Raw genomic sequence first — 139,223 nt, 5'->3', positions numbered from 1 at the left:
GACAGATCAGCTGGGGGCAGATGCTGCATCCTCTGCCAGGGAGGGAACAGGCAGCACCAGCCAGGCCAGACCAGGGCCAATCTCTATCCAGGGGATTCAGAAAAGTTTGTGGAAACCAGGGGATCAGTTTAGAACATTTGAAATGTTATGTTACAATTTCTCCCCGTCCTAGGCTGGCAGCATTCGGCTCACTCTCGCTCATGCCTGCCCATCGGTAGAGCCAAGACGGATGCAAATTATGGTCAGGCTATCAATTCAGAAATTCCTGGCTAATTCTTCACTCCCCCTCCTCCCTCCACATCCTCTGAAATAGAGCAGAAGTGGCACTTCCTCGCTCTAAAAGGTCACTTGGCTCAAGCGCATTGAAGGACACGCCAGGAACTCGAAGAGCTAGTGAGTCGACGCCTGGCCTGGCCCATCCCCTCACCTTTCCAGGGCTGGTGCCTCCTCTCCTCCACGTGCAAAACTCGAACCGACCTGGCGACCAGGCTGCACTTCCCGCGAGCTGCCTTCAGGGGGCGCCTGTGCAGACGGGTCGGTCCTCCCACCCCACCCGCCGCCTGCACCTCCCACACACAAACTATCACTGTCACCAAAAGTCGCTAGTCGCCAAATGCCACGGTTAGGGATGAGGCTGACAATACAAGTGCCTCTGGGAAAGGACACGGGCTTCCATTCAGAGGAGGGCGTAAAGGATTGAGATGAAAGCTCTTCCTGAGCGCGAGATCTGCTTATTTGGGAGCGGAGGGTAGCTGGTGGGAAGAGTAGGAAAGAAACAAAAAGGGTAATATGTTGGCATTTGGTGGCCGAAGGAGGGGGAGAGGGGAGTGCCCGGGAATTGGGGGTGGGGGGTAGGGTGAAAGACGAGGCTGGAGCGCTGACGACAAGCTTCCCCAGCTCGGCGGGCTCGCCAAGTCCCAGCCTGCATCCCAGGGGCCCGACCTCGGGGACGGCCTCCCCGCACATCCTCGCCCCTGGTCCCTGCGCAGGAATCGCGGGCTGCCAGGCTCTGGCCAACCTGTGGCCCCTCCACGCTGCAGATGGCCCCTTGAAAAGTCGAGGGGGAAGAGACCAGCCCCCAGCAGCGAACCCCATATATACGGAGGTAACTCGAAACCCCAGAACTGGGCCACGGGAGGAGGGGGCAGGGGAGAGGGGGGTGAGGTTTTTCCACTTCCATTCGCAACTGTCAGGCGGGTGATTAATGACCAACAGGTTTGGAATCGCCTTTATTGCCAGATCAGTATTGTTGCCCGTGACAGCTAATGAGGTTGGACAGGCTTCTCCACACTGAGCTTTATGGGGCCGGCTCCCTCCCCTGCAGAGCTCACAAGCCCTGCCAGCTTTTGTGCACTGGAATGTTCCAGCCCCACCACCACCTCCCTTTCCTTCTTCCAAACCACCTCCCCCCAGTGCCCTGAACCACCATCTCACCAGAACATGGCCATCCACAAAGGAAGCTGGTACCAGGGGTTCCCATCCCCAGTCTGCTCAGAGAGACCCATCTCTTCCACCCGGGTGCCCCCTCCCTACCCTGCAGGAGCCTGAGCAATGGGATTCGTGGGAAAAAAAGGAAGGGAAAGGAACAAAAGCAAACATTAGGGCCCTTGGGTTTACATCCAGGGGAAGGTGCTTCTGCACACCTCCTCTAGACAGTCCGACCAGCTCCCTCCACCAGCCTTTCCCCCATCGGCTGTAAAGTTCAAGAAGTGCTTTACACACTTACCACTTCAATCCAGCAAATGTGTTGAGGGGATGAGGATGCAGGAGTGAGGGAATTTAGGAAAGGAGGTCTAATAACAGTTAATAAGGATTTTTAACCAAAAGCCTAGATACGCAAAGCCAGGTTTCAGTGCAGAAACCAGCTTGGTCCGAGGGCTCCAGGTCAGGAAATGCCAGCTTTGTTTTCTGCTCTCTTACAAATAATCTTTACCTTTGTGCTGGTTCACATCTTGACACAGTTAAGCACGTGTTTGCCTGGGGTTTAATATTTGAAGGAGTTGGAGCAATGTAATAAGCAAACAGCTTAAAAGGCCCAGAAAGACCCCCCTCAGCTTAAAAAATCTATTACTTTTCAATGTGATATAAATGTATTTTGCCTCTGCTCAGAGCAATTTCCTAGTTTACTCTTATTAAACCAGGAGACGGCTTAGCAGAGTTCTTGATTTATGAAACACATACTAGATTCATTAAAACCTTAAAAGATTTAATACATTTTATCAGGACATTAAATCCGTGCAGGCTTTTTAAATCAAATACCTGCCACCTCTCATCCCCCACACCCCGCACACTTACTCAAGAACACTAAAATGTGAACTGACAAACATTATGAGTGTTTCAGGCCTGATTTCTAAGTGGCATTAAAGTCCTCCCCTCCAGGATTTACAGCTCGGCCTCTCCCCACGTCTGATCTTCTGAAGAACAAGTGATTTTCCTCTTTGGAATTCATTTCAGTAGGATGAGCTGAGAGCTACATTCTGAACAGAGACACGTGTTTCCCCCTCTCCCATCCCATAGCCAGAGTGTTTTATCATCACAGGTTCTCCAGGACCCACCAGCAGTACCTGCTCCCCCCACCATCTTCCAACCTCCCCAGAACTCCTCCTGGGCTCTGCGTCCATTCATCCACATTCACGGCATCGCCCCCATTCTCTGCTCCCCTGACTCTCTTAGCCCATCCGGCAGCTCCTGGATACCATGTCTATAACCCATTGGGATGCCTGTGAAACTCACTTTCTCATTCTCAATCCCCTCCGCCCCCATTTTTAAGTCTTGCTGTACAAGAGTGGTTCTCAGCTGGGGGCAATTCTGTCACCCCACACACCCGCCCAGGGGACACTCATCAATGTCTGGAAACATTTGATTCTTACAACTGGTGGGGGAAGGAAAGGGATTGCTACTGATTCTGAAGGCTAAAGACCAGAGATGCTGCCAAGCATCCTGCGATGCACAGGACAGCCCTCCTCCAACAACAACAACAAAACAAAAACAAACACGAAGAATTATCCAGCCTGTGATGTTAAGAGTGGCAAGGTTTAGAAACCCTGCTGTAGAACCCTACCAGGTACAAGTGGTCTCCCCGCCCCTTCTATGCTTTCATCACTTAGGACTATGGTTTATAGCAAGTAGATGTTCAATAAATGTTTACTGAATTGAACTAAATTTCTGTCCTGATACACTGAAATTTTCCGAATTCACAAATAGAGGGGGGAAAGTTCATTGCATTCACACACAGAGGACCTGCCCATGACCTTGAGGAAGTGACCTAACCACCTAACTTGCATGTCCTCATCTGTAAAATGGGTCATGGATTATTATGAGGATCAAATGAACTAATGTAACTCAAAGCACTTTTAATCTTTAACCAGGAAGGTATGACCAAAAGGAGTCTATCTGAGATGTACAGGGATGTATGGATCAATATTTGCAGACCAAATGCCATAACACCTTTTTTTTTTTAATTCCTAATATTATTATTGATTCAGCGATGTCAAATGAAGGGGCATCCCAGGCAAAACAAGCCAAGCCACACCTCACACACCCGAGCTCCTTGCATAATTTCTCAGGGTGGCTGGCTGTTTTCTCATCACTTCCCAAATTCACTGTGGACCTTGACCAAGCCCCTCCTCTCTGGAGACTTCCTTCCCTTTGCCCTCTGTTTCTCCATGAGTGAAATAAACAGACTGGATTAAAATCACAGGCTACACTGCCTATGTCCATCAACAGCTGGGTGGGTAAACACGTTGTATAACTGCAATGGAATATTACACACCAGTGAAGAGGAATGGACCATTGATCTATTTAACAACATAGATGACTCTCCAAATAATTATTCTGGGTAAAAAAAAAAAAAAAAAGCCAGACAACCCCCTCCACAAAAAAGAGTGCATAGTGTAGGGTCCTATTTATATAAATTCTTTACATGCAAACTAAGCAAGAACGACAAGAGACCAGCTGTTGCTACTTGAGAATTAGGGGGTGGGGGTCATGGAGAGGGGTGGGAGGGAGAGATTACAAAGGGGCATGAGGAAATTTGGGGGGGTGATGCACATGTTCATTATCTTGATTGTAGCCACGATTTTACAGGAATATACGTACGTCAAAACTTATCAAATTGAACACTTCATCTGCACTTAATTGTGCGTCAATTATGCCTCAATAAAGCTGTAAAAACATATAATTATGAAATGATCTCTAGGTGACTTCCAACTGATTTCCAACTCAATTTTTTTTCCCATGATTCCTCTTTGATCCCTTTACAGAACTCCCTTGAAGGAACATCATTAGCCTCAAGCAAATATCCTTTTGTTACTAGAAGGCACCGATCCTGGGTTTGCCAGCTGAAAAACTTCTGAGTAAATCTCTTCATAACTAAGGATATAGGGAATGGGGTATAGCTCAGTGGTAGAGCACGTGCTTAGCATGCATTAAGTCTTCAGTTCAACCCCCAGTACCTCCATTAAAAAATAATAATAATAAATAAAATTAAGGAATGGTTAAGATTTTTAAAAATAAAAGCAAAAAATCCTTTTAATATTTAAGGCTATTTTAAAAAATAAAAGAGCAAAAAAAAATTTTAATATTTAAGGATATAGTTCCTCATTCCTCTTCCCCCAAGCTCACCAGAATCTTACTGGGATCAAATGTCCTGAAAGATGACCTCTATGCTCTGTTTAGGGCTTTAAGTAAAGAAGAAAAATCAAAGTCAAACAAATTTTTTTCTAGCAACTTCCACTGTTGTGATATAAATGTATTGAAGCCAAAGATTTTAAGAGTTGCCTGGTTCCTTTGGGGCTAACCTGCTTACTGATGAAAAGGACTCTGTGAAAGAAGGGGTCTCTTCCATGGTTAGAGTGGCAACCCCCACAGGCATGTTAGCTTGCTGGTGGACAAAAGAGCAATGCAGAGATCGGGAAATGTGGGTGGCTGTGGCTGGAGTATTTTTTTAAAATCCCACTTCAGCCTCCAACTGCAAAATGAGCAAGCCCCATTTAGAGTGTTGCAATTTCTGACCACTGATCTACATTCCTGAAAGGTTACATGTAAAATAAATGAGGGGTGTGTGTGTGTGTGTGTGTGTGTGTGTGTGTGTGTGTGTGTGTGTGTTGAGTTGAATCATTATCTTCTGATTCATTTACTATAGTGAAGAAATAGACTTGAGATCATTTGAATTCTGCCTGGGCAACTTACAAGCTTTATGATCTTGGGCCATCCCTTAACTTCTCTAAGCTTTAACTTCCTCCTGTAAAATGAGCTGAACTCAAAGGGCTGAGCTGAAGATTATATAGAATGAGAAAGGCACAGGGTCTGTTACATGGAAAGCATTCAAGAACACTTTATGAAATCCGTATTGTAAATATCTATGGAGGTATAACTTCGGAGTCTTATTGCTTCTTTTGATAAGCCTTTATTTGGTTATTACTCAATTCTACATGACTTAAAGCCTACCCTTCTCGCTTCTTCTGGGATAGTAATAATCTGAATCCACAAACAGGCAAGAACACGCTAAGGAAATTTGCTATTTAAAACAGCAATAGCTAATATTTATTGAACATTCAAAGTTTGCCAAATATTGTCATATGTGCTTTTCTTGGTTTGTCATTGAATCTTTACAACAGTCCTATGAGGTTCCTACCATTACCTGCATTTTACAGATGAAGAAACCAAGCCAAGAATAAAGTCATTTTCCCAAGGTCACACAGCTAATAAAAGGCCGAGGGAGAGGAGGTGGCCAAGGATTTAAATCTAATCAGTCTGACTGGAATATCTACACTTAACCACTACTCCATAAGTTTTTTTTTAATGGATTCTTAAACACTTTTGTTAAACAAATCATCACAGACTTACTTCTTTGGTAATTTTGGATATTGAGTCATAAAAATCATGGGTCTCTTAAGGAAGGGATTTTCAGAAATGTTAGATCATCATCTACCACCCCCTGTCTCTAGACAGGGCCATAGTTAAACTCAGTCCTGGTTAAAAAAAATTTTTTTTAAAAAGCCTCCTGAGAACAAAATCCCACAGCTTGCCTCATAGTTCATTCCAAAGTAGTCAGGAAATTCTTAAATTACAACTAATTTAAGTCCTTTATCTGCACGCGAAGCCCCATTCCTTGGGCTGATAAACCCCAATACTTCCATTTCTCTTATTCATTCACTCAACTATTAAATAAACACTTATTTAGTGAACTATTAAAGAAATATTCATTAAGTGTGCTGGGCCAAGTTCTACCACTGAACATGGAAAGAAAAGCTCTTAAGTTCTGATATAATCAATCAGGAAATTGGCCAAGTGTGTGCACATACGCGTGTGTTGGGGCGGGAAGGTGGGGGAGGAATTTGCAGTAACAGGGTGGGGAGAGGAGAGACCCTATCTACGCAGGTGGGAACAGAGCTCCCAGGCAGCACCATGCAGCCCACTTGTGGCCTTAAGGTATCATGAAATATCCCAGCAGAAAGTCATGCAGAGCAAACCCCCAGGAGGCGGCGGGCGGGGTGGGGGTGGGGGGTTGGAAATGGGCCAGTCCCAAACAGCCATGCCTGGAAAATCTACACTTTCCTTTTCCTGCGTCCTAAATCTGTCTACCACCACCAGCTTGCAGTCTGCCCAGTGTAAAAGCGTTCCATGGAGTGAAGGCTGTAATTAAGTGGACTCTTTCTCTTCTGTGAACAAAACTTCAGTGGCTGAATAAGAAACGGCCCAGTGTGATACCGCCGCCCAGTGAAGGCTGCAGTCTGGGAGACACAAAGCCTGGATGCTGGGCCTGGTTCCTCTGTGCCGTCCGCCTGTTACTGAGCACCTGAGCACCCGGGATGTTGAGGGAAGGCGCAGTCCCCGCCCTCAGGGAACTTACCGTCTAGGCGGGGGATGCTGATAAGCACCTTGCCCTGTGCGCGGCGGCAGGAGTTAAACTCCTGACGTTAAAACAGCTCAAAGCAGGTTTTCATCCACTGCTACCCTCCACCTCACTGAATCTAAATTTTGTTCACTCAAATTGCGATAATTCCTTCTTAATCTACTTTACGGTGCTGTGGGGACCTCAAAGGCCAAAGCTCCTAGAAAAGCATAAAGGGCAATTCAAAGTAGGGACTCTTGATTAGCGACGTAATGGTGCTAATCTGCTCATTTAAAGGATGTGTTTCATTCAGCGGAGCTACAGGAAAGCGGAGCAGAGGGCTGGAACGGTGGCAACTCGGCGGTACCTGCTCCAAAAAAAAAAAAAAAACAGGCTTCGACTAATGCGGAGGGAAATCCGGAGCAAACTCCAGAGTCAAAACCTCGGAGAGGGACACCTCGGTCCCAGCACCCGCAGCCACTCGGGTCGTCCCCGGGGTCACTCTCCAGGCGCCCGCACCACCCCCACCCCGGCAATCCCAGAACATGGTCCCGATCGCCCGGAACTAGTCTCGGGCGCCCCCTGGCGGCCAACCGCGGACACCGAGCGTTCGGAGCGCGGGGGCGGGGCCGGAGACCTAGGGAGGAGAGAGGGGTGTGATCTTCTCGCGTGAACTAATGGCGTCATCGAAGCGACGGGCCCGGAAGGAAGCAGCGTGCTGAGGGGTGTGGCGGTTTCTGCGGTTGCACTGGAGTTCGGACGAGTACGGAGCGCCTGGAGGGACAGCCTGGTACGCGGCCCCCGCCCCTTAGTGCGCGCGCTGGGCCTCGTTGTGGCTCCGGGCCGCAGCTGATCAGCCGTTCTCCCGGGGCCCCGCCACAGCATCCTCTCTCCCTCAGGAGAAGGGGAAGCCACCCCTTTCTGTCCCGTCTCTTCCTCGCGAGCTCCCGGCCGGGACCGAGCAGAGGCTCTTGGAGCCTCCAGCCCGACCCGAGGCTCTTGGGACTCTCAACCCTCTCTCAGAAGAGGGCAGGGAAGGAGCGCGAGGTGGGGAGGCGGTGACTTCGGGGAGGGAAGGGCTTTTGCAGAAAGGACGCAGTTGCTGATGGGTAGCTGGAGGCCGCACGGTAAAATAAGCGCCTCGCAGACGTCTGCGCCCGGGTTGCGTTAGACCCGGGAGGCAGAATCCGCGCCCTGCGCAGGGGGGCCCAGGCACGCCCGACTGGGAACCTCACTGTCAGTTACGGTAGTTTTTCCAGATCATTCAGTGTTCAGGGAATGAGTCTCTGGATGCCAACTCTTTCGCGTGCTGGTGCCTGAATGCAGTTAGACCCAGGAGCCTAGAGCCTTCCAAGCTTGGGGAACCACCTTTCTCCTACCCATGGACTCGGGGAATCTGGCAGATGCAAAGAGCCAGTCAAGCATAGGGGAGGGAGTGTGGCTTCAGTGTTGCTCAGATCCCTGAGTCGTTTAGGAACGAAGGAATAACGGGAAAGGTGGATGAGAGGCCAGAGAATCCCGCCGTGGAACTCTGCTCGCATGCTGTCCCTGTCGCTCCAGCATCTGAAAGGAGTAAATAATGGTTTCCTTCGAAATGGCAGGCAATTAGGACTGGGAGGCTCTGACCAGAATTACATGGCCACAACTGCCTGTCGTTTGACATCCTCTGTAATTTGGGCCAACATGACTGCAGCTGCCTCTCTTCCCTTTTACTAATATGAGTGGCTCCAGTGACAGCACTTTCCCGTTCACAGGAAGAGAAGGCTGTGTTCTGAACGCTGCCCAGTTGGCACGGGTTCTCCCTTGGGCCATGGCTGTGTCTGGAGCCACCGCCTCTTGGAGGAGGTGGGGGATGTAATTCCACAGTTAAGGAACGGGAGTGTTGACTGAGAACAAGGATGAACAGAGTTGTAGATCTAGAGGCCCCCCGCCCTCCTCAGTCAGACCGCACATGTTTTCCTCTCTTTTTCCCCAGGGTAACCGTTCCCTGATGGCCCAGTTGGGAGCAGTTGTGGCTGTGGCTGCCAGTTTCTTTTGTGCCTCTCTCTTCTCAGCTGTGCACAAGATAGAAGAGGGCCATATTGGGGTGTATTACAGGTAAGGCAGCGACAGGGAGAAGCTGGCAACTTCCTATTAAGTGACTCTCTCTCCTAGTCAATGTTTAACAGACTCTGCTGAAGAGCTGTGTTTGTATTTTGTTGAATAAGAGCGTCTTTTAGATTGAGCTTTTGTGTCAGTGACCACAGGGAAGGGAATACACACACACACACACACACACACACACACACACACAAATATGTATCTAAATGTAAATATAAAACTTAGTAGTCTAAGTTCATGCCGTGGATGGCGATTGATAAACGTGTACAGAGATTTAGAGACAAAACCTAAAGGCTGCCGTACCTCTTGAAGATCATCTCTGAAATACTGTTTCCTCCTACTTCCCTCTGGAAATCTTGGTGCTAGGAGCTTGCCTCTGATGAGTACCAGTTCTTGATGGCAACTTGAGGAGATATAATTTGGACCTACTCTTTAAAATTAACATTTCAGAACAAATGGAAGAGCCTGCCGGTTGATTTGTGTCCATCAAGGCAGGCGCTAGGATAGTGGCTCTTAAAATAACCCATTATGTCACTATTTTATTGCTCTCTCTTAAAAAAAATGTGTATTTGACTCAAATAACGTAAAGCAAAGAAGCATTTATAAACCTTGGGTTGCTTTCCTTTTAGTAGCCTCCATAACCCAAGTTTTTTGCTTTAAGTCTAAATGAACCCCTTCTTATATGTGCCCCGTGATGCTTTTTTCTGAATGCCAAGAGCAAGTTCTTAAAGTCTGATTGGGTTCCCCTCTCCCCTTTAATTATCTCTTCCCACCATCTGCTTAGATGTCCCCCAAAATGGCTTTTAATTTTACTGTCATTTACATATAACGTGATTAGAAAGATAACTCTACTGTAAAAATATATATATATATATATATTTAGATGGTTTGTAAAATGTCCTTGAAGTTATTCTTCTGGTTGTGCATGTCACAGGACTCCAACGTTAGCACCTATATTGGTCACTGTATCACTGAATTTACTGTCCTTATGGATTGCCACAAGCTCAACAGATGTGACGAAACAAAACTGCCTTCCTCTCTTATCTCAAGTAGAGCCAGAGATTCTACTGTCTTGATTCCGCTTAGTTCTATGTGCCAGTTTTTCTCGCTGCAAAAACTTGAGTAATGGTTTTAGGTTTTGCCATCAGGCTTCCTATAATATGAGGGTCGAGCTGAGAGGAAGAGAGGGGTCTGTGAACGTGGCTTTGGCACATGTCACGCTATACTGAATGCGGATGGGGCCGGGGAGAAAGTGGGCCCAGGCGGGACTGATGTAATAGGGACTTTTTGCTGAGCTGAGCCTGCCTCTGTCTCCCTCCTCTGCAGAGGCGGTGCCCTGCTAACGTCCACCAGCGGCCCTGGCTTTCACCTGATGCTCCCTTTCATCACATCGTATAAGTCTGTGCAGGTACTCTTGGCTCGTGGGGTCGACTTGGACGACTGCAGATTTGGGGGCGGGGTGGTGATTGATGCATGATTTGGAATGATTTAGCCATTGGATGAGTGGATGAGTATAATACTGCCTTTTGAAGGAATCATTTCAGAATAAGTCATATGTAATAGATGGACAGACAGACAGACAGATAAAGAAGGAGGCTCCATGAGTCATCTTCTCTGGAATTTTACTTGATTGTTGAAAGAGCTGACTGGGGTCATTGCCTTGGCCACCAATCCCAGCCGAGAATCATTTTTTTCACTTCAAGACAAAGCCAGAGAAGAATCTGTTCTGAACGCATAGAAGGAAAAGTAGGTTGTATGTGTCTGTGTGTTTTAAACCACAGGCTACCAAGATAGTTGGAAACAAAGCACGGTAATTTGGCTTATTTGAATTTGAGAGATGTGAACATAATTGGGGGATGGGGGAAGAGGCTGAACTTGGTGAAGGGAAGCGACATCTAAAGTGGGAGTAGGGTTAGTGATGATGGATCTAAAGCCGGGCTAAGTTAGACGAGCCGTCTCTGAAGTATGTCCAACTAAGAGGAAGAGGAAGATTTAGAAAGTGACTATTATGCTGACCTTGGGAAATGTCCTGGGGCACCTCATCAGCACTTGCCCCGTATGCCCCTTACTGTGCTGTATGGTTTTCAAAGTGCGTTCATGCACGGGATCTCATTGGAGTCCCAGGTCATCCTGAGAATGGGCTGAGCAGGTTTTATGGGCCGAGAGGTTAAATAAAGAATCTGTTGTTTCAAGACTAGCAAATGGAAGAGACAGAAGTAAGCGCAGGTCTTAGGACTCCTGATCCAGGGTCTTTTCTACCAAAGCATTCTTACTTGTTCCTATGGTAGCTCATTTACAGCAAAGCCAGGGTAGTTACCTTTGTTTGATTTAGCCTCCAACTCTGTAAGTGAGAGGAGTCAGTGGGGATGTTCACCTTTAACGGAGGCAAAGCTTAATACAAATAAATATTCAAGGACAAGGCTATTTAGGATTCCCCAAATAAGTCACTTTGGTTTTTTGTTTGTTTGTTTGTTTCTTTTTTTTTTAAAGTCACTTTGTTTATCACTGCCCACCTTTCAGCACCTTCTGTCTCCCCTATTTCCAGACCACACTCCAGACAGACGAGGTGAAGAATGTACCTTGTGGGACGAGGTAAGGTGCCCAGTAACGCTGTTAAGCCCCAGTGACAGGCAGGGCTTCTGCTGCTGAGGAAGAGACAGGGAAAGGGGAAGCACCCCGTGGTGGTTTTACCGAGTTCCCTGCCCCCGAGCTCCCTGTGTTCCGAGCTGACGAGGTGGTGGAGTGCAGTAGAGAAGGTCACTGGAAGGGCCTTGAATGCCGTGATGAAGGCTTTTAGCAGATGAATGACCTGCTGGAGGAAGATAACTTTAGCACAACTAACTATGGAGAACTGTGGAAAGCAGGTCTGGGGTGACTTTAGGGGCAGGCAGTCCCAAGAGAGCATCAGTGTAGTGGTCCGACTGCAAAGTAAAGGAAGTCCAAACAGGACTAGAGTGACAAAGTAAAGCACACCACGAGGAAGTGCTCGGCAAGTACAGGATCACAGCATCGCCCTGGGCAGCTGCCTGACCTCGTCACAGAGTCGTTGTATTTGGAGGAGACTTGGGTCGAAGAAGAGACTTCAAAGACATAAGCTAATGCAATGGTGAACCTGGATTAGAGCCTAATTCCAAAGTAACAGCTATAAAACACATTATGAAAAGTGTATTAGTCATCTTGGGCTGCCGGGACAGCACACCACAGAGTGGGCGGCTTAAACAACAGAAATCTAGTTTCTCATCGTGCTAGAAGCTCAGAGTCCAAGACCAAAGTGCCAGCAAGGCTGGTTTCTGCTGAAGCCTCTTTTCCTCGCCTGCAAGCGGCTCCCTTGCCGTGTCTGCTCTGGCCTCTCCTCTGCGCATGTGTGGGGAGAGGAAGATCTCTGGGGTCGGCTCCTTCCCTTGACAAGTCCAGCTGGACCAGGGCCCCACCCTTATGACCTTATTTAACCTCCATTATCTCCGTAAAGGCCCTGACTCCAAACACAGTCACATTGAGGGTTAGAGTTACCCCATGTGGATTCTGGAGAACACACAGTTCTGTCCATGCCGGGAACTTTGGGGGAATTTGAAGGACTGGGTATTGGATGATAAGGAATCATTGCTCATTTTCTTAGGTTTAGGAATGCTATTGTGACTATAGGAGACTGTCAACTATTCTTAGGTGACTGATGCTTGCCAAAGTATTAAAGGATAAAGTATCATGACTACAGCTTGCTTTGAAACGTTCAGGAGAAAAAAAAAAGTAGATCGATCAACAGGTAAAATGTGAACAATTGTTAAATTTAGATGTTAGTATATGTGTATTAGTTGTACCATTCTTTCAACTTTCCTGTATGTTTGAAAGTTTTTTATAATGAATATTGGCAGGGAAGGGGAAAAGCTGAACCAAAGCAATGGTGAAGACAGAATGAGAAATGGTGACCAGAAAATTCCACACTTTTAAGTTCTGAGAACTCCGTGACCTTTAGTCTTTTCCCTTTGATTGCTTTCATCAGAAGTCATTGCTGATTCAGAAGATATGAACTCCTCTTTTCTTACCCCAAAAGAGTCCCTTTTTCCTTGTGGAGATATTTTTAAGACGCATGATTCCTTGGGAGATTGTGCTAGAAGCTCAGAAGGTCTCCAGCCTGGAGATCCATGTGCCCCTAACCTCCCATGAACTCTCCTCCTTTTCTGCCAAGTCACACGCCCACCACCACTTCAAGGAGAGGCACCATATTCCAGAGCTTTCCAGTGACTGCTTGTCCGTGCTTCCTCCCACAGTGGCGGCGTGATGATCTACTTCGACAGAATTGAGGTGGTGAACTTCCTGGTCCCACATGCAGGTACATTCTGGAAGTTCCTTCCCCCCACCCCCACCCCCGCCCACTCTCCCCAGCGTGTCCCCCCTCACCCCCACCCCATGTCTGTCCCAGCTTATTCTGAACCTCTCCTCCTCCCAGTGTACGACATAGTGAAGAACTACACAGCTGACTATGACAAGGCCCTCATCTTCAACAAGATCCACCACGAGCTGAACCAGTTCTGCAGTGTCCACACGCTGCAGGAGGTCTACATCGAGCTCTTCGGTAAGAAGGCCTCTCGTCCTGACCTGCCTGCTGCCCCTGCTACCGCGGGGCAGGCCGGGGACTAAGGGACCGGGAGTGGGGAAGAACCTAGTGCTCAGGAAGTGGGCGGTCGCACAAGGCCTTCCTGAGAGACGCTGATGACAGTGGAAGGAAGTTGCCAGAGTGGTCCAGCTCTGGGCGCAGGAGCCAGAGTGGATGGGAGGGCTCAGTCGGGCCTGAAGTGGAGGACCAGGATGGAAATGCGTCCCCACTGTCCCTTAGCATCGTTCTGTAGTGAAGATGGGGGTGGTTCTAGAACCTTAGAGATTACGCAGCCAGCCCAACATCCTCCTTTCAAGATTAGGAACCAAGGCCCAAAGGGACAGCGTCCCAGAGGTGGCTGCTGGCCGAGCTGAAGCGAGTGCTAAACTCCCCTGGCTCTGCTTCAGCATTCTGTCCCCACGCCACCCTGGAGAAGGCACCCGGAGGAGGGGCACCCTGTTCGGGTGCTGAGAACAACAGGAGTCACCTTTCATTCTCCAAGGAGGACAAGGACTGTAGCCCCTCGCAGTTTCTAGAACGTTTGTGACTTTTGGTACTTGGTTTTTTTTGTTTGTTTGTTTTCAACCCTGTACATGTAGAGATGAATAGGAAAATGCTTGAAACAAAAAGGACCCATGTGCTTAAGCAGACACTTCCTGTCCTTTTTTCTGGTCTAAGTAAACACAGCCCGACTTCAGCAGCAAGGGAAGGAGGCGTTGCAGTCATAGTTACAGCTCTTTTGGGATAAAGTGTTTGGTTTAAACGTGTTTTAGCCAGCGCTAAAAACAAACCACCTCTGCAGCCAGTGGTATGATTATTCTTGACACCAGGGCTGGACAGTGGTTTCTTCATTAAAAGGCCCCTGAGTGAGAACATTCTGCAGAGTAGACAAAGGAGGAGTCATTGGTGATGCCAGTCATCTTTCTTTTTTTTTTTTCTTTTCTTTTCCATTATGGTTTATTACAGGATATTGAATATAGTTCTCTGTGCTATAGGAGAGGACCTTGTTTATTTTATACATAGTAGCGTGTATCTGTTAATCCCAAACTCTTAATTCGTCCCTCCCCACCCCTGCTCCCCTTCGGTGACCATAAGTTTGTCTTCTATGTCTGTGAGTCTGTTTCTGTTTTGTTAGTAAGTCAATTTGTATCATATTTTAGATTTCACATATAAGTGGTATCATGGTATTTGTCTTTCTCTCTCTGACTTACTTCACTCAGTATGATCATCTCTAGGTCCATCCATGTTGCTGCAAATGGCGATACAAGTGATCTTAATTAAGCAAACGGCCTGTTGCACTGTGTTTCAGATTTGGGAAATCATCAGAGGCCCTTATAGCTTTTCTGCAGTAGAAAATGAATCTAAATTCACTTCGTAAGCTTTGAATTCTTTTACTGAGTTTGGATTCAGTGTGCTTTTAAGAAAAATTGGGTAAATTTGCGGGGTTTTTTTTTTTTAACCTCAAACTGATAGAACTTTATAAAATATTAGTTTTCTCTCTAGCCACTGTTTTAGAACTTGTGCCGTTAAATGAATTACTTGAAAGCATTTGAAACAACCAAGGACAAAAGGTCTCTAATTTCCATGAAGAGAGAATCAGGATGTGAAATTGTTTTGCATTAGAAAACTTCTCACTGTCTCACAGATGAACTTGGCAGCTTAGAGAAATGTAGCTTTTCATGTACAGAGGAGCCGGGGAAGTGTGTCTGCTCTGAGATGTTTTTCTTTTTAAAGTTTGTTCTTGTCAGCAAGCACCGTTCTGCTTAGAATCCATTTGCACCTGCAGAGGAGAAGCTCGATCCTGTTCCTTGAAGGATCTGGTCCCCTCCTGTCAGGACTCAGAGCCCTGACCTTCATCTTGACTGCAGCTGCCATCACTGCTAACTGCAATGCGTCCTCTTTGCCCATTTTATAAAAATGTCACCCAGTACTTGTTCAGAAGTTTATCTGAAGAACCTCTTTGTGTTAATAGGCATTTATCAGCATAATTGTCCCATATAAACAGCTTAGTACTGGTGTCACTTTGGTAGTAAACCAACTTGCAAAATATTTCTTCCAGGTTTTCCTAGAAAGTTGCTAGGCCAGGGTCACAGGTTTCTGCCTTGACTCAGATATAATTTGGTCTGAGAAACAACTGTATTATTACTTTATGGAGGGCACAGGCCCCCTCACTTAAAGTTTGGTTGGCCTCCTATTTACAATAGACACCATGGAATGGAGTGTTAACCTCCAGCTGTCAAATTGTGAGCCCCGGGTTGGCTGTGGGGTGCTACCTTTATGGGCCTTTCTCGGTGCCAAGAGGCTCATGAGAGCAGGTCCAGCGTGTAAAACATTCAAACCCCTGCTTAGTGATACAGTGGTCGAAGAGAGCACTGTTTGAAATCCTAGCCATCAAAGCACAGTCATTCAACAGCTTCCTTATTTTGGCCTCTCGCTGGCTCAAGCACATTGCTGGACGCTGAGGGCCTCGGTCTGGACATCTGTAAAAGGCAGGAGTTAGACTCGCTGTTTGGCAGAGGCTCCTGGTTCGGCCCCGGTGACCAAGAATGGTCATTTAAAGCAGATGGCAGCTGACAGTAAGGGAGGTGGTTCCGATTCGATGTCCCAACTCGGTTTTGTGGTGGCCTTTTCTTGGGCCCTTCCAGGGTCTTACTGAGGGTCTCACGGGCAGCGGGCAGGGAAGAGCAGACCCGGCCAGAGAAGGCAGCCTTGGTGCTGCTGTTCTGGGATCGCAGCTCGAGGGGGCGGTCAGTTATCTCTCTGCCTCTGCTTGTTCTCGAAACGACTCACCTGTGGATTCCAGACAAAGGAACAGCATCAGACAAGACATCAGAGGACTTGGGCTCGTTTCTGGGACTGGAAATTGTCATTTTCCCCTCGTGTGATTTGATGGAGGTCCTACAGGCATTGGTCCTCCTTGGGGCTTTCCTTGTCGTCAGAGTGTTTCTCTTATAGAAACTTGTAAAATTACTAGATTTCATGTGCTTGGCTCTTTTCAAAATACCTAACATGGCCCTTCCACCTTCCATCTTCATGAAAGTTGGGTGCACACCTTCTCTTTTGCTGACTGAAGAAATGTGCTAGTTTTAAAGCTCAGTTCCCGTTTGGAGGCCACAGAGAAGGACGTCCTCGAGCCTGGCTCGCGAAGCGGGACTGCACAGGCCTCCGCTGTGAGTCTTGCAGGGGCTCATTAGGTGCCTGGGCTCGGATGAGCACTCTTCATTGGGAGGGCCTTTTGCCTGTAGGTGCATTTTTGAGTTGGTGCTCCCTTGGCTTGTATTCTGCCCCCATCCTTCCCTCCACCCTGCCTAGAAAGTGTCACAGCTCCTTTTCTGTCTTTCTTGATTTCAGATCAGATTGATGAAAATCTCAAACTGGCCTTGCAGCAGGACCTGACTTCCATGGCCCCTGGGCTCGTCATCCAAGTAAGCATGGCCATGGTGGGAGCGCCCCCTCTCCAGGGGGACGGCCTGCCTGTGCAGGAGGGGCACGGACCAGTGAGAGCCGGTCCCTCAGCACCCTCACCTCCCCATCAGGTGCTGTTTTTATCCTTCTCCAGGCTGTGCGGGTGACAAAACCCAACATACCCGAGGCCATCCGCAGAAACTACGAGCTGATGTGAGTGTGCCCTCTGCCCGAGCTGTGACTACCACTCTCTCCCGCCTCCCACTCATCCCACCCCAGGGATATCCAACACTCTGCCAGGCTGCTAGTCCCCTCTTGAGTGTCTGTCACAGCCCACTGGCCTGCAGGATGGAGAGGGCATGTCAGCATGCTCACCTGGGCTCTGTGACTGTGATTGAGAGCCTCAGAGCAGGGATGCTCTTAAGAGGGCCAGGGGGCCTCCTGTGTGCTTCATGGCTCGTGCCAAAGAAGACTGGAGGGAAAGGTGCCTCAGTGGGCAGGCGGGGGCCTTTTCCTCAAGTAAATCCTGCTCTATTTCCCACAAACGAATCTGGGAGGAAAAGGAGGTCCATGTGACTGTCTGTAGCATATCCGCTTTAACCTTGGACCTGAAACAGGCTTCCAGGAGACAGGAAGAAATCCCAGTCGGCCTCCCTCGGCAGGAGAGTTGGGCTTTTCCAGGGAACGGTGGAGTTCTGCAGAAACTTACCCTCAGCAGCCTCACAGCAGCACCCTTTTCTCCCCTCCAGGGAAAGCGAGAAGACAAAGCTGCTCATTGCGGCCCAGAAGCAGAAGGTGGTGGAGAAGGAGGCAGAGACAGAGCGGAAGAAGGCCCTCATTGGTCTGCATGTGCTTCTGGGATCCCCTTTCGGGGCCAAGGGGCTGGGGAAGGGGGCAAGACTCGAGGAAGCCTGGCCCGTGGTCCTCCGAACCCCTGCTGTACGCAGGGGCGGCTTTCCTAGTCCCAGAAGCAGAGCTGGAATTGTCAGATCACGGCTGGGGGCGTGAGTTTGAGTTTCCGCGTAGCTCTTAAATGAAAGGAGGCCAGCCCGTTCATTCGTCATTCACAGCGGTGAGGACACTTAGTTAGCCCTTCCTTACTCTGAGCCGAGGGCTTTTCTAAGCACTTGTACGTGAACTAGCTCGCTCTTCACAGCCCCTGGGTGAGAAAGTCACCATCATTCACCTCATTTTACTGAGCCGAAGCATAGCGAGGTTAAATTACTTGCCCAATGTCACATGGCAAATACGTGGCAGAAGTGGGGTTCAAATCCAGGGACTCTGCTCCCAAACCTGGGTTCTTCACCGCTGCACCCAGCTGTCAGCCACAAACCCAGCTACTTCCTGAGGGAGGCAGCAGGAGGAAACTTGTTAGGGAGTACCGTGATCCTTAAACTGCTCCTTTGGGAGACATGCCCTGTGACTTAGGAGCGAGGTCAGGGTTTGCTCCTGGCTGTCACCCTCTGATGTAGGGCTCCTCCCTTGGGCCCAGGTCTCCCTCATTCCTGTCTCGTGCTGCCGCTGAGGTCCTGTGCTCACTGCGCATTCCCTCTCCGCCCCATGGGCCTCCGTGCTGCCCTCTGGGCCAGTGGCTCTTCACCAGAGCTTGCCCAGCCCTCTGCATAAGGGACGCGGATCAGGCGAAAGGTGCGGTGTAGTCAACCTTTTGACATATCAGAGCGCTAAGCCTTTGTCCACCTTGTTAATACAGAGGCAGAAAAAGTGGCTCAGGTGGCAGAGATCACCTACGGGCAGAAGGTGATGGAGAAGGAGACGGAGAAGAAGATCTCGGAAATCGAAGGTGAGCCAAAGTGAACTTCACGCCTGCCTTTCCCTCCGACCCCACTCTGAGGCCAGGGGGTGGGAGAGTCATTTCCTTGGCTCTGTAACCTGCTCTAAGATGTCATGACTTCTTTGGAACATCACTTGTTCTCTGTGTGCTGACTCGAGTCTGGGGGAGAGTCGAGCCAGGCTGGCACTCATATTCCACTTCCGAGAGATTCATTCAGTCAACAAACGTTAGCTGAGTGCCCTCAAGACCCTTATGCGAGGCTTAAGAGAAGGGAACCCTCGTGGGCCCTGCTGTCTTGAGCTCACAGTCTGGCATTGGGAGGAAACCAAGGAGCGAGGTCAGAACAGCAGCTCTCTCCCTCCTGCCTTGCCCTCCTGCTCCTGGAATTCTGTCAAGACTGTGGCTTTGGCCTCTAAGTCTGCTCTCAGATCCCCATGGTTGTTAAGCAGGGTGTGAAGCAGACACTTTTTCAGCACCAACAACCCAAGCTGGAGAGAAGCATTTTCTTTGCCAGCTTTTCTTTTTTCTCACCTCTTTTCATTGGAGTATAGTCAGTCTACAGTGTTGTGTCAATTTCTGGTGTAGAGCACTGTGCTTCTGTCATACATGGACACACACATACTCGTTTTCATATTCTTTTTCACCGTTTGCCAGCTTTTCTGAACATGACTCACCTTCAGTTCCCTGCCCCTCAGCCCTCACCTCACTCCCACCACCCATATTCTGCTCCAGGGGGTACCTTAAACGGAGCAAATCAGACAACAGAAATGGGACCTCCAGGCCCAGCTTCAGGTGACGAGTGCTGTGTCCAGTCACAGCACGATGGGGCCTGTCGGGCTTTGTAGCAGCTCCTCACTGGGGAGCCCTTAGCAGAACAACATATGTTTATTTCTTATAAATACGGGTCATCAGGTGCCAAAACCAGTTGAGTTGGCCTCCAGCAGCCAGAGCCTCAACCAGCCTGCAGGCTCCTCCCACCCAGGGCCCTGCTGAGGGTGCAGTGGGAACCCACCCACAGACCCAGCTTCTGCTACAGGTGTCATTCCCACGAGGCTGGCCTCATTCCCAAGGCCGAAGAGTCAATATCAAAAATTTTGTGTCAGTTTGACCAAAAGCTGGTCTCAGCACATTAAGGAAGCGTATTGCTTGCATAGTAGAAGCTTAAATAGGTCTTAACCCCATAGAAAACAAACTTATGGTCACCAAAGGGGAAGAGGAAGGTAAGTTTGAGATTAGCAGATAAAAACTAATGTATATAAAATGGATAGACAACAAAGTCCTACTGTATAGCACAGGGAACTACATTCAATATCTTATAATAACCTACAATGAAAAAGAATATATATATATATATATATATAATATATATATATATATATATATATATATAAAAACTGAATCACTTTGCTGTACACCAGAAACCAATACAACATTGTAAATCAACTATACTTCCATAAAAAAATATAAATAAAATAAATAGGTCTTAACCCAAATAGGTGTTAGTCTGGACCACGACCTGTAATTCCCTTAGAGTTGTGCCAGCTTAACCACCGTAAATGAGAACCTTTTTGGAATGACTGATGGAAACGAAAGGGAAATGAAGTTGGGAGAGTGGCTGAACTGTTTCGTTTATGGCGGTCGGTTTTAGGACGGATCTGCCTCTGGCTGTGTCCGGAGCCTTCTTTGGGCTTCTCTTGCTTTTGCTGAGAGTACAGAAGAGTTGAGGTGGAGAGCTCAGAGCCTGAAGGTTGAGGCGGGGGTCCCACCCCACTCCTCCCAGGCACAGAGCTACCACAGGAGTAAACAGGTAGAAAGAGGAAGCGTCTCTGGGTGGCAGTGCCTTTCTCGACGATGCTGTCGAAGAAGACGTGGTCAGGCACAGCCACAGACTTGCTCAGAGCTTGTCTCCACTGCAGTCAGAAGCTGTCTCTTGGTTGATTTTCACAACAGCTTGCAAAACTGGAAAAAAAATGCCTTTTTCCCAGTTTCATCCATGAGGAAATCAAAGCACAGAGAAATAAGAGCCATCTGCCTGAGGTCACAGAGGCAGTCGGGGAAGGTGGCCGGGCGCAGCCTACTGATCACCTCGGCGCTTCAGTGTGCTGTGTTCTTCCCTTAAGATGCCGCGTTCCTGGCCCGGGAGAAGGCGAAGGCGGACGCCGAGTGCTACACGGCCATGAAGATAGCCGAAGCGAATAAGGTAAGCCCAGCGCCGCCTGCGGAGGGGGGTGTCTCTGGGTCCGGGCTTACACTGCCTGAGAGTCCCTGGTGTCCAAGACCACCGCCCCGCAAGCCCCTCATGGCCGGAAGTGAGGACCCCTGTGCTGGGTGGGCCAGGGCCTTCCCTTATGTCTTACCTGGGCCTTGATAGTTTAATTTTGGTGTTAAACACAGAAATCCCTAAATTCTCGTGGTCCTCAAGGTGAGACCCTCCCTGTGAAAAGCGAAGGGGCGCCACCCACAATTTCCCAAACCTGGCCCCACAGACGTCTTCCGTCCTTTTGTTTCCTTGCAGCTGAAGCTGACCCCGGAGTACCTGCAGCTGATGAAGTACAAGGCCATCGCTTCCAACAGCAAGATTTACTTTGGCAAAGACATCCCTAACATGTTCATGGACTCTGCAGGCGGCCTGGGCAAGCAGTTTGAGGGGCTCGCTGACAAGCTGAACTTTGGCTTAGAGGGTGAGCCCTCAGAGGCAGACGCTGAGGAGAACTGAATGTTTCTGGACACAACCTCAGAGGACACTCAGAGAGATCTTTATTTTTTACTGATGAACCAGGATGCCCCTCCCTTCCACCCAACCTTCTTTGACTCTCTTCCACGAGCCATGGTGAAAAAAGAAGACATGGACTTAAGTCTATTCCCCTTCCTGGGAAGGGAGGGCAGGGATTGGTGATTTGGGGTTTTATTCAGGTAAGTAGGTTATATGACTTCTGTTAAGATTTGTGAACCCTGGGTTAGACCTTTGACCTCCAGATTCTGATTTTCGCCCTTTTGAAGCTGGCTTAATTAGGGATGCTGTCAAGGAGGAGTGGGAGAAATACAGGGTGTTGCCTCCAGGTGATTTGATTTCCCTTCTTTGGGAAAAGGTAGTCCAGTGTTCTCATCCTGCCTCCAAGGTGGGAGATGCCTGTGGGGGAGGCTCAGTGACTGAGCAAATGCGAGCTTATAAGTTTGCCAGCAGGGCCCTCGAGAATGCTGGCTTTCCTGGCATTGCTGTCGGTGCGGACATGAGCTGCCACAGAGCTGCACTTTCTGGCAAGGAAGATCTGGTGCTAGGTTTTGCAAGCTTTTCTACACACCGGCCTCGTGGCCCCAGGGCTTGAAGAGTGGTGGCTTCTGACTCCATTGCCCAGAGTCAGGGTTTGGTCACCACCACACAGTTCTTTTTAAAACTTTTCACCTATTCTGCGAGTTGGTGTTTTCTCCTCTTAACCTGTTCATTGGTTCTGCTCAGCATCAAGAAGATGGAACAAAGATCTCAAGCGTCTTCAGAGCTGTTGAAGTGGAACCATGGTATCCATTAGCCACTGAGCACCTGTTTGGCAAATAATGTGTGTTCCTTGGGATCAAGTGTCTTTTCATGTTGAGTAGCTTCTCTGGGGGAAGAAGAAGGGTCATCCAAAAGAGTTCCCAGTCGCAATGCCTATGGCTCGTGCTGGGAGTTCGTCTGACATAGTGACAGAAGGAAGCCCATTCTCTACGTGGTACGTGTCTTGAAACCCCAGGCTCCCAGGTCCCACACGGGGGTCACACTGAGTGTGAAATCTCCAGGGACAGCTGTGTGGGTGCATGTCAGAGTTCACGCCCGAGTCCCTGTGTTAGAATGGCTGCATCAAAATCCATTCAAATGTTTTTCCATTACTAACTAGGCGATTTGGATGGGGAAAGCAAACATGAAGAAAAGGTTTTCTTATGTCCTGAAATTGGAGGCGGGGTGGGTACCAGATTGCTAAGTGGATGGACTTGCCTGCGCGTCGGGATTGGCTGTGACAGGCTCCGGCATGGGACGTGTTACTAGCTTTGTTATCAGCTGTCCCCACCACCGTACCCCTCTTCCCTCTTCCCTCGGGGAAACTCTGAGTGGAACTTTCTGGCACAGATTGCCATCTCATTTTCAGTCCCACGCCCAGACTTCTGATTTATCAAATGGCCCCAAAAGTCGAGCCAGCTTGCTCCTAAGTAGCACGAGGCTCGTTGGGAACTCAGGAAGCATTCAGCCTGACCAGGAAGAAACAAAGGGTTAACTCCTCTCAGTTTAGATGTGGCCCTTCTCTGGTCTAATTTCTGAGACTTAGAATTCTCAAACCACTGGTCACACTTTGTGCAGACAGCCGAATGTTCCTGGGCAGGATGGACTGTCATGCGCTCAGAAGTCCTTCCAAGAGGCCATTAGTCTCCTAAGACCAACGTAAGGTATCCATTACTAAGATACACTCACGCTCCTCCCACTTCAGTGCCATCAGTCACCGGTCAGGAGCAACATGTCACCTCCAGCATCCCTGATTTGCATATTTATCTGCTTCTCTGCTCTGAGACTTTCTACCCAAGCCTCAGAAAACACTACTTCACTGCAGTGGAACACGAAGCAAGACTGTCTCAGCCTCTGAACAGCACACTTGCTTAGGCTCTTAACTGGAAAGTCTCTCTAATACTAACATTCTGCGACAGCTTGTTCCTTGCCCTGGATCACAAAGGAGCCTCACTGAAGTCCTGCTGCACCTGCCCCCCTCAAGGTTAATGTCACTGCTGCTTTAAGCAAAAATATAACCATTGTAGTACCCATCAGTTTAAATCCAATGGTTGTCTGTACCTGCCTGAATAGTAAAACCATGGAAGTCTGCCATGTCCTTAGCGTGGGACATCTAACCAGTCTGTCTGTGTGACTTTCATGTCTTTAAGAACACTTAACTAGAAAACCTGATCTGAAAACCTTTAAATTCTAAACATGGAAAATGTGATCGCCTGCAGTTTTGTAGGCAGTAAAGTCATGGCTGCTATTTATAAATGGAACTTCTATCAAAATAAGTAATTGTTTATAAAATTCAGTTTTTGTAGGATTTTTCCAAGGAAAAGTCACCTTGGTTGAATGTTTCTCACTCATTAAACTTTGCAGAAGTGATTCATATTCAGTACTGTTTTTAATCACTTTTTTAATATCAGGACAGAATGTTTGAAAGGAATCCAAAGTGCGCTAATAACTTTTGTATGACTAAAATAAATTTGGGAGACTCTCTGATCATATTAAGTTGAGGGAGGAAAAAAATTGTGAAAGAACATTAGCAATACAATTATCTCAGTATCTGCAGGGGGTTGGTTCCAGGACCCCTGCAGATACCAAAATCCTGGGATGCTCAAGTCCCTTATATAAAATAGTGCACCATTGCTCTCAGTATCCACAGGTTCTGTATCCATGGCTACAGTGGGCTGACTGTATGAATCAAAAAAAGGTAGATGTTTATAAAGGATCTGTTGCAGTTTCTATGTATGGGTCTATGTATCTTTCAATATGGACAGCATTACCATTTATAGAGAGCGAATAGTGAAGGTGAGATCGTCATAATTAACTGGCTTATTTAAGTTCAAGGATAAAAGTGTATCCTGACTAGTGGCTACTCTGTGTCTGGGAACTTAACCACTTTCTACTGAGTGGAGTTTTAGCCACTGTTTCCGTTGTTTTTTTTTAAAAGAGATAATAGCCAATCATTTTGTGTTTGTTTCCCATTCCTCTTTATTTCTGCTTTTGTGCAAGCTGGTGATTGAACAGTCAAAACTAATTCTACTTTCAGAGAGGCCTGAGGGCTTAATGACCGCCTTTGTCACTGAGAAATGATTCTTGTTCATCACTCTACAAATGATATGCTGGATTAACTGCCTTGGGTTGATAGATGGAGGAACTGTTTTGAACAACACTAAAGGTGTGATTTTATGTCTCAGTTTTATTTTCAGTCTTGCTAAATAAAATGAGTCTTTATATTTTTTTATTAAAGTGAAATTTAGCAATAGCTAATATTAGGCTAAGTGATATAAAGAGATAAAACATCCTTGCCTAGTAGAGTTAAGTCAAGACTGCCTCCAGAGTATACTCAGATGAATATCTATCTGCATTATTAACTTGGAAACAATGAACAGCTAATTTGTGAACATAGCATAATTCCTGGTATGTGCTAGAGAGATTTATCATAAAGAATCCATATGCTGGGGGGGGAGGGCATACTCAGTGGTAGAGTGCGTGCTTAGCATACACGAGGTCCTGGGTTCAATACCTGGTACCCACCCCCTTAGAAATTTTTTTTAAATAAAAAACCTAACTCCCCCCCGCAAAAGAATCCATATACTGTTGCAATTCTGCTCCAAAGAGCAGAGATACTTTCAATTGGCCCAAAACTCATTTTGATATCAATTCAATGAGAAAGTCCCGGTCTCTGTTTGGGAAAGCTGCCCAGCCTAGAGTTGCCGAATAAAATACAAGATGCCTAGTTAAATGTGATGTTCATATAAACAATGAATAACTTTTAGTATAAGTATGTCCCAAATGTTGCATGAGACATACTTAAACTAAAACATTATTTGTTGTTTATATGAAATTCGCATTTAACTGAGTATCCTGAACAGTTGACCCTTGAACAACCTGGGTCCACTTTTACATGGATTTTGTTCAGTAAACATGTACTACAGGACTATACAATCTGCGGTTGGTTGAAGCAGAGATACAGAACCACATATCCGAGGGCCTGCTATAAAGTTATGCTAGGATTTTCCTCGGTGCCGGGGCCAGTGCCTCTAACTCCTGTGTCGTGCAAGGGTCAACTGTCTTTTTATTTGCTAAATCTGGCAATCCTAGCCCATGATTTCTCAGGGGTTTTTTTAATGGTGCTCCCAAACTGTTCTCTATTGGTTTGAGAGCTATAACAGAAATATTATGACTCTACAATTGAATAGGTAAGTTAAGAATGTATTTACTAGAGTTAAACTGCCAAGATTCAAATCCCTACTCTACCACTTCTTAGATGTATGGTCTTGAATAAATTCTTTACCCTCTCTGAGACTCAGTTTCTTCCTCTATAAAATGGGTTGAATGGATGAAATGAAGTAACAGATGTGAAGGGGGTTAGAACTCTGCCTAGCATGCACAAGTGTTCAAAAGTAACTTATTTTCAGGCATCTGGAAAAACAGGCTAGAAAGCACGCAGGTATAAAGTGGGTACCACTAAGTGGGAAATCAAGCAGATATGATCAACATAGACGAAGATTACAGGTAGGCTAGCACATAGAGAAAGGAAGGGGCAACACTGCAATGCAGCAAACAGTATTGAGAATATGTAGCAATGTAGTAGGTGAAAAATTAGCCAGTTTGGCTCTGTTGAAAGGAATTGCCCATTTCTGGGCTCCAATTAAAAAAAAAAAGGAAAAAAAAAAGATTTGAAGAGGCTAGAAAGAAAATGTTAAACCCAAAAGAAAAAAAGTAGTTAAAAATTAAGGCTTATGGGACCCCAGAAAAGGCAGGAAGTTTAGCGACTTTATGTTCATAAAAGTTGCATCATTATACAACACAGGGAATATAGCCAATATTTTAAAATAACTGTAAACGGAGTATAACCTTTAAAAACTGTGAATCACTATATTGTACACCTGTGACATATAACATTGTACTTAGGTTTAAAAGGAAAAAAAAGTTGCATCATGGTCAGCTAGATATTGTCTAGCTGCTCAGAGACCAAAGAAGAGGAAATCAGCTCGCAGAACAGAGCATTTAAAAAGATTTTACTTAAAATAAGACTGGCTAAAATTTGAAACAGGGAGAAGTGGTTATCTGCAAAGAGAAAATAAATAAATCCAGGGATTAGCACAGATAACATTTTCTTCTCTGACGGGCTTCAGAAATTGGGGAGCCTCTATGCTGTTTGGGATGGTTTAAATGTCATTCTCTCCATATGAAAGATCAGATGATCTCTAAAGGTCCTCCCCAGGTCTAGGGTTCTAGACGCCATATTGACATTTCAAAAGCCAAATATGACAGCATGTTTGCAGAAGGATTGCTGTCATGGCCTCCCTACCTGAATTCATTTAAACTGGGACGTGGGCACTATTTTTCCGTTTCTCTTCAGAGCCAGGTAACCTGGCAACAGTGATTTTCTATTATTTTATCTTTGTTTTTCATTCCCTGAAAGAATCACAGTAAACTCAGAAGGAAACAATTTTAAAATCCACAAATGTTTTTCTCATGATTCAAGGCCTTAGACTACAGAGGCCAATGTTTTACAAGCTTGATGGCATTTGTGGGAAGTATACTAGATTTTTATTAAACTGTTTATAAAATCTGTTCCTCTGGGTATTTGGCTTGCTAAATCTTTCTTTTCCCCTTTGTTCTAGCAGACTGTTGGCATGATTTAAAGACAATTACTGATGATGAAGTGACTAGACTTGCATTTTTCAAGGGTTAAGTGGTAGGGAAGGATGAAAGGTTCAATTAGATGGTTGATGTCCCACGAAGAGGAAGAGAAGAAACTGAAAAAGAAAATAAGGAGGGAAAAGTGGGATAAAATTAACTCGAAAGCACAGCTAAGGCATTAAAAAAAAAAAAGTAAAGAAATTGGAAAATGTGAAGTGATAATAAAAATGGGGTCTCATGATCTTCTTGTCTTTACTTCCTTTCATAAGGTCATAGATGGTTAGAGATGAAAATATCTTAGAAATGAATCCACAATAAAGCCGGTCCTACTCATCTTGGTCTCCCCCTGGCTCCTTTATAGAGAAAAATGCCTCAATAAATGTTGACTGAACATATAAGCAGGGGTGAGGGGCCTAACATTCATTGAACACTTGCTTTGGGGGAGCACTCTGCTAAGTGTGTGTCACATTACCTCGACTTGATTCTTACTGCAACTCTGAAGGAGGTGTTGACTCCATTTGATTAAAAAAACTGAAAAGTTCAGTAACTTGTCCAAGATCACGGTTTAGTGATGAAACCAAGATTCAACTTGTATCAATCCCATACCACAGCTATCCTTATTAACTTGAAAGCTTAAATCACTCTTCTGATACTTTTCTGGCAGCCACACTCACACACAGCATTGGGGTGGGGGGTTGATCTTGTAATTCAAAGACCTGATCTATTAAATAAAGACACTCCTACATGTTGTCATAGTGACCTATCACCTGGATTAGGCATCCCCTAGGTCCATGAAGTATTTACGGTTTTTAAAATGTTTTCCAAACAGTGTATCAATTTAAGTACGTCATGCTCACCCAGTCCTTCCTCATCCCCATCACCTTCACCCCTCTGTTCCTCCCACTGCTGACTGCTGGCTAGCACCTTCCAACCTTGTATTTCTACAACAGGCATCTATTCACACCATGAAGGGCTATTTTGGTCATTTTTAAATCTTTATTACTCTGACAAGAAGTAGAAATTATCAAGTCCAGAGACATTTGATTAGAACACAATTACTGTTAATGTCGTTGGCAACCCTAGTCTACAGATAACCCAGTTTTGTGTACCTGGTAAATGGAGACTTCCCAAAAAGAACTCCTTGAGAAGTTCTGCTCAAAGTGGTTTTCCCAGAGCAGACATGTGAAATTCTGTCTCAGTTCCTGGGGTCTGGGAAGACGGTGAGAGAAAAAAGTACGAATATTGCCCTTTCTTTCCAGAAGGCTGGAAGTAAGCCCAGACACCTCAAGATAACCTGGAGAACAACCTTTAACCTTTCTCCAACATAATAGCATCTCATTTATTAAGCTGAATTAATGTTTAAGAATCTTTCAATAGTACAGCCAAAAGGGCTTTCGTTAACAAAACTGATTTCTACTTGCGCCTGGCACCTACTTCACCATCTGATTATGAAGTTTAGCGTTTTCCTGTGTTGGCCATTGTATGGTTTGGCTCCTCATCGTGTTTGTGACCTCCATAACGCTCAGAGCTGGACACGCAGGAGACTCAGGAACCGGGCTGTGTGCTGAGCTCAGGCTGGTCTGTCTAAAGCTCTCCTCCCTGCAGGTTTCCTCACTGGGAAGGCAGGCAGCACCAGCCACCAGCGGGACTGACCAGCTGGTACGTGGACAGTCCAACTGAGGCTTGCTGTAAGTCCAAACTACACACCGGGTTTTGGAAATTAAGCACAATTAAAAAAGAATTAAAATATATCATTGTTTTTCTATTGGTTACATATTGAAACCTTACTCTGGATATACTGGGCTATATAAAATGTATTCATTAATTTTTTTTTACTCTTTATATGCCTATTAGGAAATGTTAAATTACATATATGGATCGCATCATACTTCTATTGGGCAGCACTGGTCTAAAAGGATGACCAGAGGAAAATACCATGTTCTTTAGAAACAGTCTTCTTTTATACCTCTTAAAGGTTCCTCCCGAGAATCATCTGAGATAAAAGCCTGCTCTCCCGCCCCAGCAGCTTCTCATCCTGGTCTCCCGGCAAAGGACCCCGGGAAGAGGATCTCGGAAATAGGCAGCGTTTCCTGCAATCCTTGCGGGCGGCGGGGGCGGCACGAACGGCGCGGGCGGCTGACGTAGAAGACCCGCGGGGCGGCCCCGGAATGACAAAAAGAGCGCCCACGCGCTCGAGCCCGTTGCTTTCCGCGGTGACCTCCCCAAGATGGCGCTGCCGAGGGGGGCGGGGCCGCTTGCCACACGGCCAAAGTCCCGCCTCTGCGCCGACAATTGGCTGAGACGACTTGGTGGTGAGCGGTGATTGGGCCACTCGGAGACGTGAGCTGGGCGGGACCGGAAGGGGTCTCAGCCTAGGGTGCTGAGGGTCCGGGGCTGGACCTTGGTCCCTGGGGGATGTGGAGAGCTGGCAGTATGTCGGCGGAGCTGGGAATCGGGTTGGCTCTGCGGGCAGTGAACGAGCGCGTGCAGCAGGCTGTGGCGCGGCGGCCGCGGGTGAGGAAGGGGACCGCGTGGGGACGTTGGGCGGCCGCTTTGAGGAAGGGGGACACCTGCATGGGAATGGGTCGTCACGGTGACGCAGAGCGGTCTCCCGGAGGGGCGGGATCTGCCCGCCGCCTTGGCATTGGCGCAGGTTGCAGAGCCCCCAGAAGGCTAGGAAAGGACTTCCTCAGCGACCTCGCGTCGAGTCTGTCAGGTTTTCTGGAGGTAGGCTCAGTTGAAACAGAAGGTATTGCTGCCCCGGGAAAATGACCAGTCTCCAGGTATCAAGACCCTTCCCCGTCCCATGCCTGTGCCCAGAGGCTGCAAGAGACGACGTCCACTAAGGAAGCGCCCAGAAGAGGCCAGATCAGCCGGAGATCACGTGTGTGGCAGCGCCTTAGCTAGTAGTCACTAAATGTCAGTTTCACCTGCAGGCGGAGAGGGTGGATTGACCAGATTTTTGGAAGCACCAGAGCTGCACTTGCTCGTTTGGGGCAGGAGGGAACTGACATCCAATCTCAACTAGTTTAAGGGGAGTTTTTTTTTCCTTCATATGTGTATTTTGTCTCCTCTTGGAATTTAATTAGACCAGAGATCAATATCTGCCCCTCCTCGGTGCAAGTTTAAGGTGAACGGTGTGGAGTGAGACAGACTTGAATAGAGGTCAAAGGTTTCCCTGGCCGAGGATTTATGGCATCAGAGCTCAGAATGCTTGCCTGGAGACAGAAGACCTGTATTAGTACAGCCTTTCCTTGGCTGTTAATTAGATTAATTAGGCTGTTAATTAAGTAATTAGGCTGTTAATTACCTGGAACAAGTCACTTAACTACTCGGGCCCTCAGTTTCCTCACCTGTACTGGCAGTGGAAAGCTCAGAAAGCTCTAAGCTCCCTTCTGGCATTAATGTTTGTGATTCCCCAAGAAAAAGCTAGAGATTCGCCTAGTAAACATCACACTAGGGGGTTCTCCCAGTGTAGCTCTCAGGCAGACGGGCTGCCTGTTCCACCATTTTCCTCTGGAAACTGTCCGTGCATCAGCATAATCCTAAGAGTTCTGACATGCCCCATGAAAGGTTGGCAGCAGCCCTCAGAAGGAAGGGGAAACTCTTTGCTGATTGATTGAACTCCTCAGGCCCTCTGAGTGCCCTGTGATTTCGTAAAAATCCCAGAGGGTGATGGGGTGCATGAACACTGAGCTAGATGGGGATGGGTGAGTCTCTTCTCCATCTCAATTTGGTTGCAGTAGAATGCAGGGAAGCCCTGCTTTTTACTTAATGGCCATGAGCAAGGGGGTCAAGAGGCCTAATCCTGAGTCCAGCATCTTCGGTGTCCCTGCCTCAACTCTGCCACTGGTTCTCGATCAGACTGAGCAGTAAATTAGAGTTACACTAGGTGGGTTGCTTTTGAGAGGGTATGTGGGCAATATGAATCGTTACACCAGGACCGGGGTGAGTTTCCCAAAACGGTTAATCTTGGGGTTTCAGAAGCCAGAGATGGCCTCCTTTCTGGTCAGAGAGTGATGCCCTCCCTTAATGACGTGATTCTTAAACCTCCAACCTTGTTACGCAAGAGAATCATCTGGAGAGTTTGTTTTAAAGGAGATTCTGAGACTCCAGCCAGAGATGCAGATCCAGTGGGTCTGGAGTGGGACCCAGATGGTGCTGCCGCAGTCAGTCCAAGGCCACACTTTAAGGAACTGCTCTTTTACCTGCTGGCCCAGCTCTCCTGAGAGAGAAAGGTCTCTCGCTAGATATTAAGGTGGCTAACATTAGATTTAGACGCCGTGCATACGGTAGACATTTGATCAACATTATTTGATACTGATCTCCTTGCAGTAGGAGAAAAATGGATCTTACCAAATGCCAAGTTAATGACCTGTGCAGATCTCCTCTACCAAGTTAGCCTCTAAGACTCATTGGGATAATATTCCCAGACGTTCACTCATCTGGCTCTTTCCCTCTTGGCAGGAACTTCCAGCCATCCAGCCCCGGGTAGTAGCGGTCAGCAAAACCAAACCTGCAGACATGGTGATCGAGGCCTACAATCATGGCCAGCGCACTTTTGGGGAGAACTACGTAAGAGCCCTTTTCCAAACTGCCCTTGGAAGAGTCATGTTTGCCTGGCTTCTGACTCATTCTGTTTTTACCCTTTAGGTTCAGGAACTGCTCGAAAAAGCATCCAATCCTAAAGTAAGTGGAATCTGAATTCTTTAGTTTGTACCTAAATCTTGGCTCTTCAGTTGAAAATGAGACCCACGTTGGTGGCTGAGTTTCAGAGCTGGAGGTCAGGCTGAAGGTAGAAATTTCTACATTCTTCTGAGCCCCAGATATTTCTCATCTAGATTTTCTTTCTTTATTGAGACCATATTTTTCTCCTTTGTGGCTATTTGAAAAGGGTGATTTTAGGAGCTTGCTTTAATCGTGGATCCTTTTGAGATTTGAAAGCTTTAATCGGTTCATTCTTAATGGGAAATATCTGGAGGAAAGAGGACGCTGAGGGGAACATGGAAGAGAAATGAACAGAAGAAGCCTTGGGTTTTTCTGTCAGTATCCTCAGGAACCTGCCGGAAGATGGTGATGGTGGTTTATTGCATAGATAGGAAAGGTCAGAAAGGAATGTGCAAAGTATCTGAGCCAACAAGGCCCCCACACGTGTTGGAGTCAAACATGTTTACCTCTTTCAGATTCTGTCTTCGTGTCCTGAGATCAAATGGCACTTCATTGGCCATCTACAGAAACAAAATGTCAACAAATTGATGGGTAAGATGAAACCCTAAATATGAAGACAAAATTTCCTCATCAATGTATCACAGTACCTTCTGTGGAAGAGAGAACAGATTTTAGAGTAATCCTAATTCACCATTTGTGCTTTGCAGTTTCTTGTAGGAAAGAAATCTTAGTTCTTAGTATAAGGAGAAAACATCATGACAGGAAGAGAGTGAACTCACAACTGACTGGGTAATATAAACTTGGAAACCTACCCTACCTCACGTTAGGTAGTTTTTGGTGGTCTTTGAAATAAATTATAAGGAATTGAAGCCCTTAAAATTTTTCGGCTGGCAAAGAAAACATTTTTTGTCCTTTTCCCTTTAAATAAAAGGCCACAGTAAATAAAATATAATAATATACAGTAGTACAAATGCAACCTACTGCAAGTATAATATATAATAGTACAATACTAGTATACAGTGAAATACAGTAAATAATGTAAAAATAAGAATTAACTATAGGAAAACTTAACTGTATGGCACAGGTGGAGAGCTTAAGTAACTGAATACTTATTTCTCTCAAGGTGTCAAAATTAAAGTAACCTGTATTTATTTTTTGAAACAGCTTTATTGAAGTGTAATTGACTTACAATAAATTGCATATATTCAAAGTATGCAGTTTGATAAGTTTTGGCATCTGTTTGTACTTGCGAAACCATCACAACAATCAAAATCAGAATGGCCATCATCAAAAAGTCTACAAATAATAAATACTGGAGAGGGTGTGGAGAAAAAGGAACCTCCTACACTGTTGGTGGGGGATTGAAGTTTGGTGCAGCCATTGTGGAAAACACTTTGCTGTACCCCTGAAACTGACAGTGTTGTAAATCAACTCTACTTATTTGAAAAAAAAAAAAAAAGAAATAATACGTATAAGGTGATTAACATATTGCCTGGAGGATTTCAGTGTTTATTAAAAGTAAGCTGCTAATGTTGCTTCTGTTTTGTTGTTTTTTAATCTGAGGCAAGACCAATACTTCATGTCACATGCATCTTTGGGAAAGAAGGTGGTTTTGATGACTTCAGCATCTCCCTGAGCTGTCAGGGGGCGGGTGGTTCTGATGTTCTTGTTGAGTAAGAGCACCCCCATCCCAGGAAGCTGGAGAACGTGGGGATGTCATGCCAGGGGGGCACTTCGGCTTTCCCTGTTTATCCCTTCCTTATTGTCACCTTGGCCTGTTTCAGTTTGAACCGAGATTTAACCAGATCAGGCCTGCCATGTGTAATCTCTATGGTTATCAGCTTCTTTTTTTTTTTTACTGAAGTCTAGTCAGTTTACAATGCTGTGTCAATTTCTGCCGTACAGCATCATGTTTCGGTCATACGTGGACATACATAGATGCCTTTTCATATTCTTTTCATTATAGGTTATTACAAGGTATTGAATATGGTTCCCTGTGCTGTACAGTAGGACCTTGTTGTTTATCTGTTTTATATATAGTAGTGTGTATCTGCTAATCCCAAACTCCTAATTTATCCCTCCACTTCCCCTACCTGGTAACTATAAGTTTGTTCTCTAAGTCTGTGAGTCTGTTTCTGTTTTGTAAATAAGTTCATTTAGGTCATTTTTTTAGATTCCACATATAAGTGATATCGTATGGTATTTTTCTTTCTCTTTCTGTCTCACTTCACTTAGGTCCATCCATGTTGCTACAAATAGCATTATTTTATTCTTTTTTGAGTAGTATTCCATTGTATAAATATACCACAACTTCTTTATCCAGTCATCTGTGGATGGACATTTAGGTTGCTTCCATGTCTTGGCTGTTGTAAATAGTGCTGCTGTGAACATTGGGGTGCAGGTGTCTTTTCAAATTAAGAGTTCCCTCCGGATACATGCCCAGGAATGGGATTGCTGGATCATACAGTATCTTTATTTTTAGTTTTTTAAGGAATCTCCATACTGTTTCCCACAGTGGCTGCACCAATTTACATTCCCACCAGCAGTGTAGGAGGGTTTCCTTTTCTCCACACCCTCTCCAGCATTTATCGTTTGTGGACTTTTAAATGATGACCATTTGACTGGTGTGAGGTGACACCTCATGGTAGTTTTAATTTGTATTTCTCTGAATTACCAGCTTCTTGAAGTATGTGGACGGATACGTGTGCCTGTTGACGGCGGTGTGTCATTGCTTCCCTGTCTTCGTTTGTCTTTTGCAGTTAGACAGCATTGCAACATTCGAGCACATGTCTAGCAAACCGGTACCATCAGTATTCTTAGTAGAACTGAGACTTAACTTTTTTCTTCCTGGGAAATCACTTTTCCATCCACCAAGAAAAGATTGGTGGGGTGTTGCTTGTCGTGAGTGGGTGAATGAAGAATGACCTTGCCTCTTTCTCGTCACAGCTGTCCCCAATCTCTTCATGCTGGAAACAGTGGATTCTGTGAAGCTGGCAGACAGAGTGAACAGTTCATGGCAGAAGAAAGGTGCTCTCGAAAGGTTAAAGGTTATGGTCCAAATTAACACCAGTGGAGAGGAGAGTAAGTGACCAGACCTGGACTGAGGGTTTTCTTCCCCTAGGATGGTCGGGGCTCAGGAAGAATGGTGGGTGGAAGCATTTGAGCTCCGATCACAGGAGGAAACCACAGACATTTAAGTTAGCTGTCGTATGTAGGGTCTCGGTGGCATGGTGACGTCCCAGCCAGTCCGCATGTAATTCTTTAACACGTCATGATTTGTTACTTCTTAATTTTTGAGGAGGGAGGTAAGGGGAATCAAGAAGGGGACTGTGTGCTTTGGATTTTTGTTTGTTTTTTTGTGTGTGTTTGTTTTGGTGGAGTTTGGGTTTTTGTGGGGGGGTTTTTTGAGTTTTGTTTTTTTTTTTAAACGGAGGTCCCCTTGTCTGAGAGTCGCCTCCTTGCTCATAGGAGGGGGCAGGAAGAGAACTTGCGTCTGGCTTCTTAAAACATCTTGTGGGCGTGTCTTCTGTTTCTTTTTGTGAAGGCAAGCACGGCCTGCTCCCTTCAGAGACGGTGGCCATGGTGGAACACATCAACGCCAAGTGCCCCAGCCTGGAGTTCGTGGGGCTGATGACCATAGGAAGCTTTGGGCACGATCTCAGTCAAGGACCGAATCCAGACTTCCAGGTAGTCGGGGCTGGGATGGGGAAGCATCCAGTGAGGTGCTGCAGCAGGGCTGGCTGCACACGCCACAGACATCCCAGACATTACCACCCTCTCCTGAGCCCTTCTCGTGTGGAGAACGGAGCAGGTCCCAAGCCCCCGCAGATCTTTCTCAGCTGGGCTGAACCTGCCTGACACAGTCTTTAGAGAAGGGGGTTTCCAGCCTCCTCTCCAATGACTACCCATTTCCTTGAAAGTCAGAGAATTCGCTAAAAACCCTTTCCATAACTTCTGGTGATTTTGATGGGCCTTGAGACCATGAGGAATCAAGAAGTCATCTTTGTCAGAGATATTCAGATCCAGCCACTCTCAGGCGTCCTCAGAGGAGACGGATAAAATGGGCATCGCGCTTGTCTTTCTGGCAGGTGTTACTGTCCCTCCGGGAGGAGCTGTGTGGAAGGCTGAGTGTCCCTGCTGACCAGGTTGAGCTGAGCATGGGCATGTCCGCCGACTTCCAGCACGCGGTAAGTTCCTCCTGGGCGCCCGCGGGGGCCTCAACATCGGGTCCCAAAGGCCACAGCAAGAGTCCGTTTTTGCTGGAGAAACCTCTGAAATGCTTCACTGTAGCAACAGGGCGCCCAGTAGCTATGGTTCCCCACCCCCCACTCTAATGTCCCCCAGCCCCTTCTCTTTTGAAATGAAAATGTATAGAAATTCTAGCCTGACACATAATTCTTTAAAACACAGTGGAATCTAAAGGAAAATAAGAAGAAATTAAACGACAGGTTTTTAAAAGGACATTTCACGATGTACATGCTTGGGCTTGGTTATGTGTCAGTCAGTCACGATGAAGTCTGCTGATGCTTGAAGGCTCATGTAGGTTCACCGTGAAGGCAGCAGCTGTAAATATATACTGATGTACGTGTGCTGTGTTGGCAGCGCAAATCCGCAGTCTCCCGGAGCACTAAATAACTTGATAAAGTCCCCCAGGTCAGAGTTTAAACTTCCCTCTGGGTATACAGAGGTGGTTTCAGTCCCTAGTTTGCACTCCACCCAGTAAACGTTGGTCCCTACTCTGGAATAGGAGAATGTATTAAATGTATTAAATCAGTGCTCAATTACGTGGAGGTTTTTCCATCTACGTGGCCACGACTCATGAGAAAAGGGAATGGGCTGGAAGACAGCTCCTCGTGGTGCAACTCTGTCCCCGTCTGCTGTCCCTGTCCCTTCCCTGCTAAGTGCCAGTCACAGTCCCCAGTCTCTGCGAAACCCAAAGAAATCCTTACTTATTTCTTACACACCGTGTCGGGGGTCATACTGCCGCCAGGGAGAACCAGTGCCCCCTCGTCCTTGCTGCGTCTTCATTCTTTTTCCAGAAGCCTCTCGAATGAGGCATCTGCTGCATTTCAGTCTTTTCAACTCAGCCCTCGGTACTCATTTCCACAGATCGAAGTAGGATCTACAAATGTCCGCATAGGAAGCACCATTTTTGGAGAGCGAGATTACTCAAAGAAAGCCGCCCTGGACAAGCCCACAGCAGAGCTGAAGGCCCCAGCGCACACGCCTTGAGCGGGGCTCAGCCCGTGGGCTGGGTCCACAGAGGCAAGCTATGCACTCACCTGGGTTTCCACATCGATGGTCGATGTCCCCTACGTTACAGCACAGCCACACCCTCCTGGCCACCTGGAGAGAGCACACTGACGACTGTGTGGACTGTGTGCATTGATGGAAACCATCTCACTGAGTGTCTGACTCAGGAAGCTTGCTTCAAGTGGTGGCTATGGATTGGATTTGAGAAATCCAGACATGTCTGCAGAACGGATACCAGATCCACAGCCAGGAGTTGAGTTCAGCCTTGAACTCTGCCCAGAGGCACCACCCAACCCACGAATGCCCTTCCCAGGTTCAAACTCCATCATGGATACCTATAACCCTCCCAGAGTCAGAGGGATGGGAATCTGTCATCCACTTTAACAGGAAATGCCCTGTTAGCAAGTCCATACGAACCACCTCGAAGTAGGCATAACAGCAGTGCGGTTTCAGCCCCCAGGTTCCACCCCACCCAGTGAACATCTCTACTGCGGAATAGCAGTACAGGTAACTTCAGGAAGTGCCTGAAGTTAATCCTCCAAACCCACATAGTACTGATGAGACTTGTGTCATCGGCCAGCCTGTGGTGTGGACCCTGAAAATTACAGGGCAGCTAACACAAGCGGGCCTTGGGCCTTTCTGACCTCCTCCTCAAGAGACAGGACTTTGAGCTTTTCTCCCTGGTCCTGACAGTGATGAGAATTGAGTGATGCGCTTTCTCCTCCACCGCAGTTCCCGTTACAGCGGCCTCTTATCAAAGACCAGTGAATCCCAGAAATGAAAGGGTCCTTCAAAGCCAGTTCGGGGTCACAGTTTCAACAAGGCCTGGCTTTGAGGTCCCTGTTCCTGAGGAGCACTTTTTAGGCACATTTATAGCCTCCTCTCCCGACCAGATTTATAAGCCAGAATTTTGCAACTCTTTCTGACTGTTAAATTGAGTAGCAAGCTCTTCAAAAACCAGAAAGCGCAATTCTCAGATAGTCACAACAGATGACTTTAGTCTGGGTCGTTGTTTGTTTTCTAGATGAGGTTTTCTTATTTATTCAATCCCCAGGCTTTAATTTTATGAAATAACTTCCAGAACACAATGCTGCTGCCGAATGTAATTTTGTAAAACCTAACCCGTGACAATTCCTGGACTGTTTCAGTCAGAGCTACAGTGCGATATTTCAGAGCCTATTAAATAAAAATGTGAGTTTGAATGATGCCATCTGTGCCAATTGCAAAGCAAGTAAAAGATTTATTTTCTGTGATCTGGTGGAGTGAGTGAGTATAGAGGGGGAAGTGGGGAGCCACAGGAAGCTGCCGCGTCACTGGCATCATACCAGCTGCCTTTGGAGAAGGGCTTCCCTCGGGTCACAGATGCATCCAAAGCCACACCGTGGACGAAAGAGGGATTCTGCGTTTTGAGGGCAAGACAATGAAGTGTTGACATTTCAGGAATTACAAAACTAAAGGTTATCCCTTGCTGCGAGGAACTCTTTTAAATCGCCGCTAGATGGCACCGTTGGCTAACGCGGGGCGAGCGCTGGCGCTCCCCTGTCTGCGAATTACCTCTGAAGAGGCTTCCACCCCTTTCTCTTAAGGCAGAAACAGGCTGGAGAGGACGCAGTGTTTCCCAGGTGATACGGCTGATTCTCACAGAGCCACGAGGTTCTCTCACACACCTCATTTCTTTGCAAACTTGGCTGAGGGTTCTGAGATTGGCTGTGGAACCTTTTGGGAGAAAATGGTCTCGTCTTAGCAACAGAGAGCTGTCTGGCTCGTGCCTGGACATCGAAAGCCAAGAAGGCGGAGAGCCCCAGGAGGCTGACTCAAACCCAGATCAGGAAGGGAGACCAAAGTACGTTGGTCCCATGTGCCCGCTGCAGGCTGGAGGGACCTTTGGCAGAAAGAAAACCGAGCAAAATTGTAACTTGGCCTTTTTTTTTTTGGAAGTGTAGTGAGTTTACAATGTTGTGTTAATTTCTGGTGTACAGCATAGTGATTCAGTTACACACATGTACATATATATATTCCTTTTCATATTCTTTTTCATTACAAGGTTATTACAAGATATTGAATATAGTTCCCTGTGCTATACAATAGGTCCTTGTTTGTTTATCTGACTTTGTCTTTTGTCACACGGACCGGGCGTGAGTACCCCCAGATCTTCATCAAGGCCGTGACAGTATCCCCAGCGAGTTTCCTGAGTGACAACATCACGCCTTCCCGGGTCAGACCAGCGCACAGCCCCTAAATCACCATCCCCTGTGACGTCTCATTTTACGCTTGTAGCGGCTGGTAGAGTGATTTAGGCTACTGGGCAGCGTCCCTTTGTGGACGGGGCCCCGAGGCCCAGAGAAGGTTCAGTGCGCTCCTTGCCTGAGGTCAGAGTGGGTTGGTGGCAGGACAAGAAATAAATTCAAGACCTTTGATTCCTGGTCCAGAGCTTGGTCCCCACACCACACTGGTATCTTTTGTTGTCTCAGGCTTTAATAATTAGTAAGCAGCGTATTCTTAGATTTATAAGCTTAATTTAAGAAAGCCTTATTATGGTAAAAGAAATGTATGTTTTCAGCCTGTAGTCATTGTGGAGAACTGATACATCTTCAGGCAGAACAAACTTGGAAACTACAAGCAGAAAGGATGAGGAGGAAGGAGAGAATTAAACCCAGCCAGAGTGGAATCCGCCTTCCCCTTGCCTTCCCTAACACAGACTCAAATGATGCCCTAGGCTGCAGTCCTCAGAGCCAGCAGAACTGTCCCCTCCTGTCCCCAGAGCTAGACAGCCGGTGAAGTCTGTTCCCCAAGGCTGGGCAACGAGGAAGGAGACCAAATGGGACATTCTGAAAATTCAGGACATCCTTGTCCTTCAGACAAGGTGGCCCTGGTCTTCCCATAGAAGCACTGAATTCAGGAGGAAGGACTCACCCACCAGTTCCTGAAGGGCTGCGATTAGCGTGGATGTGCAGTAGTGCACTTGAAATGATTTGCTCTGGGAACTGACTGTCTTTACCATGAAATCAGTTGAATGCTATTACATCAGCCTTGTGACTAAGGGTGAAAGAATCCAGCTGTCCACCAGGACGTTTTACTAATCTGCATCCCCCATTCCAAGAAGCGCAAAGGTAAAGAAAGGGGCTTTTCTTTCCACCCACTTTGCATCAACAACACCCAGTTGCACCCAGTTGGCACCCAGTATGTATATGCTCGGGCTGCGTGAGGTTGAGTAGCTATTTACAAGGTCAAGGGCCCTTAAACTTAAGTTCCTCTCCTGTGATCACGTCGAGGTCTCAAGGGACCTCAGAGCTAGCGCTGTCTTTCCTCTGAAGTCCAGCAGAGAGGCGCTGAAACGGTATGAAGTGGAGACAGAGGTGGGGGGTACTTTCGGCACCTTCTTTGGATTTAAAATGAATTTTACAAGCTCAAGTTTCCTGAGCTTTGAGCTCACGAAGGAGTAGAAGCCACCCTCTGAGTCCCGATCGCCTTCTCGGAGGTTCTTTCCGCCGGCTGGCCACGCTCCTGCTGGTGTTCCCCCCACCCACACGCCAGCAGAGCTAAGCTTGACCCAGCTGCCAATCTCCAAAATAAAATCAATGTGTGACCTTATTCACCAGCTGTACCGAAGAAACTAGCACAGACTAGGGCCAACTTTGAAGCCAAAAAGGGAAGATGAGAAGTTGGGAGAGGGAGAAAGAGGAGGGGTGAAAAAAAAACTTGGCTGGACATGAAAGGTGTCTTGTCTGTCTGTTCCCCATTAGGCGCAATTCTCTTGCAATCTGCAGGCTCGACATAATTCTCTTGACCAGAAACTCTCCAGAGAGATAGTGTCAAAAGGAAAAACAAACAGAATAGCATCTCTGACAGCAAAGTCACTTAAAAACCTATTTTGGGGATGGGGTTGGGAGGGAGCAATGTCTGCACGTTGGGGAGAGCGCTCCTCCCAGCAGGCCACGTAGGAGGACCACTTACCCCAGGACTGGACAGGGACAGGAGGGGGAGCCGGGGAGGTGACTGGGGAGCCAGGCTAGGAAGCAGAATCCCAGCTCCTCTGCCCTCCCAGCCCCTCTGAGGCCTCGAGATCTAACTTGTCTGGCTTTCTCAACTGTGCACTCAACACAAAACCCCAAGGTCACTGGGCGTTTTACAGCCTGCGGTGCACTGAGGGGACTTCAGAAGGATGATCTTAGAAAAAAGTGGTCCCAGTTTGTCCTAACTCCACTCCCCGTTTTCTGACGGTCCCCAGCAGCCACAGGCTGAGAGCCCAGCCATCACTGTAAGCCTGTTCTCCTCCACCCGCCTTTAAGCAAAGCCATCAAGTGTTCCAGAGGCCAGGCCCCACCCTTGCCTGCAGGAGCCCCGGGGGGTTAGGATTCTGGAGTCAGGGTGCAGGGCGGGAGAGGGCGCAGTTCTGCTCTTTGTTATAGAAGAGAGCTTTTTTGAAAGGAAGCAAAACTCATCAGAAGAAAAAAGTAAGAGCTTTTCCCTGCCTTTCGGACTTGTTTATTGCCAGGATATCTGATTTCAGCAGAGGAAGCCGGCACCGAAGCAAGGTTTTTATTGGCCGGGAGCAAGAGGAATTCAGGGTTTGCCTTTGATTTGGCTTCCCCAGAACGAGAGGTACAGAGGCGTCCTCTCTGCTTTGATGGAGCAGCTCTGTACTTTGGGGCCCCCCGAACTCCGATTCTGCAGCAGCAGCTAAAAAGCCCTCTGGAGGATGAGGGTGGAGGGCGGGGCCCAGAGTGAAAGGTGGCCTGGTGAACATTTCAGAGAGGATAGCAGAATAGGGGACAGGCGTTTAAAAAGTTCTGAAATTGGCTCCAGGGCTGTGCTCTCTGCCCCCCTCTCCCCTGAGTGGGGGCCTGAAGGAGGGAAGGTCTGGTTTGGATGAAAAGCACAGTGTGTCTAGTTGACAGAGCTCGGCGCGCTGCTCACAGGGGCCAGGGCCTGATGTTTTCAATGTGTGAGGAAGATAAAGGCAGGTCAGCTCTGCCCGCGGCACCCCTCAGCTGGGCCAGGGGCCCTGGGGAGGGGGTACCAGCTGGGCCACAGGCTCCAGTGGCTGCCACCCGGCCCCCAGGGCTCCCCACAGACACCTTCGTGCCCAGACAGCAGCTGTTTGGGGTCTGAAGCCCCAGCCAGCCTGATCTCACCCTCTGCCTCAGCCTCCCTGCCTCCTACTTATTTCCGAAGCGGGAGCATCTCCTCTGCGGGAGAAAGAGGGGTGTCCCTCCCTGGCTTCTGGGTGAGCCCAGCTGTCTCAGCCTCTCCCTTTTCTCCTCTCTGCATCCTGTTTCTGTCTTTCCCTGTGACCCCCCCCCCATCACTCTTCCCCCACAAACCACTGGTGACAGGAAGGGCCCCGAACCTGAGGGCTCCAGGTGTCCTTGCTTTACTGTTGGGCCCGTCGGCGGGTGGGAGTTTGCTGTCAGTGCGGGACCTCGGAGGCGGGCACTGTTGGTACAGGGCAGCCCCACTGGCAGGAAGATGATGTGGCCTGGGTGTGGTCCTCTTCCCATTTCCAGGTTTCTGACCAGAAGGTCCACGGGAGAGCCACCTTCCTCCTCTCCCCAGGCCTCACAGCCGGCCGCGTGTGCCTGGGTGATGGATTGCCGGCCTGTCTCCTAAGCCGAGCAGGCAGGCTCCCTGGCCGCGGTGTGGGCTGTACCCGGCCAGGCTTTGCTCACCTGCGAGGCCCAGGTCCCCTTTGGCAGCCACTGTGCCGTTTGGCACTGAGAGCTTGAGTCCCAGGGCCTCGCGGGGGCCGGGGGTGGGGAACGGGGAACAGGCCTCTCACTGTGTCCACTTCAGGGAACCCAGGCATCAAAAGGACTTTGTGCAGTGGGTTGGGGAACATACTCGCAGGGAGAGGAGCTGTAGAAATAGATGGAGAGGGACTGCGCTGAGGGCGGGGAGCTGTGTGCACGCGCACACACACACTCGTACACACACGCACACACAGCTGTGAGGCTTGCTCCAGGATCTGACAGCAGTTCCCTGCCTTGGTTCCCTCATCTGTAAATACGGGTGATACTGAGAGCATCTGTCTCACGGGGTCCTTGTGACATTTAAACGAGATACAGCACGTGAAGTGTGCACGGAACCAGCACACGGGGAACGCTCAGGACCGTTGGGGAGCACGGGCTGGACCCGGCAGGCTGGGCTTTGTGGTCAGTTTGAATCTCCATGGAGGAATGGGGCGGAGCTCTGATGGATGGAGCAGATAAGGACTGTCTGCCTTCATAAACGAAACATGATTCCCGGAGGAGGCCGAGGAGGAAGGGAACCCTCCAAGAGGCGATTAGAGCTCTCAGTGTCTGACAAGCTCCGGGGTCTCTCACCGGGTACAGCTGACAGGAGGAGGCTGGACGTGGGGCGGGGGAAAGGCCAGCTGCCCCTTCACACGCTGACCGAACATGGACACCCAAGCCTCCTCTTCTGGTCCCCCTAGCTTGAAACTAAAAACCTCGCTTGAGACTGGGGCATAAAAACAGCAAAATCAGCCCAGAGTGAAACCAAAACTAGACACTGGCTCACACACCCTGGGCGTCGAGACTCCAGGGACACACCCTCCCTTTCCAAGTGCAGCCCCGGGACGGGAGGCCCAGAGCCAGGGCCCCTCTGCTGCGCTTCTCCCAGCCTCCCCTCCAGCTCCACGGCCTCCCAGGGCCCAAAGGCAGCCCAACAGGTCTTAGGGACTAGAGCCCACCTCTTGCACAGAAGCCTGACCTTGACCATCCAGAGAGAGATGGAGAGAGGGAGAGGGGGATGCTCAAAGAGGGCAGGAGAAGGGGAAGGAAAAGCAGAGAGAAGGGAAAAGAAGCAGAGGGAGCCCCTGGCCAGACAGGCATCAGCAGGACAGCTGCCACCAGGGGTCTGGGTTCCAGACAAAGACAGACTTTTCCAGCAAATCAGAAATCCACCCTGCCAGGCCACTGCTTGGCCTCAGCTGTGAGAGCGTTTCTCTGAGGCGCCCCTCAACCTCCCGTGACTGGAGGGGCTGCCCATCCACTCCAGGCGGTGGGTAGTGACCCATGGGAACAGGACGGTGGTACCCGGAGACAGTGACAGCGACCAGAGAATCAGGCTTGAGCATCTCAGGAGAGCCACCGGGAGGGGAAGCTCTTGAAAGCTGGATTTGCAAACCCACTCCCAGGTAGGGACTCTCCCTCAGGTCCGAGGCCTCCTTCCGGGGCTGTTTCTACAAAGAGTAGTGTCCTGTTTCTAAAAGCAGGACTGGGTAACAGCCGCCTCTGCCAGCAGGACTGGAAGGAGGCTGTGGCTTTTCATCATAAATTCTTCCACGCTATTTCATTTTTTCACCATATGCGGTATTCCTTTGATAAAAATAATTTTTGTAAATAGTGGTGAGGGCTGGGGGCTGGCTTAGCTCTAGACAAACCTGTGAGGTCGGCCTCAACCTCGGGTTCCCTGCTGCACAATTTGCAGAGGGACAGCCCTTCCCCACCCCAGCCCAGCAAACCCTGCAGGCTAGTCTGGATGGTCCTCCACCTCTCCACCTGCCCAGAATAACTCCCACAACTTCCTCCACCGGCTTTTTTGCTCCTCTTGTCATCTTCAGTGCTGCTTCAGGCCTCCCCGGGGTGGGAGGGGCCCAGGAGTGCTCCTCGGCCCTGGGTCAGGGGGGTCAGGGAGATCAGAGGGGGGCACCTGCCTGACTGGCCCACCACAGTGCAAGATGGCAGGTGGAGTGGGAGGGCGTCCGGAGAGCTGGGGCCACCCAGCTGCTCCACTGAGCACCCCTGTTACAGCGCAGAAGGGAGGGAGGCCGAGAGGGCCCTCCCAGCCACGCACTCACACAACACGCACTCACACACACACTCACGTGCACACACACACGTTACTTAACCTGAGTGCCAACGTCCTCATCGGTGAGAGAGAAGTACACAGACATCTGGGGCAGTGGTGAGGGTGGAAGAAAAACGCTGCACACAGAGTGCTCAGTGCCCAAGGGCCTCGATAAATGGCACCCTGTTCTTGCCCGTATTTTCTTTTCTACAACCTTGAAGCCACACGCCCACACACCTGTGTAAAATGCTGGCATCCCGCCACCATCTCTCCCCTCCACTGCCCCCTCCCCCCAGCCCACCCCCAGACACACACACACACACACACACACACACACACACACACACACACACACACACCCTTCTTTTGGCCAGAACTGCTTCCTGCTTCCTGCTTCTCTTCTGTCCCGGGCCTGAATCCTCTGACCCCAGTGGGGCTCAGGGAGAGGGGTGCTGGCCTGCAACTGGGCCTCACCCTCTCGGCTGCCTCTGGGGAGAACAGGCTGTAGGTGGAACAGCCCCTGGATGGAGGGGTGGGCGGTTTCCTAGAACAGGGCATAGACCCTAAGGAGCCTTAGGACCAGGTGGGAAGCTAGGTGCCTCGGCCACAGAAAGACCTGACAAGAGGCCTCCTGGGTCCTGATCCACCTGGGAGACCCGAGGCAAGAGAGGTGTGCGTTGTCCCTGAGCTCAGAGGGGCCTAAGGGCTGGCCGGGGAGAGTCCGGAGCTGGGAGGGGAGGGTGCACCCTCCCACCCTCTCCCTTACTCCCTCTGACAGCTGGGGTCCGTCCTGTGTTCAGGCTCCTCCCTGCACAGGGGGAGGGAAGCTCCCAGCCTCCCTCCTGGCCTGGCCAGGCTGCTTATCCTCCAGACAGCTTAGCCCTTACTTCCTCTCCCAATTGATCCCCAGTGGAAACCAAGTGCTGCCCACCCCCATTACTCTCTCTAAAATGGCCGTCTTCCCTTCACAACGTGCAGCACAAAGTGTTGTTATAGACTCATCTGTGTCCTGGTTTGTGCCATCCCGGCCCCTCCTCCTGGACTGCCAACCCCGTGACAGCAGAAAGCTGGGTCCTCAGCTCCGAGCATCGCGGTGGGCCAGACTCTTGATTCTTTCCCCAAATCACACCCTTCCTGAGTCTTCACCAGCTTAGCAAAAGGTGATGCCACTCTCAGCCTAAGCCAGACACCTAGGGGTGGCTCTGGACACATTTTTCTCACTCCCCTCTGGTTGTTTCAGGGATCCCATGGGACTCAGGCTCCGCCCGCTCAGATCCCAGGTCCAGCCTCCCTTCGCCTCCCCCACCACCTCCCTCATCCGAGATGCCACAACGTGGCCACTGGACTGGTGTCCTGCTCCCTGTGCTCCTCCCACTGGAGTCGTCAGGGAGGAGATTTAAAAGGCGAATTCAGATCAGATCATTCCCTTTTCAAACCCCCTAGGCTTCTGTTCTCATTGAGAATAAAATCCGAAGTCCTGCCCTGTGGCCCACAGTACCCCACGTGATGAGGTCAGAGGCCCCGTGACCGCTGCTCTTGTCTCCCCCTGGCTCATTACGCTCCAGCCACTCTGGTCCCTAACCCTCCCTGGACTGAACACAGCCACCGCTCTCCCACTTTGCTTCCACGTGCTGTGGCCTCTGCGTGCAATGCTCTGTCCCCCCGAATCCATGGGGCCTCAAGGGGAGGTAAGGGAATTTCTTGGGGTAATCGTTGAAAGCCCTCTCCTCCCCTGGAAATTATAAAGTGTGGCAGTTAAAACTTTGAACTCTGGAGTCCGGAGTGCCTGCTTCAAATCCTGGTTCTAGCACTGCCGAGCTGTGTATCCTTGGGCAAGTTACTATGAAGATGCCTCTTCCCCTCAATTCCCTGTCTATTAAAACAGGCATCCTCACCCTGTTATGAGGACAAAATGAGCTAATTCTTGTAACATGTAGTCACACGTGCCCAGCACGTAACAAGCACTCAAGTAGATACTGGCTGTCCTGATGTGCACACTCTCCTGTGCTCACTCTGGTAACCAGAGGGCGGGGACGGTGACCTTGACCCCATCTTCCACTCTCAGCTGCCCCCGGAGCGGAGGGTCTGGTCGAGCACAGGGTAAGAGACCCCAAATACTCCTTGACAAAGGGGAATGGGCTTTGAGGTTGGAGGTGAGAGGTTGACTAGCAGCCAGCACCTGGCAAAGGCAGGCTTCTTTAGCGAGGGGCTTAGAGGATGTGAAACCCCAGCCTCGCAAGGGGATAATTACGGTCTAGGAGAATCAGGTGGTTACACTTCTGCCCTAGACTGAACTACACTTTTGGTAAGTGCCCCCACCTCGCTTCAATCAGGATTATTCAGTCCCTATTAACCACGGTGCCTTATCCCTACTGTAGTAAGAGCCGATCACACGCTATCAGGGTGAAGCTTCCTAATCAGATACCCTGAGGTTGGGAAATAAATTTGAGTCATCCTTCTATCTCAGACAAACTTCAAAACAAAAAGATCTCGTGGAGGCAACTCATCCATTCCACCCCACGCCTCTGAGGACTGATAACCAGGAAGCTTTGTATGGACGAAGCTTGGAGTTGCTCAGGAAAAGAGAGCATTAAAGACGAATTGGAGGGTGAGTTCCCACCCCTGGCTCTTCACCACTCAATGATTCGTTCTTGTCATCCCTACTTATAAAACGGGGAAGTAACCCCACTCACTTTCCTGGGTGGGATAGAGGCCAAAAGTGATGATCAATAGGATGGGACAGGGTTTTGTAAATGTCTCCACCTCATACCTCATTCTTACCTGTAGACAAGCATCGCCTCATTAAATGTCATTTGGCTTCGATTCAGCCTCAGACAGCGGGTGTTTAAATGGAATTCCTTTCTGGATTTAAAGTGTCTTCCTTTTGCAAAAAAAGGAATGACAGAAAAGCTGTGTAACCCAAGCCAGAGGCCTCCTCTGCTCTTGTCTCTGAGAAGCCCCCTGGCCTGTGAGCAGGAGGGCTGGGTGGCAGACCTGCCTGTGGGCCGTGGCTCTGTGACACCCCTTCCTGGGAATGCAGGCCCAGCCCCTGCGGCCTGCCCTGCTTCAGGCTCCTGCTGTGGGAGGCCAGTCCCCTTCTCCCCACCTCCATTTGCAATCACTATTTATTTATCTTTGGAAGTTGAAGGAACCAGAGCAGGCAACTGGGAGAGACTTGTGGAGCCAGAGAGGGAAAGCAAAGCAGCCAGCGTCTGCCACCCACGCCAGGGAAAGAACCCACTTCCCTGCAAAGGGGGTGGGGGCTCGGCTGAAAGGCCACCATGCTCGGAAAGGGGCCACACGCCAGCAAGGCCAAGGGCACAGAACGACGGTGATGGTCACCCTTTGGTGATCCTGCCCAGGGGTCCCCCAACTGAGGCAGCCTGCATCTCCACAGCAAAGGTGCTGTTAAGTGGCAGAAAAGGCAGTCTTTGTGGGGAAACTGAGGAATCGAACATGCAGGGCCACAGTTCAGTTTTCCTTCTGTCCCTAGCCCTGTTCCCAGCTTGCATTACAGTCCATCCAAGACCCAAGGCAATTTTCATCTCCATCTGCAGTTGTCAAAGTCAGAGCTGAGGACCCGGAAACTGAGTGCCCTGAGGCACCCCACCCCCCCACTCATTCTCATGCATTCACAAACCAGGGGGCAGGCAGGGCCCCATTTTGACCCCAGAGATGAGATACCCCAGGATGTTAGGGGCCATGTCAGTCCTAGAACGGGTCCTCCTGACTCAGTGCCGTGTCCTTCCCACACCCAGCACAGATCCCTGCTTTTCTCTTCTCTGTTCCCCTCATTCCCACCGCCCCCACCCCAAACACAAACACACACACACAGTACACACGCACACATAGGGATGTGGAAAAGGTAGGCAGCCAGATCTGGCCTGTCTGCCTTGGCCTTTGACCCCCTCCTTGGCCAATTGACATGCACCCCCCGCTGGGCGAGGTCACCCGGCAGCGAGGAGGGTCTGCACCTCCATGGTCTGTGGCTTGAATCCTGCAGTGGTTGCAGCAGGTCTGTGAGAGGGAGCGGGGCTTCCAGACCGGCCCATCAGGTCAAGGGCCAAGAGATACCCAGCCTCAGCAATCCCAGAGCGGTGAACAAAGTTCAAACCAAAACACGGACCACCAGACATCTCTGGTCAAGCCTACAGGTCAATGAAAGCCCCCAGAAACGTCGGGGTTCCAGCTGAACGGGCATGAGTCGGGGCGGGGGGGGGGGGTTAGGGGAAAGTGATGGCGGTTGGCTCTGAGGTCTGAGATGGGTTGTGGAGAGGAAGATTCCTGGCTCGGGGGGAGAGGGGCGGGAGGGAGAAGGAGACTAGGTCCAGGGCCAGTCGTGTGCAGGGGACACACTGGGCCTCCAGCCGGCTGGGCCGCCTTGGCTCCGAGAAGGGCAGCGGCCTTTCTGCGTATCGGGAGGCGCTAGGGCCTCGCGGACGGACGCGCTGGCGAGGGGAGGGCGCCCTCTCGGGAGGGCGGGCGGGGGCTGGCGGCGGCGGGAGCGGCGCCGCGCCGAGCTGCCTCCATCCATGGCACGGAGCGGCGGCGGCGGCGGCAGGAGCCCGGCGCGATCCGCTAGATCTCAGCCCTGCGCCGAGCAAGCAGGCGACGCGGAGGGGCCCTGGCCTCAACCCGCCCGGGAGCGCCTCGCAGAGACTCGGGCCGCGCCGCCGGGGGCCGCCTGCTTTGCGCTGACAGCCGCGCCCGCGTCCTCCCCGCCGGGGCGCTCGCCGGACATGCCCCCGGGGCGCGGCGGCGGGGACCCCGGGGCTTGCCTCCGCCCAGGGCCCCCCGCCCCGCCCTCGGGCGCCCCGGGCCCTCGCTGAGCACGCCTCCCGCACGCCCGGGTCCCTCTGGCCAGCGCGCAGACGGGCCCCAGCGCTGTCGGTACCCGCGGGGCGATGGGCTGATGGGCGCCGCGGGACGCAGGATGCGGGGGGCGCCCGCGCGCCTGCTGCTGCCGCTGCTGCCGTGGCTGCTGCTCCTGGCGCCCGAGACCCGGGGTGCGCCCGGCTGCCCTGTCCCCATCCGCAGCTGCAAGTGCTCAGGGGAGCGGCCCAAGGGGCTAAGTGGCGGCGCCCCCAACCCGGCGCGCAGGAGGGTGGTGTGCGGCGGCGGGGACCTCCCGGAGCCTCCTGAGCCCGGCCTTCTGCCTAACAGCACTGTTACCCTGTGAGTACCCTGCTCCGCCGGCCCGGCCCGATCCCCGACGAGGGGGCGAATGGAGACCAGATGGGAGGGGTGGGAAAAGAGGGTCAGGGACGATGCCGCCACTTCCGAGACTCTAGGACAGGCCTGAGTCCAGAAGCTGAGAAGGGAGAATTGGAGAAGTAGGGGAAAGAGTAAAGTTCCAAGGGTGCAGAGGGAGGAAGGAGCTTAGGGGGCCGGGTGCGCCCCAAAGAGAGGCACCGCGAGCGCCCACTCACCTGCACAGGTGAAGGGGACTACGCGCTGGCGGGACGCCCACGCCCCTTGAGTTTCCAACTTGGGCTGATGTTGCGGACTTCGGGGACCTGATGTGGGTGGCATGGGGGAAGGCTCAGAAAAGATGAACGCCCGCGGCCGAGTAGGTGGCTGTGGTCATTACCACCGCGGACGCGTCCCTGACCGCACTGGAGGAGTCTCCTGGGTTCACCCCGCGGGCCTGGCTCCTCCAGGTGGGGGACGCTCCAGCCGACCCCGAAGCCTGCCAGCCTATATAGGACAGGCGGGAGGGTGGGCTCGAAACGCTCTGTCCTTGGGGTGCAGGCGCTTCTGGTCTAAATGAGACTCTGGCGTCCTGATTCCTCTTGGGCCCCTGTCCCGCCACGGGCATCTGTGAAGTGAGCTTTGCTCTGGGCCCTGCATCCCTCCCACTTCTTTCCCTCCCCGGATATAACATGAGCTTTGGCTGTTTCACGATTGACTTCTTAGCGCAAAGATTGCGAAGAAAGCAAGCTGGCTGAGGGGAAGGAACCGTCCTTCCGTCATCCCGTTTCCCTTCTCAGCCAGGGCCTTATTAAGCCCTCACTTTGCTGGCAACCAGCTTGGCTCTTTGCGCCGCAACCCCACCGCAAGCCGCCCCAATGGGGGGTCCGAAGTCTCCGCAACCGCAGTTAGCGACCCCTCCCCACCGCAAGGATTTCCTGCGCAGACCACGTGCTCGGAGCCCCACGCGTGCCGTGGAGTGGAGGGTCCGGCCCTAGCGGCGGCCCCTTCCTTTCCTGTCATGGATCCAAACTCCAAGCCGCTTCCCCTTCCCTGTCCTCCTGACCCCAGTGGCAACCGTTTCCCTACCGCCCCTTGCCCGGAGTTGGAGCTGGCTCACAGTCTGTCCGATTGTGTCCAGAACAATACAGTAACGCCTCTGGTTGGGTGAGTTCAGAGGCTGCCCGCTTCCTGACAGGACACAACTGGTCAGCCTCTGACGTTGACCGCCTGGCCTGCATTTTCCCAGCTGGGGTGGGTGTGTGTATGTGTGCATTTGGGGAGGTGGAAGCCGGGTGTCTGCTCTCTCCCACGTCCCAGCAGCTCAGGCATATGGTCATGGCCTGGGAAGGCAGCTGTGGCAGCCGATTCAGGTCCCTCAGAGGGTCCACTGGTGTTGAAGTGTCCAGACAGGCCTGGGCATTCCCCAGCCCACTCAGTTCTGGAGGAGAAAAATGCTTGCTGTGTGGAATGGCTGGGCGGGTGTCTGTGTGAGTCCCCGCTAGGCAGTGATAGTTGGGTTCTGGGGTGGGGTGGGGGTGGTGCGTACTGGATCTTGTGGCTAGGCTCACACACATGTGCTGGGATTAGGGAATACTAACATACTGAAGGCAGAAAGAAGGGGGGGAACCTTAAAAAAAGGTGGTTTTGCAGTACATCTTAGAATGATTTGGCAGCTAATGTTTTCCAGCCATAGCTAATTCCCATCGACCCACTCTGAGCAGAAAGCAGGGCCAACACTTGGTGAGAATTTGCTGGGACAGGGTGGCAGCCAACAGCTCAGCTAGCTCACCTTGCCATCCCAGACCATCCCCAGAAGGCCTCCTCCTGCCCCGTTTTCCCAGGCCACTGACCTACCTGGCTTATGGTACCTTCCAAAGGAACAGCCCCCCTGCGCCTAGCCAGACATCCCCAAGGACAACAGACAGGGCAAGTTGGAGCGGCCCCTGATAGCCCACTGACCCATCAGCCCCGGGGGCGACTAACACCAGCCACAGACACATCCCTTAGGCTCTCCCCACAGGCTCCACATAATCCCATCCTGATTGCAACCCTTCCCCCAGGCTGGCTTCTGAAGGGAAAAGAGCCCACGTTCTTCTTCAGCAGAAGGTGGGCAAGGATTCTCTGCTGGGGGCTCAGCGCCTCCAGCACACCAATCCCTACCCAGCGTCCATCTCGTGCATCTCGAGGGAAGAGGAAGAGGAGGGCTGGGAAGGGGATTCCACTGCTCCAGCCTGGCAGCCAAGAGAGGCTGCGAGCACCAGAACCTTCCCACCTCCCAGACTCCTCCTCCTTACTCTTTTGAAATTCTTTTTTTCCACACACATTTCCCCTTTCACCTCTTTGCCCATCACCTGGTGCAAACAACAGGACTTGAGCCAATAGTCTGCATTTTGACTTTGCCTTCCCTCTGCCTCTCCTGTTTTCCTTCAGAAAGGGCCACCAGCTCTCAGTCCCCTTCACACAGCACCCTGGCCGCATGGGTCCTCCGGGGGTCTCGGGCCCCCACCTTGGGAGACTGTTCAGGCAGAGAAAGTGCCAGATAAGGCGCCTGTCTGCAAGCAGCCTGCCGTCTCTGTTCAGCTGCCAAGCTGTTCAAGGGCAATCCTGTGAACCGTCCTGTTCATCTCACTGCAGCCCCTTCTACCTCCACCCTGTTATCTCAACTTCTGCCTTCTGTTTTTGTAGACTGCAGGCCCCCTCTCCCCATCCTTGGCTTTTTCCCCCTCTCTAATGGATTTTCATTCGCACTTTTCCAGGAAAGCAGAACTCTTGGCTTCCTTCCCAATCCATCTGTCCCTCCGCACCCCCCCAGGCTTACGGCCCAGTCCGCGGGGCAGCTGTGGGCACGAGTGTTCCCTGCCGTCCAGAGCAGGAGGCTTGATGGGTCTCCCTGGATGGGAAAGGTCTCGTGGGGGATGGGTTATCACAAGGCAAACCTGGGTAGGGGAGGAAGATGCAGACCACTGTGACCCCCCACGCCCACCCCTGGGCAGCCCTCTGGTTCTGGGTTCTGGGAGTTAGAGTGAGGGGGAGGAGGGATAATAAGGAATTCCAGGAAAGGACTGATAATGGATAACTCTAGAAGGAAATCTGCTGTGAGGACCTCCCAGGACCTCTGAGCAGCCTCTCGGAGGATACCAAGCAGTGTCATAAATTCCTGGGCCCCTGGGCTGGAAAGGGCCTTAGGGATCAGCAGGTCCAGGCCCTACTGCCGCATCTGACAGCTGAGCACACTGAGGCCAGATGCGGAGGGGGTCAGGTCTTGCCAGCGGTTGCAGGGCTTAGCTGTCACCAGCATCAGGATTAGCTGCTTGGATTTGCTTACTTTTCCTCTCAGGTAAGAGACTCCCTGTTCACCTGGCTGGACTTGGGACCCAATGGACTCAAAGGCTGCTTTAAAAAACCCAGTTCCTTCCCAGCAGGACCCAGGCCCTTTGACCTGGGAACATTCCAAGGCTGGGTGGGGAGGGGGAGCGGGCATGGGACGGGTCACTCACTCCAGATTCTCCCAGAGCCGACAAGCCCTCATCCACTCGGCCTCCCCTTTCGGGGGACTGCCCATCACTTAGGCCAACCTCGTAGGGGAGAAAGGGTATTTGCCCGACAGATGTGCCTGGCAGTGGCTGGGACCTTTTGCTGTGAGTTTGGTGGTCTTCATGGAGGGGAGGGGAGCCCCCTGCACGGCCCCTGTGCTGGTCCCAGCCTCAGGGAAGCAGTTCTTGAACACAGATCTCCCTCTGGACCTCCAGCTCCAGACAGGGCCCTCCCCTCAGGACCCCTCACTCCAGCCACCAGGATCCAGTTTGGGAGGGGGGACTCTGGGGCAAAGTGTGCCAACCGTTTGCACAGAGCCTGAGGGGAGGGGAGAGACACTGGCTGGAGGGGCGGGCCCATGCGGCTTCCCCACCCCCTTCCATTCCACCCTCTTTCCCCCATATGGTTCTCATAAGGTCTGGGCTCAGAGACAGCAGCCAGAGGAAGTGGCTGTGTACAGAGAGCTTTTGTGCGGGAGAGGAGGGGGAGGGAGCGAAGAGAAAGGAGAGAGGGAAGAGGTAGGAGGGTGCAAGGTCTCAGCTGTAGCCCCCCGATGACGTGGGCTCTGGGACCCCTGCTTCTCTGAAGTGAGGGCCCCAGAAGAAGCCCACGTCGCCCCCTTCCCTGACCTTTCTTGACTACCCACTGGAGGAGCCAGCCCAGCTCCAGGATTCATCAGCCCCTTCCTGGAGGTCTTCCTGGAGGAACCCCCGCACCAGGCAGAGAACAGAGCCCGCCTCGCTTTCTGGTTGAGTCCTCAGCACACCCAAGAGACCAGAGGTGCCGAGCCCCAAAGACAACAGCTATAATTCAGCCTCCCAGGGGGACCAGGACCCAGGATGGGTTATTTGGCCTGAATTATTCAGAAGCCATACAAGGACCCAGCCGCTCCTGACCCCCAAGGAAGACCTTTCCTGACACCCACACAGATCGCCCCTCTGTGTTCGGGTTGCAGGGAGAGGCAATCCCTACTCGTGGTGAGTCTGAGAATTTCCCCCAAAGACACAGGCAAACCAGTGTAATTCGAACCTCGCCATAAATTGACCCTTAAATTTGGGGTCATGTTTTGAAAGGGAGCGAGTGTTTCTAAATTTCTGCCACATGGGAGCCATTGGGATAAGAACACTTTCCTGAAGGAGAAAAAGTTCCAGCCACCTTGGAGTTGATCCCTGTCCTCCCATTCAACGAACTCTCCTCACTGAAGCCCAGAGAGGGGAGGCGAGTTCCCCAATGCCACACAGCCTAGACGAGGACCCCTCACTCCCCCACCACCCTGAGATAGAGCTGGCCCTCCTTCTCCATAGGACTGGACAGAGAGCAAGGGAGGAGAGAGGAGGGAAAGAGCCCTGGGCTGAGGAACCAGAAGGAAAATCCGGTAACTGCTAGGAAGGGGCTGTTCAGAGGGGCTGTTTATTTTCATTCCCCCAGCCCAGCCGCTCTGTTCTATTTAGAGCTCAGACACTGACAGGACAAAGCTGCCTCCTCCCCTTCCTCCCTTCTCCGGGGGCCGCCATCCTTCCCAAACTCCAGAACATTCCTCTGCTTTTAGGACTGGGTGATGGGGGTGGGGGAGCAGACATGTGGAGTGTAGCTAACTCGGACAGTCTCCTAGGACCCAGTTTTCCCAGCCTTGGGAGTGGAGAGAGACAGGCTGGTAAGATGGATGGGGCCAGGTGAGGGGCAGGGGACCAACCTGTCATGGAGGAGCAGGGAACCGGCTGGAGAGAGCAGCCGAGGAGGGAGTTCCCGCCTGAACTTGAGGGGCCAGACAGCTCCCAGCTGGAAAGCTAAGGGGAGGTGTGAGGGCCCCCTCTTCCCTCCCCTCTCCCCGCCCCCACTCCCGCAGGGCTCTGCCTGCTGGGAACCATGTTGGAGCAGAAACTCTAGACTTCAGTCTCCAGGAGACTCAGTATCCAGGATGGGAAAAGCCATCAAATGTAAGGAGTGGGAGTCTTCAGTCCAGACCCTTCTGTTACTGAGAAGACCCCCAGGGAGCAGCTGACCTGCTCAAGGTCACACAGCTCCTAGCCAGACCCCAGGCCTCCCGCCGGTCAGCCAGTTCCCACACAGACCAGTCCCAGACGTCCTCCCTGGGGACAGGGCTGGGAGGTCCACTAATCTGCTTCCTCCATGAGGATGTGCGAGCCTTGGGAAAGGGGCGCCCACCCCCAGTGATGGCCTAACACGTGTACTGAGGAGACCCCTGTAAGACATCACTGTGGACTTGGCTGGGGAAGTGGAGGCAAGAGGAATCCGCCTCTGACGGGAAGACTGGGATTCACGGACCACCTCCACCTTCCCTGGAGCTCTGCCCCTCCACATACCCATCCATTCACTCCACCAGCCCCTGCTGAGTGTCCTGCGCCCCCCCGGAGTTGAGAAACCTTGTCTCTGCCCTCGGGGGCCTTGCAGTCTTCCTGGAGCAGGACAGGAGCAGGGCCTCCTCTGGGGTGGAAGGATTAAAGGACTAATTTACACTTAGATATTAAAGACTGATAACAGACCGAGCCTTTCAGGTTTTTGTGTATTTAAAAAGAAACCCATTTTCTTCACCTAGAAGCTTGGTGGTGATGTTAGGCTATGTGTGCAGGAAGGGTTTAAGGTCGTTTGGGAGTAAATTCCCAGCTTCCTCAAACTGGGTGGACACCCACACACAAATAGTCCATCCTGTGTGACATCGCCCTCCACCTTCCATGAATGTCTGTGGACCCGAGTGTCCCACAGGGCCAAGCCTAGCGCACAGTAGGTGTTAGTGTAGATTTGGAGAATGAATGAACGCCCAGGGGTGAATGATTACAGCAGATGCAATTGTATGCGCTCAAGCCCCAGTGCTAGGGGCCCCCAAATCCCCAACATGACCACCCGCCACCACCATGACGGGTTAGTCCTCCCATCCCTGCCCCAGTTTCTTGGTTCTGCCCACTGACCATCAGGATGCGGTGCTGTTGCACAGAGAGTAGGTTCGAGACAAGGAGGCAGGAAGGCCCATGTGTAGGAGCCGTTGCAAGACAGTGTCCCTCTTGACCTTCACCTCAGGCCCTGCCTGGACTGCTGGCTTCGAGGCCAAGGTCAGAGGCCATCTCAGGACATGGCCCTCTAAAGCCTGGGGAAGGGAGGCCCTACCTGGGTGTCTGCCTAACCAGTAGCTGTCCAGGGTCGCCTGGACAGACTTCCAGCCAAGGGAGAGCTGGCCGGAGGTGCTGGCGTACTGTGTGTCCCCTCCAGCATTTCTGTCCCCTGCAGTCGGACTCAGTAGTCGTTGGGCAGCCTTTAGCCTGAGGTGGGTCACAGCAGGGCCCGTGGACTAGAGGCGGTCTCCTGTTTGGAGGCCCCATCATTGTATCAGCCGTGCTAAAATGTACCCAAAACAGAACCAAGTATTGCCAATTGGTATAACGTGACATTTGGTAGTTATATCGTTAAGCATTCATTAATTTAATTTTGTAGCATTTATATTTCAGGAGTGACTTTTTTTTTTAGGTTTCAGATGTCCTCGTGGGCCCTGGGTGCTGTGCCGGCGGGGGTGAGGGGAAATGCTGGAATGTTGTTTCACCTTAAGGTGCAGCTGGTGATGGGACTGAGGCCTTTTTGGTGTCAGCAAGCAGACCACCCTCTGCCCCCCACTGAGGGTCCCCTGAAGACACTGTTAGGGTACCAGCTGCAGGTGTTGGAGACGGAGCCTTCCCAGCACAGAGGTCCTTGGCGATGGCTGGATTCCAGTCTCAGGCTCCCTGGAGAGCACCGAGCCCCAGAGTCCAGGCCTGTGATCCTTGCATCTGTGTGTTGCGGCGGGGGAGGCTGGGGGGATGACATACATGACTCTTCCTGCACATGTGAGAACCTTTGGTTCAGGCCTGTGCTGGCCCCACACCCCACGAAGCAGTGCCCACATGACCCCTCCAGGGTCATCTTTGATGTTGGGCTGGGACCTGGTGAGTCCCTGTGGCTGCCCAGAGGCCACAAGGCCTCTGCAGATGCCAGCCACTCACTCCCTTGGCCTCCAGCCTCATTAGCGGTAACTGCTGGCTTCTCTTCCCTAAAATAGGACCCTAGCCGGGAGAGAGTTCTGAAATGGACTCAGTGTGCCCCCTCTCCTTGGCCGGATTTCAGATTCTAGGGTAGAGAACAGGGCACCCCAGGGACTGGCCCCCCTTCCTGTGAAAACATGATGTTAGGGTAGCAGACTGCGGGTGCGGGGGGAGGGCGGGAGGAAGAGGCTGAGGCTGCCGCTGCCGGGCTGGGCGAGCCTGGGGCCTGAGAGGCATGGTTGGGAAGGCGATGTACCTGGCAGGCTCCCTGTGCTGGTGCGGGGTGGTGGGGGGCCAGGGAGGCTGAGCCTGTCCGGGTTGGGTGGGAGCGTCGGGATGGGGTAAAGACTCGTCGTGTCTGAAACTCTGGACAGAAGCGTGTGGCCGCCCTGCCTGTTTTCCTCCCAAGACAGCCTAGTGTGGTGGGAACACTTTTCTTCCTACTGGATGAGGCTGTGCGCATGTGTGTGTATGTGCGTGTAGGTGTGCGTGCATGTGCGTGTGTGTATTTCATTTACCCCATTAGCAGCCCCGTAACTGCCAGCTCCCTGCATACCCCCAAATATTCTCTGTCCCAAGTCAGTACCCCTCTCCCTGACCAAACCTACAAGGGGCACCTCCAGAGAATGAAGCTATTGGGCACCAGTGAGGCCATTCTGCCGATAATCTGGGTCTGAAGTAAAACCAGCTCAGCCCAGTCTAGCTTATTAAGGCCAAAAGGCCCAATTCTGGGTGTTTGAGGACTTAAACCATACCGACACCTGCTGAAGTCTGTCCAAGAGCTGGAAACATGGCAAGAAGGGGGTCATTGGAGGAGAAGGATGCAGCGCTGTCTGCCTGGCTGCCCCTGCTTCTGTGAGTAGCTTAGAGGGTGGGGGGTCGGGAACAGCTTCTCAGCCATGAGGAAAAAAAGCCCTCATTTCAAGGTTTTCCAGGCTGGAGGTTGCACTGGGCTAGCAAAGCCGGAAACATGGGCTGCTGCTGACCCCCACCCCCGCCCCGCTGTGCCCTCTCCTCCCCAGCCCAACAGAGGCTGCCTTAGAGAGCTTGGGCCCTGGGGTGGGAGCCGGAAGATGAGTTGTTCTGGACCAGAGGCTGGTCCCCACTTGCCCTGGGGGCTTGTCCCCATCCTTTACTCTGCTCCCACGCGTACATGCACACGCACCACCCTGGTTGCCTCAGTATCTCTCCGGCAGCCCAGACTTCCTCCTGGGTCGGTGCTGGCTACAAGGAGACTGATCAGGGATAAGGGTTAAAGCCACCAGCCCCTTGTGGCTCCTGAGTACTTGCAGTGTGGCTGGTCTGAATTGAAATGTGCTGGATTGAGAATCCACACCAGATACTGATATTTCCCCAAAAAAGGAAAATATCTCACTGATAACTTTCTATATCGATTACATGTTGAAATGATAACATTTTGGATACATTGGGCTACACAAAACATATTATTAAAATTAATTTAATTTTTAAACTTTTTACAAAATGTGGCTACTAGAACATTCTAAATTCCATATGCATCTCACATTGTACTTCTGTTGGCTGGTGCTGGGTGAAAGAATTTGGGGGGTGTGAAATGTGTTCAAAGGTTAAAGGCCAAAGAGTCTGGAGAATGTGGGGTACCTATCCCCCTGACCCCGCACCACCTCTGGACTAGTCTGGACAGGGTTCTCCAACTAGGATCCCTGGATGTAATCTTGGGGATCAGGCAGTTGGAGAATTTTTTAAATTTTCTGTTTTCAATTCAATGATCTTTAAAGAAAAGTCTTTGGCAGATGATTTTGAGATAACTTTTTGTTCTAAGGTATTTTCAAAGTGTAAGGTTCTCCTTTCTAAAGTCAGCGTTTCTCAAACTAGAATCCTCAGATGATATTGGCAGGAAATAAGAACCTTTTCCCCTCCCTTTAACAGTCCATACTCTCCTCAAGTTTGAGAATGTTCTCGGGGTTCCCCTTCATGCACGGGGATTTGTGATAATCTGGCCTCCCATTCCTCTGTCCTTCCATACCACTTACCTCTCCCCTGTGCCCTCATCTTTTTTCCTCCCCAGGACCCAGGGAGGGGCAGCCCCTGGGGGAAACCCTGGGGGTTGGGGGAGGCTGAAACAGATGCCTCTTCCCCACCCTTCTTCCTGACATTTCAGGACCCGCCCCAACATGCCTAAGGATACTAAGAGGTCCTCATGCCTCGCTGACATTTAATGCAACTTCTGAACCTCAGACTCTGAGGATGTGTGAGGGCATGAGCTGCAGATGAGCTGGGCCGGCTTTGACTTAAAAGTCTCACCATCCAGAGGCTGTCAGCACCGAGGGGGCCACCCCAGCGCCACCAGGGCCTGGATGAGACTGTTTCGGCGCCCTAAGAACTGACAAGATTATTTATGATTGGCCACTCTATATAATGCAAAATAAAACTATCCGAACCCATAAAATGAGAACAGAGGTTCGTGAAAGTTCTAAGTGTTTGTGTGACGACTACTGTGATATACTTTCTGAAATATCAAGATGACGTTGTGTGTGTGTGTGTGTGTGTGTGTGTGTGTGTGAAGCACTTTGGACCCACCCCGAATTCCTCCACACAGTCACCCTTCAGTCCTCACTGGGAAGTGTCACTACTGAAGGGATGGGTTAGGTGGAGACCAGAAGGGGAGGAGGGGTGTCTGTGGAGAAGGGAGACGGGAGGAAAGAGATGAGGAGTCTACCTCTTCCCACTGACCCAGAAAGCCCCTTCCACCCTTGCCTCCTTCCGGGCCACGGTCTATTTTCCATGTGCCTCCTGACCGTGGAGGAGCTGGGGCCTCATATGTCTGGGGTCCTCTCACTGCCTGTCTTGGCATGTGCAGCCCCACTCCCAGTGAGCTCTGAGCTAAGCCCTCTCGTGCCCTGTCCCCAGCCCTGCCCTCTCCCTTCCTGTCCAGCCCGGAGGCTGCCCACCGGAGAGAAGGCCTGAGGCCTGCACCTCTGTCCTTCCCCGTCCGTTTTCCACCACTCAGAGCAAAGAAGGGAACCCCTTTGCCTCAGCCTGGGGCAGGCAAGAGGTTGGGCTGGGAGGCTCATTAAAGCTTTTTAATAAGCAATTAACTCATGGGATGAGCCCTTTGGCTGGTCTGAACGCTTTCCTCCCAGCAGGTAGCCTGGCAGAGAAAGGCTGAATGGGTGGGCAGAGGGGGTTCAGTCAGGAGCTTGGGGCCCCTTTCCGCACCCCCAAAACAAATGAATAAATAAACAGGACTCCAAGTGGGCAGAGGCTGAGGCCTGGGCTTCCTCCCGTCCCCTCTCCCGGGGGAGCCCAGGACTCCATCAGTTTCTGGTCAAGGCTGCAGCCAGGCTGGAGAGGCCCGGGCACTCAGTCCCTCTGAGCTGGCGGCCTATGGGTGGGGGGTCCCTTTCTGGTGAGGTCCTCGAGCTCACAGAGTGTTGGAGACCCCGAGGAAGGGCAGCTCCTCCCACATGCTCCCACACCTGCCCCCACACCTGCCGGGCTGCTTGTTCCACCTGCCAGGGTCCTGACCAATTCAGATCATTCTCCCCACTACTGTCCTCAGGATGCTAGGCTGACGGCTTGAGCAAAACAGAGTAGTGGGGGCAGGAGGGGGGCGCTGTGGGCTCGGCCCCGTGGTTCCAAGGTGCAAAGGGAGCATTTCATCTTCACACCTGCTCAGCGCACCTGCGTACAGAGCCCTGAGTCAGACCCAGGCTGGGGGGAGGCCCAGGGCAGTGAAATGCCTGAACCGGGGCTCAGTGAGCCGGCCAGCCTGTCCAAACATTCACTGGCTCCTCCCTGTGATCTCTTGGAGCAGATGGTGGGGTTGTTCTTTGCACAACTTCAGGGGGCGCCACTTATACAGAAGGCAACATTCTCCCATCTGTGTTCTCCCTGTTCCTTCAGGCTCTTGAGCAACAACAAGATCACTGGGCTCCGGAATGGATCCTTCCTGGGACTGTCCCTGCTGGAGAAATTGTAAGTGCTTGGGCAAGTTGGGGCAGAGGTCATGGGCAAGAGTTCGATCCAGGGAGGATGAGGAATATTGGCTGCTGAGGGACACCCCTCCCCGCAACCCAGAGCCTGCTGGCTAAGGAGGGCCCAGAGTCAGACTTGATCACCAAGAGGAGGGCAGAGGGGCTGGTCTGGGAGAGAGCGACCAGCTCCCTCACAAGGGAAGGCAGAGAGAAGTAGGGACACCTCGCTGGTCCAGGCGGGATGGGGCTAAGGGAAGCTCATTAACGCTTTTTAATGAGGAATTAGCTCGGAGGGTTGAGCCCCTTAACTGGCCAGAAGCCGCCTCCCCCTCCCAGCTGGGGGCCCAGCATAAAGGGCAGAGAGAGGATTTAGTGGGACTGAGGCCTCTTTCCTCCTTCCCTAAACACAATCAACAAACAAAGTTCCAAAGGGCCAGAGCCCTGGGCTGAGGGTGGGGAGAGTGGATCATATCTGATTCTCCACCCCCCACCCCGCCCCACCACTGCCCTGGTTTACAGCTGCATCAGAACAGCATCTTCGGGCTGCCCTGTGGGGCCCGGCAGGCTGGCGTGGGATTCAGGGCTGCAAGGGCTCTGCTGGCCCGAGAGAACTTCCTTCTCAGAGTTAGGGACCTGCCCTGGTCATGGGCAAGTCCGTGCCAAATGAGGGGTTTGAATAAACCCTTGTTGCAATTCCCGGTCCAGCTGGCGGCTCCCAGATCCACAGCCTGTTACAAAAGCTTTGGGTCTTGTCTCCTCCGTGGAGCACCTGGGCCTCCTGCCCCTCCTGGAGCCCGATCCTTGCCCTCTCCCCCACCTCCAAGCCCCTCTCTCCTCCCTGGGCTCCCACCCTGCTGGGTGTTCACAAGGCCTCCAACAGGGCCCTGCCGCCTCTAGTGCCATTTTGCCTAAAAGTCTTGGATCAGAGCAATGGAGGATAGTAAAGAACAAGGCAGAAGCGCGCTCTCGAAGAGCCAAAGAAATTGCAGTCAGTGAGACCACACACTCCACCGTGTGGATTAGAATGAAGCAGGTTGGGGTTTCCGTAAAGTCCAAAGGAGGGATCAGCAAAGGCTGGACCGTCCAAGAGCAATAGGGATGCACTGTCCACACTCTCTGTCAGACATGGAGTGTAGATCTTTAGCCAGGACAACAAGCTTATGAGTTCGGCTCTACCACACCTACTTCACAGGGGAAGGGAAGGCCTCTCCCCCCTCCCCTGGGGCTGTGAGGAAAGCTTGACGGCCTGGCTGGGTTAGTGGGGGTGGAAAGGGCCCAACCCGCACTTGGGATGGAAAGGCAGAGTGGGCTCTGTGTGATCGGGGCGTGTTGAGGGTGGGAGGCGTCCAGTTTGTTGTCCGTGGCGTATGTACAGCCGCGGCCAGGTCCCTCTGCCCGTCTGCTCAGACAGGGAGAAAGGGCTGCCACCAAGCTGCTATTTAAGGCCCCTTTGGTACCAAGAAATAGGGAAAGATTTTATCTCCCACGAGCAGCTAAGCATCCGGGAGCTGTGATTCCTACACTTAGCCCAGGCTTGGTCTTACAGGGCCGAATGGCCGGAAACCAGACGCTCCTTCCAGGGATGTTTTGGAGAAAGACAAACCACAGCTGCCTGCTGCCCTTTGCCCCAGCCGACCAGGGCCAGTCACCGGCCAGAGTCCGTCTCCCGAAACCTTAGCACAAGCGAGAGCTGCCGGGAGCCTCTTGAGGCCTCGCAGGCATCTTCCCATCTTTGCCCTTTCACCTCATCAGCGAGGGACCTGCTAATTCTGCCCTCTTGTCCTCGTCCTTCAATCTCTTGAGGGTAGATTTTCCCACGATGATGAGGAGAAGGCCCTTTCCTTCCCACCCCTGCAAACCTACCCAGCCCGGACTTCTGTCTGCAGCACTGGGACCCGGGTCACCGCCCAGCAGGTGCATTCAGACCATGGGAAGCAAGCAGAGAAAAGTGAGAGGCGAGCCGGGAACAATGACTAAGTGCTTAGAAAGGGCACTGGAGTGAGAGTTCAAAGTCGTGAGTTGGAGCCCCTGACCTGGTAGGTAGGAATCGTCTGGTAATGTGCTGCAGAGATGTTTCCTGAGCTCCATGTGTGCTGAACAGGCAGACCAAGTGTGAGCTCCGTGTGTGTGAACAGGCAGAGCGAGTGCCCGCCCCCGTGGAACTTACCCTCCACTGACGGGACCCAGAAAATAGCAAATAAATGCATAATAGGTCAACAGACCATAAATGCTGCAAAGAAAACCAAAGTGGAAGGGTAAGGGGGACAGAGAGCAATGGGTGGGGGTGCTGCTTTATGTAGTGAGGTTAAGGAAGGCCTCGCTGAAGGTGACAGAGCCCAAGCCCCAGGGAGGGAGGAACCTGGCAGGACGGGGAGCCGTTGGGAAGACCCTGGGGGCCAGTCTGCCTGGTGAGTTTGAGGCACAGAAGAAGGGCGGCAAGACGGGGGGTGATGGGAGATGGAGTCAGAGGGATGCCTCACTTTGGGGCCTCAGTTTCTTCATCTGTAAAAAGTCAGGGGACAGGGTGATTTGTAAAGCACATTATGGACTTAAAATTCCATGATCCTTGGATGTGTGTGTGTGCGTGTGTGAGTGTGAGAGAGAGAGACCCACAGTCCTGCAGGAGAAGAAAAAGAGCAGAAAACCCAGTGATGCAACCAGGATTGCAGAGGAGGGGAGGCCTCTGGGCAGAGGGGATGCCAGGTTCAGCATGTGCCCGTGCCTCCCAGGGATGGAGAGGTAGTGCAGAGGCTGGAGGACCCCAGGGTATCCAGCCTGGCTGGTCACCACTGTATCAGGCAGGCTTCTCCAGAGAGGTAGGACCAATAGGAGATGTGTGTGTGTGTGTGTGTGCGCGCGCGCGCGCATGTGTGTGTGTGTGTGTGTGTGTGTATGTGTGTATGTCCTTATATAAATATACAAAGAAATTCTTTTCTTTCTTTATAAAGAAATTTATTTTAAGGAAATGGTTCATGTGATTGTGGGAGCTGGCAAATCCAAAATCTGCAGGGCCAGCCAGCAGGCTGGAAAGTCAGGCAGGAACTGAAGCTACAGTCTTCAGGCAGAACTTCTCTGGGAAAAATCAGCGTTTTCTCTTAGGGCCTTCAACTGATTGGATGAGGCCCACCCATATTAGCAAAGTCAGCTCCTTTAGTTAAAGTCAACTGATTGTAGATGTTTATCACATCTACTAAATACCTACAGAGCAGCACCTAGATTAGTGTTTGACTAAGTCACTTGGTGCTGTTGTCTGGCACATGAAATTAACCATCACAATCCCTACCCGCTACCCCAGGGCTAGGGAGAGGTCCTAGAGATGCTAATTCATCAGGTCGGCAGGGGCCTGGGAATTGTTAACAAGGTATGCAGGGCGATTCTCATGGTCACTGGGGTTGGGAACCAGTGGACCAGATGACCCCTGCACTGTGGGCCCATTCATCACAAATGAGACGCCGTGGCCTGGCATGCAGTTGGTGCCAGGAAACACTGATCTGTCTGTCCTGTCGGGCTCTACTGTCCAGGCCGGGGCAGCTGAACCCATGGCAGTCTCACATCCCACAGTCCATGCAGCAAGTCCTGTGGGAGGATTGAGGCCTGTCTGAGAACTGAAACAGTAGGTCTGGGCTGCTCCAGACTGGAGTCTGCCAGCCCGTGCTGAGCACCCCTTTGGCCTCTGCGAACGGGTCTGGTCTAAGTGTGGGGGGAGCAGATCTGCATGGACCCCGTTTGGCAGCGCAGGGCCCTGAGGCTGGAGAGGGGACACAGAGAGGGCGAGGAGGGGATGTGCCTGAGAAGATCCCGTGGGAGGATCCGTGCTCCAGAGCAGTGGGGGTGGGATAGGAGGACATACCTTTGTCAGCCAGGCAGGCTGGACAAGAGGACATGAAACAGTCCAGCAGAGCTCATGGCCAGCCCAGGAGTGTACAGAATGGCCCAGACATGTGAAGCCCTGTCTCCAAGCCCTCTTCTTTGTGACCTGCTGCCCTCTGCATGGACTGGCCTCATGTTGCCCAGAGGAAAGACTTTTTGGGTGGAGGGGGAGGTGATGAAACTCCTCCCTGGAGCAAAAAGAGGCTGGGATTGAATGCCACCTCAGTCATTTGCCTTCTGGGTGCCTGTTCAAGCCCCAGACTTCTCACCTGGCCCATGGGGCAGGGCGCAGCTCCCTGGCAGGTCACCCGGGAAGAGGGCCGGGGACAGCTCGCCTCTCAGTACACGGCTGTCCCCTTTTACTCAGAAAGTTCCAAGTGGCAAGCTGTCATACTGGCTGCCCCTCACCACTTAGACTTGTCCAGAGCCCCCAGCCCTTGGGGGGGCAGTCATGGGGTTGAGGTGTACACTCGGGGATTCCTTTGGTCCTTCGCATCTCTGCCCAGATCCCCCACATTCAGCAGGGAGCAGGCCACCAGAAGACTTTCCTGGGCTCTGGATGCTCCAGTCACAGCGAGAAGCCCCCAGACCCGGGACCGAGCCGGCCCCACGGCAGACAGCCCCCAGGAGAGGCCCAGGGAGCAGGGGACTGGGCGTGCACGCCTGTGTGTGGGTCTGTGTGGACACACGCCCCTCAAGGCCTGTGCACGCCTGGGAGAAAGGGTCTGGGGCGGGGAGCCTGGGCAGCCCCAGGATGATTTGTCATTGCCTAATGAGATTAATGAGCCCCGGGGGCTGGTATGCAGCGATGCTGGGGCGCTCATTAGACGCAGATGCTCACGGGAACGATGGGGGGGCCTGGAGGGGCGGCGTGCGGCTCACCCGCCAGGTGGTTTCCATTAATCTGTGGGCGGAGCCAAGGGTAAGGCCAGCGGGCTCTGTCCTTCCTCCCCCTCCGTCGGCACTCACGCAGGAGAGGAATGCAGCCGCAGCTGAGAGGCTGCCCCGGCTCTGGCGCAGCTGAGGGCCCAGGAAGGGAGGCTGTAGGGTTTGGGGACAGCCCTCTTGCTCGCTGATGTAGGCCCCATGCCTGGCACAGGGTATGTGCTCAATAAATACCTATTGGATGAGATCAGAGACAAGAGGGGCTGGGGCAAGGAGGTGGGAGGGAAGCTGAGACCATCTGGGGTTTCGGCCTGGCCACCAGAAACTCCCTCCCTCTCCTCCCCACAGACAACCTCCATACCTGCAGGGGTGTTCTGCCCTCTCCTCTGCCAGCCCTCCCCCACCCCACCCCCAGCTTTCTAATGAACCCTGGAAGTCCTGGAGGGCCCCGGAGAGCGGCTTTGTGGCCTCCAAACCTATAATTTGGTTTTCAAACCCACAAGCAGGGAGGTCTGTTGGGGCCAAAGGGAGCCCCACCCTGTCCAAAATGTGGGTACATGCATGCGCGCGCACACACACACACACACACACCATCATACAAACTCAGACACTCTTAACAGCTTTCTTGAGACATAATTTACATACCATAAAGTTCATGCGATTAAAGCATATGATCCCAGGACTTGGAGTATATTTACACAGTTGTGCAATCATCATCATCATCTAATTTTAGAACATTTTCATCATCCCCTAAAGCTTTGAATCATTAGCAATCACTCCCCATTCCTCCACCCCGTTTCCCAGTCCTAAACAACCACTACTCTATCTTGTCTCAATAGACTTGCCTATTCTGGACAGTTCATAGAAATGGGATCATACACTATATAATCTTTTGTAACTGGATTCTTTCATGGAGCGTTATATTTTCAAGGTTCATCCATATTATAGCAAGTATCAACACGTCACTGCTTATTATGGCCAAATAGTTTTCCATTGTACGAAGATACCGCATTTTGTTTATTCATTCCTTAGTTGATGGACATTTGGGGTGTCTCCACTTCTTGGCTTATGAATAATGCTGCTATGAACATTCCTGTATATGTTCTTGTGTGCATGTATGTTCACTTCTCTTGGATATATACGAGGAGTGGAATTACTCAGTCATACGGTCACTTTAACTGCCCAGCTGTTTTCCAAAGTGGCTGCACCATTTTACACTCCCACCAACAATGCATAAGGATTCCAATCTCTGTTTTTTTAATTCTAGCCACCTTAATAGATGTGCAGTGGAATCTCACTGTGGGTCAGATCTGCATTTCCCTAACAGCATTGAGCGCCTTCTCACGCATTAATTGGTCATTTGTATATCCTCTTTGAAGAAATGTCTATTCAAATCCTTTGCCCACTTTTTTTTCAGCTGGGTTATTTGCCTTTTTATTATTAAGTTACAAGCGTTCTTTATGTCTTCTGCATAGAAGCCCCTTATCCCCAGACATTTTCTCTCATCCCGTGGGCTGTCTTTCATTTTTTAATGATATCCTTTAAAGAGCAAAAGCTTTCACTTTTTATTAAGTCCAGCTTATCAATCTGCTCTTTTATTGCTTGGGCTCACACACTCACTCTTACATACTCAGCTTCCTGAGCTCTTCTCTTTCCCATGAAGGGCATAGGACAAGATTTGCTCCCAGGAACACCCCGCCCCCAGCTTCTGCCATAAGGTGTCCTTCTCCTCATGTGGACATAGACACAAGGAAAGGGGTGTGTCTGGGGTCTGGCCCGTCTAGGTTGGGCAAGGTGGGTAGAGAGGGAGGCTCCACCCATAGGCTGCACTGTCTCCAGCTTCCAAGACCAGGGCTCTGTGGAAGCTGACGGGGGGCGGGAGACTCCACATCACAGAAACATCTGTGTATGCTCGTGACCTTGCCCAAGAAATGAAGGGATCCGATTAGAAAGTCTAGAGCAGGGGTTCGTCACCTTGGTTCCACAAGCCCCTGAAATTGTTACCGGAAAAAGGGAAATAAGAATTACCTCAGTTCTTAGTCACCCGAAAAAAAAGAATTTCTAACAAGAGACAGAAAGCGTGATATAAGCGAAATTTTTATTAGTGAAGTAGAAAGACAGTAAAAGACAGTATACTCCCAAGACCTGGGAGCGGGCCAACCCAAGAGACGAAAAATGGCGCTTTGTTTTACCTATTTTTATATCCTGTTTCATGATTGATTGATTGATTGATTGACAACTCAGGTTCCCTGCGCTCTGGCCCGCCCATCCCCTTTTGGGCAGGTTCATTGGGTCAAATTATACCAGGTCCCCCTCCCCTGCGCAGCTGCAGCGCTTTGGTTTTAACTGGCTTCTTTTACCTGGCCCTCTTTTAGAGAAAGTAAAAATGTCTGGAGTCCCTGTCCCTGAATGCAGACACACTGCCGTTTTGTGGGTTGATCCTTTCCTCTTCCTCTCCCCCTGCCCAGTGCTCATTTCTATCTAGACTACCTAACAAAATCATGTGCACAATGTTGAGGGTAGTGCATTCTTCTGGGGCGGGAATCCACAGCCATCATCAGATTTTCAAAAGGATGTTCTCAGCCAAGAAGGGTGCAGAGCCACCAACCTATAGGCACCTTGCAGGTCCCCCCAGAATCTGAGCTCTATAGTAGCATTTCCTCCTACTGCCAGGGGAGCATGGCCCCAGAGCTGCATTCCCTGCCTCAGCTGCCCAGGGGCCAGACCCCAAACCCCATCAGGCTATCAGCTCAGCTCAGGGAGCCGCCCCTGGCCTGTGCCCCCTTGGGAGAGGACCCAGGACTGGTTGGTCAGGGCCAGCAGGCCAACTCTGAGGGTACTCTGTCCAAGGGCTGCTTTGGTCACCCTGGAAGCCACTCTGAGGGCATGAGGCCAGGGGTCAGAACCACTGACACTTGCTGGAAGCTCCCGTCTCAGAAGGCCCCAGCCTGGCCACAGGCTGCAGGAAACCCAGGGCAGGAAGGGGCTGGGCCCAAGCGGGCTGCCTTGCTCCCATCTGCAGAGCATCAGTGGGGCAGCCGGGTGGGGGTTCTGGAGGGGGGCTGGGGAGGAAATGAGAATAAACACAGTAAGCGGAGAGGGAAGGGGCGGGGGGCTGTGGCCTGGGCCCCTTGGCAGCCCATGAAGGGAAGTGACACAATGAGGAATGTGTTTCCCTCTGCCCGTCCCCCGCACGGGGTGGGAGGCAGAGCCCTGAGAATGGCCAGACCCCAACAGGGGCCGGGGGGCACAGGCTGGAGCAGCATTGGAGGACGGGGCTGTGAGGGCGGGGGTCTGGGCAGCAAGAAGGGGGGTGACCGGCAGGAAGGGCGCTTAGTCCGCTGTCTCCAGCCTCCACCCTGCATGAGCATTCTAGGGGCTGTGTTCTCGAATGTTCCCTGTCTGCACCCAGCACTGGCCGCCTCCCAGCACGCTGGCTGTGGAAGTCATCCCGCCTCCAGGAAGCCGGGCCCTTCTGGTGGCTTTCTCTTCTTTCTCAAGGGGGGACAGGGTTGTGGAGAGGGGGCTGAGGTATGAGGACCCATGGGCTGTGGCAGGGATCAGCAGGGGATCCATTTCATTTCTCTCTGTCTCTGTCTCTATGGTTCTGTTTCTGTCTCTCTCTGGGGGTGTTTACGTCCCCAGCTGGGACTGCCTGTGTGAAAACAGGCCCCCTGGTGGGACGGCACCTCCCCATCCTGGACACCCATTTCCTCTCCCCCAGCAGGGAGCCAACTCGGTTAACCCCCTCCTGCCCATAACCCAGAGGTGCCCCAGAGCTTTGACAGGCAGAGCCAAGAGCCCCTGCCTCAGTCTGGACTGGGGGTGGCAGGGCCTTGGAAAGCAGGTTGACCCCAGTGGCCAACCTAAGTTGCTTATTCTAGGAATCCCCTGTCCTTGCCCTCCTGGTCCTTGGGTGGGGCCGGGAGGATGTCAGAAAGCCAGGAGCAAGCTGGGAGGCTATAGCCCCCTGCCAGGTGCCAGGAGGGGAGGCTGGCAGGTAGTGAGGCCTCCTGGTAAGGTCTCTGTGGGCCTGTTCTGATTTGGGTAGGAAAGACCCAGGTGGCCCTTGGGTAGGTGGGCGAGTGGCTGGTCATCTAGGCACCTCTCCCTGTGGCTGTGCCCATGCAGAGGATGGAGTGCTGAGGCAGGCCAGGGGGCCAACCCTCACCTTGGGCCTCAGTGGTCCCAGAGGGCTAACGGGGTTGGTGGGGGGCTGGGGCCAGGGGGGCACTGGCCAGTCCCCTGTGGGCAGAAAGTGTCCCTTCAGCCCTGCCTCTACTGCCCCTGGGGGACGTGACAAAGGGGAGGTTGAGTTGGAGCCACTGGACCCTGGGACAGAAGTGACTGACGATTCACCTGCAGTCTGCGCCTCCTGGTGGGTGACCCTCGGCCCTGTGGAGCCCGGGGGAAGGGGAGGACCACCCTCTTCCGTCCAGTCTGTGACTTGCTGGAGCTGAGCCTGAGGTGACACTTCCCCTGTTCCCCTGTCGCCTTCTCTCCTCACTGTGGGTCCTAGGAGACCTGGGGGAATGCAGCAGGTGACCACAAACAAGCCTTCGCCCCTTTGGCCTCAGCTTCCTCATCTGAGGACTGAGGGGCCAGCCTGGGGATGAACTGCCCTGCCTGGAGTCAGAGACTTGGGTCAGCATCCATGTGGTCACCAAGCAGTCCTGTGACCTTTTCCTCACCTGCCAGACGGAGAGATCTGCAGGCTGGTGATGAAAGTACCTGTCCCTTTACCTTCATGTAGCAATTTACGAAAGACCGGAACACCCCTTGTCAATGACTCCCACAGCAGCCTTGAGAGACCGAGAAACTCAGGGCAGCTCAGAGGTAAAGCACGTGGGAACCGAGGCCTCCTCTGTTTCCACCGTGTTCCACCTCCTCATCCCACCCATCTCTTGGCCTCTGCATCCTCCCCGACGCGTGTGACCAGTACCCCTTACGGTAGCCAGGGAGGCTGAGGGGACCCATCTGAGGGGCTGGGTCCTTCACCAACCTCCCAGCCAGCACTGAGGAGAGCAGGGATCGAGAGGGAAACCAAGAACCCAGCACTTCTGGAGGCAGGGAGGCTGCCCACCCCCAGGGGAGCCATGTGGCCCCCCTGAGTGAGCAGGAGAAGTGAGAGGACCCCACTTGCCTCCCACAGGGACCTGAGGAACAACATCATCAGCACAGTGCAGCCCGGCGCCTTCCTGGGTCTGGGGGAGCTGAAGCGCTTGTGAGTGGCCTGTCCCACCCCCGCCCCCGGCCCTTCTCATCCCTGAGAAAGTCCCATGGGCCCACTGTCCCCCTTCTCGGCCTCCCTCACTGCCCCCTCCACAGCACATGGGCTGGGGACAGACCAGCAGACATTCAGAACCCCGGTCCCATCTCCTTTTTTCTCCACTCCCCACACAAGCCCCAGCACACTTTTTAAAATGTGTGTGTCCCTCACAAGTAGATCCGTGTGCTGCCACGTGGCCGACTTGCTGAGGTTGTGTGTGTCTCCCCAGAGATCTCTCCAACAACCGGATTGGCTGTCTCACTTCTGAGACCTTCCAAGGCCTCCCCCGGCTTCTCCGGCTGTGAGTGAGGGGCGGTGGAGGGGTGGGCAGAGGGAAGGCTCCCCGACACCCTCACGGGAGCCTGTGGTCTCTCCCCTCACCCCTCCCTCCTCGGGCCCAGAAGAGCCTGAGACCTCGTCTCCTGCTCCCTGCCCCCTGCAGAAACATATCTGGAAACATCTTCTCCAGCCTGCAACCTGGGGTCTTTGATGAACTGCCAGCCCTTAACGTGGTGTGAGTATCCTTCCCCAGCCCCAGGACACAGGCCTTTGCTTCCTTCCTCTGCCCGGGAGGGAGACACATAAGCACCGTGACCATGTGGGCAGCCTCTGAGGAGGCAGTACCGACAATGGCTGCAGCTCCACCATGCGCACCTTCTCGTGCAGGGGTGGTGTGGAGGTGGTGTGTGTGTGTGTGTCTGCGCACAGACACACACACACACACACACACACAAACCTCTGCCCTCCCTGGGGCTCCATCCTCACCCCCATAAGCCCCCACTCCCTCTGCTTTACCCTGAGGCCCCTCCACCCGCTCTGCAGGGACTTCGGCACCGAGTTCCTGACGTGTGACTGCCACCTGCGCTGGCTGCTGCCCTGGGCCCGGAATCGCTCCCTGCAGCTGTCGGAGCGCACGCTCTGTGCCTACCCCAGCGCCCTACATGCCCAGGCCCTGCGCAGCCTCCAGGAGGCCCAGCTGCGATGCGGTGAGCAGAACCCCCACCGCAGGCCTCAGGTCCTAGGCTCCTTCCTGAAGGGCCATGCTGGCTCACGGCTCCCTGTGTCTGCAGAGTCGTGGTGCGGTGGTCTTGGTCTCCAGGGCATCCTCTCCCTCGGATCCCACTGGGGGCCAGTCCGCCATCAACTTTTCTGAACTTCCTTTGGGGCTGCTGTCTGTTTATGTTTTCATCTGGTCCCACCTCTTGGGGTGACAAGTGTGCTGTGAAAGGGGGCTCTTTTATTCGTCCACAGCCCGCCTGCTCTTCTCCCGTTCTCTTATCTCTGGAGACTCTCCTGCCCCCTTCTCATTCCCAGCCGGAGCAGGCTCCTGACAGAGGGGCCTGGCCCTGCCCCTACTGGGGCCCCCTGCCGGCACACTCGGGCCTCACTGCTGGTGTCCCCTCCCACAGAGGGGGCCCTGGAGCTGCACACACACCACCTCATCCCATCCCTCCGCCAAGTGGTGTTCCAGGGCGACCGGCTGCCCTTCCAGTGCTCTGCCAGCTACCTGGGCAACGACACCCACATCCGCTGGTACCACAACCGGGCCCCCGTGGAGGGTGACGAACAGGCAGGCATCCTCCTGGCAGCCAGCCTCATCCACGATTGCACCTTCATCACCAGGTACAGGCCCTGCGGCCCCTTCTCAGCCCACGGCACCCCTCACCCCCTGCCCCAAGGAGCTGGTTCCTGGAAAAATGTGTGCGTGTGTTTATGGGGACCCAGGACTAAGTCATAAACGGTCTGGAAAAAGGATCAAAATTAAATGCTTGATAGAAAAAAATGATTGCAAGGCCACGTCTTCAGTGCCTTTCCAATGCTAGAGCGGCTCTCACCTAGATCATGGGACCTGATCGCTCCAAAAGTCTTGCAAGAGGTATTATTTATCTTCCTGATAGAGATGGGGAAATTGAAGCTCAGAAAAACACTATCATAAGGCCAGTCAGACTTAAAGGGGTAGGTACTTCTATCCCTGGCTGGATTAAAGAAAAAGAGCCTGAAGCTGGTGCCCTGTGCACCTCAGGGCTGTGCCTGGGTGCTCCGGGAGGGCGGCGTGGGCGCTGGGAGCGCCTCCAGCCAGCCCTCCGCCCGCCCGCAGTGAGCTGACCCTGTCTCACATCGGCGTGTGGGCCTCAGGCGAATGGGAGTGCTCGGTGTCCACGGTCCAGGGAAACGCCAGCAAGAAGGTGGAGATTGTGGTGCTGGAGACCTCGGCCTCCTACTGCCCTGCTGAGCGCGTCGCCAATAACCGCGGGGACTTCAGGTTCGAGAACCCCCCTCACCCCCTTCTCCTGCCTCTGGGACCGCAGGTGACCCTTCTCCCTGACTGCTCTAAGGTGGAGAAAACACCTCCTTCTGTCACTCAACTCTAAGTCCCACTGTTGTATTTAGAGACCATATCTTTTTGTATAAAACCATCCTCCGAGATGTACTGTGCACAACAAAGGGTTTTTGTTTTTGTTTTTGTTTTTTGCTTCCTTACACGAATATTTTACAAAGTTTTCCCACTACGAATATCACATTTTAATATCCCAGTGGCCCCTTCAGTGAGGCAGGGCAGGTGATCTCCCCATCGTACAGCTGAGAATACTAAAGCCCAGAAAGGATAAGTGACTTGAACTCAGGACTCCAAGTCCAGCCCCTCCAACACCAGTGCCAGCCCTGTCTCAACAAACGCAGCCTTAGAAAGAAGGTGGAACTTGGGAAGCCCTTGATTGCCAGTCCGAAGACAGTCTTCTGGACCCCTCCCCCAGGTCCCAAGGGGTCTGGCCTCACAGTTCTAAGGGCAGGGGAGGGACCCTCGCCCTGAGGAGCCTGGGTAATCGGAAACTTCCCATCTCTGTCCCCAGGTGGCCTCGAACTCTGGCTGGCATCACAGCCTACCAGTCCTGCCTGCAGTACCCCTTCACCTCGGTGCCCCTGAGCGGGGGCGCCCCTGGTACCCGGGCCTCCCGCCGCTGTGACCGTGCTGGCCGCTGGGAGCCGGGGGACTACTCCCACTGTCTGTACACCAACGACATCACCCGTGTGCTCTACACCTTCGTGCTGGTGAGGCCGGGAGAGGAGGGGAGCTGGGGGCGTGGGGAATGGGAAGGAGAGAAGACTGCTGGGCCCACGGGGTCCGGGGAGGCCACCCTCGTGGCTGCTCCACCCTCCTCAGGATGTAGCCAGGGGTCAGGGGGCCGGCACATCATGTGGTGCTCCCTCCTCTAGCCCCTCTGCCAGGGGATTCAGAACTCCCAGGGCCACACTAGGGACATGTGAGCCCCTCTCAAGCATCTGTCCCCCAGCACAGCAAGGGCAGCCTTAAGGGGGAAAACAAGGACAGCGTGATGTCGTCCCATTGTCCTTAGGCCAGTGGCAAGAGCAGTGGGTGGCCTTGAGTCAAGGAGAGCTCGCTCCTTACATGCTCCTTACATCCCACCTGGACTAGACCCCACTCCGCGGCCCTGTCACCCTGAGCATTAGCACAGAGGAAGGGGCCCCCGGGGCCGTTCTAGGGTAAAAAGAGCAAGACTGGACGATGCCCTTTCTTCCCCACACCCTAGATGCCCATCAACGCTTCCAACGCGCTGACCCTGGCCCACCAGCTGCGAGTGTACACGGCCGAGGCTGCCAGCTTCTCTGACATGATGGATGTAGTATATGTGGCTCAGATGATCCAGAAGTTTCTGGGTTATGTCGACCAGATCAAAGAGGTGAGATTCAGTCCGGCCTGTGGAAACCCCCCGCCCCCCATCTGCTCAAGCCTCTGGCACCCTGGCCCTGGGTCCCAGCCCTCAGTGACTCCCTGTGCCCTCCCCGCCCAGCTGGTAGAGGTGATGGTGGACATGGCCAGCAACCTAATGCTGGTGGACGAGCACCTGCTGTGGCTGGCCCAGCGCGAGGACAAGGCCTGCAGCGGCATCGTGGGTGCCCTGGAGCGCATCGGGGGGGCTGCCCTGAGCCCCCACGCCCAGCACATCTCTGTGGTACTGTGGGTCAGCTGGGTGGACCCTCCTCAGGGGTCTGGCACAGGGAGGGACCTTAGAAGCAACTGGGACCAGCCCTCATTATCCGGGAGCAAGTCCTCCAAGTGTGCACCTGCTGTGCGCCCAGTGAGCAAGAACACTGAACACAGTTGTGCACAATCAAATCCCGAGTCATCAGGGGCAGTGCAAGGGAGAGGGAGGCCAGTGACACCAGTTATGCATGGCCTTACGGGTGGGCAGGGAATGCACAGGAGGAAGGGGAGGAGGAGGAGAGACAGGAGGAAGGCTTGGGAGCAGGGCAACAGTACCAGGAGGGAGTGAGGGGTGACGGAGACTTCTGTTCCCTGGGAAGAGGGGTATTTTCAATGGTGGGCCTGAGCAGAGCCGGGCATAGCATCTTCCGCACATGTGAGGTTGTGCTGGGCAGTTTGGGAGACACGAGGAGGTGGGACGTGGACCCTGCCCTCCGGCCCAGTTGGGGCAGAGCTAGGACAGGTTAAGAGGTGAGCCGGATACAAGGTGGGTGTGAGTGGGTAGGAGGACGGGACTGCAGAGTGGGAAGAAGGTGCTGTGGCCAGGCTTGGGGAGACCACCGCAGACTGCCTGGCTTGAGAGACAGAGAGGAAGCAAGGGGAGGGCGTCGGCCTGAGCAGATCTGTGGTCTCGGGCAAGAGAAGGCCGAGAGAGGGGTGACCAGGTCCCTGTCCCCAGAATTCGAGGAATGTGGCACTGGAGGCCTACCTCATCAAGCCGCACAGCTACGTGGGCCTGACGTGCACAGCCTTCCAGAGGAGGGAGGCAGGAGTGCTCGGCGCCCGGCCTGCAGGCTCCAGCCAGCATCCCTCGCCTGAGCCAGAGCCCCTGACTGACCAGCAGCTCCGCTTCCGCTGCACCACCGGGAGGCCCAATGTTTCTCTGTCGTCCTTCCATATCAAGGTGGGCACCGGGGCAGGGAGGCTGCTGATGCAGGCATCAGATGCAGGTGCCTAGGGGCGGGGGGGGGGGGGGCGGTGTGAGGGGAAGCAGGGCTCAGAAAGGGGGGCCAGGAGAGGTGGGAGGAGGGGCTGGAGGACACCAGTGCCCCAGGGGACCCCAGATGTCTCTGAGGAACTCCTGTGTCCCCCCCAGAACAGCGTGGCCCTGGCCTCCATTCAGCTGCCGCCCAGTCTGTTCTCATCCCTTCCGGCTGCCCTGGCCCCCCCAGCACCCCCAGACTGCACCCTGCAGCTGCTTGTCTTCCGAAACGGCCGCCTCTTCCGCAGCCATGGCAATGCTTCCCGCCCTGGAGCCGCCGGGCCTGGCAAGAGGCGTGGTGTGGCCACCCCGGTCATCTTTGCAGGAACCAGTAAGGGCTTGAAACCCCCGCTTACCCACCATCACACCGCCCGGGGTTCCCTCCCACTGTGTGCCCTGTGCCCCTGTCCTGCCCTTACCTCGCCTGCACTCTCGACACCCTGGTGGAGGCGATGAGGATGGTAGCCCCGCACCATTTTGAAGGATGATGTGGGGCAGAGACATCCTTTAAAGGAAGGTATTGGTGGAGAAAAGGCTCAGAAGACACTGGATTTCATATCCCAGATTTGCCAGATTTCAAAAGGGCTGTAGGCACAAATCCTCCACCACAAATCTTCCTCCGTCTTGTCCCCGACCGACCACAGCCCCAGAGTCCTCCCTTCCTGGGCATGTTGCCACCACTCCCTTGTCACTTAGGGTGGGCCACCTCCCGGCACTTTTGATTTTGACTCATCCTTGTGTCTCCCCAGTTAGGCAAGGACCTGGGGGGCAGGCCCGCATCTGGCATATATCTCCCAAGCCTAGAGCAGGCATCAGTGTTCAGTGCATGAGCCCGCCTCCTGCCTCCCGGGCCTGTGTGCCCCTGAGCGGACCCCTCCCTCCCCCACAGGTGGCTGTGGTGTGGGAAACCTGACAGAGCCGGTGGCCGTTTCCCTGAGGCACTGGGCTGAGGGCGCTGAGCCTGTGGCAGCTTGGTGGAGCCAGGAGGGGCCGGGGGGACCCGGAGGCTGGAGCTCTGAGGGCTGCCAGCTCCGCTCCAGCCAGCCCAACGTCAGCTCCCTGCACTGCCAGCACCTGGGCAATGTGGCTGTGCTCATGGTGAGTGTAGTGGGGGCCGGGGGCACTCTGATCACTGAGGCCACAGAGAAATGGGCCTCGGGGCAGTCAGGACTCACGGGGAAATAACCCTCTGGTCTTCCCCACACCTGTTCACCTTTCAGGAGACAGGGAGGTCCTGCCTCCACTCCCACATCCCGACATGGAGAGAGAGGGACCAGGAACCCCCCAGCCTGGTCTTCACAGCCTGTCCTCTCCGACACCCAGATGGTTAAAGTGAAAAAAAAAATCTGAGATCCTTTCTTCTTTCTAGTCCCCCTCCCCGCTCAGCCCTGTCCAGCTCCCTCACCCCCGGCACAGCTCACAGCCCGCCTCCCCAGATGCCGAGCGGGCATGCAGCTCTACCACAGAACCTTCCCCCTCCTTCCTCAACACTGATTTGTAGGCTGGGAACCTGAAAAGTCCCAGAAACGCAGGTCATTAACACTACTGAGACTGACTTTCCTTCCTAAGAGTAGATGTTGGGGTGCTTACATCTTTGCCGCCTGGATGGCCTGAGGCCCAAAGCTGACTGGGCTTGGGAAGAGGGAAACTGGCCTGGGGGACTGGCCAGGACTCCACGGGGCGGCCTCTCTACCCTGGGCTTCCTAATACTCATCTCCTCTCCCCTGCCCTCCCAGGAGCTGAGTGCCTTCCCCCGGGAGGTGGGGGGCCCAGGGGCAGGGCTGCACCCCGTCGTGTACCCCTGCACAGCCCTGCTGCTGCTCTGCCTCTTCTCCACCATCATCACCTACATCCTCAACCACAGGTGGGGGCTCCTGCAGGGAGGGAGGGTGCGGTGGGAAGGCCACGGGGGTCACTAAGTACTGGCAAGTGTTCCTTTCCTGGGCTCCTGCCTAGTCTTTTACTTGAAGGTTCTGGGGCTGGAAAACACAGGGGTTAAGGGGTCTGTCACATTCACACCCATGCACGTACATGGATATCTGCCTTTCCCCCTTTGGCTCTGCCAGTGACCCTGAGAACCTATGGGCCTGACTTGGGTGGCCCATTAATTAAAGACTGTTTCTGAGGCAGCTCCATCCAGGTGTCCCGGAAGGGCTGGCACATGCTGCTGAACCTGTGCTTCCACATGGCCATGACCTCCGCCGTCTTTGCTGGAGGCATCACACTCACCAACTACCAGATGGTCTGCCAGGCGGTAAGCAGGAGAGGGGCTGGGGTGGGGGCCCCAAGACTGATGGCAGCCCAGGCATACAGTAGGGAGGCACATGGGAAGAAAGGGGTGCTTGTGCTAAGAGGCTCCAGCTCCACTGTTCTGTGTCCAGCCCTGTGGGGAAGGTGGGCATGAGAGTAGGGGGCGGAAGGAAGCAGAGAAACTAGGAGACAGGACTTCAAAGTGGAGAGTGGGGGTTTGCAATGGAAGAGAGGTTGGGGACAAGCCAGGTAGCAATGGCAGGGTCGTGGAGAGTCCCCGGTGTGGGAGAGAAGCTGGGGCTGGAAGGAGAGAGGGTAACAGCAGGGACAGAACCTTGGGGAGGATCTGGGTGGAGCTGGGGGCTGGGCACGTGGGAGGTGTGGAAGGTCACTGCAGGGCTGAGGTTCTGGGATGGCCGGTCCGGTCCCCCAGCCTCAGTGCTTTGACTCCCCAGGTGGGCATCACCCTGCACTACTCTTCGCTGTCCACGCTGCTCTGGATGGGTGTGAAGGCCCGCGTCCTCCACAAGGAGCTCACGTGGAGGGCGCCCCCTCCACAGGAAGGGGACGCTGCGCCGCCTGCCCCCCGACCCATGCTCCGGTGTGTGCCTCCATCTGTCAGCCTTGTGGAGGGAAAAGGCTCCGGGTTGGGGGATACGACACCAAAATTGGTTCTCGCAGGGTGGATGCAGGGTGGGTCCAAGGTCCTGGGAGGTCACACTCCAAAGACAGAAGAGGCAAAGCCCTAGATGGTGCCAGGTTGCCCAACCCCTTGGAAGGGGAGCATCCTTGGGGTTTCAGGCCTGACGAGGCCAGGAGAGAAGTGACTCCAGAGAACATAAGCAGGGATCCTGAGAACCTGAGTGGCACGCCTGGTTTCTGCACCGCTTAGGATGACAGCAATTCTGGCCTCTATCCCTTAGAACAGTCTTGGCCAAGTCCCCTAGGGATCTACTGACCCTGCCCTGTAGGGGGCCTTGCATCTCTGACAAAAAGAAAAAAAAAAAAAAAGACATAATTTCTAGGGAAAAAAGAGGTGAGACAGAGACCCTAAGTTGAGGGCTCTGAGAACCCGTCCGCCCTCGATCCCCATCTCTTGACGCCCAAACCCCGTTCCTCTCCAGGTTCTATCTGATCGCCGGAGGGATCCCACTCATCATCTGTGGCATCACAGCTGCGGTCAACATCCACAACTACCGGGACCACGGCCCCTAGTGAGCGTGCTGCCTGCCCGCCCCACACCTACCAGCCCCGCCCTGCTGCCTCCTTCACCGGCAGGGGCAACTGCCTCCCCCCTCCCCAGCCACCCACCCCCAGCCCCTGCATGTTGACTAGTCTGCCTCCCCACCCACCCGGCCTCGGGGCCCCACCTCAGACAAGCTGTCCATGTCTCCCCTCAGCTGCTGGCTCGTGTGGCGTCCAAGCCTGGGAGCCTTCTACATCCCGGTGGCTTTGATTCTGCTCATCACCTGGATCTATTTCCTGTGCGCCGGGCTGCGCTTGCGGGGTCCACTGGCACAGAGCCCAAAGGGGGGCGCCAGCAGGGTCTCCCTGGAGCCAGGGGAAGAGCTGAGGGGTCCCACCAGGCTCAGGAGCAGCGGCCCCCTCCTGAGTGACTCAGGTTCTCTTCTCGCTGCTGGGAGTGCAGGGGCCATGACGCCCGGGCCTCCAGAGGATGCTGACGGCCTCTATTCCCCGGGAGTACAGCTGGGGGCGCTGGTGACCACGCATTTCCTGTACCTGGCCATGTGGGCCTGCGGGGCTCTTACCGTGTCCCAGCGCTGGCTGCCCCGGGTAGTGTGCAGCTGTTTGTATGGGGTGGCGGCCTCGGCCCTGGGCCTCTTCGTCTTCACCCACCACTGTGCCAGGCGCAGGGACGTCCGGGCGTCCTGGCGCACCTGCTGTCCCCCTGCCTCGGCCTCCCGCGCCTCCCCGCGAGCTGTGCCTGCCGCCCCCGAGGACTGGGTCCCCGGTGTTCGGAGAGGGGACCCCGTCCCTCAAGTCGTCCCCGAGCGCTAGCAGCGGCCACGTGCCGCCCCCGGGCCCCTGCAAGCTCACCAACCTGCAGCTGGCGCAGAGCCAGACGTGCGAGGCGGGGGCGGCGGCCCGCGGGGAGGGGGAGCCCGACTTCACGGGCTCCCGGGGGGGACTCGGCCCGCGCCACCCCAACAACGTGCACCACGGCCGCCGGGGCCACAAGGGCCGAGCCAAGGGGCACCGCGCGGGGGAAGCGGGCGGCAAGAACCGGCTCAAGGCGCTGCGCGGGGGCGCGGCCGGGGCGGCCGAGCTGCTGTCCAGCGAGAGCGGCAGCCTGCACAACAGCCCGTCCGACAGCTACCCGGGCAGCAGCCGCAACAGCCCGGGCGCCGGCCACCGGCTGGAGGGCGAGCCCATGCTCACGCCGTCGGAGGGCAGCGACACGAGCGCCGCGCCGCTCCCCGAGGCCGGCCGGCCGGGCCAGCGCCGCAGTGCCAGCCGCGACAACCTCAAGGGCGGCGGGGGTGGCGCGCTGGAGAAGGAGAGCAAGCGCCGCTCGTACCCGCTCAACACCGCCAGCCTGAACGGCGCCCCCAAGGGCGGCAAGTACGACGACATCACCTTGACGGGCGCGGAGGCTGCCGGGGGCGGCTGCATGAAGACAGGCCTCTGGAAAAGCGAGACCACAGTCTAGGATGGAGGCGGGCTGGCCACATGGGGGCCCTCAAAGACGTCTATCGGTACGTCCCCAGGTTTGAGGCAGGAGTGCCTTGCTGCGCCCGGGCTCACCAGCTTTAGTCCTGGACCCTGGGGAAAGGAGAGGCAGAGGCTGCCACTGCCGAGGGGCCATCCCTGCGGAGTAGCGACAGACAATCCCTGAACCTCAGGCAGGATACAGTTCCGTCCCAGCCCAGGCTAGTTTCGGCAGCACCTGCCGTCCAGGGGTGGGAGGGGAGGTCCTATCAGCCTGTGGAGTGACCAAGAGTGGAAGGGACAGCACAGGTCAGATGGATTCCTCCTAAGGTACTCCCCACACCTGTCCACACCGTCTCACTGGCCACCATCAGCCCTATCATGCAAACATAGATGATGGGAGCCTGAGAACACTTCTGTCCTCACTGCCCTCCTCTGAAGTCACCCATCTGTGCCCAGATCCAGTTTTTGGCTTACAAGGGAGCCAGCCAACTAGATGAGTCAGGCAACCAGGGCCAATGGGAGGGAACAAGGTGCTGCTTTTCAGATTAACAAGAGGAGAAGGTGGGGCAGGGTGAAAGGCGGCAGTGGGGGAATCAACTAGTTCCATGGAAGAGGGGCAGGTGGAAGGCTGCACAATTAGGACTAGACACCATTCCCACAGGACTGGCAAACCATACAGCAGGGCTCAGAGGTGGCCTTCAGGACAAAGCCAAGGCCTGACAACTAAGAAGCTGACTACCTGATGCCTGAGGATGATCTGAGGGAAGTCGAGAGAGCTAGTGCTTAGATCTGGGGCCAAAGCTAGTCATGCCTTAAACCCAGTTCTACAAACCATGCCCTTAAGAGGGGTTCCAGGGCTAGGCTGCGGCCCGGGAGGAGCACTTACTGTTCAGTTACAGAACTCGCATCCCACCAAGGGACCGAGGAAGAGCACGTCCCTCCCTCCCTCCCTCCATGAGGCCCCATGGGAGAGGCGTTCCAATCATTGGATCTCCAGCTCTATATTAAGGAGAAACTTCCAAAACATCAAACCAGCTTCCGGCCTTATAGAAGCCTGAGCCAAATCCCCGAGGCAGGGGTAGGGCCCCTGCAGCTCACCTGGGGCCTCCACCCTCACTACTTTTATTTAAACACCAGCACTCACATTTTGCCCCAACCTAAAAAGCCACCACCAGCCTTTGATCACAGGACCCAGCGAAAGCGGAGGGAACCTTGGGCCTTGTAAAGCCACAGGAGAACCAGGCCTGGTCCACACCCCCACCCAGGCTCCACGTCACCATAGCCTGACCACTAAGGCGCGAGAAGACGCAGGGGTTGGGAGAAAACCCACACGTGACGGGATGGATCCTGTTATTTATGCTTGCTGCACAGACAATATTAGAAAACAAAGCAAAAAGCGAAAAAAAAAAAAAAGCTTCGTATTATTCGTCCACATATGCTGGCTGCTGTTTCCATACCCTGCCGACGCCTTAGCACTGGAGAGCTTTTTGCAATACGCTGGGGAGAGGGGAGGGAGGGAGGGAGGAAAAGTGCCAAAGAAAACATGTTTTTAAAAGCTCGGGTTTTATACAATAGAATGTTTTCTAGCAGATGCCTCTTGTTTTAATATATTAAAATTTTGCAAAGCCCTTTGAGCCATGACCTTACTCCACCCACGGCCCTTTCATTATGTGGGAGAGGATCTCTTGACACCACACACATGAACTCACCAAAGCCTCTGATGGACGCAGGGCAGAGGGCTGCCCAGTTCTTGTCCTCTGAGGGCTGACACGTTGAGAATGCCAACTGCTCGGCCCCATCAGCCCTGCAGTAGTGTATCCAATTCGAACCAGGAGTAGGAGAGCGCCTGACAGTCTCCTAACAGTCCCAGAGGAAAGCCAGCCCACAGAATAGGAACACAGACAACCCACTTTCTGGGACCAGGGGATGGGACTCTCTCTGACCCAGCGTCCCTGCCTTCCTTCTGACTTCTACTCCAGCACCTGGGCTCCCAGTAACTGCAGAGCCTCTCTGGGGTCCTTTAAACAAGAACAGCAATACTTAAGGACTTGTATACACTGATTTCTCTAGACATGTTGGGCCTGTTATCAGGCTGCTATCAGAAGGGTGATGCGCCCATCACCCCGGATGTGCATCAGGGAGGGTTAGGAACACTCGTGGCAGCCTGCCTAGCAGCTTGGGCTCTCTGGAAGTCCCTGACTTCCTGAGGGGTACGCAAATACTGTTCGATTTCACTATCAGAAATGTTCTCATCTCCGGTGACTGTGGACACAGGCGGGGTGGGACAGATCCGCTTTGGGGGCTTCAACATGCAGGGTGGGAGGAGGAGAGCAGGGCTTGCTGGCCGCTTCCCCTCAGGCAAATCTAAGGAGCTACCCTCCACCGCCTCTGTTCCCTGTCCCTGCCCCTGGCCCCGGCCCTGTAGCTCCTTCTCCCCAATGTCTGTCCCTGCCGTTCCATCTCGAAAAGCCTTCCGGACCAATGTGTGGCGATGCTGGAGAAGGTCACCAATGTGCTTCACCACAGACCGTTTGTCAAGCTTCAGAACCTGCAACCAGGCCAGCTGCTCCGCCATCCGCAGCAGCACGGCCAGCAGCTCCTGCAGGCGGGAGGAAGCAGGGTAGGGCAGGTCCACGTTCGCCAATTTACAAAACCGGGCAAGGGAACACGTCAGCCGATCTGAAGGCTGCAGCGACTGCCAAGCCAGGAAAGTAGCGGCGGTGATGACAGGCAAGGGATGCCGCCCGGTCACCAGCCACGTCTCATCCGCCAGCTCCACCAACTGCAGCGTTCGAGACAGCATCTTCTCTTTGTCTTCCACGTACTTGGCTGGCACAGATGGGGAGGCTTGAAACAGTTTGAAGCTGCAATAAGCAAAATGAGGGTCTGGTCTCAATACCTATGGGGAACTGCTCTTCCAAGGTGAGGAAGATGGGCAAGCTAGTCTATTCTCCTGGGAACACTCAAGCTTGCTGGGCACAAGTTTATCCCGGTACCAAGGGAAGATAGGGTGAGTTTCCTGATGGAGAGGGGAAGGGCAGGAGGATGCAGAAGGGAGCTAACATTTGTTGACTGCCACCCCCCATCAGCCATTGTTCTGAATGCTTTACAAACGTTCTCCTCTCATCTACTCCACACTCCATTCTGTGCATTTATAGTTGAAAAACTTGCCCCTAGTCACCCAGCTAGAAAGTAACCAAGCTTCAAACCCCAGACTATTTGACACCAATAGCCTTTGTCTTCCACATACTTGGCTGGCACAGATGGCAGGGCTTGAAACAGTGTGAAGCTGAAATAAGCAAACTGAGGGTCTGGTCTCAATACCTATGGGGAACTGCTCTTCCAAATATTTGTCAGGCAAAAAGAAAAGAACACAGCTACTTACAAAAAAAAAAACAAACAAACAAACAAAAAAAAACCACTTCTAACTCCAGCTCTGTCATTTCTTAGCATCCCTTCAACACTAACTGCAGATGATCCTTCTGAGACAGGGTTGTATTCAGCCAAGTAGGCCGTGTACAATATGACAGGTGGAACGCAGGAGCCCTGTGCCAAGGCCAATACCTACATTCCTACATCATTAGGTTCCTGTGAGAGCAAAGGGATTTGAAAATTCTAGCATTCAGGAAATGTAAAATGGGATTAATCTGGTTAGTACTAGGCACCGGAGAAGAAGAGATTTTTCTCCCGCACCCTTGTAGATGAGCTTTGGTCCAAAGGAGATGGTCAGAGGTAAAAGGATTCAGGTCTAAACCCATCCCATCCCAGTGTCTCCCACTAGGCAGGTACCTGCTACAGTAGGTCTTCACCAGGTCTACCAAGCACAGAGACGGCACATCCAGTCCGAGGAGTTTCACTATCTGCATGTAGGTGCCAGAAAATACATCCAAATCTGCATAGAGCAGGGTGCAGATGGTTCCCATGGTCAGGGGCCAGTTACGCTGCCGGCAGGTAATTAAGACACAGCACCCCACCAACACCTCCTTCTTCTGCAGCCTGGCAGCTCGGATGCCAGAGTGCCGGTAGGCCTGTTGGTAGTAGGCAACTGCTGTGTCTTCAAATGTTGGTGGCAGCTGCAGAACTCGACAGAGGTCTCTCACTCGGCGGAGACCTAAGAAAACCCGCAGCAGGAGTGTGAGGGGTCCCAAAAGTACATTAAAAGGATCATACACCATGACCAAGTGGGATTTATCCCAGAGATACAAGGAGTTTTCAATATCCATCCATCAATCAATGTGACACACCATATTAACAGACTGAAGAAGAAAAGCCATATGATCGTCTCAGTTGATGCAGAAAAACCTTTTTATAAAACTTAACATCCATTTAAAATAAAAACTCTCCAGAAAGTGGGCACAGAGGGAACATACTTCAACACAATAAAAGGCCATATATGACAAACTCACAGCTAACATGGTGAAAAGCTGAAAGCATTTTCTTTGAGATCAGGAACAAGACAAGGATGCCCACTCTGCCCGTTTTTATTCAACATAGTTTTGGAAGTCTTAGCCACAGCATTCAGACAACAAAAAGAAATAAAAGGAATCTAAATTAAAAAGGAAAAAGTGAAACTGTCACTGTTTGCAGGTGACATGATACTACACAGAGAGAGCTGAAAGGAGCCACCATGCAGCTCCCAGCAATTTCTGCTAAACTTGCCTCAGATAGCAGATGCACAAATAATGGGCCTTTCTACAATAAAAGTGACACTTGGTGAGGTCATTCTAAAGGCATAAAGACATCTGTGCAAAGAAGTCACATTTCAGCGCCCATCTTTTGGAGGCTGGTTTGATTTGGGGCCGGGCCAAGCCAAAGTTTGATCTGGGCTCTTTGAGTCAATTTCACACATATCCTCAAGAAAATCTAAACCTTCTACTGATTTGCTACCTCTCTTAGAAACATCTCCATCCTTTATTTCTAATTACCATTCTCTTCTATGCTGCATCACACGGTAATGCTGAAAACAGGAAAGGCAAGCAGATGGGCTGGACCATCAGGAGGACTTTCTTTAAAGCCACTGTATCAGAAAAGGTTGATTCTTACCTCGTTGCTGGCTGCGACTAACTTGTTCGTTTTCCCCTGTGCTTCGGGAATAGGTTACTTCTGTAATATAGTGGACAAAAAATAGCTTGTTTAGATTTTATTCACCAAATCCCTGCCCTCCTGCCACACAAAACCCGAGGAGCAGAACCCAAATCATCAGGTAATCTGCTCCCTGTCTCACAAAAGGTGCCCATCTTTACACCTTAAAGTGTAAAGATGTCTATGACCACAAGCAGTACTAGAGACTGAGGAAGATCAGGACTCAGGAAAGCAGTTCCAAATGTTCTAAATTTCTACTTGTCCCTCCTGTACATCCAATACAGGCAATTTTCCTGCCTGCAGATTTTGAGGGCTGCGTTGGTCAGGGACTTGGAAAGCAAAGAAAAAACGATGCTTTTGCCAATCAGTGTTCAAAATTACTTCAGAGTAATAGTATTTCCTGTATTCACAAGGAACTGACCCACAGTCCTCCCATCATGTCCAGATTAAGTAAATTGAGTGGAACTTTGTTTCTCTCTTTGCTTTACTTATTCTAAGTTTATTAATACCTACTACATATACCAGATACGGTGCTAGGGAAACACGTGAACGGCAGTTCCTGACTTTCTGTAGCTCACTCGTTCACTTTCGACCGTTTTCTCCCATATTTAAGTGTGTACATGACAAGCAGAGGACAGGAGATAAGCAGAATCTAACGTCAATCCCTCCACCGCCCCAGGCTGTACCCAAGGCCCTGGAAAAGCCGGCACAGGTACCTCGGAGGTTGCCTTCGTCACTGAAGGTGGTCGTAAGGACTCCCTCGGTGACCACGCAGCCGCATTCGGAGCACACCAGCTGGCTCTGCGAATAGTGCGAGTCTTCCACGAGCTCAGTGGAGCCGCAGTCGGGGCAGCGGCCTCCGCCTGGCATCTCACAACCCGTCCAGAGCCGAGGAAGCTTCGAGGCAACCGCCTCTCACGTCAACAACAGCCACAGTGCAGAAACAGGAAGTAGGAGGGGAGCTTTCTAAGCTCTGCACCTTTCTCTTCCGGTCAGGGCGACGGCATTACCATAGGTAGTTCCCTCCGCGCCTGCGGCGGCGCGCCACTTCCGGTCCCGTTCTCCTTCGGACTCGGGTAGAAACGTGAGCTAAGCGATGAGGTTCCTGGCCTGGACTGCGTCTTCAGGACGCAACCTGTAATTAGTTCCAAGTGGGCCAGACAAAGGGTTGCATGTGGGTGCGGTTACCACCTACGTGTACTCGCATAACGGAGAAGAAATTATGGCCGTTCACAAACGTCTCTCCTTTCGAAAGCTCTAAGAGAATCGCAGATTCTCCGCTTCTCTTTCGTAACGAATGTTTACTTTTGCCATAGTACAAAATTTGTGTCTAAAAGGGAGAATAGCGTAGTGAGAGAGCAGGAAATTGTGTTCTTTACACAGCAGCTTCCCCTCGAGCAAATTGTTTGCTGTCTTTGCACTCCATTTTTCTCCGCTGTAGAATGAGAGCATTATAAGATAAAATGGGGGGTGGGGGGTGGCGGGAGAACAAGGATGTTGAGTTAAAATCCAGAGTGGCAACCTCAAATGCTTTCAGAAGCGAGGCAAGGAATGTCTAAAGGAGTTGGTGAGAAAGACTATACGGCAGTCAGGCCTTTGACAAACTGAAGATTCAAGCAGATTTGAATGTTTTTGAAACATTGAGCTTTAAGATGCTAGAAGATCCTAGCTTCAAAGTTCCTAGCATGGTATAGTTCAAAGAAGCTTGAGCAAAAATGTGCCCTAGCAATGTTTTTTTTTACAATGAGAAACCAAGCTTACAAATTAGAGATTTTTGTATGTCATGTTTGAACACAAATTAAAAGTCACTAAAGAGAGTGTGTTTTTTCATAAATAAATCCTAATAGCACTCATTAAGAATAAAGATTTTAACACTTGAAAGTTTTAGAATCGGTTCTGTCTGGAAAAAAAAAAAAGAAAGAAAGTTGAGTTAAATGACAAAGACAACCAGAGGTCAGTCCCTTCTGACTCCAAGAAAATAGATGGGAGTCATCATAGCAAGTGCTGAAGGTATGTGGAGAATTTCTGTTTCTCAGGCTGATAATGGAGAATATCAGGAGGGCCTTGAAATTATCAGATTTTAGAAGCTGTTGTGGGCTCAATTTCAACCTTGCTTTGGGAGTTGGGGTAGAGGGTGAGATCAGGACTTCCCACTGAGAACAGAAAACGACTGGACAGCTCCCATGCAGACTGAATTCAGGGACAAGAGTGTCTTGTCAACCCCTTAACAAATAGAGATACTCCCTTGAGGAATTAAATACAGGTTACAGCTGCCTTCCTTAGAAGACCAATAAATTATGTGCCCTGGAGCTGAAATTTTTTCAAAATAAAAATCACGCTTATTAGTCTGAAGAGACAAGGCAACACAATGACCATGTACCCAGTGAGTTCTCAAACAGGATTTGAGCTTCAAACATAAAGCATTCTGATCAGACAGAGCTATAGCTTCTTTTGAAAGAGCTACAGTTAGCCATCAGGTACAGAGGACTCTCTATGCCTTAAGAGACTGTGAGTTCCCCGGACCATGGTACAGAACAAGAGCATCTCTGACAAAAAAAGATTGCATTTTGCCTATAATCCAAGCACCAGCCTTCTCTGCTGCAGGTGTCACTTTCCTCCAGTATAAATTGAGAAGGATATGCTGTGCCTTACAAGAATTGTCCATGCAGCCCCTCTGGGTCACAAGTCCCTCACCTCTTCTCACAGCTATTTCAAAGTCTCCCCTCCCTCCCTACTGCACAACAGAACTCTCTGCATCTTGGGCCTCAGTGAGTGGACAGGATTCCAGGTGTTAGTTGGCCAGTGAACACAAAGCAGCTAAACTTCTATTTGTTTCTTTTTACACACAAGCATCACATGGAACAGTTAATGGACTTTACTGAAAGGTTGAAGAACTTAATGTTATTATAGTATAAAGGAAAAATTTTTTTGTGAAATGGGAACTTTCATCAGGCTCTCCTCACAGGTCAAGTGGAAAGCATTAAAAACCAAATAAACCAAAAAAAAAAAAAAACCTTCAAAAGGTGTCAGTCCCTTCTTTTCCACACTCAGTCTCTCTCTTTGATAGCCACATCTAAGGATACCATCCCTTCCCCCAAGAGACTGTATTCTCAGAATGTGAGGACTACCCTCCTTTTTAGAGAAGTCCCATTCACGACCACAGGCTTTGATCAGACTGGAGGATCCACCCCTCCCCAAACCAAGGGAAGCAGTAATCCCCAACAGTCCATTCCCTGACATGCGAGTTGCTCCTTCCAGACCTATACCACGCGAGGGCTTCAGCACGATGGCCGTGGGTGGGACTTTGGCATTCCAAGTCCCCTCTCCTCTAGGCTTCCCTGCCAGTGTGAGGTATGGCTGAAGATTTATTTCTGGTTGTCCAGCAGATCAACACTGATACACACTTGCATGCTCACGTGTGTGCACACAGCTCTCGGGGACATCCACTAGTTTTAGACAGTGCGGTGGACATCCGCACTGGGAAGGGGAAAGATGTCCTTAGAAGCAGCATAATTAGCATTGGGCATAGTTCTTTATGTTTTCATATGGAACAGCATCAGACTCCTCTCATCCCCAATTTTGTGCAGATCTGGAAACTAACTATTTTTTTAAAGTGGGATTTTGTTACAGAGTTATCTACCCATACCTGAGCCTGGAAATTCTGCTTTTCCCAACACACACATAGCAAAATGGAAAAGCGGTTTTATGATCCTCTAATCCTAGGGGTAGACAGAAGGAATTCTCTTTTCCAGCCACAACTATGTAACTATGTGATGAAGTAAGACAGCCTTGCCCTCAGACATAAACAGGCTGGGAGGTGGGCAGGACCCAGGCCAGAAGATGGCGCACTCTACTAAGACATGCCAAGTCTGGGGTTCATGTTCTCAGGAAGAAATGTATTTATTTAGGAAATTTATTTGCCTTCCTTCAGGAAATCGGAACAGATGCATCATCCTTAGTGCCTTTCCTGCTGCTATGAACTCTACTAAGGTTGCCATCATTCAACGACAGTGATTATCTGTTTAACAGACACTTCTTGCAACCCTGTCCCCTCCCCTCCCCCAGCCTGTGAAACTGGAACTGTGTTTCTCGTCTGTATCCCCGGAGTCCACATGGTACCTGGCACGCAGGCTGTTGGAATGCTGAGTGCCCGGGCTGGGCTGGATTAGAGCAGAAAGCTGCTGGCATCTGCTACGGTCCAGATGTGAAATCCGGATCATAAGGCCAGAGTTCTTTCTAGAGAGGAGACAGAGGAGGAGGGCACTGTGGGTGTGGCCTGAAAGAAGCCCTCGGCTAGATGAGTGTATTCTGATTAGTTGTTTGTCTGTCCGACTTCCCCTTTGTTACAAGTCTCTGTGGGGATGATCTGGCTTTGTCATCCCTGTGTCCCCGGAGCACCTCCTGTACCTGTTCAGCTCCCATGAGCACCTGGTGGGACTGTCAGAAGCAGCAGAGACACTAAATTCCTGAGGTAGGATCATTTCTAATCTGGAGAAGGTAACCAGGGGAAGTTGGGCTGCTGTCAGGGCCTCACCCCTGGGCTCCTTCAGGCTCAAATGACTTTAACCCAGTTACACTCTGAGCCCAGAGGACAGTATCCTGTTCACACTGGGCCTTGGAGACTTTCTGACTGGATTTCCTCCCAGTCTCCTCACCTCTTTGGTGGACACTGTTTCTTTTCCAGTACTTCCGGTGACATGGCCTCGGGACAGGACGTGGCCAGGACTTCCTAAACCCTGGTGGCAAAAGCCTTCCCTCTTTCACTTTCCCCTTTTGAGTTGTTTATTCTGTGACCCCGACAGACTTTCCCTCCTCTGGACTGAGGGTCAGTCACTGTGTTCAATTTCTTGACTCCTACGAACAAAGGCATCTGGGAACTCTGAGAGGGTGGTCGCAGGCCCCGAGCTGCACAGGCCTGGAGCATGAGCAGTCACCTCACCTGGCACTTCCCTCCCCGGGGAGCTGTGGCTCATCCGGCTGTGTCTTGACAGGGCATTGGGCCACGTGGGCTCCACTTTCCCTGCCTGCTCCAACCCTCCGGGATTCCAGGTCACTCAGAACGTGATCTCCTTGGCCCCCAAGATGATCCTAAACCAGGGGCTGGCGAACCTTTTCTGTAAAGGGCCAGGTGGCAAATATGTAGGCTTGGTGGATGATAAGGTCTTTGTCTCCATCACTCAAGTCAGCGCTTGCAACATGGAAATAGCTGTAGACACTTACTTAAAAGAGCATGGCTGTATTCCAATAAATTTGGTGGACACTAAAATTTGAATTTCATGTCATCTGTGTGTCATGAAATATTATTATTTTGATTTTTTTTCTTTAAAAAAAAGTTTTTTGCAGGGGGAGATAATTAAATGCATATTTTTAGGGTTTTTTTGATGAAGGTACTGGGGATTGAACCCAGGGCCTCATGCATGCTAAGCACACACTCTACCACTGAGCTATGTCCTCCCCACCATTTTGGTTTTTTTAATTGTTAACACATGTAAAAATCTCCACTATTCAGTGTGGTGGTGTTGACTGTTGTCATCATTCTGGCCATTCCAAGTCTAGACTTATTCAGCCCACATTTAAAAAAAAAAAGAAAAGGGGAAGTGCATCCTCGGCTTGAGGTCTTCATAACAAGAGAGAAGCCATAGCTTGCTGACAGCTGCTCTAGAACTCCAGGTGGGAGAGGTAAGGAGTGCAAATCCTTTCTTAACAACCTGCAGTGGGACCCCAAGCAAACTCAAGTTCTGATGCCTCTGGAGGTGGCATCATCTGCATGATGGAACTATTCTCTGTCTTGATGAGAATAGAAATCGTACTCAGCAGTGCTTAGCAAAAAGCAGAAACTCAATAAATGGGCCTTCTTTTTGTGGTCCAGGTTCAGCCTGAAGTGGGCAATTGACACGCAAGGACAGAAGCAGCTTTCTCTCAGCATCACCGTGGTGACTATTTCCAGGGCTCAGGATACAGGCGTCTGTGTAAACTAGTCAAACATCGAATGGTGAAGTGAGGACATTCTCCTTCAGGAGATTTGGTGGCTTTGGGATAGCTGGCCTCACACAGCTCAGCTAAGCCAGTTTTGAACTTGAATGTGAAACGTTTGCTCCTGTCTTCCCGGGAGGGGAAGAGGGCAGAGCCCAAAAGGTGATGCCAGCCCACAACAGAAGCCCAGCCCTGTCCACTTAGAGATGGGGCCCAAGGGCTAGAAGAGCACATGCTGCTGACGCTTCGGCCATGGTTAAAGACAGGTAACTGTCCCCTGTGAGTGACATTTTCCATGGGGAGGTGCGCAGGGTACCCCTCCAAAAACAAGGGAAATGAACCTTGGGAGGGAACACTGGGGGTCATTTATGTGAACTTTCTCTTAGAGTCTCTCCTTCCAGAAGGCTTTTTGTTTGAATCAAACCCGGAAGGCTGGGAGGGTTTTTGTTTGTTGTTTGACCTAATTTGTTTTAGTTAATTAAAAAAAATCATAATACAATTTTTAAAGGTACTGATCTGGGCAGTCCTGAACCCAGTGTGAATTCACATCATGCTCCAGAAGTGAAGACTTCACCCTCTGGGAGATCAGTGGGGCAGGGCTGGGGAGGTGGGTGGTAGCATGGAGGGGAGGGGATCAAGGAAGTGGCCTTGTTCATATGCTCAGCTGAAGGTGACCGCTGCCAAGGCAAAGGTGGCAGCTTTTAGCACTAGGGACAGGAAATTCAGATAATGTTCTTTGGGTAAATGCCATGGTCCCTCCAAAATACGGGAGTTTCAGGGTGAAGGAATCAGAGGTGTCCCATCCTCTACAGGAGAAGGGGCACCAGGACTCCTGGGTGCCAGGCAAGGTGGCAGCAGCAGGAATCCAGGCGAGAGACCCTCGTGAGGGGACAAACACTGGTCTCCCAGCAAGAGGTTTTCCAGGAAGACAGGAAATTTTTAGTGCACCCATTATGAAACTACAGACACAAACTTCTGAAAGGTAGTACCATTTTATTTAGTGTTGTAGGAAATTTTAGGTTACTTCTTAAAGACAAAACCAAAGAAATTCAAAATTCCCCAAGTAACAAAGCAGGAAATAATAATTCTATAATCCAAAAATGCTGGGTGGGCTTTCAATCAGAAGGAGGAAGAGGTCAAGTTAGTAGCTCACATAATAGACAGGCGCAACCACAGGATTGAGGTTGATATGAATACTAGCAGGTTAAGCGCTCCACCTAAGGCAACAGACCTTTCACAGCCTTGAGGGATCATTGCTGAGTAGTTCTAAAAAAGGAAAAAAGGCTGATGGGGAGAAGGCGCCCAGGGAAGGAAGATCTGTATCATTTAACATTAAATTGCCTTTGGTCTTCAATCCAGCCTGTGGCTGAGTGTCATGGCTCCTCCTCCCTCTGTGCCCTTCTGAGCCCCCACTGTTAGCAAAGCTGGAACCCACACACGTATCCCATTCACCATGCACACACCCCTCCACCCGGGGTCATGACTGTTCACCTGTCTGTATGGCAAATGGCAGACTTCCGTGCGCCTCCATTCTGCTACCCAAGGAGGCTGACATTCAGGAAATAAAAGGGGTGGGCGGGACATCTGCCAAAGTCCAAGGACTGAGATGATATGAAAACAACCGGGCAAAGGATTGACATGTTTTCAGCAAGCTGGCCTCTAACTGAAGTTCGCTGCAAGGTGTTCGGTATTTCATCAGATATGTCCCTGAAGTTCTGACTGCTCTTCCCGGAGGGCAGCCAGGCAAGGCCGAGAGCAAGCTGCTCCTGCTTCTCCAGAGCATGGCCCGCTCCCAGGGCCCGTCAGTTCCATGAGCACTAACAGCAGCTAGAGGCAAATCTGGGCTCTCTCTGTGCAGACAGATGGGTGTAAGCCCTCAGCCCCGCGCCAGCTGCAGGAGCTCCAGCCCTCCAACCCCCCAGCCTGTGCTACCGGCTCCGAGCAGGCTCCAGCTTTCCCAGGTGAGTTCTCCCTCACAGTAGAGTTCTCAAGGACAGCTGTTAGCCAGTGGCCTCCAGGTGACCCGCTCTGAGAGGTGTCAGAATGCTACATGTTGAATTTTTTTTTCCAGCAGTGGTAGAAACCAAACACCCTCGAAGTAAATTGTCCTTCATTCTCCAGTTCTCAAGTGGTATCTCAGAGCAGAGAAGTTTGCCTCCACCTGGATGTCCCTCTCAAACCTGGACTGAGTCCCACACCCGAGGTCCTAGCAGCACATCTCTCCACAGCCACCACCTCTTGGGAAGAACTTGGGCCTTCACACCAGCTCTTCCCAAGAGAAACCGCTCAGCACACCTGCCCCCCCCCCCAGTGCCCTTGGGTTATCACAGTCAAAATACATTTACATCAAGTAAAAAACACATTGCAGAGCAGATATATACACATACATTTTCAGAATTCAAGAGAATACACGGCTTTCTTTATAGAGATGTAAATAAATTTCATAGCACTACAAAAAAAAACAAGTCATCTGAGAAGTTTACAGTGGTCCCCAGGACTGGAGGAGAGTATTAAATAAAACAGCTATATTAAAAGCTACTTAAAAGCTAATCAGGTAAATCAAGTTCAGTATCATCCTTCAGATTAAAGTGCTCTGATACTAACTCACGTGGCAGCCAATGGGACCCTGAAAAGGGATTCCGCTGCCAATAATCTTGCTTCTTAACTTCAGTATAACAAGAACGAACACGGAAGAGAGTCCCAGTTGAATTACTGCTGTTATCTCAGCCCTGCCCGCCCCCTTGGCCAGTGATACCTGTCCCCCATGGGGGATGTTGAGAGTTGATGAGATTCTGTCAAAACTGGGAGGGAAAAAATGAGTAATGCAGAAACATGGTATTTTCAGGTTACTAATCAGTATCAGGTTACTAACAGTGAGAGTACCTGAAGAGTCTGCACAGATGCTATTAGTTAAGAAGGGCAAGTGTCCTAATTAAATATATATAATGTATATATATATATATATGTGCTAATCTAGTTTTCAAAATATAGCAGTCTGAAAATAAGTATCTTCTTGCTCTTCACGATTTTATAACAAGGCAGGGAAATGCTGGGAAGAGCTGCTAAGGAAACCAGGGATTCCAGTGAAGGCACCGGGAGGGAAGGGCCACAGGGGTCCTGCTGAAATCAGGTGGAACCACTTTAGTAACTGCTTGGGTCACCCGGTCCCTTATCAAGGCACTGGCCTGGCCACCCCGGCCAGCAGGGACCCTGCTATTGCAAAAAGAGGGACTCTGAGCGCCTTCCCCAGCTGCAAAGTGACTCTAACTCCCCTGGTCTCCCTTCTGTACCTCCACAGACAGGCCCTCTGGATTGACAGAGAATGGGTTTTAAGGCTACAGAGTAGTGGCAGCTGATGTTTGCAAAAGGCAGCTTGTTCCAAATTTAAAAGGCACATCAGAGGCGCTCCCTAAACGCCTCTGCTCCAGTCAAAACAAAAAGACCATGTCTAAGAAACCAGGCAGGTTTACCTGGTGGCAAAATTTCACATCTGCAGCCAAAAAGCCACACCTGAGCTACTCAAAAGCCAAGAAAGTTCTGTGTAACACAGCCCCCATCGCATGGTCCTTGGCATCTCCCCTCAAGCTTTAATGACTGGGAGAGACGTACTTTAAAAATCTCAACATCAAACAAGGAAAATCCCAACGTTAAAATACATTAATACCCCAGCGCCATCTGAACCCTCTGGACCAGGATCAGATCTTGTGACGTCTCTGGTCAGGGCATAAAATATTTACAACATGGCTAAAGGCACAGTGGCATTTGAAAAGAAAACCCTGGGAATGTACAATAAAAGATTCATTGTAATCATTAACCTGACTTCCCCAGGCAGGATGGACTCTTGCCAGATAACAGGCAAGGGAGACGGGGGATTCGGAGCCTGGGCGCAAGCTCTCAGGCACGCCGAGTCCTCGGCCTCGGGAGCGGGCAGAAACAGACTCACAAAAATGTCTCGGTGCCGGAGGCTGACGACTCACATCTTTCCTGCTTTTTTGCCGACCTGCGAGGGGACCCGTAGGATGTTGGGGGTCTCCTCCATGACCCGGACCAGCAGGTTGTCGATGTAGTCTTCCAGCTGGCGAACCTGAGACTCCTTTTTGCTGATTGTTTCTTTCTGCCTGAGGACCAGCTGGATCAGCTCATCGTGGGTCAGCTGTGCGTAAGCAAAGGCAGGGTCCGAGGGCTTGTATTTCTTTGGAGAGGGGAGAAGCAGGGAGGAAAGTGATAAAGTCAGCAAAGTCAAACATCTGAAAGAAATATGAAAGAGGTTTCTTAGTGACTAAGTCTCCTGGGAATTCGTTTTTGATCTGGGTGGAAAACAGGTTGTTGGCTGATGAAGTTTTCTGTAAAGGGCCTTTTATTCCTTTAGACTTGCTGAAGGCAGACATTCATGGGGTCCCCCTTCTAGACCTCCATGATTCTACTGGTGATTTCCCAGTCTTCAACCAAAAAGTTGCATGTCTGGGAAAGCACTCTGGAGACTGGTTGAACAACAATAAGAATGTACTTAACACGGCTGAAATGGACACTTAAAGATGGCTAAGAGGGTACATTTCGTGTTGTTTATTTTATCACAATTATTTTTTAAAGCTGCCTGTTTGCATAGCCTATCAAGAAAAAAAGCTCCATAAACAATAGTCAAGAATTTGTCCTCAGGGGTTTTCAGATTATACCTGTTATCAAAAGATTTTATTTATTCAGAAATGTTGATTACATAAGATGGTCTGCAGGAGAGTTTGGGAGATGGGAAGAAGCAGTTGTCACCTGGAGGGAGGGCAGGCAGGTGGTCCTCGAGAGGCGAGGCCAGGTCCCCACAGTGCCCGCCACACCTGGGGCTTCACCTGAGGTTCCAGGGGTTGGGGTCCAGAGAGGGATGACATGCCCCCGGTGCTGGACAACCAAGAGACCACGGCTACCCAGGTGCTTGGGACAACCCCCAAAGATGGAGTGGCATCTGAGCTAGACACTGGAGATGAACTAAAATTAATCTTCCCCTCCAAGTAACAGGATTTTGTTTTTAATTATAAAAGGAGTAATTACTCATCATAGAAAAATCTCAAATCCAGAAGACGGAAAATATTATTACCCATAACTCCAACACCTAACATTTGGGTCTCTTTCTTATTTTTCCTGAGTTTCTTTAGGATATTTTTTATAACTTTACCATCATACAGAATCAAGTTTTATAGCTTTTTTAAAATTATTATTTTGTGAGCATTTTCCCACTATTCAATTTTAGAAAAATTGCCTTTTAAATGGACGTGTAAAATTCCATTATATTTTAACCGTCTCTCTGTTGCTGGATATTTAGGTTGGTTTCAATTTTCATAATTACATAATAACATATTTATTTAAATGCATGAACATAAACTTTTGGTCATATCCCTAAATATCCTCTTAAGGCAAATGCACAGAATTGAAAAGGCTTGTACACTTAAGGAACTTCCTACAAACTGTCAAACAGCTATTCAATTTGGATTCTGTAATCTAAAGAGGAAAGTATGTAGGACTTTGAAATCATTGGTAGTTCCTATTTTTGTGATGACGACTAAAAAAATTAAAAGGCAATCCAACAATTACAGAAAGTGAGCAGTGGCCGTGGAGAGGAAGAGGTGCACAGAAAATACCCATTAAATCAAGAAACAACAGGGCCCATTGTCACATATTTCCTTCCAGGATTTTCACACTGGATTTTTCCCCCATAGTTGTCCTAATAATGACGTATATTCAAATTTGTATCCAACTTCTCCCATATAATATGACAGATGATTTTTGGATCTAGTTGGCTGTATTATTTTCAAATGGAAGTGCTGAAGCCACCTGAATAAATAATACATTCCTAGTTATTAATCATCTATAAAGGATGGCGGCCCTGAAACAATAACCCCCCCAAAAAAAAAGCCATTATAGCAGTGATTCAGCTAGCTTTTCATAACTTCAGCTATGCAATTTCTTTTCCGAACCTCTCTCTTACTTCGCGACATTCCAAAGGGTAGTTATTTTTATAAACACTGTTTGTGCCTTAGTACAAAGACTCTATTCTATGGCCGGCCAATAGCGATCTCCAGAAACCTTTGCACTTTGACTCAGAATATTTACTAGCCATGGTCCAGGACCAACCACCCGCTTTGCTGCAGCCAGGCAGAGGGGCAGCAGGCGGGCACGGAAACTGTGAGCAAAATAAGCAGCAGTGGCCTTTGTTTTAAGGCCAGTTGCTGTCTTGGTCAGGGCTGGGAGATAAGCCCCTGGTTAAATGAGCTCTGAAGAGTAAACAGAATGGGAACCAAGGGCCTTCTTGCTCACTTCCCGAAAGCTAGGTGTTTGTTTCTCTTTGGAGCCAAGCTGCATTCCACAGTAAAAGGAAGAGGGCAGAGGAGGCTGCCGAGTGACTCCAGTTTTCAGTATTGTCCTTTCCATGCTGTTCTACCCAGTTTCCTGGTAAATATCGTTAACCCCGGGAAGGCAAAAGCTGCCTGTTCCACACAACCACAGAAGCCAGCCAAGCCGAGCTGATGCAGTCACAGTCCATTTTTCAGCTTGGGCTAAAATATAGTAGGTACACAGTTCTGGCTACAGCTGATCATCATTTTGAGAATGATGCTGATCAACGATGCCCTGTCAGTAGGCACCACAAGGGAAGAGAGGGCAAGGCTGCCAGAAGACGCTAACTTGTTTTCAGCAACAGTTTGTTAGCATGACTCAGCCTCTCCACCCGAAACTCAGGTCTCCGAAACTCAGATCTCCGGCTTTTAGTGAACCTTCACCCCAGCTCCTGGAGGCAAAGGTGGAACGGAGCCAGAGGCATTAACCACCACCCAACAGTTAAAAAATGCTTGGAGGGAGTTGGGGAGGGAAATAGCTCAGTGATAAAAGTGCCTGCTTAGCATGCACAAGGTCCTGGGTTCAATCCTCAGTCCCTCCATTAAAAAAGAAAAAAAAAATGCTTGTAGGAATGAAGGAGATGTGAGAAAAGTTTCATTTTAAAAACACAAAAACTCTGTGACATCCTAGAATCCACGGAACTGTAAAATCTGATTGAATGAAACTTTCAGATGCCCAGCACTATAACAGAAATAAAGTTTATGTCTACCAACTGCAGTACCCAGCGGTCAGTTAGGAAATTCCTCTCCGCGTGTTTGAAACACATCTTTGCTCGTTAATGGTCCCCAGTTACTCAGTAAATCATTCTCCTCCATCCATGTGACAATGAGTCAAAGACCAGAGGTGTGCAACAAGGCACAACTCTAAATCCCTCTGATTTTAGAACCAGAAAGGGCAGGATGAAGACACGCCACAGCAGAGAGCACCTGGGGGGTTGGTTTTGTTAATGTTCATCATCCAAGCCTTTTAAGAGAAGGAATCCTCTAACTGAGCAATATTCTTCCTGGAAATCTAGCTTAAGGAAATAATCTACAAGAAGGGAAAAGATCTATGCAAGCAATTGTTGACTACAGTGTTATTCATATTGAAAAACAGAGAACAAGCTAACAACAACTGGGGAGTGGGTGATGGCATAACCATTTCTAAGAATAATTAAGTAGCAACATGCAGACATGTTTCCGATCTAATACTAAGTGAAAAGGAATCTCAGAGTGTTTACATGCAGGTGATGGAGCTGGAAAATCACCATTTTGCAACTAGCATATTCACCAGCAGACAGCAATGGAGAAAGGCTGATGAGGAGCAGGATATTTACATGGGCTGAAATTAATTCCCCACACACTTCTCACTCATCGTCGAGGGAAGAAATAGCAACTTTGCCCTGAAGAAACTAGCGGACACCGCCTGAACCAAGGCATCAGAGTTAACACCCCACTAATGGGACAGGCTGGTGTCAGGGGCCTCTTCACACGGCGCGCTGAGAACATTATTTCTATGGTTAATTCCTGCCAAGAATGCGCAGCCTTGACCAAACCACAAGGAGACATAAGACACTTCATATTTAGGTTTAAAAGGAGCATGATGTATGCAGTTTACTCTCAAGTAATTCAGAAAAAAATATGTACATAGATACAAAGAGAATGGAGAGGGAGAAGGTGAGAAAACAAATCTGTTGAAATGTCAACAGTTGGTGAATTGGGGTGAGAAGCACACAGGAGTTCTTTGTACTATCCTTGCAACATTCTTAAAGTTACAAAAAAGTCTATCTATGCAATGTTTACAATATAAGAATTTTACTTTCTTGCCAAGAGGAGAAAAAAACGCGTGGGAAAATGAACGTATCTGATATGAATGGGCGGGGGGTGGTAGTGGTGGTGATGCTTTCCTCTTGTTAAAAAGAAGTCCTGGTGTCAATCATGTTGCTTGAGACTCAAAAAAAATTCAGCTGCTGCCAAATAACTACAAGGGGAAAAGTAAGCATCCAGTGGAAAGTGCAGGGGCTTCCAGAGATGATTCAGAGACAAGAGGCATATGGTTAAGTCACTCCCAGCATGACCTGCTGCCCCAGGAGGTGTGTGTAACGGTGGGTCTGACAGTGTGTTCTGTCGATCCCTAACTAACACACCTCTTTCTGCAGAAGACGTACCTTCATTATGGCTTCGTTGATCAAGTTCTCACTGATGATGGTGGCAGTTCCCAAGCTGGAGTTCGCAACCTTGGTGGCTGTCGTGTTCATCGGCTTCACAGGATGAGGTCTAAAGAGAAGGGGACAGAAGCTTTAGACATGTCTGTAACGGCAGAGCCCAGAGACGGCCCAGCTCCTGGAGGCAGCCAGCAGGAGCGGTGGCCGGGGGGCGTAGGGACATGCCGCACTGGCATCTCCGGTCCCTCACACGCCACCATTCCTTCAGAAGTGAGAGCCATCAGCACCAAGCAGCCACACGCAAGCCAAGGCATGCCTTACAGCCGGGTGTCCTGACCTTCTCACAAGACCCGTGGTCTTATTCTCAACGTCAGGAGAACAGTGGTGGTTGCCAGAGGCAGGGACGTAGGGATCGGTGAAGGTGGGTCAAAAAGTACAAACGTCCAGTTATAAGTAAGTTCTGGGATATAATGTAAAAGCACGATGGCTATGATTAAAATACTGAATTAGTTTTTCAAAGTTGCTCAGAGTGAGTCTTAGAAGTTCTCATTACAAGGAAAAAAAAAATCTGTGACTCTGTGAGGCAGTGGATGTTAACTGAACTTGTGATCGTTTCACAATACGTACATTTATCAAATCATTACATCATACACGTTAAACTTACCAACTTTCTATACCTCATTCAAACTGGGAAAAACAAAGAAACAAAGGAAGAAGAAAGAGTTCATAACAAACATGCCTGCTTTCTACTGGGCGGTGGTTAGAGCAAGATTTCAGCACTGCTGGGCTCTCCCACCCAATGTCATCTGGTTTCTGAGACTCTAAAATAAACGAGTGGTCACGGTGCTTCTCTGCGATGAGAGCTCCAAATCAGACCATGCAGAACGAGCCCTAATCTATCTTTGAAGATGACTGCTACTGTGTTCTTGCTACAAAGTTCCTGCTGCAAACGCAGGGGTATCTTGTGTTGTCCCCAGCCCAGGGGACAGCCCTTCCAGTGAAACGGGGGGGATGGACCATCAGAACAGCTGCAGACAAGAAGCAAAGGGGAGGGTGCTGGTAACATTCAGGAGGACGGTCTCCCCGACTCTCACCTGTGCTTGGCTGACCCCGATCCAGCGTTTGGCTGAGCTGAGACCGGCTGTGTCTCTGAGGGTGAGACCCAGGCCTGAAGAAGCGGCTTCCTCTTGCCAGAATTTTCCACTTTACCTGCGGAGCCCTCTGCTGTTGCTTTTTTTTGAGATTCTGCTGTATTGGTGTGGTGGGTGTCAGAGTGTGGAGAGCTGGGGGGAGGGTGTGTGGCAGGAAAGGGCTCAGGAAAAGGGGTGCTGGCCCCAGGGGGAGCCAGGGTGGCAGGAGGCTGACCTGGCCTCCCATTTCCCACGGGTTTTGCCTCCTCGCCATCACCAGGGCCCCGCGGCTGTTCATCCAAGTGAGAGCTCTCGCCAAGACGGGGCTCATGAACTGCTGGGGCTGGAGTCTGCTCTGGGGAAGCTGGGGCAGGTGCCCTGGGCGCTGCCCACCTGGGGTCCTGCAGGCTCTCTGCTGACCTGCTGGCCTCTCCGCTGGGGCCTTTCTCCATCTCAGGGCGAGTGGGCAAGGTGCTTGGGGAAGAAGCCCCTCCTCCCAGAGCCGCCACCTTGGCTGGACCCCTGTTGTCTTCATCCTGATCCACTCTCTCATCATCCGATGCGACTTCGGGGATGGAAGGCAGGGTCAGGTCCAGATGGGCCATAACTGGGGGCTTCATCTCGCAGGTTGACTGGAGGCTGCACGGGGGATCAGGCAGCAGACCTTCATGGTCACTGGCTTTGCTCTGGTTTCGAGCCATCCAAGTGTCGTCTCTCTCAGTCCTAAAGAGGGGACTGTCTCTCCCCGAGCTGGCCGAGCGTGTGGGGCCCTCTGAGAAAGCCCCCTGGGAGGATAGGAGGGGAGGGCGACCCGCCAGGGAAGCGGGCCCAGGCTCCCTCTCCTGTGACTCTCCTGCATCCCACATATTTCCAGGGACAGCCCCTTCTCGAATTGGCCCCTGGGGGTCCCCTCTGTCCCTGTGGATGAGCGCAGGGGCCTCCTCCACCTCCTCTTCCATAAAGAGCTTCTCGGAAAACGATACCCACTTCTGGATCTTCTCTCCACCCTCGCTAGCATCCAGACCCATCTCTTCCCATCTCTGCATCTCCGAGTCGAGTGAGGGGACCAACTCTCCCAGGGGAAGGGCGGCTGCTGCTTCTTTAACTGCAGGACTCACCCCGCCATCTCCGGCGGTGTCCCCCACAGGTGACCTAGACGGACCCTCCGAGTCTGTGTCCTTCCCCATCAGAGGCTCCCCTGTAAGGCTTTCAGTCCTGCCTCTTCCAAGAGAAAGGGCAGATGTTACTTCTCCAGCCTCTTCAGATGAAGGGATGTCACCTCGTTTTTGGGGGGGAAACCCCAGAAGCTCTTCTTCTTGCCCCATATCAGGCAGTGTCAGGAAAGACTGTTCTGGGTCATTCCGGCTGGTCTTCCCCATGGGAGAATCTTCCATTCCTTTACCCACCGGAACGGGGGGCTGTTTGGGAAGTGAGCCCTTGGTCCAAGAAGCAGTATCTGGAACTTGTATTAAGCTCTCCTTTTGCAGCTCTGCTTTAAGAAGCGAAGGTGGTTCTTCAGAACTGGCTTGGCCCGTGTCTGTGGACAGCCAGTTTTCAATCGGAGTGGACGTGGAGATGGGGGCTACTATGGGGGATGAGAAAGAGGAGGAGACAGAAGGAGACTCAGGGGACTGGCTCTCTGAATCATGCCCCGGTTTAGACGGGACAGGTGTCTGATCAGAACTGGAGGAGAGAGCAGAGAAAGACAGAGCAGGGCCGGGGCGGGGAAGGAGGCGGGGGCGGGGTGTGGGCTGACCCTCTGGAGACACGTCCAGTCTGCAAAAAGGACAAAATAAAACCTGCAGGTCAGTTGCAGACGCAACGTGAGAGGCAAAAAGAACATGTAAAAATAAAGGCTTTCGAAAGGCGAGAACTTTTTTTTTTTATACTGGGGGCAGTACCTTGAGCAGCTAGAGGAACATCAGTGCTTAACCCACGAAAGGCACACTTTTATCACCAAGCACGGCTGCCACAGAAAGGTCTGTGGCAACAGAAACAAGAAGATCCAGGCAAAGCAACAGTCTACAGTCTTGTCTGGTGATAAACAAAAAGCATCTAAAAAGTGCAAAGCCATACAAGGCACACCACAAGGCAACAGGCAGACTTTGAAGATAAACCGTGTGTGTGTGTGCGCGCGTGTGTGTGTGTGTGTGTGAAATCGAAGTAGGCAGAATCTCAAAAAAAAGCCTCTCCCACCCTAGACCACAGGAATATCGTGTGAATGTGAGTCATGCTGAGAAACAGAACCTCCGAGGCTCTTGTGACAAGGCGCAGAGTAAACACACACTGAGAACTCTCAAGGGTCTCTCAGGCCAGCAAACCCACGCCAAAGTGCCAGGAGGAAAGTCTACATCTGCCCCGGAGGGACGGTAAGAGCTTAATAAACCAGGTTCCGCACATACCACCGCCGAAACCTGGTCTTCCCCAACGGCTACAAGACCCAGGCATTCCACTGCGGCCTGATTATCTCACTGAGATGGACAAACCAGTCCCAGGTACTTTTGCCAGAAGCAAAAATGTTTGCCGAGTAAATGCTTGCGGCAAAGATGATTACACGCGGGAGATGCCGGACTGGGGACAGACCACACCTGCAGTGGCTCGGGGCGGGGACACGTCACTGCAGTCCGTGCGGGTGGGCCCGGCTGGCAGCAGGGACTGGCTGAGAAACAACTCAGACTTCTACCCGGACCACCATGGACCAACAAGCAAGGCCTGCCCTAATGTAGGCCAGGCTGCGAGGCCAGAGGGAGGGGCCGAGACTTACCGGGGTTTCACAGCTCTGGTCTGGGGAGCCCTTGGCAAGGCAACTGGTGGTGCGGGTGGAGACTTGGGCTGTGGGTCAGCTTCAGGTTCTGGGATCTGCACACCTTCAAAGGGGTTCAGGGATCTACCTCGTTCGGAGACAACAGCCGCCGGCTCTTTCTCTGACCTCCTCCCAAGGTCTTCAGCTGGCCCCAGCCTGTCCTCCCGGGGTTTCGCCCCCGAGGGCGGGCCTTCCCGCTCCTTCCTGGGGGCAGCAGACGGGCTTTCGCCCTCACTGCCCTTGGCTACGTCCTTCCTCCCCGTCACCAGGGAGAGCAGAGAGGACTTCTTGTTCTCCTGTTTCTTGCTCTCTTTGGTTTCTTTCGCAGCCTCCAAGGTCGCCGGAGCAGTGTTCTCCCGAAGGTCCCCGCTGCCCCTTGGCTGGTAGGACGGCAGAGTCATGGACTTGAAAGAGTCCTTTGTGGAAGACTCAGAAGACACAGCACCTCCCTCCCCAGGCTCTTTCCAAGGCTGAGTGGCCAGGTTTTCCGTAGAGGAGAACAAACGCTTCTTCCTGAAGCCCTGGGGGGACGGGGAGGAGGACGGAGAGCTGTCCTTGGTCTCGCTCTTGGCTTCAGGCTGCTCCACGTAGACGTGGTTCCCGTTGATACAGACGTTAGAGCGGGAAAGGACGTCATTCTTTGACCGAAGGCCGCCCAGGAAGGAGAGCCCTTCCTTCTTGGGGAGGCTGAAGTTGATCTGGTTCAGCTGCTTAGGATCCTCGCTGGCTGTTCTCTTGTGAGACAAGACTGTGGGGAGAAGTGAAAAGTCAGGGGGATGGGTCACAACTGGAGAGGGAGAGGCTTTTGCCTACATCTGAGAACATTTTTGGCTGTCACAGCTGGGTGGGGGGGGGGTGCTACGGGCATCAGCAGGTGGAGGAGGCCAGGGTGCTGCTAAAGATCCTATGGTGTACAGGGTGGCTCCCACGACAAAGAGTTATCCACCCAAACTGTCAATGTGCTGAGGCTGAGAAACCCCGCGTGGGGCCAAGGAAAAGGGCAGCGCTCTTGGTAGAGGCACAGAACCTGGCCAATAGCAGGGATTTGGTGGTTGAAACTGAAGTTTAAAATACACAGTTCAGAGTTAAGGGAACTGGATTCCTCAGCTTTCATTAGGGATGCATCCCATGGATGCTCAATATAAATACCCGATGAATTAATGAAATATCAGAATTACCGTCAGGTTCCATGGTTTCACCTTTAATAATAAAAATACTCCTGAATGGATTCATTCTGCTAGCTCCAAAAGCTTGTACTAGTGCACGTCAGTCATAGAGCCCAACATTATGGAAAAGGCATTTACACAGAAACCAGAGTTATATAGAGAAGGCTTCCTAACCAGGATTACCCATCACCACCACCACCAACACCACCACCACCACCACCACCACTACCACCACCACCATCATCACCACCACCATCATCATTATCATCAACCATCACCAGCACCACCACCATCAACCATCACCATCACCACTACCACCACCACCACCACCACTACCATCATCACCACCACATCACCACCACATCACCACCATCACCACCATCATCATTTTAATAACTGAAGAGCTGAATTAGCATCTTTCTCTTAAGATTTGTTTGTTTCTTCTCTCCCAAAGCAAAGTTAGCTAAGCTGAGAGAGAGAGGCCACGTAAGAGGAAGGAGGAGGAAACTCACCATCTGAGGCAGAGGACGACTCATCCTCGTCATCATCCTCCCACCGGGACTGAAAGTCTCCAGGACGAAGCAGCACTCTGTCTGACTTTGAAGTGGGCAGGACAGACATGGACTGGGAGAGTGGCGTTTTCTGCAGGTTGGACTTGGAAAACAAGGTCTTGATCTTTGACTTCTTCTTCTTGTCTTTGGAAGGAGACTCGTCATCACTGTCCGCCGCGGGTGCCACGCTGGGGACGATGGCTGATGCGGTATCTGATGCGCTGTCCTTGTTCTTCGCCTTGATTTTGTCCTTCAGTTTCCCAAACGGATTCCGAGACTTGTCTTTCACGGAAAGGTCAAACATGCTAGCGGTCATGTTGTTTCTCATAAACTGGATGTCAACCTCAATTTCTCCTCGCTCTTTATCCTTCTTTCCTGGTTTGGATTTCAAGGTATACCACCTACAAGGAGAAAGGCTGAGAGGTCACCTTTGAACTGAAGGGCTGCCACAATGTTCACAGCCACCCCCCTCCCCCATACAGACGCAGCCCAGCCTCTCTTCTTTGGTGGGGAGGACAGAACTTACAGCTTTACTTCTGAGAAGACACCCCCTGGGCAAAGATGGGATCTGACCCTCTACTTAGTGTGTAGTCACCTAAAATCTTGATTCAATAAAGAGGTATTTCTAAGAACAAAATAAACATTCCATCAGATCACTTCCTATGACTGGTTTTTTCCTTCAATGTAGGAAAAATGCAAAGATCAACACACAGTTAAGGTACAATGCAAGTCTACAACGGCATCTCAGAGGAAAGTGAGAGTTGAACAGTCCCTGCCAGGGAGTGATGGAAAATATAAGACAGAGTTAAAAATATTTATTAAAGTAAAAGAAGTGAAATAAGCCAGTCACAAAGTGACAAGCGTTGTATGATTCCACTCATGCGAGGTGCCTGGAGCAGTCAAGAGACAGAAAAGAGAATGGTGGTTGCTGGGGTGGGGTGGGGAGTCAGTGCTTAAAGGTCATAGGGTTTCAGTTGGGAAAAGAAAAGTTTTGAAGATAGACGGTGGTGACGGTTACACAGCAATGTGAGTGTACCTAATGCACAGAATTGTATGCTTAAAAATGGTCAGAATGGCCAATTTTGTTATATGTGTTTTAACACAATAAGAAAAAATGAGAAACTGACAGCAATAATAATAATAATAATCAGCAAAAAGAATATTTCAAGCATTATTCAAGTACTTCTCTTGGTCATTTGCAAACCATGTGACAACAAGGCAAATGATAATATACCGGCCCAAATGCACTGAAAGACAAACCAGAGAAAGGAAATCTTCCCATGTTATTTCCACCCGGTGGCCTGCAAGGATGAGCCTGTGAGTTGCCCAGCCTCCAGAGAGCCAACAAGTCCAAGCATACAGTCTACCCACGGCCACCCCAGGGTCACCCTCACACTGAGAACCCACATTCTGATGCTCTTTTCAGAGACCTAGTTTAGAGCTGAGGGCCGTGAACTTTAAGGAAATGATGGTTTTGCCCAAAGAAGCAGGATTTCCTCTTTCACCTCCAGCCTGTCTTGCTCACAGGGCAGATCGCTGCCCCCACTATCTGAGCTCGCCCTACACTTAAAGGGGAGCAGAAGCACACTGGGAAGTACCCTCCTTCAAGGCTCACAAGAATGACTTGAAGTCGCTGTTACACCCACTCTGCAGATGAGGTAATCGAGGCTCACAAGTCAGGGATCTAGTACAAGGTCTTGCCACTGTTAAGGGCACACAGCCAGGGTTCTGCACCAGCTCTGCAGCTTCTCCAAAGGTCCCTTCCCTCACACCGAGACTCCTGCCCTGTGTTCCCTCCTAACTCACCTTTGCTGACCACCCCCTTTACAACACACAGGAAAGAGGTCTGAAATTTAAATTCTTTCTAAGGAAGGTTTAAGCTTCAAAGTTGTGCCCTAAAATAACAGATGGGCGGAAAGCCCACTGTAGCTGGCATCCACCGTAACTCTTAAGGTTACACGTAAAGTCCAGCATACAAAGTCATCAAGAAGGACTTGAATTGGATTAACAAAATACAGCCAAGATCTGAAAAAATGATGTGAGCTACGATTTTGGACCTCTAGGAGAAATCTTTTATGATTTTTAAAACTACCATCCACAGCTGGAGGCGGGGAAGATGCAGACAGACTCACCCCGCCAGCCAGCCCAGCCGAGGGTCTTTCCAATACATTTCCCGTGGCCTGGCCTGGAACAGTTTGCATATTTGTCACTTAGATGTTGAGAGGATTATTTGTATCTTTCTCTTCTGACAGTCATGTGCTGAACGGTAGCCTTGGTGATGAGGGGTGGTTCGCTTCTGTAAATACCAATGGTAAGTATCTGAAAGGGGGAAGTTGCTGAAAGCTGAATGCGGAGGCTCAGATGACCACACTAGCCACAAGCAGAGAGCCTCACCTCTCTACCCAGGGGTGGGGCATCGGTCACGGCCTTCTCCCAGCTCTTCCACACAGCCTCTCTGTTTGCCCTCCCAGGGGACGAAAAGACCTTCAAAGAATGCCACTTGCCAGTTCCCGGAAGGGCCGCCTTCCCCAAAGTTTCGGCACCAAAGTCTGTTTATTTTGAACAAAGCTGTAACCAACTCCTGGATCCTCCTGGAGGCCTGTTACCACCTGATGTACCAGTTCAATCCCTGGGCAGCAGAGGGGGATTTGTTTTGGAAACTTCTAACACCACTAGGAGGTGTAAACAGGCACTTTGGACTGTTCCTGTTGCTTATTTTCACAAGCAAACCTAAAACCAAAGACCAGGTGGCCACAGGGCTGTTTAAGGATGTGAACAGCAGACGGAATCACAGGCAGGTAAGCAGCCCATGTGAATCTGTGCTGGATTTATTAAAGCTGGAAAGGAAGGCAGGAATTCTTCCAGCAATACTATCCTGATCATTAAATTCAAACAGCGTAAGCAAGGAGGCTTTGACACAAGCATAACTTGATAATCTGTGAAAGCCACGATCCGTAAATATCTCACCCTAAGAAATTCCAAACCAGAACATATTTGTGGGTTTCAACATTTAAGCACTGGTTCAAATTTTAAGTGTTTCTGTCCATTAGACTTTCAGTGTGCCTCACGGAAGTAGTTTATAAATAATCAGGTCCCAGGTACAGACACACAGCATGTGATGGCAGGGGTGGGTGTGTCCCATCTCTACCCAGAAAGCTTGCATTATCTCAGAAATCAGGGCTGGGTTTTTCAGTACAAAGGGCAGAGTACAGAAAGCAAGCCATAATCCCAATGGAGCAAGTTGATTTTTAAGCCCATATTTTAAAAAGAAAATTCCTGCAACCTTTCAAAAAAAGGAAAAAATAAAATGACCCCTTCTATAAGCAAATAATCATTTGTACTTAGAGTTAAAACTCAGTTCTTCCAAAACGAAAAAAGGATCTCTGAATACATAGAAAGTGACAGGAAACGTATACCAACTGTGTTTGAAAGTCATAACAGGCAAAGGGTAAAAATTCAAATCATACAAAATGATTCAGAAGGAAAACTTGTCTTCAGACCCCTCCATGTCCCTCAGTCAAGTGAGGATCTTGGGAATATACGTACAAGTCAAAATGCATATTATCCAAACAGGCTGCCTTACTGTTTGGGAGTTTTTTGGGTTTTGGTTTTCTTGGTCAAACACAAGACGGCAACTGCTAAAAATATAGGAAAATTCATTTAAGTCTTCCACATTTTCAGAAAGGTGTCTTATTAAGAGCAGCAAGGGGATGTAATAAAGAACGAGCTGGGTACGGGAAGGAAGCCACGCAGGACACAGAACACGGGATCTGCCTCCCGAGTGGCCCCGGCTGGAGAACCAGTGCCTGGAACTACGCTGTCAAATCTGCACTTTTAAACAGTCATTTTGAGAACAGCTAAAACCACCCAAGCGTGCCCCATGCTCAGGGCTGGTTTGCCTCTGAATGTCTGTTTCTCAGCACGAGGAAGCTGATTCCGGGGGCCTTCCATCAGAATGTGACAGTCAGGGCCGTGTGGTTCCTGCCACTGGGAAATGAAAGGTCTCACAGTGCATCCCTGCGGACACGCGGGATTACACTTGTGAAGGACTGACTGGTACGCCTGCAGCTGAAACAAACATGTTTTCCCTTTGAAACATTCCAGAGGGTAGACGCAGACAGAAAAAATGATGGCTTCAAAGATTCCAGACACAGAGAAATGATGGCTTCAAAGATTTGGTTCAAATGTTTTTTACATGGTAGGCACTGTTAATAAAAATGAAGAGGTCAGAATTTTTTTTTTAAAGAAAAAAAAATTTTTTTTACGGAAAAAAAAAAGGAAGAAACAAAAAATGAAGAGGCCAGATTCTGCCCTGAAGAGCTTACCCACCAGTGGGATGGGGAGCAGGCTCACCAAACATCCCAGAGGGTTTGCCACATTGAAACAACTGCTGCTTTTTCTTCCTGACTACGAAGCGTGAGAAAATAATTAGACATGAAAAGAAACTCCTGCTAAATCATACAGTTTCATCACAAATACGGACTCACACACAAAGAAGGTTCTCAGCTAATTTAAATCCCCAGGGGCTCTAAGAACCACTTACTTGGGGACTCAGTAAAATGAATTAACACTGCACCCTCCCACTGGACACAGGAGGCTCCAGGAAAGACACGGCAAAGGAAGACCATCAGCTCTACGAGTCACTTCATCTTTACGTGTTAGTGTTCATTTCAAGGGATCCTCGTCCATGGGTCCAAGGTCAGTGGTGGACTGCCTCTTTCCCTTACTGTGCAAAATCTCAACAATGACTTGTCGCATGAGTCAGCCCCACGGTAACCAAGCTTCGTGGCCCAAGGGATGATGGCCTCAGGTGAGGAAGGAAGCAGGAAGAACAGAGCAGCACCTGAGTGCAGTGTTTGAGATGGAGGACGCACTCGATCTTTCTTAGACGGAGAAATTTAAAAAACCAGTTCATTGTTTTCCCCGGGGAATAAAAATAAGGCTGCAAGTCATGTGGGGTTGGCAGATGAGAACATGTACAAGGGGTTCTGAAAGGGAGTGATTCCACATGGGGAAAAGGCCCAGCCTCTTCTCCTGGTAGCCTAGAAGCAATGCGTAGCAAACAGGAACTGAGGTGCTTATGACCTATAAAATGTTCATGGTGTGCACCCTGCAGAAGCTAAGCAGTCTAACGAGTTTTGTTATTGACCCAGGTAGCTGGTCCTCATTATCTAACTCTGAATACAGAATCACCAATCAGCCAGCCTTGCCTCCTGAGGTGGACCGTCTCCTCTGCCCACTGTCAGCTACTTGCTGGTAGACCTTGAGGGTTGCAAATGGCTCCTTTTTCACCCTAATCCCTAAAACAGCCATTCTGACAGCACTGAAAGGCTATTTGTAGCCACCAAATTTGATCCTAAAAGGCTGGTAAATGACAATGGTAAAGAAGAGATGACAGAAAAAGCAGGTTGAAAAGACTTTTGATCTTTCTATACTATTTGCTCTACAGAAATTCCCTTAGAAAGAATTTAAAACAGGTTACAGAAAAACTTTTTTAATATGTTTAAAAAAACTGACACATGTGTTAATCCAACCACTCATTCCCTTTTGATGTATTTTCTTGAAGTCTTTTTGCTGTACGTTTTAATAACTAGCCGAGAGACTTTAGACAATTTACTTAACTTCTCTGTGGCTCCAGCTCCTCTTCTGAAACAGGGTTAAAAGCACCCACCTCCTTAGTGGAAGTGGTAGACAATACTAAGATCTACCTTTATTTAAACTACATTTGGAACTTTGTGTAAATAGAAATAAACATGAGTTTATTTCAAAAAAAAAGGATGTTACGAAGATTAAATGGCATAATAAATATACGTAAAGAGCTTAGAAGAGTGTCTGGCACTTAAACACTCCATAAGTGTTAGCTATGATTATGACTTAGTAAGACACATGCAATTCCGTCGTAGTGTGTTAAATATAATTGTCTCACAGTCTTCACACTCACCATTTTTAATGGCTGTATGGGATTCTGTGAGGTGCGTTTATGCCACAGTTCACCCGTGCACATGGCTCTCAAAGGGAATTTAAAATATCAACAGTTCAGACTGACTGTATTCCTAAGGATCCACACTTAGGCCAGCAAACACAAAGAACAATGATCTGCATTTGAAGGGAGTAGGAGAAGACTCAATTGTAAAATCAGTTTGTAGGACACAATTTCCAGAAGTAAAAAGTACACACGATTTTTTAAAATACCATGATCAGCATACACTTTCTGGAACTGATCACAAGATTTCATGACCATCAGATAGAATTCTACAGGGTTTCTTTGTAGATGGGAGAGACAAGAAATAGAGGGTCCCCAAGCTATTTCAGACATAGGCCAAGACGACATAACTGGGTAAAGTATAAGGATCAAAAGACATATTTCCCAAGTTGAAAGCAATCCCAAACTCCTTGTAGGTGAAGACTAAAGGAAAGGCATCGGTCTTTTAAGATTCTGTAAGAATGAGAAAAATGCCCATAAATGTCCACTGCTCCTCCAATCACCTAGTACAATTTTTCAGTTGATCATATCTCAAAAAGCCACAAATGTTAATAATAGTCTACCATCAGATCAGGTATCTCGCCTCTTGCCCAAATACAAATGCCACTGGCGTATTCTCTGAGGTCTGCCAAAGAACAGTCTCGCGGCAGCCAGGGGGTCCTCTGTGACTCCTGCAAAGAGACATTAAGGAAGGAAAAAGAATATGCAGTGGTTTGGTCCACCACCTCTTGGTCAGGATCAAGGAATACAAACTTCAGCAGGACAGACATCAAAGAACATTCAGTCCACTCTCTACCCAAAGACAGACTTATGCTCCTTTCTGTGAGAGTTCTGGCAGCAAAGCATCCATGATTTTAGCTTGTAATCAAGGTAAGTCCCAAAGAGGAGGGGAAAACCACACATCCAGAGCATTTTAAAATCCTGTTCTAACAATAAATGGTTAGTAAAAAGGAAAAGGAAAACCCCAGAGGACTGGGGCTGTAGGAGGCGACACCCTTAAAGAAACAGCCCAGGACCCGCCTGTCGCTGGTGCCCCTCACACACAAGCAGATGCCCTGTTTTTTTATGATCACAAGAGGCCTTTTCACACCAGGCTTTCTGGAAGCCTCACTCGTTCTCCCCAGGCTAGCCATGTCCTTTTTAACAGAAGAGAATTTTAGAAGTGAAGTGTGTAGCAGTCACACCTCTAGAAATGTTTCTTTGGGATTTCCTATAAAAGCCTTCCCTCTGCTCCATTCAGAGGCCGGCATCCAGGAAAAGACACTTAATTACCGCTGCCTTTTTTCTCTCTGCGGGCACATTCCTAAATGTGTCCCTCAGGGACACCCTGGAGACCAAAGCCCTTGATTTTTCTCTAACAGATTATCTACAGACCTCTCCCTGCAGGAAAGGAATTTCTCGTCTCATTAGTGGCTAAGAGCAGCTCCTTTGCCAAAGGCACCGTGAGCTGCAGGTGACATGACCAGGTTCTTTGGTGCCGAGCAGGGGCGCTGACAACAAGCCATCCCCCAAACTGGGACACCGGGAAACAGAAAGAAGCAGGGCTCTGACCTCCTACTGCGGCCACCCCTTGACTTTAATCCAAGGCCTAATGTGAGATTAAACAGTTCTCCACGTCCACAGGGCAAACGACCGCAGCCACTCACCCAGAGATGTCCGAGCCCCTGGGCCAGGTCACACAGCAAAGAACGAGATGGAAGTGATCCCTGGCCAGGGGGACAGTGGGTGAGCGTCCAGCCTGGTCTCCTCCTGAGCCAGCTGGGGCATGACCCGAGGACACCTTAAGGGGAGCAGAACCCACTCACCAAGTTTATTCCAAGACAGTTGATGTAGGCAGCAGGCTGGTTTTCGTCAAGGGCTGATACAAGGATCTGAGTGTTAATTTTGTTGGAATTCAAAGGCCCTGAGGTTTAGAGATCCGCACCAGATCCAGAACCAAAGGCCACCCAGGCACTGCTCTGAGATGAAGATAAGGCCTTGAATGAACTCCTATCACTCCCTCCACTGGGGCGAGGGTGTCTTAATCCCCTGGAGCTAAACCAGAGCTCACATCCCTCCAAAAGGTGAGATGCACATGGCACTTAAAATTGTAGCAGTTTAATGGATAGCTAAGATTATTGTTAAGGGGGAAGAAGGGGGAAAGGTACAGCTCAGTGGTAAAGCACATACTTAGCATACACGAGGTGCTGGGTTCAATCCCCAGTACCTCCATTTAAAAAAAATTTTTTTTTAAGGGGGGTAGGGAGAGTGATGTCAGCAAGTATGTCAGAGTTGATGACATTTTAATAAGCACATGTATTGTTTTTAATGTAATTAGAAACTTTTTCAGTTAATAACTACAATCAAAATGACACAGATGCTATTCATAAAAACCTCCCTCTGATGGCAGTTGTAGAAACACAACCAAAGTCTTTGTAACCAAAAGGAAGTTTAAGCAAAACAAAAAGGGCACAAGGCTCTTTCGCACACGCGCCTTCCCTGATGTGAAGAACTTCTAAATAGTGGACTTCCTGGCGTCCAGAATTGTATTTTTCATGTATGGGTTTACCCTCCCTCATGTTGTGTATTATTTTCTCCTTTTCTTCGTCCTGTATTCCTTGCAGCAGTGACCTCACCGTGGAGCACACAGGGTGAGGTCCCACCGGCTATGCTATTACAAAACAAAGCCTTGGCCTGTGTTAAAACTGCCAGTACCTGAAGACACACAGATACACACCCTGGTTTCAGTGGTGTTTCCTGCTCATTCACTCCAACATGAGACTCACCTCACAGGCATCACTGCCCATGTTGCCTCTGTAATGGTGACCTCACTCTCATATCACGGTGACAGAAAGAAACCAGCCACCATTTCCTGGTTCGTTTTCAACAGCAAGTTCTCCTTATTTTATTTGTTCATTCTTATCACTTCCTCTCACTCATCCCCACCCACATCCACTCCATCGCCATTACGCCAACGGAACCTCTGAAGTGTTTCTGAAATCCACCCACCTCCATCCATCACCACACCCGTCACCCTGGTCCCCGAACCACCAATGGTTGCCTAGATTACTGCCAGAGCCTCCCATTTTGCCTGTCTGATTCCAGGCGCGGCCTGCTCCAAATCTGTTCTCCACCCAATAGCCACGGTGATTTTTCACAAACTAGATCACATCACCCCTCTGTTTTCAAAACTCAGTGGCTTCCACCACTATTAAATGAAGCTCCTGCCTTCCTCCTCAGCCTCAATCGACACAACTTCTCCAGCCTCCTAGGAGTTCCTCCCTCAGGGCCTTTGCACAGGCTGCTCCCCCTACCACTACCCTTCACCAGAAAAATTCCTCTTTATCCTTCAGATCTCCACCTCAGAGAGGCTGTCTGCAATCTCCTGCTTTACATTATGTCCCTTTTGCTCTTTTCTCTTACGATAACCCTGTTCTTTCCCTCCACCAAACTTATCATAACACACAGTTATTTATGTGTTCATTTGTTGACTGTCTATATCCCCCACAAGGCTCTGAGCTTCCTGAGAGCAGGGATCATGTCTGTTCTGTTCATCATTGTTTACAATGTATACCCAGGGCCTAGTACAGAGTAGACATTAAAAAATATTTACTAAAAGTATGGATGAACTTTAAAGACAAGGGGAAAAAAAAAGTTAGAACTTTCCCCATGCTATTGTCTTACAAATATGATCATAATCAAATCAGACCACAAAAAACATGAGGAAACAGTGACTCTGAAGCACCCTCCCCCTTCTTAGTCATTTCGTTCCCCTGCTGGATCCCAGAGCCCACAGATCACTGGTCTTGGGCACTGAGCTATCAGTTTCCAATGCTAGGTGGGAGGGGACGGTGCCGGGTCAGAGGTGGGAGGGTTTCCAGTGAGGCCCAGTGTCATCTTTAAGGGGAATCCCAAGCAAAGAAAAACCTAACTAGTAACAACATTGCTCAGATTTTCCAGTCTGCTACAAAAAAGCTAAACATGCTTAGGAAACTCAAAGATACATGCACAAATTTGTGAATTCTAGATCTCTGCTCATCTATTTCTCTGCCTCCAAATCTCCAAGAAAAACAACTACCTGGACCTTCTTTTTAATCACCTGAATTTCCTTTGGTAACTTACTACACCGTCTTACTATACTTAGAGTTCTCCCAAGTGTCTCGCCTTTATAAGTATCCAAGTCCTCTTGTATGCAACCAAATTCCCTCTTCATACTTCAAGAGATACAAGAAACTGACTCTTCATCACTCACTCACTCTTCAACCTGGAAGGCTATCACAGTATTATATTTCATGCTGTTTAGTTACACAATGGCCTTCTGGGCAGCAGCCTGAATGAATATTTTAATCTGTCTTTAAGAGAGCATTTCCCCCAATTTTATTGCTCTTAGTATCCTAAAACGGTTTTGTTTGTTTCTTAAATCAGTCTAGGACCCCAAACTACACAAGACCAGAGAGCAGAGCAGAGAATCTCACATGTTGGTCACCTGATTCTGCCTCTCAGCTTCATGTCTGTTTTATGATCTTGGGACTTAACTGACCCTCATTTAAGGCCCAACTGAATGAGACCCCAGGTCTTTAACAGATACGTACACACAAACTGGCTCTCCGTACCCACAGGTTCTGCATCCTTGGATCGAAAATATTTTGGGGGAAAAGAATTCCAGAAAGTTCCAAAAAGCAAAATTTGGATTTGCTGCACTGGCTACTATTTATGGCATTTACATCATATTTACAATGCATTTACATCTTATTAGGCATTACAAGGAACCTAGAGATGACAAAGCATACAAGAGAACTGCGGAGGCTAAATGCTAATATTAAGCCATTTTACATAAGGCACTTGAGTGTCCACAGATTTTGGTATCCCTGGGTAGAGGAGGTCCTGGAACCAGTCACCCTTGATATGAGGAACAACTGTATCAGTGCAAAACCAATTCATTTAAATCTCTTCTTTTTATTTATTTCTGTATTTTTATTGAAGTATAGTCAATGTTGTGTCAATTTCCAGCGTACAGCATCATAGTTCAGTCATACATATTCATACACACATTCATTTTCTTTTTCACTATAGGTCACTACAAGATATTGAATATAGTTCCCTGTGCTCTACAGTGTAAACTTGTTATTTATCTATTTTATACATATCAATTTCTTCTTAACTAAAGGGGCCATACACACTTCCCTGTTAAATGTATCCTATCCATATGAAAGTCTGTTTCGTGTTTTAAAGATCTGTGTCATCACACTAAACAAGGTCCCCACAACCTGAGTCATTACAAAAAGCATAGTCTTTTGACTCCAAATATGTGATAGACGGGGGCTTATCAAGAGAACAAATGGAAATATTAGTAAGTTAGCTCTTAACGCCTTAAGTTTCAGCTCCAGGGGCCCACGGGAGAAGAAAAAGTCATACTCCAGAGCAGCAACTCTTCTTTGCAGAGATTAACACACAAGCACATGTACACCCACACCAACCTATAGACCAAGATTTGAGCTTTTATTTTGTTTCTAGCTTTTAATGTCTAAGGTGGAGTCACAACCATTAATAACTAATTCAAATGACTTTCCTAGCCCAACCAGTTTTTTTCTGTTAAACTTCTGCCTCTCAGTGTATATCTCGTGCTCCAAATTTCAGCTACCTTGAGCACGCAGGTGATGTACCAGGACGCCAGACAGGCTTAGTTCAACTGGGTTCCCCCAGGACTTTGGAAGTCCCAGGAAGTGACAGATAGAAAGCTTGCAAGTTCATCTACTGCTAGAGGAGCAAAGATGACATCCTTTGCAGTTATTAATAAAAAACATCGACTAAGCACCATTTTCCCACAAGTTGATACTAAGTGGGCATAAGCTCGTCTAATAGAGATGGGAGTAATCACCTAGGTTTGGGAATACATCGGAGAGGATGAGGAAAATGAAGATGCAGAGATTGAACGCTTCTTTGTTCTTTGCTTTATGAGGGGGAGGCAATTAGGTTTACTTATCTCTATTTGGAGGAGCGAATGGGGATTGAAACCAGGACCTTGTGAATGCTAAGCATGCGCTCTACCACTTGAGCTATATATACCCTCCCCCCACCATCCTTCTTGCAATAAGGAGCTTGAGGAGGTTTTCGTTCCTCACAAAGCAGTAACAGACCCTTTTGAATCTCTACACTGGGCTCCATTAATACAGGAAACTGGAAACATCTTATAAACATCAATTAAGGCTGGCCACAAGCTCCATCTATAAATAGGGAAACTTGGGTGTTTGGAGACCAAGCTGCCCGAAGCCCAACAATGAGTCAGGGCCAGAGTGGACACCAGACCCAGAAATCTGGAATCCCCATCTCTGGCAGGTAGATGTGATCTATCTTTTCAGGGAATAAAACATTCACGTAAAAAACAGACGGCAGAGATATAAGATCTGCACATCTTGGGATAGGACAAGACAAAAGATGGCCAACAGTGCCGAGTTGAAGCTGGAAAGGAAGCCAACCCAAGGCCCCAAATGTCATTTAATCAAACGGAAAATTAACACTGCTTCAGCCCTGCTCAGCAAAGACACAGCTGCTCACCTCATGGCTTGTAAATCGATGCCTCAAAGATACCCCATCCACCTTCACCTTGAGGCTGTCTATTTTTATCTGATTTGAGTTCAGAAATACCTATTCATCTCTGACCAGATAAGGGAAGCAGGTATTACAGTTGCAAGCACCCTACAGAAAAGGGAGTCCAGTCACTTGAAATCATCTGGCTTTTCCTGTCTCCTTCACCACAGAAAGTTAAAACACTGTTTATATCTAAAACACAGTGTGAATCAGAGTGCTTCATAAACTGCAGGAATTAGGTGATAACATGACTGGCTTGCATATTTAAGGTCCAGCAAAGTAACCAGTTAAGTTAAGCAAGGCTAGCTTTTGATATACTAGAGGAGCATAAGCAAATGTTCCATTCCAAACACCTGCAAGAGAGAACCAATAAATCGGTCACACGCTGGAGTGATTTCCCAGCAGGATTGTGATACCCTAACACAGAAGTCTTGAAAAGGGAGCCACAGGTGAGCAGCCAACCACCCCGAGTAGGACTGGAGACAACGTGACAAACTCCAGAGAGAAACAATGCCTACTTTTCAGTTCAGCTTGGCCAAGGGCTCCAGCCATCACTGGGAAATCCTTACTGATACGCGGCCCAGGGCAAACAAGCTTAGTATTTCTCGCTCTGAAAGTTAAGACCAAGCTGTTCTAGTATTCCTGGGGGAGGAGAGGAGGGAGGGAGGGGCAAATTCTCTCGACCAACCCCTTAGGCGGCAGTGAGGTGGGGGCTGGGGAAGACAGCCCTCACCCGGCAGCCAGCATTCCCCACTCCTCAGCACCCCCCACCCCCCACCCCCCACCAGGCACTGTAACGCCCAGCGCTGTCCCTGGGCGAGCCTCTAGGGCCATAGTGTCAGTGGGTTTCACTGCTCCGGTTAATCCTCCCTGAGCCCTGGCCGAGCCATTCTCCAAGTGTCCGGTACAGTGAAATACCCAGGAAGCTTTCCACGTAAGCTAATGCGTATATCAAATATACACTCTACCCACACTAATAAGCCCACATGCATTTTTCAACTCATCAAAAGTTCATTAAATGATTACTAAGTTTCAGGCGGGGAGTGCGGTCCTGCAGATTTAAAAACGCCCCCGGTACCCCTAACCCCGCTTTCAAAGGGCCCACATACCGAGAGAGCTGGGGTGGGATAGCCCAAGGTGAAGCTAGGTGAGAATACTGTTACTGGTCGAGGGGATCCCTCTCGAAAGCCCTCGCCCCGTCCGTCCCCTTGGGGAGACACACTCAAAAAGGGTCTCACAGCCCAGGTCACGCGTCCTCGCCCCCGGCCCGCACTCACTGGGTCTTCCTGCGGCCCTGGTCCCGGTGCAGCTCCCTCAGGTCCACCTCGGCGCGGCCCAGGAACTTGTCGAGGCCGAGCAGCGCGCGGTGCAGCACGGTGAGCTGCAGGGTGGCGGCGGCGGCGGGCGCGGCCTCGGCCGACAGCAGTGGCGGCAGCTCGAAGGTGGCCTCCTCCCGCCACACGGGCGCGCCCAGGCTGCGCTCCGACACCGAGGTGGCGTACTTCTCCTTGCCCACCTGGATCACCGCGTACGCGTCGCTAGTGCCCCCGGGGCCCTTGGCCCTCAGGCCTCGCGCCTGCAGCACCGTCACCTGCACGTGGGTTGGGGACCACACGGCCCCCAGGCCCCTGCCCGCCGAGGCCGCCAGGGACATGGTGACGGCTCCGCGGTCCAACAGAAAGCAAACAGGAGATCGCCGCGACTCGCGGCGTCTACGGCCCGCCCCGCCGCCCCGGCCACTTTAAGGCTTCCGGCCACGCCCCCTCATGGCCACGCCCCTCCACCCGCCCCACCTGCGAGTGCCGGGCCCGCCTCCGACGCTCAGGCCCAGGGGAGCTCCAGGGTGCCGAGGGCGGGGCTGGCGCGGCGCGGGCGCGGGCGGGGGCGGGGCTTGGAGAATTCCAGTCTGAGGGTGGGTAGGTGACGGCTGGTGTCCCCAACTCCCAAAGATCGCGTGGTCCAACCAGAACTGGCCGGAGCAGCGACTGGGCAGTTAGACTTCATTTCCAATCTGGCGTTGCCAACTGGCAGGTGTGTGGCCTTGCACAGATGACTTAACATCCTTGGGTCACAGTTTCTTTGTCTGTAAAATGAGCTAACAATCACCCCATAGAATTGCTGTAAAAATAAAAAATAATAATGTCACCTGGCACAGGGTGAGCTCAATAAACGGTAGCTATGAGGGTGATAAGGGATGCGATCCTAAATTCACTGTTTTTCCTGCTTTGGCCGTTACTCTGGAGGAAAATGGGTTCAGGGATGGTGCCAGGTGATGGGGACCCAGAAGGGTGATTTGAGAACCTGGAAAGGGGAAGGTAAAGAAGGGGGGCGGGAGGTGGTGTGGGAGTGTTGTTTTGCCCCACCCTCACCAAATAAGGTGAGGCCCAGAGGCTAAGTCGGGGAAGGTGAGGAAAGGAGGAACTGAAAATGGGATTGCCAAACGGGCCTCCCCTCTCGGTTCCTCATTTCTCCCTGGCTGGACCCTCCTCAGTCTCTCCTAGGCCTTTACCTCTGGGCGCCCCGTCAGACATTTCCTTGTTCTATTAGATTGGCCCATTCCCTTCCTTCCCAATATCCCACTTCAAAGAGTCAAATATTGATCATCAGATTGCAAGGGTGACTTTGAAGGTTTTTTAGGTTTTACAGTTAAGGAAAGGCTCAGAGCAGAGCAGTGTTTTGTTCTAGTCCCTACAACAGAGCCGAGAGTAGAACCTGGGTGTCCTAACTCCCATCCAGTGTTTTCGCTTAATCCCTTGCTTCTTCCAGATCCTCAGAACCCCAGTCTTGAGACTCTAATGAACTCATCTCTAAACAGAAACAGACACTCATACATCGTAAACAATTTTATGGTTACCAGGGGAAGGGAGTGGGAAGGGATACATTTGGGCATTCAAGATTTGCAAATATTAACTACAATATATAAAAATAGACTTAAAAAAACAAATTTCTTCTGTATAGCACAGGGAACTATATTCAATATCTTGTAATAACCTTTAATGAAAAAGAATATGAAAACAAATATATGTATGTATATGTATGATGGACATTATGCTGGCCACGAGAAATTGACACATTTGTAACTGACCATATACTTCAATTAAAATATATAAAGAACCCCAATCTTGGATTGCTTCTAGTTTCCCACCTGACCTCTAGGTTCATCTCCCTTCTAGCCACACTGTACACCGCCTGCTCGAAATCTTGCAGGGTTGCCTCACCACCAACTACATTAGCCTCAGACCTACCAAAGATTTCAAGGCATTCCTATCTGGGCCGCATCCTGAATCACTCTCCTCCATCTCCTGAACAAACTAGTCCAGATAATCTCCCTGCCTCAGGCCTTTACTCACTTGGTATCACTCCATCGCATGTTTGCCCTGCCCACCTCTCTGCCTATCCACGTCCTGCCCACAAGAGGGCTTCACTCAGATTTCTCCAAGATTTGGTTTCTGACAGCCCTCTTCAAGGCAGGACCAGGTGGTGACTTATTTGTCTCCTCCATAGCCCCCAGAGGAAACCTGGGCACACAGTAGGTCCTCAGGAAGTGCTATGGAATTGGAGAGTTTGCAGGTTATCCCAACCCACCATGGAGTACATAGTGTTTCCTTTCACGGTGTAAGAAATTAGAAGACAGACATTATGCCTCAGGTTTGCAACTGAGGGCGGCTACCACGAAGGAAAGGCCTATTTAGTAGGTTGTAAATATTTAACTGTGATCGGAAGGGAAAAGGATGCAGGCACCAGACGTGTAAGTGGCAGGAAAGCCTAACAGAACTCTGTTGTTTGTGCCATTTCCCCTGCTTGACGATCTGTTAACCTCATTCAACCTCAGTGGCTCTGTTCATTATCATGAAGATTTATTGAGAATGCGCTTGGCGCCCAGCATGGGCTAAGGGCTGCGGATGGAGGGCACACACCCAGTTCCGAGGCACACCATGACCCATGCTGTGAAGGAAGTCCTGTGTTAATAAAATGCTTTGGATGTTCCGAGGAGAGAGCGATTTCTCTAAGCAGGTGGATTATGAAGGAAGTGCCTTGAGCCAGGCCCTAAACAATACCAAATTTGACAGGCAGACACGGGGACGTGGAGGAAGAGCATCTCAGGAGAGAGCAGACCAGCCAAAGCCAGGGGGCACGTTTAGGAGTTACGAGTACTCCACTGGAGCTGGATTGTGGGATACTTTGGGAGGACGCTGGGGCTGGGTGGGGGAGATAAAACAGCCAAGGTAGGTGGGCCTAGATCAGGCAGATAATGAACACTAAGCTAAGGGGAGCACTTCAGGTGGTAAGGAGGTGTGAGCAAAAGTTGCCAATAGCAGGGCAGGTCACAGCCAGATGCCTGTCCTCATTTCCACCTGGGACTGTCTGCTTCTGGCCCCGTTCTGCCCCACCCATGACCCATCGGCATGACTATTCTAAGTTGATACTGCATTAAATAAGGCACCACCGTACTCCCCTCTGCCCACGGTTGTCCTACCTGTCCTCTGCTCCTCTGCACCCCAGCTGGACCAAGTCAAAGATTTTCAGCTCTGGTTTCCTTCCCCCACACTCACATCATTTGTGATGCCCCCACAGTAAAAAAAAGGAACAGGGATGAAGCTGTAGCAGGACAGCCTGCTGGGTCTGACATGGGCTGAGTAAGATGCAAAGCATCCTATCCACTGGTGGAAAGGAATAGAAGGCAGAGGGAGAGGGATGAGGGAGGAAGAACCAGGAACACTGGTGACGTCATGTGTCTGGGTTTCTGTCAGACACCAGCAGGCTCTGTGTGAACGCAGAGGGGGTAGGCTGGGGGAGAACAGGGCTGCCTCACCCCTACCCTCCCCAGAGAAATCCAGACCCTGCTCTCTAGACACTAAAGGAGTGGAGTTGACCAGAGGTGAGAATTGGAAACTTGTCAGAGGAGAGATGCCAGGAGGTCCAGTACAGGGCGTGCTTGGGAGCTGGCTTGCTGCCCTCCCACAATGCCTTCTTGTGGCTTCCTCCCCTCCTCCCACCACCACAGCACCTTGTCCCTCAAGGCTCACCTACTGACTGCCCAGAGTCTAAGAGGCTGTCTTCTCCCAGGTTTATAGAGCCACAGTCCAGGTGGGGGTGCACAGGCCCAGCAACAAAGACAAGGATGAGGGCCAGCCCAGTCCCCACCTGCCCTCGGAGGAATTCACCTGGGCCTGCTGACCCCTGTCGGGTTCCCTGAATTCCAGCGGTTTTGTAAACACCTCCCACAGCCAGGGTGTGGAGAGATGACTGCTCTCTTCTCTCGCCCTGCCCCGCCTCCAGCCCTGGCCAGGAGAGGAAAGAGTTTCAGTGGACAAGGGGCCCGCCCGGCAGGTTAGACCTGTCCTCCTCCCAAAGCAGCAGAGCAGAGAGAGCCTGGGCCTGGGCCTCTCCCTGGGAACACTGAGCTTTGCAGTGAGGTCTCAGGGGGATCTGCTTTTAGGCTCGGCTGGAAGGTTTCCCCTCCGCAGACATCACGTCCAGCCACTCCAGGTGGGAGGCAGGGCCGGCCTCCCCATGGCCCCTCAGTATCCCCCAAAGCATGACTGTTCTCAAAAGTCACCCTGGGGATGGATGCCTGACATGCCCTCCCGAGGGAGGAGCAGAAAGGGGCTGGTGGGGCTGCTGGTCCTTCTCCTTCGCCTCAGACACTGGGGTGTGGTGACAACCATCCATCCATGTGACTCATTTGCTGGGGTGCTGCATAAACAGCCCTCTGGCTTCTCAGGGTCCAGCTGCCTCAGCCTCCTTCCTGCCTCTTAAGTTGACTGAGATTCTTTCCAGGTGCAGGAGCAAGGGCATACTGCTTCTCCACAGGATCCAAGTTCTCTTTCCTTTGCCCCGGGGGCTGTGGCAATGAGGAGGCTGAAACCACGGCCCAGCGGACAGAGGAGGGAGGGTCTCACCAGGCAAATGGCTCAACAATTTCCCTACAATCTTGTCGACAGTATTACTCTGTTGAACAAAGCTTCCCTCACGGATAACGACAGTATTACTCTGTTGAACAAAGCTTCCCTCACGGATAACATAAAGGTATTGTCTTTCCAACCTGTCAGGTCCCTTCCAGGAAGAGCCCTGAATCCCACAAATGAAAGGCCAAAGAGTGTGCAGCCCTCACCTTCCCACCTGCTGCACAAAGCTTTCCCTCTGCCGCTCCCACGCGGAACCGCTGCCTGTCTCCCAGCCTGTTGCTGCTACTCTGAGTCAGCACTGGTTTTACTCCCTGGCAAGCACCCCAAAGGTGGGAGATGTGTTCACCTTTGCCGTAACCATCTCTAGTTCTCCCAAGTCCATGCTAGTGGACAGCAGCCCCAGTTAAGTAGAGGAGACATGAAGGACCCCTTAAACCTTCAGCATTAATCCATTCCCCTCCTTCCCCCTCTACCGCCACCTGGATAGCCATCTTTTTAAAATATAAGGTTTACTGTTTCTAATTATAAAAGAAATCTGCGTTCATCATAGATGTGAGCCATACTGCACCTTTCCAGAATCAGTTTCACTGCATACGGGGGTGGGGAAGCAGAAGTTTTGAGTGTTTACTCCTCTTTGAATTGTCTCATTGAAGCTGCCCCTCAGGGTCTTGTTCTCTTCCTGGCCTCTCCCGTATAAGCCACAAGCCTCTACTTTCTCCACCGCTGGGACCCCCCCCCCCACTTCCTGGGACACAGACCTCATCACAGCAGAGCCAGCCAAGAGGGGAATGTGAGCAGCCCCACCATCCCTTTACTCCTCTTCCCTCTCAAGCCACAACACATGACACAGGGCTGATGGCTACGCTGACTTTTGACACCCTAAGGAATTCTAATGGAGACCTGGAAGCTTAAAGCCAAGCCCAGCCCTTGATGCTTTGAGAGGTCTGAAGCGGAGAACCAGAATACAGCCCTTTACTTAGGGTTTCCCTGCAGGGGCCACACCAGGTTCTAACCAGCTTCTCTCCTTAAGGGCCCTCTTCTTACCTGCCCCTTTCACCCCTCTTATGAATCTCTGCCCACCTTTGAGAAATCCCATCCCTTACCCATCCTAAGATGTGTAATATCTCTCCCAAGTCTGAATGATTCACGCTGGGGTAACTTCTTCCCCACCACCACCCCGGGGACCCATGCTCCAAGTTTGGGGATGCCTTCAGCAAAGAAGGCCAGTGATACTAAATTTTCTAGAAAAGCATGGGAAACAAAAGGGCCTGTTCCATGGCATGATTGGGTCCTCCAATTCAAGTTTTCTTCAAAACCTTTCAGACCAAAAAATACATATACGTGTCCCCAAAACAAACATTTCTGAGAGAGGGTACCACCTAAACCCCATAATGAGAAAGAAAATATTGTCATCAGCATCCATGATTTTAATATACATATGTATTGAAATCTAACATATTCAGAATATGGAAGAAAGATGTTTATATGACATAGGAACAGATGTCTTAAAACATTTTCTTATAGCATTTAGCATAGGTATAAGCAAGGAAAGAGGAGGAAAATGAAAATGTGCTGTAAACATGATATACAGAAAAGTGCACGAAATTGTCCAGCCTGGTGAATTTTCACCACCCAGATCCAGAACTAGGTTAGAGTCAGCACCTGCAGAAATCTCCCTGGAGTCCCTCACTAGGCTCGCTCCTTTCCAAAGGTAACCACTATCCTGACTTCTATCCACATAGATCAGTCTTGCTCTTTTTGAACATTATGTAAATGACTTGTATACGTTAGGTGTTTATTTGAGGTCTGGCTTCTTTTACTCCGTTTTATGTTTGTGAAATTCACCAGTGGGGTTCACGTAGCAGTAATTTGTTCACCTTTATTGTTCTGTAGTTTTCCACAGTGTGACTATACCACAGTTTATTTTTCATTCTACAGTTGAACTTCTGGCCTCCAGAACTAACAGAGAATAAATTACTATTGTTTTAAGCTGCCAAGCATGCGTGGTAATTTGCTACAGCAACCACGGGAAATTAATACAAGCCTATTAGGAAAAAATTTGCTATAGATTCTCCTATGTCTTTTGGTGCATCTGCATAAACATACACACACTCCTAAGAATGGAATTGCTGGATCACAGGGTGGATATACGTTTAGCACTAAGAGATATTGCCAAACCCTTTTCCAAAGGAGTGATACCAGTTTATACTCCCATCCACAACTTCTGAGAGATCCAGTTTCTCCACGTCTTTGTCAGCGTTGGTATTGTCAGTCTTCCCTAGTCTGTCCCTCTGGTGGACGTGCAGTGGTCTCCGTTTGTATTTCCCTGATGACTGATGAGGCTTTGTGCTTGTTTATCGGCCATTTGGACATGGTCTTTCATGATGTGTCTATTCGTTTCTCTTGTCCATTTTTCTTTTCGTATTGATTCTTCCTTATTGATTCACAGGCTATATATAATATATGTGTGTATATTCCACCTTTGCCAAAAAAAAAAATCTAATGCAAATATCCTCTCCCACTCTGTGGCTTGCCTTTTCACTCTCTTAGTGGTGTTTTTGGGTGAAAAGAAATTCCTACATTTAATGAAATACAAGTTACCAATCTTTTATGGTTAATGCATTTGTATCCCATTTAAGAAATCTGGGGGTAAAGGGTACAGCTCAGTGGTAGAGCACATGCTTGGTGTGCACAAAATCCTGGGTTCAATCCCCAGTGCCTCCGTTAGGGGGAAAAAAGATTGAAAATAAATAAATAAATAATTTTATTTTTTCTTTTAAAGAAATCTTTGCTGCCTCAAAGTCATGAATACAGTCTCCTTTATAATCTTCTAAAAGCTCTATTGCCTTACTTTCACATTTAAGCTAGCAATCTATCTAGGATTAATTTTTGTGTATTTTTAAAAGATAATTTTCCCCCAAAGAAGCTTAAACCATAACTCATACAGATATAAAAATGAACACATGTTAAATTTTTATTTAACTTATTAAGAAAGAAAAGTAGCAAGGTGTTTCAACCTGTTTCAAGGTGAATCCAAAGAACAGACATGTGTTTAGGTCAGGAATACTGAAATGAATGTGCAAATTGACACAAAACTGGTTTTTTCCATGGGGGGTGGTGTCCATCCATCAGATAGAATTTATTTTCGTAAGTTTTGCATTGCTATCGATTACCTACAAGTTACAGAGTTATAAAACAGCTGCCATAAAATCAAAATCAGATAACACAAAGCTATGCCACAGGAAATGCAGTTTTCCTTGAAGCACAAAATTTTCTCTAGTATATAATACGATAGGGGTCAAGGTTCTTTTTTTTTCCCCTCTTAGACTCACTGCCATTTATTAAAAACCCCAGCTTTCCCCACCAGCTCTTCAATGTCACCATTATGTGTGAATTGGCTTCTGAACTCTATCCCACTCCATTGGTCTGTTAGTCTATTCTTTTTTTCTTTACTGAAATAGAGCCGATTTACAATGTTGTGTTAATTTCTGGTGTGCAGCATAGTGATTCAGTTATACCTATGGATATATATTCCTTTTTGTATTTTTTCATTGTAGGCTTTTACAAGGTATTGAATATAGTTCCCTGTGCTATACAGCACGACCTTGTTATCTATTTCATATATAGTAGTGTGTGTCTGCAATATGTCTATTCCTGAACCAGTGCCACACCCACCGTCTTAATTATTATAGCTTTATAATACATATAGGTATCTAGTAACATGAAGCCTTCAATTTTGTCCTTCCTTTGTCTACATGTCTTGGCTATTCTTGGTCCTTTGCATTTTCATGTACATTTTAGAATCAATGGTTCATTTCTTTTAAAAAAATTGCTCAATTTTGATTGAGATTGCAGTTGAGTTTATAGACTTATTTGGAGAAATTTGACATCTTTACAATATTGAATCTTCCAAACAATGAACAAGGTATGTCCTTTTTTTTTAAACATTTTAAATTGAGTTATAGTCATTTTACAATGTTGTGTCAAATTCCAGTGTAGAGCACAAGTTTTCAGTTATACATGAACATACATATATTCATTGTCACATTTTTTCTCTGTGAGCTACCACAAGATCTTGTATACATTTCCCTGTGCTATGCAGTATAATCTTGTTTATCTATTCTGCATATGCCTGTCAGTATCTACAAATTTTGAAATCCCAGTCTGTCCCTTCCCACCCCCCACCCCCTTGGCAACCACAAGTTTGTATTCTATGTCTAAGTCTGTTTCTGTTTTGTATTTATGTTCTTTTCTTTCTTTCTTTCTTTTTTTAAGATTCCACATATGAGCGATCTCATATGGTACTTTTCTTTCTCTTTCTGGCTTACTTCATTTAGTATGACATTCTCCAGGGATATCCATGTTGCTGCAAATGGCGTTATGTTGTCGTTTTTTATGGCTGAATAGTAAGGTATGTCCTTTTGAAGTTTAACTTCTCTCAATATTTGTCATTTTCTATATAGATCTTGTAGGTCTTTTGCTAGATTTATTCCTAAATATTTGATATTTTTGATGCTATTATAAATAGTATGGCTTTACATTTTCCATTTTTAAAAATAGCCATTGATGGTTGATAATAGCCTAAGATAAGTCAGTCAGTCACAAAACACAGAGCAACGCTTGGTCCTTCTTCAATCTCCCTCTTCCTCTCTGACACATACACCCCCCAGTGGGGTCCTTCAGGCCTGCAAGGAGTGAAAAATATGGCTTCTAGATCTTTAAATGGCTGCTCCCTTGAGAACACAAACATAACCATTTGAAAATGATGTTAAATTCTTAACCTAAGGCCTTCCTCATTCACCTCAGTTTCTTCTTCTTTTTTTAAATCTCAAGCCTCTTTCATTTATTTTATTGAAATATAATTCACATAACATAAAATTCACCATTTGAAGTGTGTAACTTGGTGGGTTTTAGTATTTTCACTATGTTGGGCAGCCACCACCATTATTTAACATTATCATCACCTGAACATTATCATCACCTGAAAAAGAAACCCCATACCTCTTAGCAACCAATGCCAGTTCCTCCTCGTCCATCCCCTGGCAACCACTAATCTGCTCTGTCTCTATGGATTTGCCTAGTTTGACATTTCTTACAAATGGACTCATACAATGTGCGGCCTTTTGTATCCAACTCCTTTCACTTAGCCTAATGTTTTCCAGGTTCACCCAGGTTGTGGCGTGGGACAGTACTTCACCTGTTTTCTCTCATCATTTCAGTTTTCATCCAGTAAGGGAGTGAGGGGGTCAGAGTCAAGGCTGTTGGGTTCTGCCTCCTTTTTCCACAGGAGATCCTTTCTCTGCCGTCAGTCGCGAAAGATCCTGGATGTTATGGTGACTAAGAGACGGAGTCATTTTCTTATATTAGCACAAAGTTCAGCCAATATCAGAACATCTAACCTTCTAGAACCATATTTTTCTTTCTATTTATTTGTGTCCTGCCCTGTTTCAAAAAAGATTTAAGGCTGCTTTCAAAACCACATAAGCGAAGATAAACAACATAATTAGAACACAGGAAAGGTGAGGCAGAGGGAAAACGAGGGTAGGGGCATGAAAGTGTGCTAAGAGTGAGCGGCGTGCCATGGAGCCCCAGAGGCACGCTGGGCTTTGGCCTGTTGGGCTTTTAAAAACTTGCTGAAGCTGTCAAACCAGTGTTGTTTTCATTCCCCAGAATCCTGTCATTGTTGGGGACAAAGCCCAGTGAAACAATCAAATCTGGATTCCTAGGACAGAAGGAGACCTCCTACCTAATCCAATGCTCTAACCAACGCAGAAACCTCCGCAGTTGACCACGCAGTCCACGCTTTCTGGAATGCACACTCACTGGAGGAACTCCTGAAATTTAAAAATATGTCTAAGGAGGTGGTTTTTCAAGTATTTGCTCTGTTTTACTGTGGAGTCCCAGACTTCTCAGAGCAGTTTAGCTTTCTATGGAAACGGGGACTCCTAGAACCAGAGGGCACAGGCAAAGCCTTCGAAGCCACCCTGAACCGGGAAGAGGGTGAGTCAGTCTAGGGGATGGAGGGTGTGTGGGAATGCCTGCTAATTTCCTTACCCCTCCCAGACAAGCTGCAGGTGGCCACTACCCAGGACTTCACCTGAACAGCATTCCAAAAACATTTCGGATACCAACACATGTGAGAAAACAGATGAGAACAGATCTCAGCCTCCTCCTCCACAGGGCCAGCCAAGGAGTTCTTTAGAGGTCAAAGAGGAAGAAGATTCTGATCTCCCATACCCTCCTCTGCTCTGGCAGATGGAAGGAGGGAATTACCAGGGTAGATGTGCTACATCTCAAGTTAAAAATTCAGGTTTCGTCTTCCCGGCTCCCAAGTTTGCTAAACAGCACCACCTACTGTCTCAAAACTCAGGAAACAGGAGAGAGCAGATGCGTGTGAGCTTTGCAGATTCACATTTAGAGTGGACTTGAGTTTCCCTCCCTCTGTGCCCATGAGACTCTCAGGAAAAGCCCTCTCCTCCACAGCGCCTGCCTCCTCCACTTCAACCCCTCCTCCATCAAAACCTGCCAATTTCCCATAGCTTTCTGTGAATTCCACTCCCAGCACCACATCAATGATTTCTCCAACACCAACTCACCATTGATTAAACAGATCCTAAGCCCAAATTCGGCACTGCACTTCCTGGTAGGAAGGAGTGGTTAGCTGCTCAGGGTCTGGAAGGGTAGACCCCTAAAAGTTCTCACGGAGGATGTGTTGTTGGCTAGTACCTTTTTTTTTTTTTTCCAATATTGATGAAACACACATAATATGAAATTTACATATTTTAAGTTGTACAGTTCAGTCCTGTTAAATGTATTCACATCCTCGTGCAACCCACCTCCAGAACTCTTTCCATCTTAATCCCAGTCACATTTTCAACACCACTCTCCCTGAGTTCTTTCTACTTCCTGTCTCATAGCTCAAGTTCTTCTTGGTAGCCATCCATTTTTTCCCGTTGACACCATAAAGCCTCGTGTGAGGGCCCAGGAATACTGCCCCAAAGAGGTACTGACTTTGTCTGCAAGGGAGAATTCAGGAAATGAAGACCACACTCAGGGGCCAACTCTATACTTTGACAGATTGAGGCTGCTGCAAATAGCCCAGATTTCTGCAGAATTGCCCTATCCGAGGTGGCATATCTGGTTCTCATGTTCTATGGAGCAAGGAACCAATTAATTAATAAAAGAGCTATCACAAATATTTGAGAACCTTCTATGTGCCAGTCACAGATTCAACAAGACAGATTCGACCCTTGTGCTATTTTACATTAAACTGGCACCGAGAATTAAACAAAATAAATACAAAGTGTGGTAAGAAGTATAAAGGAAACAAAAATATATTTGGAGGGGAGGAACGATCTTACTTTGCAGGATGGTTACATAAAAGCCTTTCAGGGGGAGACCTGTAAGCTGAGAGCTGGGCCCCACTCAATGAAAAATACCTGACCTTGCAAAAAGCAGAGAAGGCGTTACTGGCAGGAGAGACTGTGCAAAGGCCCTGAGACAGGAAGCCCTGTTTATACTGGAGGAACTGGAAGAAGGCTGCTGTGGCTGGAGTGTGGGAGAGAACAAGGGGGAGAGTGGAGCTTAAACCCTGAATCACGGGGTCAGGTATTGTGTGTCCACGGGAGGGGAGTAGGCGAGCGCACAGATCTGGCTGCCGCAGAAAGGGAACCTAGAGCGAAGAAAGAGGAGGCCTGCTGGGGGCGCTCAGGAGCAGTTCGGGGTCCATCCTCCATGCCCTACCCCCATCCCACCGCGGGTCAGCCTTCCAGTCTTTTTGCCCAGGGTCCCAGGCCGATTCCTAGGTAGAGAATGCCTTTCTCCCACCCCTGGGCTCCCACCTACCCTCAGGCTGGTCGTTGGCCCCTTGAAAACCCCCGCCCGCGGTCGGATGCTCGGCCGCGGGTACCGCCCGGGTCTCCTAGGTCCGCTCTGTCCGGGAGGCTGCGCGCTTGCCCCACCACAGAATACATCGTCGGCTTTCCTCAGCCCAAGGTGGGGCGTCCTCCGGACCCTGGTCCCCCTCAACGCACACACACCCGGGATTTGGGGCCGAGCCTGGGGCCATCCCTGCCTGCGGAGAACGGAGTTTCCTGATGCGTCTGCAGCCACTTGCAGAGCAGTGAAAATCGGGCCCCTCTCCCCGATTTTCTTTTACTACTAGGTCTTGCTGGGTCTCACAGCCGATGAAAAAGAGGGGAAAGGCAGCCCAGAAACTCTGGGAAAGCTCAGTGGGCGCACCCACAACTGGTGTGCTGCGCCCGCACGCGTGGGTTCGCGTCTCCATGATCCCCTGGAACCCCCTGGAAGCCCCGCGCGCCCTGGCGGGGAAAACCTCGGGGTCCCCGGGCACCAACAAGATCCCCGACCGCAGGTCGAGGGGCGGCGGTGTCTGCACTTTGGAATACGTCCTCCTCGGCGCGCTCCTCCCGAACATGCACATATCAGGTACCTGAGGAAGCCTGGGCCAGCCAGGTCCCCGTCGCCGTCAGTGATGCCCGGGAGGAGCCTGCCCCGCTCCAGGAAAGACCGAGCCGCCGTGTCGGTGCAGAACCGCCCGAGCCGGGGCCTGGAACCTGGCCTCCCTGCAGCCTTGCCGGCCGGCGGCTGCTCTCGCTGGTGGAGCCCACGTCCTGGCACAGCGCTTTCCCCGTCCTAAGAAAGCCTGTAGAACAGTCCCCTGCTCCTACCTGTGCCTTCATCTCCTTGTCCGCACCAGCCCTGCGGTGGGCAAGTCCCCCTCATCCCGCCTTCCCCGCGCAGGGCGCAGAGGACCGCATCTGCTCCGAGCCGACGTGGGTCTCCAACTCTTGCTTCTCCGCGAGGCGCCAGAGGTCGAGTTGGCTCCGCGCGTGCGGACCCTGGAGGCTCCTCTCAGACCTGAGCAGCCTCCTTCTGGGCCCCGTTCTGGGTGCTTATTACCAGCTCGGGGTTAGAGGCAAGAGCCCTTGAGGGGCAAGAATGATGGGTTGATGGAAGCAGCCTGCGTGGGGAAAGGCAGCATCCGCTGCAGGGGTCAAAGCACCAAGCATATGGACTCTTGCAGACCTTCCTAGCTGTGCGACCTGGGCGGGGCAGGTTACTGATGCTCGCCCAGACAGTAAAAGAGGGTGATGATGGTGATGCTGCTGCTGCTGATAATGATAACAACAACAACAACAACAACAACAATAGTAATAATAACCACCTACCTCTTTGAATTGTTATGAGTATTAAATAAGTGCTTAGAACAAGACAGCTTGAGACAGCATCCCACAGTCATTAGCTATAATAGTAATGGTTATTGTTACAGTTTGGACTCCTTCGAAGAGCCAGATGGGTTCACTGACAATTTCCTCAACTGAAGACCCCACTTCAGGGGCCAGTCCTGAAGACCTTCGGAACCTACAGTTTGGGCAACTAAGTCCTCTTGAGTTAACCTTTTCCTGAAACTCACTTAGCACTTATTACATGTCACCTTTTATGATTAACTCCCTTTTTTTTTTTTTTTTTTTTTACCATGTGAGTTGTATTTCCCCAGCCAGAGTGGAGGGCACCATAAGAGCAGCCACTGTGTCTTATACCTTTTAGTATCCTGGGGGTTTGCAGAGTTCCATGTATTAGCAGATACCTAGTAAGTATTCATTCCTTATTAATATGCCAGGGACCCTTGCTCAGGTGGTTCTCAACCCTGGGATATCCTTCCAGCTCCCCTTCACCTATTATCCCGATCCTAGCCATGCATCAAAAGCCAAACCAAGTCCTGCCTCCGCATGAGATCTTCCCCAGCTATTCTGGCCCACTCGAAGTGTTCCTTTTCTAAATTCCTGGCATATTTACTGTCTAGACAACCTATTGTGACTTTTTATTACATTCAGCTTTGAAATGGCACTTCTGTTTCAGTGACTAAGGTTATCTTCCAACACGACTGAAAACCTCTGGAGAAGAGGATCTATACTGTTTCTGGTTTTTTGTTTTCATTTTGTTTTGGAGGGTTTTTTTTTTTTTTCTTTTTTTGCACACCTTCTGATGTCCAGATGCTATGGTCTGAATGTTTGTGTCCTCTCAAAATTCCTGTGCTGAAACCTAATCCCTGATGTGACGGTATTTGGCTGTGGTTAGGTCATGAAGGTGGACCCCCCGTGCATGGGATTAGTGGCTTTATGAAAGAGACTCCTCACTCCTGACACCATGTGAGGTTACAGCCAGAAGGTGCTGTTTATCAACCAGCAGGTGGGCCTTTCACCAGACACTGAATCTGTTGGCAACTTATCATGGACTTTCCAGCTTCCAGGATTCTAAGAAATAAATTTCTGTTGCTTATAAGCCACCCGTTTATGATATTTTGTTATAGCGGCCCAAATGGACTAAGACACCGGATTAGGGCCTTAACATGGCAGGTACTCAACAAATATGAGACATCTCCTTCTTTTCTGGGTCTCTTTTTCCCCTTCTTTGCTGAGGCCAGATCAGTGCTCCATAAACAAAGAGTGCTTTGCAGAGAAATGAGTTGTAACAATGAACAATCAGCACAGGATTTTTGCAAAGACTGAATCTTTTATTCCCATCAGGAGTCATTTACTTTTGGAAGTTATTTCTCGGAGTCCTTTGTGAAGAGGACAGCCTCACTGATGCTCTGAGTGATGTAATCTATGTTACAGGCATTGATACAGGTGAAATTGATCCTCCCATTCCTGGGGATGTAGATATGCCTTTTCTTGACCAGGTATTCCACCTGTTGGGCTGGTGATAACCACAGGGTCTCAGATCCTGCGGTGGCCACCTCTAGCTCCTCTCTAGCCCAGGGCAGGTTACGGAAGATAGGGAGTGTCAGCATTTCTGGGGATCCAGAAGAGTCTTTAAAGCAGTTCCACTTTCCTCAGGAAAGAATCAAGGTGTAGGGTAAAGCTATGGACTGGCATCTAGTCCATGAACTTTATGCTCAGATACAAGCCCAAATTCAAGGTCAGGAAGAGGGGAGCTTCCCCCTCCTAGACACTTACAGCTGAGTCCAAGATAGCTGTGGGACCCCTTCTGCTCAGTGATGTGATCCCAGGAGCCAGGGGTTCCCAGGAGCCGGAGCTTCTCCTTCACCTTTTCCTTGATGAGCATGATGTTATCCACAACCCCTTCCAGACTCTGCTTCCTGCCAAGGGAAAGGCAGCAAAAAATTAAAGTGTGAGATCGCCCCATGCTCTCAACCTCCTCATTGCCTTTCCACTCTTTTCCATTCAAAAGCCCCCAACCAGAGCACCTGAGGTCACACTCGTGGAGCCAGGGCATCTGGGATGGTTATAAATGGGAGGGGTTCCAGCCCATAGTAATGTAAGCAAGCAAAGCAGACTGTTAAGCAGACTTTGCCAGAGTAGCAAGCCTTTGATGCTTCTTCATCTCCACCTGCAATCTTGAGGAGTTCCAATAATTCAATAATAATTTGTCCTGTGTCCAAAAATAAGGTCCTATTACCTACTCCCTCAAGGTTGGGCACTCTCAGTTTAGACACTGACATTGGTACATTGGCTCCTCAGTAACAAAGAGGCAGCATGCGCAGGAGATGCACCCACTGCATCCTGCGGATCAGCAGGTCTGTGGTATCCAGAGGCTCTGCCCTTCCCCCGTCCTGTGCTCACCCCTCACCCTTACCATTCTCCCTGCAGAGCAGGGTTACAGAGGATGGAGGTGATAATGCGAGCACCCATGGAAGGAGGGCTCAGCCACAGGGCCCGGGCATAGTTCATCAGCTGGGAGAGGACGCACAGCAGGAGCTCGTTGCTGAGGGCCACCACGACAAGGATCCCGACTCCTTCATCTGCGGCATTGGGACGGACAGCCTGTCTCAGCCGTCCCCACCATTGCCAAGGCCTTCCCCTAGGTCTCTGCCTCCAGTCTGGCAGGAGACAGAGCTGGGCTACAGGGCCCTCAGCCCAGCCCAGCCCGGCCAAGCTGGTAGCCAGGCCCCAGGAAGTTGCCAGAGGCTCTTCTTCCAGAAAAAAGTAGTAGCCACATGTAAGAGTCTTAAAGGTGGGAAAGACTTGAAAGATCACTAAGTCCCACCCCCTCATCTTAGAGGAAACAGCATTGCCTAAGGTAGGGGATGAGATGTCTAAACTGGAGTCAGTTTTAGTAGCTGAGTTGAGACTGTACCACAGAACCTGACTTGGGGCTCAGTGCCCCTCCCTTCTGCCTCCACCACGCCCCCTCTGGAAGCCTGGGCTCTCTCCGGCAGGTAGGACATGTCAAGCACATCGCTTGGGCCCCTGGCATGGCACCAATTCAGCACCAGGCCCTCCCTTCTCCTGCCCACACCATACCGTAAATGCCAAAAATTTTGGACAGAGACTGGCTGCAGAAGAACTCAAAGCCTCGAGACACAAAGTATTTTAAGAATCTAGTCTCTTCTTCCAGATCACCAGTGGATAAACCTTGACAGGGAATGTCAAAAAATGGAAATATCCGCTTGCTCTGTAGGAGAAAAGAAAGTGAGACAAGGGACTGATGGAGGAGACGGGGGTGCGGTGAGAGACGGGAGAGTCAGGCGGGAGGGCAGGCGCACCTTCATCGTGGACATCAACTTTATCCACTGACTCTGTGACAGCTTGCAGTTGGTGACGTTCCCCATCACAAAGACACAGCCGCGCGGGGCCTGCTGCAGGTAGAGACTGTCCCGTCAGGCACAGCACCTGCCAGGTGGTGGTGGCCCCGCGAAACTGGGAGGAGACGTGGTCCTCCGTGTTGGTTCCTACTAAAGGGCTTGGAATCGAAGCCTCGAAAAGGCCTTGGATGATTAGTGGGGTGGAGGGAAGGAAAGGAAAATTAAGTGTAAATCAAGCCTGGGGAGACGTTTCTGAGCAGGGCACCTTTACCTCTACCACATCCAGGAGCATGCTGGGGTCCAAGCACAGTTTCGTGGAGTCCCAGAAGGAGTATTCATAAACTGAAAAACCCAAGTCCTGGAAGATGAGTCCATACGATTCTGTGGGAACACAGCTCCCTATTAGCTGCTACATCAGAGAACGGGCCTGGGGGTCGGTGGCCAAAGGTAGGAAAATAGCAGGAAAAGGAAAAGCATGCTTTGGCCCACCCATCATTTTTCTCATGACAGAGAGCGAGGAGGATAACAGTGAAGACTGCACATGGGGTGGGACTCGGGAACAGGGCGATGGGGACCTGCTGTCACCCTCACCTGCCCATCACTCACCTTTTTGAGAAGAAATGATGTAAACTATTTGAGAATCCCGACACCAGGTTTTGAGAAACTGGGCTCCAAGTTGGAAAGCACCACTGTCACCCACAGTGTGCACACCCCCTACCTGCCAGCAAAAATTAAGCAGGAATAGTAGAAGAGTGATGGGGACCCCAATTCCCCCAGGTGGTGACATTTCCCAGACAACGCTTGGGAAGGGGTACCACTTTCTCCAGGAGGTCAAAGCCACATGCTCCAATACATACATCTCCCTCCATCCACTCATTTAACCAGGTTTACTGAGCACCTACTATGTGCCAGACACTGTAGTAGGCACTTGGGATATACCAGGGAACAAAACAAAGACCCCCACCCTTGTGGTGCTCACGTCCATAGCAATCGTGGGCAGCCTTTGTCTGCAAAGGGCCAAACAGTAAATATTTCAGGCTTTTGGGCCATATAACTACTCAATTCTGCCTTTATAAGAGAAAGCAGCTCTTGGCAAGACAAACTAATCAGTTCCAATAACATTTTCTGGACACTGAAATTTGAATTTCGTGTAATTTTCATGTGTCACAAAATAATAACCCTCTTTTCATGCTCAATGATGAAAAGAACATAAAACCATTTTTAAAAGGGTAATGGCGATGCTAGCACCACTTCAGACTAAGATCATTCCCTTCTCGAAAGAGCCCGCGCATCAGTGGTGTGGGCTGGTGAGGAGAGCCCCGGCTTTGGGTTCCGATCCTGGCTCTGCCCTTCCATGACTACGCTCGGGACTCTCTGACCCTCGAGGGGGCCCTCCGAAGTCTCTTTCAGATTTAAAATTGTGCAATCTCTGATCTCCGCTCCTTGTGTCTCTGTGAGTGAAGGAAGAGCCCTGCTTCTCACCCTGTTCTCCAT

The 139,223-nt window shown here is 50.6% G+C and overlaps 6 protein-coding genes and 1 long non-coding RNA gene across 15 annotated transcripts in view; 3 read left to right on the top strand and 4 right to left on the bottom strand.

Moving 5' to 3' along the window:
- Window positions 1-7,507: 7,507 nt before the first annotated feature.
- ERLIN2 (ER lipid raft associated 2) lies at window positions 7,508-24,699 on the top strand. 6 transcript variants are annotated; one of them, XM_006183357.3, is made up of 12 exons: window positions 7,508-7,625; window positions 8,811-8,932; window positions 10,262-10,343; window positions 11,481-11,527; window positions 13,201-13,262; window positions 13,380-13,505; window positions 16,878-16,951; window positions 17,086-17,144; window positions 17,681-17,772; window positions 18,643-18,732; window positions 20,844-20,923; window positions 21,239-24,699. In XM_006183357.3, exons 2-12 carry the CDS (start codon window positions 8,826-8,828, stop codon window positions 21,437-21,439), a joined length of 1,020 nt encoding a protein of 339 aa, XP_006183419.1. In that variant the 5' UTR covers window positions 7,508-7,625; window positions 8,811-8,825; the 3' UTR covers window positions 21,440-24,699. The 6 variants fall into 6 exon arrangements, with proteins under 6 accessions (XP_006183419.1, XP_032324407.1, XP_032324408.1 ...); XM_032468516.1 differs by lacking the exon at window positions 7,508-7,625 and adding an exon at window positions 7,640-7,882; XM_032468517.1 differs by lacking the exon at window positions 7,508-7,625 and adding an exon at window positions 7,940-7,962.
- Window positions 24,700-29,460: 4,761 nt separating this feature from the next.
- PLPBP (pyridoxal phosphate binding protein) lies at window positions 29,461-38,289 on the top strand. Its single transcript, XM_006183368.3, has 8 exons — window positions 29,461-29,629; window positions 31,583-31,690; window positions 31,769-31,804; window positions 32,299-32,374; window positions 34,730-34,864; window positions 35,328-35,470; window positions 35,872-35,970; window positions 36,893-38,289. Exons 1-8 carry the CDS (start codon window positions 29,531-29,533, stop codon window positions 37,013-37,015), a joined length of 819 nt encoding a protein of 272 aa, XP_006183430.2. The 5' UTR covers window positions 29,461-29,530; the 3' UTR covers window positions 37,016-38,289.
- A 6-nt stretch (window positions 38,290-38,295) lies between these two features.
- LOC116660028 lies at window positions 38,296-50,943 on the bottom strand. The gene is made up of 3 exons (XR_004315381.1): window positions 50,257-50,943; window positions 38,591-38,752; window positions 38,296-38,435 (listed from the first exon to the last, which is right to left on the bottom strand). It is a non-coding gene; the product is annotated as an uncharacterized LOC116660028 (long non-coding RNA).
- On the top strand, window positions 49,413-83,111 carry ADGRA2 (adhesion G protein-coupled receptor A2). The gene is given in 20 exon segments (XM_032468513.1): window positions 49,413-50,002; window positions 61,468-61,539; window positions 71,446-71,517; window positions 71,792-71,863; window positions 72,005-72,076; window positions 72,385-72,548; window positions 72,972-73,185; window positions 73,661-73,825; window positions 74,412-74,610; window positions 75,111-75,260; window positions 75,372-75,533; window positions 76,245-76,469; window positions 76,662-76,878; window positions 77,437-77,645; window positions 78,284-78,411; window positions 78,678-78,801; window positions 79,253-79,398; window positions 79,922-80,011; window positions 80,198-80,759; window positions 80,761-83,111. Coding segments are annotated over 20 exon segments (4,014 nt in total). The 5' UTR covers window positions 49,413-49,739; the 3' UTR covers window positions 81,469-83,111.
- BRF2 (BRF2 RNA polymerase III transcription initiation factor subunit) lies at window positions 82,830-87,523 on the bottom strand. Its single transcript, XM_014558116.2, has 4 exons — window positions 87,269-87,523; window positions 86,514-86,573; window positions 85,260-85,581; window positions 82,830-84,334 (listed from the first exon to the last, which is right to left on the bottom strand). The coding sequence occupies exons 1-4, from the start codon at window positions 87,420-87,422 to the stop codon at window positions 83,605-83,607; spliced, it is 1,266 nt and encodes a 421-aa protein (XP_014413602.1). The 5' UTR covers window positions 87,423-87,523; the 3' UTR covers window positions 82,830-83,604.
- A 5,975-nt stretch (window positions 87,524-93,498) lies between these two features.
- Window positions 93,499-120,975, bottom strand: RAB11FIP1 (RAB11 family interacting protein 1). 4 transcript variants are annotated; one of them, XM_032468789.1, is made up of 6 exons: window positions 120,527-120,975; window positions 106,661-107,100; window positions 104,944-105,730; window positions 102,144-103,955; window positions 101,053-101,161; window positions 93,499-96,717 (listed from the first exon to the last, which is right to left on the bottom strand). In XM_032468789.1, exons 1-6 carry the CDS (start codon window positions 120,901-120,903, stop codon window positions 96,499-96,501), a joined length of 3,744 nt encoding a protein of 1,247 aa, XP_032324680.1. In that variant the 5' UTR covers window positions 120,904-120,975; the 3' UTR covers window positions 93,499-96,498. The 4 variants fall into 4 exon arrangements, with proteins under 4 accessions (XP_032324680.1, XP_006183418.2, XP_032324681.1 ...); XM_032468790.1 differs by having other exon boundaries at window positions 96,516-96,772; XM_006183356.3 differs by lacking the exon at window positions 102,144-103,955.
- A 14,753-nt stretch (window positions 120,976-135,728) lies between these two features.
- GOT1L1 (glutamic-oxaloacetic transaminase 1 like 1) overlaps window positions 135,729-139,223 on the bottom strand; it is a 5,553-nt gene continuing 2,058 nt past the window's right edge. Inside the window, exons 2-9 of the mRNA XM_014558092.2 lie at window positions 139,212-139,223; window positions 138,336-138,447; window positions 138,001-138,110; window positions 137,691-137,783; window positions 137,449-137,599; window positions 136,781-136,946; window positions 136,141-136,283; window positions 135,729-135,880 (exon numbers count right to left, since the gene is read on the bottom strand). The exon at window positions 139,212-139,223 is cut by the window's right edge and continues 170 nt beyond it. Coding sequence (XP_014413578.1) covers window positions 135,729-135,880; window positions 136,141-136,283; window positions 136,781-136,946; window positions 137,449-137,599; window positions 137,691-137,783; window positions 138,001-138,110; window positions 138,336-138,447; window positions 139,212-139,223 — 939 coding nt within the window. The remainder of the gene's footprint in view (window positions 135,881-136,140; window positions 136,284-136,780; window positions 136,947-137,448; window positions 137,600-137,690; window positions 137,784-138,000; window positions 138,111-138,335; window positions 138,448-139,211) is intronic.

This window comes from Camelus ferus, chromosome 26 (assembly GCF_009834535.1).
Source record: "Camelus ferus isolate YT-003-E chromosome 26, BCGSAC_Cfer_1.0, whole genome shotgun sequence".
NCBI classification, from domain to species: Eukaryota; Metazoa; Chordata; class Mammalia; order Artiodactyla; family Camelidae; genus Camelus; species Camelus ferus.
The sequence above is the reverse complement of the archived record's forward strand: the minus strand, read 5'-3'. Positions and strand labels throughout refer to the sequence as shown.

What these genes read in the sequence shown, in the direction of transcription:
- ERLIN2 (XM_032468514.1), top strand. Translation starts at nt 8,336, where the DNA reads ATGAGAGGCCAGAGAATCCCGCCGTGGAACTCTGCTCGCATGCTGTCC. An exon ending in CATCGTATAAGTCTGTGCAG is followed by an intron (nt 10,344 to 11,480) that starts GTACTCTTGGCT and finishes CCCTATTTCCAG; the next exon opens with ACCACACTCCAGACAGACGA. An exon ending in AATGTACCTTGTGGGACGAG is followed by an intron (nt 11,528 to 13,200) that starts GTAAGGTGCCCA and finishes TTCCTCCCACAG; the next exon opens with TGGCGGCGTGATGATCTACT.
- BRF2 (XM_014558116.2), bottom strand. Translation starts at nt 87,422, where the DNA reads ATGCCAGGCGGAGGCCGCTGCCCCGACTGCGGCTCCACTGAGCTCGTG. An exon ending in TGACGAAGGCAACCTCCGAG is followed by an intron (nt 86,574 to 87,268) that starts GTACCTGTGCCG and finishes ACTATATTACAG; the next exon opens with AAGTAACCTATTCCCGAAGC. An exon ending in GTGAAGACCTACTGTAGCAG is followed by an intron (nt 84,335 to 85,259) that starts GTACCTGCCTAG and finishes TGCTTATTGCAG; the next exon opens with CTTCAAACTGTTTCAAGCCT.
- PLPBP (XM_006183368.3), top strand. Translation starts at nt 29,531, where the DNA reads ATGTGGAGAGCTGGCAGTATGTCGGCGGAGCTGGGAATCGGGTTGGCT. An exon ending in AAAAAGCATCCAATCCTAAA is followed by an intron (nt 31,805 to 32,298) that starts GTAAGTGGAATC and finishes TACCTCTTTCAG; the next exon opens with ATTCTGTCTTCGTGTCCTGA. An exon ending in TAACACCAGTGGAGAGGAGA is followed by an intron (nt 34,865 to 35,327) that starts GTAAGTGACCAG and finishes CTTTTTGTGAAG; the next exon opens with GCAAGCACGGCCTGCTCCCT.
- RAB11FIP1 (XM_032468789.1), bottom strand. Translation starts at nt 120,903, where the DNA reads ATGTCCCTGGCGGCCTCGGCGGGCAGGGGCCTGGGGGCCGTGTGGTCC. An exon ending in GTCGTCCTCTGCCTCAGATG is followed by an intron (nt 105,731 to 106,660) that starts GTGAGTTTCCTC and finishes TTCTCCCCACAG; the next exon opens with TCTTGTCTCACAAGAGAACA. An exon ending in TCAACGAAGCCATAATGAAG is followed by an intron (nt 96,718 to 101,052) that starts GTACGTCTTCTG and finishes CCCTCTCCAAAG; the next exon opens with AAATACAAGCCCTCGGACCC.